Raw genomic sequence first — 127,910 nt, forward strand, 5'->3', positions numbered from 1 at the left:
CACGTTCAGTATACTTTTCACTTATTGAATCTCATATTCGGTATGGCTTGCCTTTTTGGGGTTTAACCAATAAGGGGCTACTTAACATTGTTTTTGTTATTCAAAAAAAAGCAGTTAGATGCCTGTGTTCTGCTAAGTTAAGAGATTCTTGCAAACCTCTCTTCATTTCTGAAAAAATCCTAACTCTTTTTTCACTCTTTATCTTAGAAACAGCTGCTCTTATCCACAAAATTCCCAAACTACCCTCTGACACTGGCCATTTGACTCATCGTGTAAATGATGTTCCCCTACCTATTCCTACGTCTTCCCTTACCAAAAACTCATTAATTTACATAAGTAAAAAAATTTACAATCATGTTCCTCTATGTGTTAGACATATATCGGATGTTAAGAAATTTAAAAGAGAATTAAAGACGCTTTTATTGGCTAAGGCATATTATAACCTGGATGACTTTTTTAATGATAGGTTTTAACCTTGGACATGTTGGAAAGTTTTTTTTTCCTTTTTTCTTCTCTAGTTTTGTCAACAAGTTTATCTTTATTTATTAATTGATTGTTTTATTTAGTTATCCTTAATTCAAGTATGTTCAAAAAGTTTTGTCTTCTTGTGTTTTATTTTGTTCATTGTTCTGTCAATTTTTGAAATTGTATTTTTGTTTTGTTTTCTAAGCTTGTAGAATGCTTGTACACAAGATTATTCTTACGTAATATAGCACATTTTCTTTTCTTCTTTCTTTCTTTATTTCGAGCATACATCCACGATCAAAAAACGGAAAAATTATTGTACTTTGGTTTGAAGTAGGTGAAATTTGGACATTTCTACTTAAAATTTAAATATTTTTGATAATTTCTATTTTAAACAGTTACCTTAAAGTTTTCGCAAAAATCAAAAATGAAATTTAAAAAATTACGCATTTTCAGGTTAGAAAAATTGACATTCAGGATTTTTCATCTAAAATTTCCACTTTATTATCAAAAAATTACTTTTAAGTTACTGGAAAAATCACGAAATTTCAAAATTAGCGCATTTTCAGGTCAGAAAAATTGACATTCAGAAATTTTCACTTAAAATTTAGTGACTTTTATTTTCAAAAATATTAAAAAAATTATCGCACTATTTAAAATTATGGATTCAAAAGGGTGCAATTTGAAATTTTTTACTTAAAACTGGAATATTTTTGATAATCTTTATTTAATTTTTTTTTTTGAAAAAATATGTTCAAAGTTACCCGAAAATTAAAAAAAATACCTGAATGCCGTATTTTGGGGTGAAGAAAGTGAAATTTGTAAAATTAGTGCAATTTCGTCAAAAAAGTGACATTTCGGAGTTTTCTTAGAAAATTTGATTTGATGTTTAATTTCAAAAATGTTCAACAAATTACTTTGAAGATACCTGAACAATAAAAAAATCAAAAATTTAACACAGTTTGGGCTCAAAATGATAAAATGTAAACAAATTTTTAAAAAAATTACCTTGAAGTTACCCGAAAAATTAAAAAAATCCCAGAATGTCGAATTTTAGGGTCAAAAAGTAGAATACGTAAATTTTGACTTACAATTTGATTTGATTTAAAAAATCATTTTCTAGCTATCCCAAAAAACAAAATACCTTGAAAATTATCGACAAACTGGAAAAACGTAAAATGTGTCGCATTTTAAGCTAAAAAATGGTAAATTTTTGACTTTTCACTTCACATTTAATTAGTCTTATATTAAAATTACTCGAAAAATACAAAAAAACCCAAAATTCTTGCTGTTGTAAGAACTTTTAAAAAAACACTCTTTGATCAAAAATTTCAGAACCAATAAATGAAAAAAATCTTAATGCTAAATTATACCTCACCAATTTAATTACACATTCGGTTACACCCTCACAAACCTCAAACACTGACACTCACACCTCACACGCATTTTACCTGGTTCGCGAGTATAAGACGAGTCAACAGCTGATCGCAATTCTACCATCAGCAGTACCATCGTCGAGAGTAAGAGTACTAACCGCTGGTAGCACGTCGGCGGCATAATAACACATTCTGCCCAAAACAAATACGGCACATGATGAAGACGATGATTATTATTACCGGCGAATAGAGAGAGAGAGAGAAAGAGAGTGAAACTGTAGTAGTAACAGTTTGTTTGGTGGTACTCATGTTAAAGGTACCATTCTAGTGGTTAGTTTTGAAATTGAAGAGAGAAAGAAGGTGATAATTGAGAAAAGAAGAGACAGAGCATGGCTATTTTTTCTGCAGAAGATATTCCTGTAAAAATACATTCATGCCACGTATGTGCTTATAAAATTTTAGTATTCTCCTTTATTTTATTTTGAGTCAAATTTACAATTTTTGATTACCTACGTGGGTTTGGTAATAAATTGGAAAAAAAAACGTTAAATAGAAGCTTCGTTAGGTAACGCGGTCAGTTTACACAAAAGGGCTTTTAATTAATTATTAGGGGTTGTAATTTGGGTCCCTTTTAACGCTAATTTTAAAATAATTGTTTGCGCTGAATGGATTTCGGTCTAAATAGTCTAGATAGGATGTGCTAGGATTTATGTTAAATAGGGAGCATTATGGGTGTCCAACAAAAGGTTTTATTGATATTTTGCATCTGAACTAACGTCAAATCAACTAAAAAAAATTCTAACAAAAATTACTTTAAAGGTACTCTCAAAGAGATCTGAAAACAATGTGGTCAAAAAAGTGTTATGTGGGAATTTACACTTGAAATGTGATCAGTTGCAAAATGTTTCACAAAAATCACTTTGATGCTATCCAAAAATTAAAGATATTTCTGTATTTACTTTAAAAAAATTGCAATAAACATCATTTAAAAGAAACTATAACAATAAGAGGTAAAAAAATGCACTTAACAATTTAATGCGCATAAAAAAGTTCCAAAATGCATGTATAAGGTTTATTTTTGGTATTCGCAGGCCCTATGGAGTGTCGCACAAGTTAAAAGATCTTGAGTGGCTTAATATGTCATTGAGGAGAGAGTTACATTATGCGGTATTTTGCTACAATATTCTGTGGTATTTAGAGCTGATATTCATCATCAGGCTAATGTTAGAAATAGAGGGTGTTTAGATATTCCACGACATCGAAAAGAAATTTTTAAACGATAATTTTCTTATAATATTGCATCTGTAGTAAATAAATATATTCTGATCCTTCGCTAACGACAAACGGCTTCCGAAAATGCATGAAATCTAAGCTCGTTAATGTTTTTATTTTTATATATTCTCTTTTTCATTTTATTTATGGAAAAATGTTTTAAATGTGTTTTCTCGATTTTTGTGTATTATTTATTTATTTTTCTTTGGGTACTTACTATTATATACTTTTTTTTAAACAAATGATTCTAGTTTATAGGCTACAACAGCCCTCAACTGCGTTGTGAAGCTAAAATTATGCCTTTTAATCCGCATTTTGTCTGTCATTTCTTGTTACAATGCTGTCTTTTTGACAGCTTTGTAAACATATGTATATGCGAATTAATAAACGTTATTATTATTATTATTATTATATTTCTCTGATGGTAGGTAAAGAGGACCTAGGAGGATTTGATGCTTTTCTGTTCCTATTTTTACAAACACCTGTTCAATGTAGCAAAATTTAATAAAAGTGATTGGGAAATTGCTCTTAAAATTTGATTTTATTCATCTTTTTTAAATCACTTTACAACTACTCAAAAATCCCAAAATTAATGCTCTTACTTTGAAAAAATTCTTCCATTCAAAAAAACCAAAGAAAGTGGAGTAAAAATTATGCAATATGGGAGTTTCCACTTAAAATTTGACTTTTCAATAAATTTGGGCTCAAACACTAGACTTTTTGATATTATTGAAAAACCTCTAAATTGGTGTATTTCAATCTAAAAAAAAGTGAACTTGGGGAAATTGCGCCCGACAACCAACTTCGCTCTACATAAACCGAACTAATTTCTCCCCAAGTTAGACACACACACACACCCCCACATGAAAGACAATTTCCTTAAAGTTGATCGTTCGCCATTTTCCTCTTTTCCCTTTAATTAGGGCGCGAGCGGGTTTCACAGCCTTTTTGGGATTGCGACAATAATTAGAGAGACGCCCGTTTATAAATACAGGAAGACGCTTTGTAATTACCGTATTTCGATGGTGAGGCGGGAGGTTGCTAATGTTGGTACAATATTTGCACTATAGGCGATTGAAAGGCGAGATCGTGCTAAAAATGTCTTAAAGTCCCGCAGGATAAGTGGTTTTCATACCTGTACCCGAGTTGTAGTGCTCTTATTTGCAAAGTTTGCCTTGGGAAGTACGATAAAATTATATTTGAGGACTATCCTGTTAAGTTAAAGGAAAGTTTGTTTTACTTACACCCTTTTGGTCCTTTTGATTTGTCATGAATAATGTTATTCGATGGGCAATTAAATTAGGTCCTTTGATCAATTTGGCCTTTCTTGTCTTTAGAAATTATGAGGTTTGTTTGTACATCTTATTATTTAGATTCTCTGGTTTGTTAAGACAATTGGAGTATTTTTTATAGCAAATTGGTTTAAAATGTCCATAGATCTGATTGAGCAAAAGAATAATGAATATTTAGTACAGAATTAACTTGTTTGAATGTCAATAGTACCCACTCATTCAGTTTATTATGGCTTTTGGATATGTTCTTTTAGAAGGTTAGAGACGTTGGCACGAAAACGAAATTTTATTTATATTTGATTTATTCGTGATTTGCTGAAAAAAATGTTTAGCAGTATATACCGTCAAACGGGGTTAAGTGAATCATAGTGGGTAAAATGAATTAATCGGGTATTTCCGCAAAAAAGTCGATCCCGTCGCAGACCTGCCCCATATAGTGACATTATTGCATCGAGATGACCTCGTTAGTATGTCTTTGTATGTGGTAGGGTGCGTTTCGCTGCTCAAAAAAATACACGTGAGTACCATAACGACATGTTCCGGTTAAACGATTTTTTTGTATTTTACAAAACTTTGGAAACGATTGGTTGCGGAAGTGATCAATATTAATATTTATTTACTTGAATGTAATTAATGTGTTTATTAGACATTAATAAACAAATTTGTGCTTAATTTTTGGTAAATTTTTTTTTGTTGAAATTTAGCATTTTTTTTTTTCTAAGATGGTAACTTTAATGGGTAAAATGAATCATTTAAGTGTCGCTGTAAATTTATGATTAAATTTTTTAGAACTTTTTTTTTTAATAATTTTTTATATAAGAAATATTTTTTTATTAGTTTTGGTCTTTTTAGCATGCCGAGAATTTACAAAAAAAAATTGGGGCCGCAGGGAAAATGTAACTACGATCAAGAATATGTTCGTCGAGCAGTGGCAGCGGTTAGACGAGGTGATATGTCCATGAGACAAGCATCTGAAAGATTTGGTGTACCTTTCAGTACCATTCAAAGAAGATATCATGGCAAACATTCTTTAAAATATGGTCGACAGCCTGTACTAAGTGGTAAGCAAGAGCTAAGACTAAAGGAGACAATCAAAATTTGCGCCGACTAGGGATTCCCATTAAAAAGTACAGATGTTAGAGCAATTGTGCAACAATATCTAAATAGACTAGGAGTAAGGGATTCCAGATTTAAAGAAAATATGCCAGGGATGGACTGGTTCAAAAGTTTTATGAGCAGAAATAAAGACCTTACCGTTAAGTTGGCTGAAAATACAAAACGCGTTAGAGGTGCATTAACCCGCGAGGTTATTCAAAAATATTTTGAAAACTTGCAGGTCACGTTGAAAGACGTCCCTGCTCAAAATATTATCAATTACGACGAGACCAATTTTGTGGATGATCCCGGGTCGGCTAAAGTAATTACAAAAAGAGGTGCAAAGCATGCCCATAGGTTAATAGACTCCTCAAAGACCAGCACAACTGTGATGTTTACAATAGCCGCTGATGGAACATTACTGCCTCCATATACGGTATACAAGGCAAAACATTCCTATGATGGTTGGACAGAGGGAGGAATTGAAGGAGCAAGATATAACAGAAGCATGAGTGGATGGTTTGACTCTGATATATTTGAGGACTGGTTTAAGACAATTGTCATGCCTTATTTTCGAAAGCTTGCTGAGCGTAAAGTTTTAATAGGCGATAACTTAAATTGCCACATTACCACTAATGTCGTACGTAGCAATGTGAGAATAATGAAATTGATTTTGTCTTACTCCCTCCCAATTCAACTCATTTGCTTCAACCGCTCGATGTCGCGTATTTTAGGCCTTTAAAAGCTGCATGGAGATCCACCTTGGAACAATGGAAACTAAAACACCGTGGAGTCATTCCTAAAACGGAGTTTCCAAGGCTGCTGAGACAGAGTGTGGAAAAGGTTGGCATAAAGTCGAAAGAAAATTCCATTGCTGGTTTTAAGGCATGTGGAATTTTTCCGCTCGATCCCAACAAAGTTTTAAATAAAATTCCACGAAATTTACACATCGATGAAAATGGTGAGAATAATGATCAGGCCTGGAGTAACACAATAATCAGTCACCTAAAAAATTTAAAAACTACCCCGAATCAATCAACAAAGAGAGGAAAAAAAAATATTATCGAGGCTGGCAAAAGTGTGTCAAGTCAAAGTTTATTATCAACGATAATAGATAAAACACCCACAAAAAAATCATCTAAAAAAAACATGAAAAAAAATGAAAGAAGAGCCCTGGAAATATCGGATGATGAGTTAGATCGAGAGTTAGATAAAGAATTTTCCCTAAGTGATTTCGAAAATATTGTTGAAAACTTTGACGAGTTTGATCCAAATCCTTCGACATCGAATGATGATACTTACATGATCGACACAGACTTATCCATGGAGCCAAGGATTGGGGAGTTTATTATTGCAAAGTTTCCAACCGAGAAACGAGATCGATTGTTTGTTGGCAAAATCGAGAATTGTTTAAAGGAAAAAAGAATTTACTATAAATGCCATGAGAAAAAAGGGAAACTCGGAAAAGGGGTATTTTGTTTATCCAGAAATACAGGACCTTTGCCTAATAAGCCAAGACCAAATTATTAGAAAACTGCGTCAAAAGTCTTTCAAGACTTAACTTAGACAACGACGAATTTAAAAAGTTGGAGTAATTTCTTTTTTGTTAATTTTCCTATGTTTTGTATGTAGACTTAAGTTTTTTTTACCAAGAGTGCCATTTTTGTTTAAAGAAAAGTTCCTAAGTTTGTTGTTTTTATAAAGCCTTAATATTCTGTGATAGAATGTATTATAGAATAAGACTTTGTTACTTAATCTTACTTTTGTTACCTTTAGAATAAAGAATTTGTTTTTTTTTTAAGTGTTTTTTTCCGTTTAAATCTTCTTTTTTTATTTTTTGTTGATTCCTTTTACCCACATTATGTTTAAAGTGAATTTTACAGCACTTCTAATACATGATTCACTTTACCCCAAACCGGAGGGTAAAGTGAATCAGACTTTATCAAAAAAAATGGAGGACTTCCCATGCTTAAATGCTTACAAGTTTTAACAAAATCTTTTAAGACGTTTACCAGAATCTACAATATTTTTTACATATTTTTTAATTTAATACTTTGGCAGAAAAACGAAAAAAACCACTTATTTTGATTCACTTAACCCCATTTGACGGTATTGTTTGTTAAGACGGGAGAAAGGAGGATTTTTATGGCAAATTAGTTTAAAATGTCCATAGATCTGATTGAGCAAAAGAAAAATGAATATTAAGTACAGAATTAACTTATAGATATAGATAGAACTTCTTCAGTGGATTCCCCCGATTCAGCATCAGTTCTTCCTGGACTTACTGACAAAAGAAGATGCTGTTGACAGTGGTCCATTATCCGATTCTGATGAAGATTAATTTGTTTAATAACTTGTTCTTACTCGCCTTACTGTAAATTTAGTATGTAAGATAAGTAGTAGTAATGTTTTGCTCTTCAAGCTCTATATTTTTTGAACACTTTCATCAGTAATAGATATCATAGTAAACATACTACAGCTATTATTTTTCTTTGGTTCATCAGTTTTGTGAAATTTGGTTAACTTTTACGAGGAAAAGTTATATAACTCTCCAAGTTATACCACTTTTCCGCTATATTTTTGAAAAAAACTTACTGGAAGAATGACATTGGGCGGCAAAAATGTAATTAATGGGTGAAATCAGTAAAAATGTTTACCATATGAAATTTTAGTACAGGGTTATTATAAATATGTACAAAAAAGTAAAGAATATGTTACTGTGATTTTTTAATTCATCCAGATGCAAAATATCAATTTTCTAAATTTCTACTTTAAGGGAGTTAGACTACTTTCCCGCTAAACGGCTCACTTAAAGTATTCATGAAAATACAAAAAAAAATTGACAGTTTGACAACCAGTGGATGTTCTTGTTATGTTTTTCTCTCATGTCAATAAAACTGCCAAAACAGCCGTAAAAATATTTTTTTTATCTGTGATCCTCAAAATGATTTTTTTTTTAAACTTCTTTATTTGATAACAATACAAAAGCAAACATTTCGATAATCGCTGATTGCTTTCTTATATTTTTTCAGTGGTCCTAAAACTTTTATATTTTTATTGACGTTTTTCTCCTCTGTTGGTAAAAATCCGAAAACTACTGTTACTGTCATTCATTTAGTTCCTGCGGTTCAAAAATGCTTTTTTTTAAATAGTACGAGAGCATTAGACAAAAAAGTCACCAGCCGCATGGGATAGCTCCTAAAGAAAATAAAAAACCTCATGTAGCCACAAATATGCATTTATTTATTTATTTATATTATAAGATAAAATATATAATATGTATGGAAGTAGTACATAGCAGATTATTTAACAATAATCATTATTCTAACTATAGGAGAGCTATTACATGTATTAGACAAGACATTACCTATAGAGGGTGTATCTTAAGTAATGAAGCAGCTGTAAACAAAAATTACTGAAAACTATATTGGGCGATAGTCTAATAATAATAAATAATACAGAATATATGGAAGGATATAATAATAATTTATAGAGGGATTGAAGCACAATTTATGGGAAAATATCTCATCTCCTTAGTGGTAGCCAGTCTTGTATGTCGGCATCCTCTTGGGTCCTGTACTGTAAAAGGAGAAAAATTATAAGACAATATATTTATAAAAAAATGAAAATAATAAAACGGTGGGAACAAAGCGAATCGCAAGCTCCGTCAACCGTGAACAATTTAAGTCTTTTTACATTAGATCAGTGCACTTTCACGACATTAGGTGCTTATTTGTTTAAATTAAGACATGAATATTATTATTTAGTGGTAAATATCTTTTGAATTATGAAGCACCCTGTTCGCCGTTCAGTTTTAACGTTCGACAAACGTAAGTTGACGTTTATCATTGAACGTTAAAAATTAGTGTATTCTGCGTCAAAGTTCTTTACGTCAGTTGTCATACATTTGATCTTGAAGTTCGGTAACAAATGAGAGAAGCGAATAAAGCGCTGGCAAGTTTATAAAACATCTAAAACATCAGTGTCAAGTTTTTTATAAAGGAACAACAGTCTTCAACCGTTTTATTTATATTCGGTCAAAGGACGTTATTTGTCAAGGACCCAGACAAAAAAACGTTGGCGTTTTAAGAGGGCTAAAAGTTCCTTACTCATAAATTTAATTGTTTTCAATTACAGAAGTAAAAATTAAAAAGAATACGGGCCTCCGAGGCGGAGAGTTTAAAAGGGTTGTTTTCCATTCCCTCTTTGACACCGATCCATTAAAGTCAATTAGTGGACGCCATTCTTTTAAGGGATGTGAATGGAATTTTAATTATTTACGTCGTTATTTTTTTTTTTTTAGTTTATTTTAAATGTTTTCGCACCCTTTCTTTTGGGTTTAATGTATTACGCCGTCAACGAGAAAAAATTCGTTTTACAGCAGGAAATAATCAAGTTTTCCATTTATTTTCTCAATATTTATGTAAAATTGTAAACAACTAGTATAAGGACTAGACGTTCGACTTCAACGTTCTACTAATGCTAAAAATTCTGACCTAACATTTGGAAAATATGATAAGAGATTGACAGATGGCATTGATATTAAACAAATAACTGGCACGTGTGTTGACAGATGAAGTTGTAGTAATGCTAATGCATAAAATATAAGTCTATTAGTAAATAACAACATTAATAAACACAAAAATTAATTAATTACATAAATTCAATCAGAAGTTAATTCTACCAGATATAATTAACTCCATTTATTTTCTCTACATCTATGTAAAAAATTTAAATTCTACATTGGACACCAAAGTACCAAAGGCATCAAGTTTATAAATCTATCTTTGAACTGCGACAGTTGACTTCAACGCTGAAAATTCCAACCTAACATTTGGAAAATATGACAACATAGCCACAGATGGCGTTGCAATTGACAAATGACGTTGACAGCTGAAGTTAAACAACAAGTTCAACATTTTAATACATAAAATATGATAAAGAAAATAGACACAACTAAGAACCCTTTAATCATTGATTTACCTCATAAAATAATGAACTTTTCCAATTATTTTTTTATTATTTACGTTAAAATTCAAGAAATCAAATTGGACTCTAACGTTGGAGACCAAGCCCTCCACGTCGTTTAGTTTATAAATCTTCCTTTAGGCTGCGTCAGCTGACTTCAACGTTAAAAATTCCAACCTAACATTTGGAAAATATGACAACATAGCCACAGATGGCGTTGCAATTGACAAATGACGCTGACAGCTGAAGTTAAACAACAAGTTCAACATTTTAATGCATAAAATATGATAAAGAAAATAGACACAACTAAGAACCCTTTAATCATTGATTTACCTCATAAAATAATGAACTTTTCCAATTATTTTTTTATTATTTACGTTAAAATTCAAGAAATCAAATTGGACTCTAACGTTGGAGACCAAGCTCTCTTGTTAAAAGTCTGCAAGCAACCTTTATTTAACGTTCTAGAAACCTCCGAGTACTTAGGTTGATCATCATGTTGCTTTTGTAATCTCTACTTAACGTTGATTTTTGGTACATGGTACAGCAACCTCTACGTTATCAATCGATCTTTCTTGAACGTCGAACATTGCTGCTTGGGTAAAATTTGATAATAAAGAGAATAGACACAACTAAGAACCCTTGAAAATGTAATTAATTCAAGTTAAGAATTAATGTTATCTTATGAAATAATAAACTTTTTTATTTAAAAATTCGAACCTGACATACAGATCCACAGATGGCGTTACAATTGACAAATGATTTGACTGATACGATTGTTGACAGATGACATTGACAGCTAGATTTGATCAACTAATTAGAAATGTTAATGCATACAATATGAGTCTATTGATAAAGCGAGTAAATACAACTTAAAAATCCTAAAAAAATTGATTTTCCTATTTATTTTCTAAATATCTATGTCAAAATTCAATAAAAAAAAGTAAATTTGACATTAAGGACTAGGCCACCGACGCCATTCAATTTATAAGTTTTTCTCTGGGCTGCGACAGCTGACCTTAGATTTCAACGTTCTGTTAATGCTAAAACTTCGAAGCTAACATTTGGAAAATATGTCAACGCAGACACAGATGGCGTTACAATTGACAAATGACGTTGACTGAAACGTGTGTTGACAGATGACGTTAATATAGCTTGTAAAAGTTGATCAACAAATGAGAAATGCGTACAGTGTGAGTCTATTGATAGAGAGAATAGAAACGACTTAAAATTTAACTTGTTTAATAGAAAATTTGTTCTACGATAGAAAAAATTAACTTTTCCATTTATTTACTATAAAATTCGAGGAAATAATAACGTTGTAAATAAAAGCACTTCGACAGCTGACGTTAGACTTTAATGTTCTGTGAACGTTGCATTTAGTCATTAATAACATCAGGCCAACATTGGCAGCTAAAATAATAATATTTTAAATCATGACTATGGTTAATTTTTTTTTTTTCTAAAAATTCCAAATTCACATTTGGAAAATATGACAACGGAGGTACAGATGGCGTTACAATTGAGACGTTGACTGAAACATGTGTTGACAAATGACGTTGACACCTGAAGCTAATCAGCCAATTAGAAACTTTAATCCAAAGAGAAGAATCGACTGAAAACTTCGGAAAATTAAATTGATTTAATCAAAAATTCGCAATAATTACATGAATATTTGAGAAAAACTATGGTTAAACTATTTTTTCCCTAAAAATTTCTACCTGGCATTTGAAAAGTATGACAACAGATGATGCAAATGACAAATGACGTTGACTGGAACGTGTGTTGACAGATAACGTTGACAGCTGTTGTATTGGCGTTGCAATTGACAAATGACGTTAAGTGACACATGATATTGACAGATGACAGTTGATCGACCAATAAATGGGTAGGTAAACCTTCAAAAGTAGCTTCCTAAGTAGTTTTTAAAAGTAAAAACACCCCAAGATCGACCGGGTTGTTTCGTGCAAGATTTTATCCAAAATGTCTTCCTAGTAACACACATTCAAGCCGACTTTAATCAAACGGCGGCCGTATTTGTTCAACCTTATAATGTTTTTCTTTCTTTCAAACAGTGGGCGCCAAAACGAAAATTCAATTGCGGTATTTTCGTTTGTTCTTCGGACTCCGGGGAATTTAATAAATCTGACGATGATGATGACGGCGTATTTGGACAATGATCGATTGCAACAAGTTTAACCGGTTATTTATTTAACACCTGACCCTTGTATTGATTAAGAATTATTACAGTCTTATATTGTTGATCATAGAATTTATTTTTTTTATCTAGTAGTAGCATCTACCTATTTCTAACAAAACAGTAAGAATCAAATAAAGATCATGATACATAAATAAACATATATACATAAGAAAGTAGACCATAAGGATTTAAAGCTGAATATTAGTCCGGTATGGATTTTTACAAGTGGGACATTTAATTTATCAAATTATTGCAAAAAGTCCTCCTTAAACCTCCGGACTATGTCGGCCAGATCAAAGAATATCGTTGAAGGAAACTGTAATTCAACCTAATTAGAGATATAAGTCTCAGTTATATCCAGTTATTCCAAATTCTCACATCATAGGTTATGAATATGAAATTTGATTTTGTTTGATAACCTTGAGGGTTGATAAAGCGCTCAGTTAGTGAGCGCTCCTCCCTTTTGGATCTAAGTCTGCACTTCTCCAACTGAACTTTACGACCTGATAACGCCTGAACAACAGACTAAACTGATATTTTTCAACACATTATCAGGTATATTTAACATACATTTTCACCACCAATTTACTGCCGCATCATATGCCACGTTACGATCTATAAAATCAAAATCAAACAATGTGCGATCGTCATTTATGCAAATTATTTATTGTTTCACCCTGCCAGTCATTACAATATGTAAAGCACGCCCCCATAGCGATACATTTTATTCAATATCAACGGATCAGAATGTTTAAATAAATTCCTTCGGTACTCGCAGATTATTGTCAAGGTTAATGCACTTTTGTGGTTTTACTTTCAATAATGCAATAAGTATTATGATATCTATGAGCATGGGTGAAAGCAGTAAAGGCGAAATTTAGATTTTTTGTTCTTTTTTGGTCGGTTTCTCGAAACTTTGTCTAGATTGATCCTTAAAAACTCATCGACCCATAAATTATGAAAACAGTTATTTGAGCAGTGATTTCAAAGGCTCATTGTATTCAACTGTAAAAATATTATTATTACTATGATTTTAAAGTAATCTGTCCTATCAGTAAAGAAAATAAATACTAAGGAAATACTACTATAATAACATATTCTCCTCATTATTTTAATTCTTCGGTGATTTTCAAGGTTCAATGTATCTAAAAAAAAACAATATTATTTACATCTTGCAGTTAATAAAACAGGAAATTAAATAATCAACAATAAGTTTACCTTTTTTTTTCATAGCTTAATTACCTAACACGTGTCCGGGAATTATTTTGTTCCGAATTTTTATTTCCACATTGTTTATTTTCCATGTTTACCGTCCACAATCTGTTTACTTTAAATGCATGTCAATATTTCGCTATTTGAAGTAGCGGTCCGATTTAACTATGGATTATTCGCTATCCTTCACTTTTTCGCATAAAAATCATTGTTATTACTGTAATCGAAGAGAAACCGAGCCAATCTGAGTTTAATCGATCGGAACAACACACTAATATTTTTTTAATCGTTTATACGTCTGTTTTATTAGTTTTTTTTACCTTTATGGACTTATATATTTATCTCAGCAGTGATTTTAAGGGTTAGTTGGAAATTGTTGAACATTGATTATGAAAATGCATTTCATAGGTTCATTCATATTTTTTTAATTATTATTCGCCCAAGCAACACACGATAAACTTGTACTTTTGGTTGAACTTCAACGATAAATTTCGGATAAAATGTATGCGTCATATACGTTGAGCTATTTAATATTATGTTTATATTATTCACGGTTAACAAGACGGTTTATTAACAGTTAAACCTTTAAGTATAGTATATTGCATACTATTTAAAAACGTTTACAACATACGTTTAATAGAACGAGCTTCTAAACAAACATAGTTACCATCAACAAGACATTGAATTTTAAATTTAGATTTTTTTATAATTGTTGATAAGCTTAAATTGTGGCATATTATAGAAGGCGTAAGGTTCCTTACGTTAAAATAATGTGATTGAGGTCAACTTGCCTTATCCTAAATTTAATAGTAACTGAAATACCGGGTGTCAAAGTATTATTTGATTTATCGTTTTTTTCTCAAAAGTCTTGAACCAATTGACACACTGACAGGAAGTTTAAAACATACGAGTCTTTAAAAAATAAAATAAAATTTCGTATACAGTTTTCGTGTTTTCAGTAGAAAGCTCCCGTTGCGTTAGTTTTTACTTTTTAGAACCCCTAACTTTTTTCAGCCCCATATATCAGTTTAAAAAACGAGTATAAAGTTTTATAAGGCGATTTTCCAATAAAAAATAAGAAAAAATCTTTATATTTTATACAAGAAAAATTTAATTTTTACCAGTGGCGTCCATAAGGGGTTTATCGTAAATATTTTTTAATAAAAATATAGTACGTCAAGGCGTTTTTCAGAAATAAATTTTATATTTTTAATCCCTGTTTAATTTTGAGCAAATATGTATTCTTGATTTTAAGTTGTTCAAAAATTTAACATTTTTACATTTAACTTTAAATAGGAAAGCAACTAAAATATAAAATAAAAAATGCAACAGTAATATAAATAAGGGTAGTATTTAATCGAACATCAGTTTTTATACTTTTTAGCACATTTAAAAACTGGGTGGAGCAACAAAAATACTTATTGAGCATCTAATAAAGTTAATATTGTCAACTGTTTTATACTAATCTGGACAGCTATTTAAATAATAAGGCTTCTAAAAACTGTTTGAACTTTATACTTTATAATATGACAAAAGCTAGTGAGCATAAAATAAAAGCAAAAATAGGCATCACAAATATACTTTATTGTCTTCTATTTATAAAACAAAAAGAACAAAAAATGCCATTTTTAAAACAGTATTTGAACCACAAAACAAAAAAGAGTGAACATTAAACAAATTATTAAGACTTCAATAAATTAAAAACATCACTGAATTACCAAAGCAGGTTTGGATTTTGATGGGCGGATGCCTTAAGTTCACCGATAAATTTATTTGATATACAGAAATATAAAAGTTGCCACGTTAGTTAAAATAGTTACCGCATTTTGTTGAACATCCATAATATTTGATGCTCATTTAAAAATTTCCCTATAAATAATACATATATATAAATAGTCAGCATTATGAAGTTCATATAACAATATTCTATAGAAAAACAAATATATTAGATATATTTGCCTTTTTGACACACATATCTGCTATAGACATCTTTTTGTTTAATTTTCATTTAAAAAAGTATGAGAAATTAAAATACTTTTTTTTTCTAAATTAATAATAGAAAATTTTAATACCACTACTTGAAAAAAACTGATGTAAGTACTTATGTTATAAAAGAAATTTTTAAAACAATGCAAAAAATCTATAAAAAAATAATGTAAAACAGTTTTTAGACCCAACATATTAGGCTAAAATATTTTACTTTAGTAATCACTGTCAGATAATAATTTTATACAGGGTGTCCCATTAATAATGGTTAATATTTTAATAGCAGATTCCTCTCATAAAAATAATGAGGTTAGGTTAAATTTTCCTAGTCCGAAAATGAAATGCAACCAAGATACAGGGTGATAAACATTAAGTTTTTTTTTTGAATTTTGTCTATAACTTTAGCAGTTGTTTTTTGTTTTTAACTAAATTTGGCAAATCTAATTTTATTAGGTTTTTTTTAATTATCTCATAGAGGGAGCCCCCAGCCACATTTTAGTGGTTTTTTGAACTCCATAGCTTTTTTACGACGTGTATAATTTTATTCTTTATTTTAAATATGCATTCTGCAAGCATTTTTGCTTACAAAAGGTATACCTTAAAAATGTCTCTAGGATTACTCTTTTTCTAGATATTTACATTTAAAGATTTTAAAGACATCCATGAAAACCATATTTTAAACTATTTAAATTGCTATATTACATTTTAAATGATTGATAAATAAAAATATAAAACCTAAATAATTACTTAAAAATAAAAATTATTAATATTTGCCAGTAAATGTTTCACATGGTCTCTTTTTGTGTCTATTTGTCTAGTGACATTTTAAAATTCTTTTATTAAAAGACCGCAGAACCTTAAAAAATAATTGCTCATTTCGAAATGACTCAGCAGCGGCTTGAATTTTTTCAAATAACCGTTCCCTTGTATTTATTTGATTTTCGTTAACAATGGATTTCATGTATCTCCATAGGCAAAAATCCAATGGGTTGAAATCAGGACTTCCTGCGGGCCAAGGTCTTTGACTTCCACGTCCTATCCAGTTGAAATTAGCATTAAGATATTCTCTCACGGATCTAGCAAAATGCGCATGAGCGCCAACTTGCATAAAAATCATATCTTGGCGCAGATTTAATGGAAAATTTTCTAAATAATCAATAACTTTTGTTTCTAAAAAGTTTAAATATAATTCACCGTTTAGATTTGGAGGTAACTCGTAAGGTCCTAAAAAAAAATTGTCTATAACACCACACCAAATATTAACTTTAAAGTCTTTCAGTAATGAGGTTTGGATTTGCAATATCCCATGAATGTTTGTTTCTAAAATTAAAAATTCTCCGTCGGGTAAAAGTCGCTTCATCCGTAAACATATTTTATTAATAAATAGGGGATCTTGATTTTGTTGTTCCTGGATATAGCGAAGTCTAATCTCGAAGTCTAATCTCGCTGGAATATCTGTCTCCAAAAGATTTTGTACTGGCATAAAATGGTATGGATAAAGACGCTCACTATGAAAAATTCTTAAAATTGAGGACTTACTAATTCCAGTTCTTGCCGACATACGCCTTACACTTATTTCTGGATCTTCAGTAACCTGGACTAACATTTCTTCTTCTTGATCCACATTACGTCTATTAGGACGCCCAACATCTCGCTTTGGCCTGAATGAACCCGTTTCCCCAAGTCTCTGGTAAACGTTTTTAAAGAGTTTAAAATCTGTTTCGATACAATTGCGCATAACGTCAACAAGCTTAGACCGCTGTAATTTGCTTGGGCATAAACACAAACCATATCTCGCATTTCCGAATTAGAAAAATATTGATGCTTAGGCATCTTAACCTAAAGGGATAAATAAAGACTACTGGAACTAACACTAACGCAACAAGTAACAATTAATAATAGAACTATTAATAACTAACAAAAATAACGCAATAAAGGGTACTACTAGTAATAAAGTAACTAATCGTGTGAGCTATAACGCGCCACAGCAACTAAAAAAACATAAATCGTGACAGTGACTGTGTTTGTTTTCATTCTTTTGTTAAACACAGCCTACTTATTTTTTTTTTCAACTTAAAGTAGAAAAATATTCAGTTTTTTTTTGAGCGCATTGCAAGTTTTAAGTCCAAATATCTCGAGAACGGTAAATCCTAGCGATATTTTTAAGGTATACATTGGGGTGGCCCGATATTTATACCAGGAAATTCAAATCGTTCGACGATCATATCCTAACCAGTCGATTGGAAGAAGAGGTCCTATTGTATGGCCACCTAGATCACCGGACCTACACCTTTCGAAATAATCAATTTTGATAATGTATAATCTCGACAAAATTTATACATTGTCAAGAAATGATATTTGCAGGATCCAGTATGATTCGTGTGGCTGTTTATACGTGGGAAAGTACTTGTAGGCCCTTCTGCATTTGGTGAATAAATAAGATTCAGTAACCCTAATATTATTTCAAAGTCTAATTCTAAAATCCTTCAACAAGTTACTTCTAAAAATTACACCAGACTGGATTGTGACATTCCATAGTACCATACAATATCCATTTAAGCATTCTTAAGCGGTTTTTTATTCATTTTTTCGTTCCTAATTCAAGTTTTCATCGGGGAAATAGGACATTACTGAAATAGATGTCCAATGATTTCAATTTATTTGTTGTGAGATACGTGCATTTTCTCCCTAGAAATAACAATTTTTTTTGCGAAGATTTTTTTTCCAATAATAATTTCTTCACTCTAAGCACAGATTGAGGATCTTCATAAGCTCAAAACATTTACATGAGACATTTTAGGCCTTATACCAATGACTTTAAAGCCTCGTTCGATTATTTTATGAACAAAATTAAGCGAGTAAACCTCAACTGTTGTACACACAAAAAAAACTAATGAAAATTAAGTGAAATTGTTCTATTGAACCCGAGTCTGCCGACAAGAATTTAATTATTGTAAGAGAGCGTGCGGCGTGACAGATAAGCCGAAACTCAACAGACAAATAATTCCCGAACTCTAATGTGGAGATTTAAGAGGAGAAGTTACGTTTATCGGTTCTTTAAGGAGTTTACACCAACTCGGATTAAAACGGTATTTTTTCTTTTAATTAACTTAGGACGGTACTAATCCGACTCTTGTCTAGTTAAAAACTCTTCTCGTATAAGTATATATGTATTATATACCTGAGCCTGTACTAAAAAACTATACCTACAGCACATTGTTTCGAACAAAAAAATTCAGTTTAGGTTATAGTTTTACCTATTGAGGTTTCGAAATCACTGTTCTGATTAATATTTTATTTGTTGATGAAACTTTAAAATCACTAGTGATATAAATAATCTTGAATGTCCAGGCAAGTAATCTCTTTATAACTAAACGTTGATAAATCATTAAAAACCACTGGCGAAATTAGTAAAAAACAATTTTTGTACTATCTCAAAAATCATTGCTGAGATATATGTTTAATAACCTCCAAGCAAATAATGGATAAAAATATGTATTTATTTATTTAGGGAGAATATTGTACTGTTAATCTTATCTTGATTAAGAACAAGGCTATTTTGTTGGAACCATTGCTCATTTGTTCATTACATGCTCTGTCCACAGTATCCTCAAATGTACAGAGGTGTCATCTGCAAATAAAGATTATGTGCCTATCTGGTTGATAACTGGGAGATCATTAACATCTATTAAGAATAGTAGTGGACTCTTGAGTTACTCCATAAAGAACTGATCTAGCAGAAGATACATCTCCTTTAATCGAAATTATTTGTGAATGGTCACTTATATATGACTGTAATATTTTTATAATGTTACTATTAAAGTGATAACTTTTGACTTTGTTTAATAATTAGCAGATCATAGGACATACAATCAAAAGACTTACTTAGTACATAGATGTTAGTTGTGACGTAATTTTTATAATTAAAAACTGTTTTATACATTTGTTTAATAACTAGTCCATTAGTGATTCTTTAAAATCAATATCTTATAAATTTGTCCTTGTATCAAAGACGACAAGGAAATATTTAACTAATTTAATGTGCTACAGGTGAAACATGAAAAAATAGAAACTTGTTACAGCTAGGTACACTAAATATCCCTATTGAGGTAATTAATTTATTGTCACGAGTAGACAAAATCTTAAAATCACTACTAAGTGGATTAATGTATAATACTGCCTAGAAAACCGAAAATCACAGATATAGATAAAATAAATATATCCTAAATTCCAAGCCAATAAAACATTTGAAAGAGAGATACGTACTTGTGCTAAATATATACTACTTAAAAATTCGAACGTATAAGTTCCTTTATTAAAATTATTGATTACCTATTTTAAAAATTTTCAAAATTCGTGAAATTTCCCATGAAAAATAAAACAAATAATTTTCTAGGAAGAAAATGGTTGTATTTCTGACCCTAAGACTGCAAGAGACCTGAAAATTGGAACGTATATTCCTCTAATAAAATACTATTGGATACCTATTTCAGATTTTTTTTTAAACATGTTTTAAATTATATATTATGAAATATTATACTTGGAGGAAATTATACTTGAAAATTGAAAAAAAAATGTTAAAAATGGAATTTTTAGAAAGAAAATTCGAGAGGAAAAAAAGGAAGGTGAAGGAACTGGCACTTCTGCAGTAGTGTTAAAATTTGAAACCCCTAAAAGTTATTTAATACACCCCTTAGCGATCTTTAAAATTGAAACTTTTCAAATGTCCTTTTTTTGAATAAATTAAGGACGGTAAGATCATTTTTAAAGTAGGCAATAATAGTGAATAGCCCTCTTGAAAACTCCCCGGCGGAATTGTAATAAACCCTCATAATCTCGCTTTATACGGTAACGATCGTTGCAGTATTAGATTTAGTCAGCTAAAAGCGAAATTCAAAACTTTATTTTAATTAAGAAAAACTCTTAAATTGTAAACGAAAAAACAAATATCAAATTCAGTTTGCCACACTACCAATAACACTTGACCCAAAAAAAAATCAATCATATCTTACTTGCATTTGGTTATTATCGTACTCCTCCGCGATGTTGCTGGCCCTAATCGGTATCTCGTTGCCTTCTCCACGTTTACCAAATCTACAAACAAGCCAAAGATCACCAATTAATGTAGTTGGCAGTAAAGTAAAACCCTGCGTCACGAACACACCAGGCGACGCAGGGGCTTTTTTCTATATATATTTTTTTTTAGACCCACTACCGACCTAGGTGACGCAGAGCTTTAAAGACTTTACAAAACAACATAAACACACAAACAAATACATAAAAATAAAATAATCGTCTCTGCTCACCTAGGTCTCGACCTGGGCGAATACAGGTTATCCAACTCCTGAAGTCTGAGCATATTTAGTGCCCTCTGCACCTTTTGTCCCACTTCTGATGACATTGGTAGGCTGCGCAGGCTACCTTGATACAGGGTTAAATTAGCAATGTGAACCAAAAACAACATTAAAAAAAATATTGATAAAAATTCGGGTATTAGGGTGCACGCCTATGGTGGCCCCGTCTCCAGCTCATGCCGATTGGCTTGCGGTCAACGAACAGTGTGGTGATAGGCGTATACAAAGTGTACAGTGACGTGCTCTTCATGCATTTAATTTATTTTTTATATTAATAATTAGATATTGACAAAATGTCAATTTATTTATTATTAATAAAAATATCAGGATGTATGTTTGTCTTATTTTCATTAGCTTGAGGATTATTATTTTATATAATATAAACGTATGTAAACATTTTAGGTTTTTTTTCATAAATAATTAATACAAACTTGAAAATATTTAATGATATATAAATTTCGTTTTACATTCTCGGTTCTTCTAAGTCTTCCGATTTCTAGTCTCCACTCATCTCGGTCCTGCCAAAGGTCATCCCCCAGCTCCCTCAACCTGATCTCCCTATTTATCCAGCTTTTTCTTGGTCTTCCTTGTTTTCGTCTTTTCTAGGGTATCCATCACTTTAATTGTTTACATCATCTACTATGTCATGTGAAACCCCTATATTTTGTTTAACTCGTTCATTTATAACTCTATCCTTTCTTGATTTGCCCAATGCCTCCAGTAGTCCATTTCCGTGGTTATTTCTTTCCTTGATTTTTTATGATACATATTGGTTCCAGCGTATTCCATTCATCATAGCAGTGGCTTTCCTTCCTTGAATGTTTCTTTCCTTGATTGGCTATCCAGCGATTTTCAGTCCAAGGTATGACTAACTTTGGCACTTTTTTATAAATTAACTATCCTCTAGTATCAGGTTTTAGTATGTTGACTTCTAGGATCCAATTCTCTATTCCTCTATTAGCTTCTTTGTCATCTAGCTTATTTGATCATCTGCAAAGCTGGCATTACCATGATAAAATTCGCTAATATTCAGTACGCCTCTGTTAGAAATTTCAAACCCACTAGATTCTAAGTAATTATCTGTGGCCTCGTAGGCGGGGCCAGGAAGGCAGTGTCGTATCAAGGAAAAATATAAAATGATTACTATTGTAATAAATATTATGTACAGTTTCATAATAACTTTCCCCTCAAATAAAAACGATATATAAATATTGCGTTTCATTTTATTTTTAAAAGCCAGATGTAGGTACCTATGATGAGTCTAAAAAATTAGAAACATTTATTTGCCATATATTTTAGGTTAATTTATCCAACTATTTTTTGGGAAATTTGGCAAAAATGTAAAGGCAATATAATATTACATGAATATTGGGAATACAGTAAATGACACCTAGTTAAAAGGGTAACTGTGTGTCACATAGTTGCAAAAATTAACTTAAGAAATCTGCATTCTGTTCAGGAAAAATAGGAAAAAATATCGAACTATCTTATACAATAATAATATAAATATCTAATTATTACATAATTTAACAATGGTAAAACTATGCTTCTCACAATACGTGTAATTGTTGCCCTAAGATAACAATATAAAACTTATGTATTAGTGCTCCATGTTTTTTTTTTAAAAACCGAAATATTTAGTATGCACCTTTACCTCATTTATACAATTATTAAACAGTGTAGGTCCCAGTATAGTACCTTGTGGTATACCAGTTTTTACAATCTAATTAGAGTCTTGAATTTTGGTGTATTGAACCCTATCGGATAAATAGTTCTTTAGGAGTAATAAAACATTTTCTCTCATACCATATTTTTCCAGCACTTTCAATAAGATTCAGTGGCTAACTGTATCAAATGCCTTTGACAAGTTAAGGAATACCACGAGGCATTTATTATTTTTATCAAGATGTTCTGTTATATTACCTACATGTTCATATATAGCATCCTTAGAGGTAAACTCAAAAGTGGTTTTTGGAAAAAAATAATAATCTTTCTTTAAGAGGATTTCTCAAAGATGTTGGCAAAATTAGAAATTACACAGTTTTCCTGTTTTATTAATGGGACTTCCTGTGAATACCTTAAATTGGTGAGGTACGTTGCCTGTCTGAAATATTAGGTTAAATACACCAACAGTTCTAGTAGATATAAATAAAGAGTTTTTATAATTTATTATGATACTCCATTTTTACCAGGTATTTTTACCAGTAGTTATGTTTCAAAGAGCCAATGTATTTAATTATATCATTTTTTGCGTTTGGCGGTAAACATATTGATGTTTGACCTGAAATTTTTAGTTTAAATGGAACAAAGGGCGTTTCTACCGTATCAACCATTTTTAGACCAGCATCAATGAAAAAACTATTAAAATTATCAGTCAAGTCGTTAGAATTTATGATCTGAGTACAATTTTAGTTCAATAACTTTGATATTATTCTTTTTCAGCATCATTAACAAAATTAGTAATATTTTACTCAATCTTATTTGTGGTAATCATTTTTTGTATAATTTTTATGCTCTGTAATTTATATCTGGAAACTGATTAAGCCATTTGTTATCCATGGTTTGATCTTTTTTAACTTATTATTTCCTGATCAAATGACCAAATTCACTACTGCTTCTGGATCAGTATATTGCTGAGGCTCCCATCATTTTGCCTTTTGACTTAAATCTGATAATTCATGAAAATTTATGCTACGTCTCGCTTTTTAGCATGATTTTTGCTCACCATAAAAACATTAGTATGGACAAGTGATCTGTAATATCATGATTGCCATGGATATTCTTTATTGAAATATATTCATTTACGATTATCGATAATAAACACTTAGAATGACGGTCACTTATAAATATAATCAACAAATTAGTAATCCTTATCCTAAATAGGTTTTGACTTACTGTATGTTTTTAAAAATTTAATAGATAACACTTAGTATCCTTGGACCCAAACTCCATCAAAGCATTAAAATCAACATTATCATAAGACAAAGCAAAACCAGGAATTTTAAATAATGCCGCTAGGTGTAAACTATGGCATTCTGTTAACAAAACAATCTGTTGATGGTATGATTGAAGAAAGACCAATAATTTATCAATGTTAGATTTTATACCCCTTATGTTAAGCAATAATCTGTTTATTTGAACACCATCTTTGTGTATGATATTACTAATTACCTCAGGCTTATTTGTTCAATAGAAATGTCATTGAGAACTGCTTCCATAAAGCCTTCAAGGTTCCAATAATATAATAACATTTTAGATGTACATGTAAATTAAATAGGAGAAAAAGGCTAGAACTACATGTTTTGTAGGTCCTCTTTAGAGAATAGTCTAACTTACTATAATACAGAGTGATACTTACGTACATGTTTAGATTATTAGATTATATTATTTGTCTACTGTGTGTAAGTATCATTTAATTTGGATTCAAGTTGTTCAACCCGTCCTTTTATAGAATCAACAATGTCTTCGCTGCCAAATTTTGTGTAATAAAAAAATCTCAAATATATTGTACGGATTTTTTTAATTGAATTACATAATAATAGAACTTTGAAGAATTTAAGAAAATATAATTTTATAAAATTAGTGAACAAAAATCGCAATTTTAATATTAACACGATGTTTTTCTAAAATTGCCCGGACTAGAATGGTATCTTTGGTGGCGCGTGACGTCATCATAGGACCTCTACCATTAGGCATATAGTGCGGGCAAAATCAACCAAAAAATAATTTTTGCAAATTTTATGTTTGAAACTAAAAAATTTCTTAATACAATGAGTTCATAACCTCAGGAATACATTCATTATCATCTAACTAATGAGAAATGATTGAACCATAAAAAATTAACATTTGCTCCTAACGCCATTTTATTATCTGTTCATTCCACATTATTTATTCCCATCTAGACTAAAGTGTTATGGAACAATCCGTCAAAAAAATGTAAAAACCGCTTTTCTCGTTAACCGAAAATAAATAACGAATGTTTTCGCACAAAAATTGGATATTTGCGGTCCACAAATTTCGCTTGATGCACTACTACCTCTAAAATAATATTGCGTTTCCGGCAATGTTGTATCTATGGAGGGATACATTCGCCGCATGAAATATCTCTCCACTCCAGAAATTTCCTAAATTATTGCACTGTATGTGGCCTTCATACTTACGGAAAGGTATGTAAAAAGAACAGTTTTCATATTTTATTCATAAAGTCACAGAGGGCGCTAATTATATAGAAAGATTATACTAAGCCCCACCCTCTGGGCGTATCTTAACGTACCTGGGTCTGGCAATGGAGGAATACAGCTGATCCAACTTCATCAGTTCTCTGTACATATCGTCACCACGTGGCGCAGGCGCAGCATTGCAGCAAGAGTCGTTCAACATGCTCATGGCCATTCCGAAGACGATCCATTTTAAGGCGGTCCACCACATGGTTTTTCTTGATTTAGTGGTTTGAGGAGGATTTGTCTGGAAAAAGAATCACTGGTCATGCGCAGTAAACTAAGTTAACATTTTGTCATTTTATATATAAAACAATAATTATTTCTCAAATCCTCATTCAGTTTGAAGCAAATTTGATTCTATTCCTTTTTTTTGTTCGATGCAAGGCTTTCGGGTAAAAAAATTAGAACTTCATATAGATTCTATCTCAGTTAACATAGAAATAAAAAAAATTGTTGAAGAAAAATATTAGTGCATCGTATACATGATCCTAAAGAGAGAAACTCATAATTCACTGTCAATTCTTGAATGTCTTGAATATTTTTGAATCTTCAACTCTATTCAAAGGCCTAAATTATTTATAAGAAAAAGACGATTAAAGGTTAAGTACTTTTAGAACCAAAATAAGAAATATTTTATTACGTAATATCACTAGAACTTCACCTAGAGATTAAAGGACTTAAGGAAAAGTTAATGAAATATATTTGTCATAACCTTGAGCAAGCTGTAAGGCGTAAATAGGGTTTGAGGCACTGGCATATATCAGAAGTTCACATAAGGAGCCTGATGAATTTCTAGAGTTTCAAGCAGATTTATCAGTGGGTATAGAACTTGGAAATGCTCATGAGTCGTCTTGGTTTTACGTTTTAGACTAGGTCTAAAGAGCTTGAGCCTAATTATGATACTTTTCTTAAAGAACACCAAACTTCTCGAATGACTTTCTAACTCAAGTTACTATTGTTATGCATGGATGAGATCCTAGCAAACTCAGAGTTCATTCTCGAAAAACGAATGATTAATTAATTAATTCCGTATATTGAAATTACTGACAAGGTACTTGTAGTTTGCTTGAAATCTTTCTCACCAAAAGTTATCAGAAGCCAAAATGATAATGTTCACAATAACATATGGAATAAGTTTGGAGATCTTAGCTTTATAAATATTAAAACACCAATAATTATAAACAAATCGGACATGCGGCAACTATACATTTGTTACTGATTAGCAACGCATCAACAGGACATTTTGAGTTTATTAAACCAGTTCACGATACAAACCATAATATTCCTATCATTAAATTAAACCAAATCATAAATGGTTCGTACACCAACTAGATTTTTAGCAACCATAAAAGCTGGTACTACACGACAACGGATGATCAAATGAATGGAACTGTCATGCTACAAAAAGTAACAAATTTGGAAAACACCCAAACAGGATATAGACTTCAATTATATACACTTTACCTTAAAGCGTACCCAGAACTATCAAAAACTATAACGCAACAACGTTTGGTCGATCAGAAGAGAGTGATCTTGAAAAAGAATATATTTAGTGCCATAGAACTGGAATTAATAAAAGAGGAAGTAGCTTATGACCTCAAACATAACAGTGAAGACAGATGTATTAAGAGACAGAGAATAATCAGCAGGTAACAAACATACACATACGTTGTCACAACCTAAACCCGAACACACAACAGATAGCAATAACAAAGAACAGGCAATAGGTCAACTACCTAAATTACCTACTACTATTACCTTGGAACTATTAATGAGTCATTTTGGTGCTATAATGTAGACTAGTTGAAAAAGTGGTGGCTTAACTCATGCTTCTCTTAATGAAATAAAGAATTTCCTTGCAGAATATTCAAACTTTCTAGCTGAAGCTCACAATCGTGGGTACTAATATAAAATGAGGAACATTCCCTTTATACTAAGGCGAATATAATAAGGTTTTCTTAAAACGAAACCTAGAACTAACCCCAATTTTCTACAAAAAAACCAGAAATTGCCTCGAATTCGTGGAATAAATAAGAAATTACTTCCACGCAGTTGAAAAATGAATTTTCCATCCCCTGGAAGAAAAAAGTGACAAATTCCTTTAATTCCCTGTAAAACTTACATTCATTTTCAAATAATAAAAGAAATTATTTGTTGTTAATTCGATAATGTACGCTCGCACTAAAGGAAGCAACAAACAAAGACAACGTAACATTATAGTGTGTTAGAGCAAGAAGGAAGTGCTGATACAGCGTAGTCACACCTCTTAAGCATAGTGCGAGGGTCTATGATAAAAAAAGCAATAAAAATAACTATTTTTTTTCATGTCTCTCCATGATGTTTGAGGATAGCATGCATGTATATAGTCGTGAATTCTTCGATTTTATCTGATAAAATTGCAAAGTGATCCTAAATGCCTGGAAGAAACTAGCAATAAATTTGAGTGCCGGGAAGCAATAAAAGTTTCCTTAAACTACACTTTTCTAGAAAAAAACAGAAATAGCCTTGAATTCGTGGAATAAATAAGAAATTACTTCCACGCAGTTGAAAAATGAATTTGCCATCCCACGGAAGAAAAAAGTGACAAATTTCTTTAATTTCCTGTAAAAATTTACATTCATTTTCAAACAATAAAATAAATTATTTGTAGTTAATTTGATAATATACGCTCGGACTAAAGGAAGCAACAAACGAAGACAACGTGAAATTATAGTGCGTTAGAGCAAGAAGGAAATGCTGATACAGCGTAGTCACACCTCTTAAGCATAGTGCGAGGGTCTATGATAAAAAAAGCAATAAAAATAACTATTTTTTTTCATGTCTCTCCATGATGTTTGAGGATAGCATGCATGTATATAGTCGTGAATTTTTCGATTTTATCTGATAAAATTGCAAAGTGATCCTAAATGCCTGGAAGAAACTAGCAATAAATTTGAATGCCTGGAAGCAATAAAGGTTTCCTTAAACTACAATTTTCTAGAAAAAACCAGAAACTGCCTCGAGTTCGTGGAATAAATAAGAAATTACTTCCACGCAGCTGAAAAATGAATTTGCCATCCCATGGAAAAAAAAGTGACAAGTTCCTTTAATTCCCTGTAAAACTTACATTCATTTTCAAATAATAAAAGAAATTATTTGTTGTTAATTCGATAAAGTACGCTCGGACTAAAGGAAGCAACAAACAAAGACAACGTAAAATTATAGTGCGTTAGAGCAAGAAGGAAGTGCTGATACAGCGTAGTCACACCTCTTAAGCATAGTTCGAGGGCCTATGTTAAAAAAAGCAATAAAAGGATAGCATGCATGAATATAGCTGTGAATTCTTCGATTATATTTGATAAAATTGCAAAGTGATTCTAAATGCCTGGAAGAAACTAGCAATAAATTTGAGTGCCTGGAATTGGGATTTGGGAATTTTGAGCATTTTTAGACAAAAACATTAAGGTACCTAAATTTTTAAATGCTTTACCACATCCCAAACACCGTACTCGGGTTTTTTTTACTTTAATGCTCGTTAATTCTCAATCATGCTCATTCGTGCTCGGGGAACGTTCTTTTAAAATACGTGGTCGAGAATTTTATATCACTATTCGTGGTTATGGATGACACTCTTAGAGGTAATCTAGGAAAGTCAGAGTTCACTCTCGAAAAACGACTGATTAATGAATGAATTCTGCTGTCTATTGGAGGTACTGACATGAACCAGAAGCTTTCGGATTTTGATGGATTTCTGGATCCTCACCAGAAGTTATTAGAGGCCAAAGACCTTAAAAATATAAATGAGCCATCTTGGTTTCACTTCTTGAACTAGATATAAGTGTGTTAATACGTGGTTTTCATTATATTTCACTCAAAATTGAAGGAAAAGTCTAGAAATAATTTTTGTTTGTCAAAAAAGCAGTACACTGTTAAAATTACTGATACTGCTAAAGTGCTGGAGTGTTAAGGACACCGCCATTCAGGATACCCTTATATAGACTTTATCTATAGAGTGGTTCATATGCAAATTATGATTAACTTCCTATGGGGTTACAGGGTGCAGTAAAATGCTACTGTGTAACTATGCAAATGTAATTTAATAAATAGTGAAAATAAGGTAAATTTCTGGGGTTGATGATACCGGTATTATCTTCATCGTGCTAGCAAGTGGCTCTATTTAAAAATGGGTCGAACGACTCATTCATAAGAATCCCCTCTATCTTCCAAATAAGCTCATTTACGTACATAAATAATCCAACAATATCAAACCGGATTTTTTCCATGCCAGTGAACGCGAGTTTCGCTTTTATTTATTGAATGGAATGATACGCTCTGGCATCTATACAAAACGGGCTGTTTCCACATTGAATACATGATGTCAGTCGCATTTATTTTACCGATAATTCATTCTTTGCAATAAAAATTACTATTTTGTGGATTTCATTCATGTATAAATACCAAATATTTCATTTTGCCATTGAAAACGTATTGAACTTTAATTAAGGGCGAGTTTTCTCTTTTTCTATATCAGCTTCTTATTTCTGTATAAAAAATATAATCCTATTGTTTGTCACGTTTCTTCAGCCTAGATATTCTGTAGAAATTATGCGTTTTTAATGTAGTTTATCTATTTTTAACATTATTATATTACCATTATTCATGATATTTCAAACTGAGGATGGTTCAAAGTCAGGTATTACATATATTATATTGTAACCCTGTTGTAAACCAGCTGATTCTCAGTCATTCCAAAATAACACAAGTTGCACACCGTACAACGTCTAGAAAGTTAGCAGGAATCTCCGGAACAGCATTCTGCCGAGTATATAAGGAGCCGTATCGCCAATAGTTGTCAGTTGTTAATTCACTGAAGTAAAGTTTGGAATATTGGGGCGAGATTTTAATAGTTGTAATTAAAGAGAGTAAAAATAAAGATTTCTAGTAATTGTATAAGTGTGCAAATAAATTAATTGACTATTTTTGGTTGTTTTAGTTCACACCTAACGAAAGAGTAGAAATGTTACAATATTATATATTGCTGCTATGTTTATTGAATGCTAAATTATTTATTTATTACTTTGATGAACCATTTTTTGCTCTTTAAGTAGAGGAAAATCGTAGGGATTTCCTTTTTTGGGAGTTGAATATGTAATATGAATTTCTGTGCCTCTTTTATCTTGCCTTACATAGACTATCGATATGTGGTATTTTATAAGGGCTTACTTTCCATTTAAAGTGGCTTCATTTGCTGCCTTATCAGCTAATTAAGTTTCGCTAATTCCTACTTTCTGATTTTCGCTGATTCCTAACCCTCCAAAGTTGCGCAACCATGTTATAGGACATATTGAACAAAAAATTAAGGTATTTCACGTATAAATTAAGTATTCATTTCATTTGAAAAAATGACAAATGACAAAATATCACTGTCAGCATTTAACTGGTATCATAGACTAACTATGTAAAACTGTACAAATTTCGTAAGCCTAGGTTGAATCCGTAGTCAGTTATGATTTTTTAAATGAATCCTCTAAAAGATAACAAAATTAACATAAATTCGCAACTCTACAACTGTGTTAGAGAACTTTTTGCTGTATTCTTCGCACCCCGTATTTTATTTTAAAACATTCCCTAGTTACTTAAAATTAATTAAAATATACTGCAGTATTTTTTAGATAATTTGAAAACTTTAGAACACTGTAAACTGGCAAAGGGTAACATTCTATTAAGTCATGCATACTTCAAATAAATTTAATACGCCAATAGTTTTTCCTTGTAAAAAATTAATACTAAATTGCATATCGAGCTAAACTTTATCTTTTTATCTCTAATAATTCAAATACTTTTTCAGGCAGTTAAACGAACATCCTAAAGCTTTAAAGTGAAAAACTTTTTATGAATTCTTTAAGGCAAAGGAATACTTCTTTTAATCCATTTAAGAATATTAAAAGAAAAATGACTGAAAATTATTTAAGAAAAAAGATAGTGGTGTAACAATATTGGCTGATTCTCTGTCATGACATAGGTGGTACATGGCACGACGTCTCGAAAGTGAGCGGGAATTTTCTGGAACAGCGTTCTGCCGAGTATATAAGGAGCCGCATCGCACACAGTGAAGTAAAGTTTGCAATATTGGCGCGACATTTAAACACCTGTAAATAATTACAGTAAAAAATAAATAGTTAATACTAATCTTAAGTGATTGTATAAGTGTATAAATAAATTGCTTGACTTTTTTCAGTTGTTTTAATTCACACCTAACCAACGGGATATTTATCGGACGTTTATTTGAGACCCCTGACTTTCTTGATCGGTCTATATGCATACGTCAAAAAAAAATAAATCCCCAGAATAAATATTGTGCAATCCAAAAATCGCTTAAATCATCTATCGAAAATATTCTAAGGGCACGTTTCGCCCTTTTTCATTCACTTTAAATATCTGGTTTCACTTTTGCCGTATCAATCCATCAAACGGCCTCGCATTACAAGAAAAAAACCCTCTAATGTCAAGGCAGGAATCTCAATATAAAGAAAATCGAGACTCTCTCAAGTATTTTTCGTACTCGCCAGGAATTCGTGCGATTTCAAAAAGCAAAAAAAAGGCAACAATCTTAGGAAAGTTCCGCTCGCTTCAACTAACCCGTTATTTACGCATCTGATTATCGTTAATTTCTTTCATTTTCTTGAGTTTAAGTGTCTCTTTTAATCGTGGCATTGACGTAATCTTAATTGCTTTTGTTAATTGGCTTAAGGTGTTTTTTTCCTGGCCTTGTGCAACTAATATTGACGTGTTCTGCATCTAATTGACAGTTTCAGAATGGTTTATCAGTTTTCAGTCGGTTACAGGGACTTTTTTTTTAACCGACTAAAAATATACGGATAATTATTATTTGCATAAATACTATTTTTTCCACACTTCACAACTCGTGACCGTAAGGCGTGTGGTAGAAAATGTGAAAATAGTTCATTTCGTTTTATTTTCGTTTCAGTTTTATCCTAGAGCCAGTTTTCCCAGCCAATATACGCCCACGTCAAAAACACACCCTTTGACAGCGGATTCTGTATTAATAAATTGCCTTTTGTTTTGTATATTGTATATGTAACTAGCTCGTGATATTCAGTGCCTAATCTAAATATATAAAATAAAAAGGATTTACTAATTATTGTGACAGTTTCGTTACGTTCATTATTCACGGTTAAAAGGCATAATTAGGAGCAATCGAACCTAAATACGAAAATGTATGAAAAAAGCAAAATCTGAAAAATGCAGATGTATGAAAAAAAATGGGATAATGAAGAAAATGCAAATTTATTTGTCATGCTTTGAATATATAGGGTTGATAATTTTTAATGTAGTAATGCTCATAATTTTTAAACCGTAAAAGATATAGAAAAATGCTTAGAACCATTTTAAATATAGTAACAAGTGACCAAAGTGATTAATTTACTAATCACCCTTTTCTAAAAATTTCAAATTGAAAGTGTAGTGTTGTTAGAGATTGGTGGTCTATTAATTCCTTATATTTTTTGTTTAAGGCTATTACTCTGTTTTTTTTTTTATTTCTAATAATATTAACATATTTTTTTTATTACTTTATTTTTCTACTTTATTTTATTAAATGCTCAAAGTAGCTTCCATGATTTTGCAAACAAAAGTACGGTCTGAAGCACCAGGATTTTTATATAATACGACCGGACTATAGTTTTCTGAAATCCTATTGCGATGTCACCCTAACGCCTCTTAAAGTGTTAATGTGTAGTCCGGTCAAATTTATGCATAAATATAGTTATGATGATACAGACTTTTACAATTTTAATAGAAAATATGATCAAAACATTCAATTAAGGATTTTTGTGACTGGGTTTTAACCCAATCTCAAAATCCCAAAATCTTTAGATTTTTTGTGACGTGATCATAGCAAAAATGACGTTGGACTTATAGTTGATAAGAAAATACTAATAATATTTAAGCCTTAAATATTCATGTTTAAATGAATTCAAATTCAAAAACTACCTTTTTTATTACAAACAGATCTATTGACAAAGCCTTACTATGAGCTAAAATATTCCTAATAAGATACAAATATCACAAAGTACAGAACCAGCAACATAAATTCAGCAACATTAAAATACATAAAAAATAAAAGTAATATATAATAAGGCACACTAATCATATTAAAAAAAGTAGACTAGTAAGTCCAGGAACCTTCATTAAAATATTCGTCCAGGGTGTAAAAAGCTTTTGAGACCAACATTTCCTTTAAAGCTTTCTTAAATATAACAGGGCAGTCTAGTGATCTAATTTCAAAAAGAAGGCGGTTCAAGTTTTTTTACGCATGTAAACAAATAACGTTTCATTTGTTCACTGTGTGGTATGGGCAACCTGCAACTGTGAGTGAGTATAGTACCAAAACACTTATGATTTTTGATTATACAACTTACAGCTTGAAGTGGGTCAAACCTATATTGAGCACATGAGCTCCAAAAATATATGTCATAGCTCAGGTGAGACTCCACAAGAGCCACGATGAGCACTTTTAGCTATGTCAAAATGTGGTCTTGAAATTTAAGCAATCATCAGCATCAATCAGCATCATCAATTGTTAGACCCAAAAACTTGCTGGAATGGTGTCTTAGAATAGACTCATTGTTCAACACAACATTATCTATAGAACACTTAAAACTAAACACATTTGTTTTTGAGGAATTAACACAAAGATTATTTGCCTCACACTACCCCTTAATTATTTCGAGATCCTAATATGCCATAAAATAGTGGTGCCATCAGCAAACATTGTCCCCTTGCCTTTGATTTGTAAGAGTGGAAAGTCTTTTTTGTGAGTTCTTTGGGTACAACAATATTGCAAAAACCATCGACACAGCATTTCCCAAAGTTTAATTATTATTAATATTTCATAGTCATAGGTAATTGTTTAAGTAAAGCAAATTTGGAAATGTGCAACATATACGTTTAATTAAGTAATTATGATTAGTTAGCAATTTTAAGTAAGTAGAATACTTGATCAACTTCGGGTTAGGATTGAAGAGCAGATTCACTTTTGTAACAACCTTTGAATAAACTGAATTCACAACCCTTATACTCGTGGTTCGATAACTTACGTATAATGAGTTCGAACCCATCTTACCCAACAAAATGGAGGTTTATCCCTTACAGTACCGAGATAAAAAAAATTGAGTTTGGGGTTTATATTTATTTTACGCCGATAAAGTTGGGTCAAAAGGTACAGAAAATTATTTTAAAAAATCTTCGAAAGGGTTAAGGGGGGGATTTAGGGAGTACAGAATTGTGTGGCTAGGGAGCCAACATTAGAAAAGCACAATTGTGAAACAAAATGTATTACTTTGTCTGGAATGAAATAAAACAGTTTTTATCTTTGGTTAAACAAAGAAAAACATTACATTTTAGGCAACGCATTCTGGACTGACTTTTGCATCCTTCTAACCTGCATTTAACTGGGTTTTTCATTTCTTTATTCTTTGGCCCGTGTTCAAAACCATCAAAGCGTTTGTCTGCACAGGGCAAACTGGAAGGCATTCTTCTCTTTTTTATTTTATTTCCTTCAACGCTAGCCTCTATATTTTCTTGGCATTCTGTTACCTTCAATACACGCTTCTTGGTACCGGAAATCAGATATTCCCTAAGATTAAGTCTAAATTCCATAATATCTTTGCTTCGAAGGTTTTGACTATAACAATCCCTTCGATACTCCATCTAGCTGTTTACTATTGCTAAGTCGAACAAACGTAGGCTGGCTTTAAGAGTCCATTTCCGGGTTCGAAAGAAAGATCGATAGTATTCCATCATTTGGTCGCAAACATCTACACCACCCATGTTTTCGTTGTATGATTTAACAACAGCTGGGCATGCTATGTCTGAACATTTTTTTTCTGTTTTATTCCATCTTTGCACCTCAGTTTCCGGCTGTCTTCCAAAAGCTGTGGATATCATTAAAACAAATTTATTATCTTTACACTTTGTAATGCAAAGTTTATTATCGGTTCTAACAACTTCTTCTGACTCTCCCCTATTCATTAAATTGTCTTTTTTAATATCAAACCCTTTCACTCTGTTGGACATAAATCCCTATCTTTTAGTGGGGTAGTATTGCCCTGGTAGATTTTAAAATCCAATACCAGTCCGTCGGATGTCGTAAGAACGAAATTCTTTAGTCCCACTGGTCTTGGTTTATTTTTAACCAATTGTCGAGCTGGACATCTTCCCAAAAAAGGAATCATTTGTTCGTCAATAGAAAAAATCTTTTCTTTTCTTTCAATGGCTTTACATCTATTGCGAACCAAATCAATAACCGGCTATATTCTCCACAATCTATTCTTTTTTTGTTCCTCTTCTGATACGCTAAGATTGTCAACGACATGTAAATTCACAAGTATCATGTAAAATCTTTGTCGGGTCATAACCCCATCAATTAATGGGAACTTATATTTTCCATTCCAATACATATCTATCCTTGGAAGATGAATACATCTCATCAAAGCATTTATTCCGAAAAATTTCTTTATTTCTTGAGAGGTAAAGTTCTTTTTTTTGCATTTTGTTGCAAGAAATACTGGGAAGTGAAATTTGCGGCTGACTCAAAAAAATCATCATCCAAATATTTAGCAAAATATTCGTTTGGAGTTTTTACGTTGGATGGAGTATAGTCCTCTTTTACAGAAAAATCCTTGCTTCTAAAGTTTCCATGCTTCCACTGGAAAGTCTGGAAATATATGAGGGGTAAATCATCTTCTCAATCTGAAGAGCTATCAGCTTCATTTGGTGCTACAATTGGGATCTTTTCGTGAATTTCAAACTCATCTTCTTCATCCTCGGACTCTAAATCCGACCCAACTTCGTCTAGAAGCCTCCTCGGCATCCCTTAGATGGTCCAAATCAATAATTTCCTTACTTCTTCCTGTAACAAAGAATTAATTGTATCCAACTTAATTAAAACCAAACCACGTTAACTCCCGTGGCTCACAATTGTGATATACATAACAAAACCATTCTTGGAATCAACAATTTTAAAGATATTTTCAATCTCTAAAAACAATACACTTAATTGAAGTTTATTTTACCTATTTAATATTAAGCACTTCTTTTTTCCCCTAAATTCTATAAATAAATAATAACTTACCTGCACGAGGCATTATTGAAAATAATCTGAAACTTTTCAGGTTATGAAAAGAATGCACTCCCGTCAAAATAAACGATTTCCGCGTGCGCACCTATAAAATGCACTATTCACAATCATGTCGCACGGTTCTCTACCCAGATTAAACATTTTTTGATCCTTATATCACTAGTAAATAAGGAAGTCACAATTATGACATCGAGTACCGTAAGGGTTATCACAATACAACAGGAAGAGTAGAGGTCCCAAGACAGAACCCTGGGGAACTCCAGTGGAAACTTGCACTTCCTGTGAAAAGCCATTATCAAAGATGACCTTCTGATCACAAATAGGATCTGAACCTTCTCTAGTTTCGCCAGCAGTATTTTGTGATCCACACAATCAAAGGTTTAAGATACATCACAGAACACCACTGCAGCCACATCGCCTGCATTAAGACTAATGTAGATTAGCTCGAAAAGACTAAACATAGCATTTTCTTTCCTGGAATCCAAACTAGTTAGGATTTATAACTGTTTTAAGAACTTGAAATGAAACCATTATTTTGTTCACCAATTATTGATAACTTTGGAAGGTAGTAGAGGTATGGGCCTAAAATTAGATATTGTTGTGGTCACATTGGTGCAATTTTAAGATCCCCAAAAACAGCTGATCAGTTTTTATTTTTAACTTTTTTTACTGACTTTTTACCTTCAAATAATTTGTTGGACAAAAGAAAATTGTGGACTTTTATGTAAGACGACCGGACTATAACTTAAGATCTATATATGGGTGTTAACATAGCAACTTTTACAGCAAATTTATAGTCCAGGCTAACGTATTACATAATAGTTTGTAATAATTAATACTATATGGTTGTATTTAGTATTTTATAAGATACGACCGGACTATAGTTCAGGTAACCTTTATAGAGACCTCATAAAAAACTTTTTTAGTCAAGGCAAATATAAAAAAAAATGAAGTTTTTGTAAATTTCAGTAGAAATGGTTAAAACATTCTGTAAATAGTTTTGTGCTAACCGAATGTCTTATATTAAGCACGGAAATACTATTGATCTTTAAAATTTAATTATTCATACTTGTATATGTATTTTTATATAAGACCACCGAACGTCCTTAATCTCAATTGTGGCACATGTTGCATAGTCCAGGCAAATAAATTAATTAAGGTAAAATGAAATTCCTACAGTCTCCTTCCACTTGTTTATTAAACATAATTCTGTTTATATATAATTCCAGACATGTTTCGGACATAGTGGTGTCCATCATCATTAGATAAAAAGTTTAAAATTGGTATTTTTTTTATTTATTTATATTCTATTGTTAACAAAGATGAAAAAAGACGCCAATCATTGGAATTATTGGAATCATTTATATTTAAATAAATTTAAAAAAAATAAATAAATAAAAGGTTTTTTGACATAAACTCAAACCCTGTTGTGTGTAACTTATATCAATTTTAAACTTCTTAACCCCTGATGATGGACACCGCTGTATCCGAAACATATCGCGGAATATAAAACAGATTTATATTCAATAAACAAGTAGAGGGAGACTCTGTAAGATTTTCATTTTCCTTTAATCTACGATTCCACTGCAAGTATGGACTATTTCTTCACACATAAATTAATGTATTGTAAAATTTAAAAATGTATGCGTAAAACCACCGGACTATAAGCTTCTAACAAATATTAACTGTTAAGTTTGTAGTCCAGGCAAATTTATAATTTTGTTTAAATTTAAGAGGAAACGTAGTCAAACCAGGGATTTGTGTAGTATTGTAAAGATTTCTCGTAACGTTAACCAAAAATGCCAACAGTTTATTATTCTTCATGCATGTATAAGACGACCGGACTACAACTTTCTTAATCTCTATTGCAGCATTTATGGAGGACTATGGAATAGTCCAAGCAAATTTATTCAAAATTTGATAAATTTAATAATATAAGTTACTTTGATTACCTAACAGAAATGAGAAAGAAACATTAAAGGTTAATATATAGTCCGGGCAAATTTATGCAAAAAAATAGGTGAGTTGATTAAATAAAAAAAAATTTGTTCAAATTCAACAGAAAACGTCACCATATCAAATGAACCCATAGTCCATACGATTAATAATATATTGATATTTTTCATGTGGATTTTTACATAAAACCACCTTAATTACAACAATCTTGGGCCCTAATGTGAGGTCACTTAAGCAACTCTTACCCTATAGTCCAGAAAATGAATACAAAAAAGACAGTAACAAACCGACGATCGAACAAAAATGAAACTTACTCATTTTTCTTTTTAATGTCCCCCTGTATCATCCACTATTGTTCCCAAGCCAGCCACTATGAAATCTACGGAGGCTAATCGATAAATATGTTTATACCGCACTTTCGCAATTTATATGCAAATATTCATAGTCGTAAAATTAAAAAAAAAAGTATAATATATTAAGTTCATAAAATAAACGGGGGCAGGTGTTGCTAATCCAGGTTATATGAATTTTTATGCCCCGGGATCATTTATCTAAATAATTTTTATCGGCAAAAGTGAGGGGGAGGCTTTACCAGGGTAAATGTTATCCGGGCGATAGTGTTTTTGCCCTATAAGTATGAATATTTAAAAGACACCTTTGTACATATGTTATGTGAATACGTGCGAATTTGCGTGTGAAGTTCAAAAGTCGTTTTATGTCAGACCGCGAACGTTATCGTTGTGACATTTTCGAGATTTTACCAAGGGAAACTGAGGGAGGTTCTTTTTTGTTGATTTTTCCACGGTATACCGACAATAAGGAATAAAAACGTATCTTGGATATTTTAAGGGAAAATTGAGATCTTTTTACATAGAAATCGGATCTATTTAAGCCATATTCAAGTTAAATCTGTAGCTCTTTTAAATTTTTGAGAAAACCAGTCTATAAATACATAGAGTATTTTTACTGACGTTAGAAAGAAGATATTATTTTAACGATTAGGATACAATACGTATTAAGCATTTCACTAATGAACACTAAGGCTGTGGCAGGTGTTTGATTGTAACTGGTAGTTGAAAGACATACTTAACTCTAAAATTGTCTTCGAATTAATTATTGTAAAAATGGAAAGCGTTGTTAGAAAAATACAAAGTTTTGTCCTTGTGACAATATAAGAGACATTCATATATATAGTTACAAGGTAAAGCAATTAAATGTATTTGAATGAAGCTCTCTCTAAACCCATCCCTGCATCCCAAGCATGTGATAATAGGAAGAGCCTTTCGTTCTAAAACAAAGATACCTTTAACCTGAGTTGAATGAGCCTCAGTCTATTCAAATTAAACTATACTTCAAAGTTATCAATACTTTCAGTCATGAATTGATTGAGAAAATCGCAGATTTTACTCTGACCAGCAATTAATCAGCAAACAGTAGAAATGTTACATCAGAAGCTGGCCCAACAATGTCAATTATGTAAATAAGAAACCATAATGGTCCCAAAATAAACCCCTGAGATATTCCAGGTTGTTCAGTTGTTTAGAGTTGTTTGCTAGGTTGAAAACGAAACGATTACAAATCCTGTCAACCGAGAATTAAGAAAACCTCAATCTTGGCATTTCAATGCCTCATAAAGTCTGCTAAGGTCTCGTCTAGTGAAGGTCCTCTTTGTTTAGTATAGTACAGTCACCAAGACTCATAGTTATTCTGGAGAAGTAAGATGTGACTGTATAGTGTATAATTTTAATTATATAGTATAGCCACCTCCTCTATTTTGAAGATGGTGCTCAGTTAGACATATTAAATGGTAGGGAGAAACAAGTACTTCTAAGTCAGGTTATTCATTTCTAAAGGAACAAATATTAATCAAAGCCTATTTAGTTAAAACTGGTGACTTGGATGCCCTATTTCTTTTTCTATTTTAGTACAGGGTTTTCTAGTTCTAAAAATAGTTCCACATAGTGTCATCCGTAAGAAGATTCTTGTTATCAACAGTGAGACTCCTAACTTGAAAGAGCGTTTCATACCGAGTTATCTTATTTTAGTTTATCTTAAAGCATTCACAACCACTATCCAGTTTATTGTTTTTAAGAAATTGCAAGATGTCAATTTTTTTGGTAGTCGTATCCAGGTTAGACAGGAAGATCCAGGATAATTTTTGTGGAATATTTGCTTACATTCATAACTTTATCATTAATGGATTTTTGTCATGAAACAAGTTGTCGTTTGTCACAAAGCCTACTACGTCATCGTTGGAAAATTTAACGATAAACATGTAGTCCAAAATTTTAGATATTATTTTTAATTTTAAGTGAAAATCTAGAAATTTTTATTCTCTTTGACTGGACTGTTACGTCACTATAGCAAAAATAGTAAAAATTTTAAAAATTTCTTAACACATGTCCATTTATGTGTAATACGACCGGACTATGGGGTTCAAAAGTATCAATGTGATGTCGTCATGGCAACCTTACGGTGGATTATTAGTCCGGGCAAAAATACTATTTAATTATTTATTTCAGCAATGTACGTACCAGTAAGTTAGGCATGGTAAGAAAAATATTACGTTGTGGAAATTTTAATATATAATTACTTTGTATTAATTATTACTGTTTATTATTATTGTGTCATTATATTACGCAATTTAAGACTTTACTAGTCCAGATAAAATGGGTAAAAATACAACTTTTTGAGAGTGATTAAACTGACGCATATTCTATCAAAATTTTACGAGTAAATCGTACATTTTCCTAAACCTACGATTTAAAAACAATAAATGAATCAGAAGTGGTATGTCGATCAGTTGCTAAAGAAAACTCTTTGTTTCTAGCCAACGTTTCGAATTATATTTAATTCATCTTTAAGTGCGAGCAAATAAAAATTGCATTCAGTAACATCAACATTATAGGATGCAGATTACTTAGCAAAAAGAAAAGTAAAACAGGTATAATATACAAAATTCTATGTAACAGCTGTGGCAAGAGTAATGTAGAACAAACTGATAGATATCTCGAAAAACAGATTGAGGAATACAAAATAGATGTCCTAAAGAAAAATATTATTTACCCTATAGCACTAGTTGAACATGTTAGGGAACTGGATCATTCTTTCGACTTTAATAACATATACATTCTTGACCAACAAAAATTCTTAATTCAACGCAACCTAAGTGAAATGATACATATTAAAAAACATAATACTGTCAAGTTGACGTGACACTGAAAACCTAGGTTCTGCTTACTTAAATTTAATTTGCAAATTAGCTGCTTAAACATAGGTAATCAAGCAACAACACTCTATTTATTAAAATCTTTTATAGTCTTGACAGCTAGTAGTTAATTCTCTAGTCTACCAGTTGTTGACATTATTATATATTTTAATTTTAATTACTTCTCTACGCAATCGTCCTTTAACTGTAATATCTACGTTTTTATTCCTGTGAGATAGATGTAGGTACTATTTTAATTTAACGAGAGAGAATTACGATTTCGGTAGGTATTTTTGAAAGTTCTTGTCCCTTCACCCACTTTTCTTGATATGCATGCTGTCATTTACATACATCAATGTAAGCTTATATTTTTTTTTACAAATATTTACATAATATAAAAAAAGGAAAAATAATGTAAAACACAATTTGTTTCTATCTATTTGTAGTGTCCAGAAACATGAATTAAATATAATTCGAAACGTTGGCTAGAAACCAAGAATTTTCTTTAGCAATTGAACAAGATACCCACGAAATACCACTTCTAATTTACCTAGGTCGGCAATTTACAAGTATATTAAATGAACGTCAATAATAAGAAAATTTAATTCAAATTTCCCGCCTGTACGCCGCCGTATGATGGGCGCCATCTATTACAAATCTATTGCACTTACTCGAAAAAAAAAACAAGATGGCAGCTATCTTGGATAATTCTATGCCACTATTGTTCGATTGTTCGATGTTAGTCACTCAGACAAATGTCAGTGATACCAATTGCAAAAAACGAAATAACCCTCTCCTAAAATATGAAATGAGATAAAGTTTTAATTAACTTGGGATAGATGCATGCACTTTAAAATATATGTTTTATTGTAATCATAAACTTGAACGAATTTTAATACAATGAAAATGATGGCCATCATTTCAATTTTTGCTTGTGTATATTTAACAAACTTAGCTAAAAACAAAGGTTATTGAAAGCCAATAACTGAATTTTTGAATTATCATTTTTATATAATATGATTTCAATATTTAGAGTCACGACTACTTAAGGTATAAACTTAAGTTCGTGACAGATCACATGTCAAACGTCAGCGTCGCCAACTTCATTACCTTTACTTAATATATCTTGAGTTGGCAACACTGAAAATGTTGAGAAGTGACCAATGGCACAATATGATTCTGTTATCCATAATTTAATTGCATAAAAAAACTGGCACCCATATGAACCACTCTGTTCGATTTTTGCCGTATTTTTGAGTAAAACTTCACCAATTTTATAGGCCCAAAGGGTAAAAAGGGCCTTAATATTCACATCGCGGTTTCTGATTAAAGTTGGGAACTCAGGACGCTGCTTCTATTTAGGTTTTAATTAGTTAATTTCACTTCAAACGGAGGCCGCTCTGATAACTGACATACATGCATGTGGATGTGTACGTAAAGAATAATTAACTCGTTTATATGGGAATATTTCTTCTATAAAAAATTAGTAGTTTGAATAACATAGGATTAAACTAAAAGGGAATAGTGCGTAGTCTTGTGGTCAAAAAGGGCCATTCTGCATACGTGTAATCCTTAATATCGTTATAGTGATTAATTAAAAAATTATTCGTAAGTCATATTTTTTTATAGGCCTGGAATTGATTAATTCATAATAGTGATCCAGCAAACGAAGTCTTTAATATAAAATCAACCAAATAATTATAATTTGATTTCAATAAAATAATAAAATTATTTTTTTAATCCTAATATTCATTGATTTCTTAGGCCATTAATTAATTAAAAACGCATAGAGTGATCGTAAATGGCTTCAAAAAAATTAAATTATTTAAATTTTCAATTAAAAAGACCGTAATGAGGCATTTTCATGAAATCAAAAAAAATATTTGTTTTGATTCACAAACCCAAAATCAACCACAAAGTGTGGGATTAAGATCAATATTTCAACCTGGAATTGATAAAATAATCATCCTCGTTAATATAATAATAATGATTTAATAGAAAGTAGTGCCAAGGGTGATATTTAAAAAAATATATATTTTTGTAAGCCTGGAATTAGTTATAGTAATCAAGAAAAATGTTACTAATAAACTCATCATTATACTAACAGTAATTAAATAAAAAATAGTAATAAGGCTTTGATAAATTTGTTTAAATTGATTTGTAGGCTCGGAATTGATTAATTAATCATAGATGGAGAGGTTTCGATTTAATTTTGATGAACCCTCATCGGCGGAGAAATTATTAAAATTATCATCTTTTGAGGTTATGATGATAATATTTCATTGATTTTATTATTCATTAATTTTTACGGCCAGTAATACATTACACAATATAAATAAAGTACCTATAATAATTAAAGTACCTATAAAGAGACATTAATTTACAAACCAAAATCAACGACGAAGGGTAGGATTAAAATTGAGGCGTTTAGAGCAAAAGTGGCCCAAGCCACATTTTTAAAAAAGGTTTGTTCGAAAAGTAAAGGTTTTTTTTCAAATAAAATGCAAAGAAATATGTCTGGTTGTCACGAAGATCGCTCTGGTAAGTAACCTATAATTAAATTTTATTTGTACATTTGCAGTTAAAGTTGTAATAATATGTATTTTGAGGTTATGAAAATACTGTGTTTCGGTGATCCGGGTTTGGGCCACTTTTGCATTTACATTTTTTTTGTTCCAGATATAGAAGAACCTTTTCAGGATTCAGGTTCTGAATTCGTACGTTCTGGAAGTGAAGCTAGTGAGCTCTCTGGTTAGTTTGTTTCCTTATCAATCGATAAAAACATTATATTTTATTATGTTTTTATTGACTTCTATAATAAAATATTATGTTTTTTGTTTATATTACAGACATGGAACGCACTTCCTGCGAGCAAATTATTCAGGGAGCAAAAAGAAGGAAAAATGAAGGACAGTGGAAGAGAAATATTAGGGAAAGAAAACGTGCTGCTGGTGAAGAATACGTGAAGACCAAGGGGAGGGTGGTTTCTTCCAAGATATTTGAAGCCAAAGAATGCTCTTGTTCAAAGAAGTGCCACGAAAATTTTTCACAAAAATGGCGTGAGGCTCTATTCAAAAACTTTTATAGTTTGGGATCTCACACTTTGCAGACTTCTTATATTTTTTGACATGTCAGAGTTCTAGAACAAAAAACAACAAAAGACGGAGTTATACCACGGAAAATATAAAACCAAAGGAACACAGCAGGTGCTACATTTTGCCAAATGACAAAGGAGAAGACAAAAAAGTTTGCAAAACTTTTTTTAAGCAGTCAAGTATTGAAGTCAAAAAGCACTGAGGGAACACCACAGCCTGATAAACGTGGAAAATCAATACCAGTTAATAAAACTTCTCTGGAAAAAGTCACTGCTGTGAAAAGTTTTATTAATAAATTACCAGCTTATGAGTCCCATTATTCATTAAAAAAAAAGTCCAAATGTCAAGTATCTTTCTCCAGAACTAGACCTAACCAAAATGTACAATTTGTATAAAAATGAAACAGAACAACCCGTTTCATTGTTTGTTTTTCGTCAAATATTTAAAAATTATTTTAATTTAAAGTTTCACGCGCCATTATCCGATAGTTGTCGCAAATGTGATGCTTTCAATATTAAAATTAAAGCAGCTATGGCAGATGGCCAGGAAAGTGAGGCAATTAAAGCAGAACAAGAGCTGCTCCGGCGGAAATCTGAAGCTGCTAGACAAGGCATGAGAAACGATGCTGAAGCTGCAAAATCGGACAATAACCTTACCGTAATTTCATTTGACTTAATGAAAACATTGGCAACGCCGATCATTCCAACAGGAGTTGCGTACTACAAAAGGCAACTTTGGACGTTTTCTTTTGGGATTCATGATCTTCAAACTCGCGTATAGTACACATGTACATGTGGGACGAGAGTGTTGCATCCCGGGGGGAAATTGGTTCCTGTATTGCACACTACATTAAGAACTTTGTTACCACAAGAAAGGTAATAATGTACAGCGATCAGTGCGGTGGTCAAAATAGGAATTTTAAAATGGCTGCCCTTTGTACATACATTGTATTATCCAGCGATTACACAGTTAACAACATTGACCATATATTTTTAGTTTTTGGTCACTCCTACCTTCCAAATGATCAGGACTTTGGATTAGTCGAAAAAAACAAAAAACACTATAAAAATATTTTTGTTCTCAATGATTGGATGCAAGTGGTTTTAGAAGCCAGGAAAAGAAATCCGTTGAAAGTAGTAGTTATGACATCCAGCGACTCTTTTTCAACAAAAGAACTAGAAAAGGCATTAACAAATCGTAAAAAAACGGAAGCTGATGAAAAAGTACAATGGTTGCGAATACAGTGGCTTCGGTATGATAAAGAAAAACCTGAAATTATCCAATTTAAATATTCCAATAACGAAAATGTTTTATTTAACGAAGTTAATGTAAAAAAACGGGGCAACCAAACTTTCCATGACATGACCAGACTTCTTCCTCTGTTCGAGAAACCTAAGCCCATACAAGAAAAGAAATACCAAGACTTGTTATCTTTGCTTGATTATATTCCAACAGTAAACCATGAATTTTATCGTCAACTGGTTCACAATGCACGTGTTGAAGAGGACTCGAACGTTTTTGAAAATCATGAGGAAGAAGAAAATGATTAATAAGAGTTTACGCTGAGTTTTGTTTAAAATTGTCTTATCGTTTACCTAAAAATAAATTATTTTGCTTTAGTAATTCATTTTTACTCTCAAGTCAGTAAAAAAAAGATTATGCAAAAGTGGCCCAAGCCAAATACAAAATCTTATTTTTCTAAAAAAAAAGTCCAAAAACTATGTTTAATATTCCACCACTTACCTAAATAAAAATAAATTAAGAAATTTTTACAATCGTTTCTAATAATTTCGTAATTAATCTTCAAAAAATTTCATTATTTTCATTTGCGTTTCATATTTCAATTTCTTTATAAAAAATATATTTGTCTTGGGCCACTTTTGCTCTAAACGCCTCAATTACCATGTCTATTGTATTTTTTGGATAAAAGATTGGAATATATATTTTACGTTAGAAAAGGCAATAAAGTACGTAAGAAATCTCTGTGTTGATAAAAAGTCATTTCCTTATAAATAAAGTCCTGATCAGAGTTTTGGGCATTTTGTTTAAACTGTGAAAAGTTTTAAAAGTTATTTTAACTAGGATACTCCTTTGTTATTTATGTAATCAATTTTATTTTAAAAAAAAACAAGTTTTATAAAAAAATATACAAGCAAAATCAACAATTACTTAGGTACAACTCTTATAAAGAATATTTTATCAAAAATTCAAGAATAATTAAGTAACATTAACTTAAATTAAGACTACTATGTAGAAAAATTTTTAAAAATGCATATACACTAATGAAAGTTCAAAAAAATTATTATTAGTATGTATGCATAAAGTAAAACACCCTAAAACTAATCTTAAAGAGGATGATTCTTGTTTCCCCTTTCTGTACAAACAAATTTATATAGTAGCAGAGGCCCTTCTTAAATTAATAGCGTTATATAAAACAAATTCAAAGTCATTAACTCTAATCTAACCTAAAGGGCGCATTTGAAATTTATGACTATGTTTAAATCCTGTAAATAAAAGGGCGAAGAAGTGGAATTTTGTTTGGATTTCAGTTAATTGAATCCCTTTGCAAATTCTTGGAAACGCATTGCCCACGCTCTAATAACCTAAAAAAAAAACAGGCTAATAATAAATTTAATTATGTAGTATTGACCTGTCAGTGTTTTCGATATTGCATATATATAGAAACAGCTTCCGCAAGAAATTTTAATTAGACAATTACCTTTATTAATAAGAGCTTCAATCTAAGGAGTGTTTGAAAATGAAACACCTTTTTACAAAGTACGTACACAAAACGATACTTGCGTCCCCATTCGTATGTAAATAAATTAATTAAAAACCGTTCAGTTAATCTCAAAGTTCACACAAGCCCTTTACGCGAGCGTAATATTAAAAAAGGGGATAACTTCCACTCGTGCAATAACCTGTCAAGTGCCACGTTAAAAAAAAACCCACCCCAAAAGAAGTTTCATGATGGCAACTTTTCGTCTCGCTGACCTAAATTCACTTCTCGAATTGAAGTTGACCACCGTTGCCCGTTGAAGTTGGGAAGTTCTTTTAATTTTAAATAATTATGAAATTTTGACGTGAGTATATTTTATCATCACATTTTAATTTTTATCAACGTAATGTACAAAATAATATCCTTGATATTTTACTTGTTGATAGTGGTGTTTCATTTGTCCTAAAGGACGCTTATCATCTTTGTATTATATCAGATTAGAGTAGAAACCAATCTCTCAAAGTGTCAACTATAATTATGGAAAGTCAAACTTTCCCATGTAGGGAAATTTAAATCACAAAAAAATCATGTGATATAGAGTGTCGAACGCCTTGAAATAATCTAACAATACAAGAACAGAAGCTCTATTCTTGTTAAAAGATCGAACTGATAATATGAAAATAATAATTTAAATTTCCATTTAATTTTTTATCACTTTAGATAAAAATTGTAAAATTGAACGGTTTAATTTTTTGAATTGATGAATTTTTTAGGTTGCCATATTTAGGTAATGGAATTACATGTCGAAATGCTGATGTGCTAAAGCTTATTTAAAGTTCAGATTCCGCAGTAAATTAATACTAATCAAATATTAAATTTATCTTAAATTTGTATGTTTCAGGGCAGTATTTTTTTACAAAATGACTATATAAAAACCCGGTAAATTAAACGGCATGAATAAAAAAAAAACACAAAACCCAGATTTGCAGATTAGAAAAGAGCTCAATTATCAAAATTCCCCGCTCGACAAGTTTTTTAATTAAACAGAAAAAAAGGAGCAAAAAAAACATTCAAATTTTTCGCTGGTTGCGTTTCAATATCGCGCTGGCTCTAATTACAATTCTCTGATCTGCAAAATGGTGGATGATGTAACAACGTTTACTATTACTAAGTTTAACCCTAAAAATGATGCCTAAAGCTGATTAGGCTGTCAAATAAATTATAGACCAGGCATATAACCCGAGAATATTATAATAACAAACGATTGTCTATATTGCATATATATATATACAGGTTGGAGAATCGATTTAGGCTTTACATACATTACTGTACAGCCGATGTAGAATCGTACATGCGTAATGAAATTTGAAGCATTGTTCTAATAAAAATAACATATAAACTCTAATAAAAGTAGACAAATTTAAAAACTATGCATAAGTAAAATTATACTTCTTAAAAATAAACTTCTGTGCATATTCCTAGAAATTCATGGAAAACTTGAAGTCTGACTAAAAAAAATAGGGCAAATTATATCAGCAAAGCAATGGATCGAAAACACTTACAGATGTGATAGTAAGGTGATACAATTATGGTCAACATTGACCAAATCAAGAACGCAGTACAAAATTTGAAATAAGATCAGGCTGCAGATCCAGGAGGAATTTCCGCTGAAATAATCAAAGGTGGACCAGAAAAACACTATTTCAAAAACTCACTTGATGAATCTACCAATACCTAAATGGAGATCCTGTTCCTGCAGAATGGAAAGAGACATATATATGGTCCATTGATAAGAAAGTGAATACTAAGATGTTCAAACTACATTAGAGGTATATCTTTGACCAGTACTATGAGTTGTTTGTATGGGAAAATTATTCTAAATCTTCTTGAACAAAAAAGAAGAACAGCCTAGATTTGAAGCTGGAAGAACATGTACAGATAATATTTCTGCTTAAAATAAGTTATATAAAAAAGATATCAACCAGGAAATTTATCTAATGTTTAGATATATCTAGAAGGCTTATGATACACTATCAGGAAATTGCGGAAAAATTCAGAAGAAACCAATCTTAGACACTTTATTATAAAAGCTCTTAAAAATCTGTATGAGTAAACATCAGCAAGAGAAAAAATCGAGTATAACTTGTCAATGAGCAAACTTAGTGAATGATCATCAACAGTTCCTACTGATGCCACTGAGAATTAGAACCTTCAATCTTTATTTGAACTATTAATCATTTACCTTTAGCAATTTATGTGCCAGTAGAAGATCTTTACCTGAATTGTCGTTCTTATTTCGAAGTAAATATGATAGTGATTGCTTAGGGAGATTTAGAACCATATTTTAAAGTTGAAAACCTACTGGACCATCAGATAATTGATCAATGTTGCTAAAAAGCTTCCGTGAAAACATTTGGAACTGGTAGTCATATCCCAATTGCTCTAAATGCATTGGGGAAAGTAGCCTTAGTAGCATCTTTCTGAACTGTCATTTAATTCCAGCGACTTTCATGACAAATGGCAAAAGTTCCTTTGAATCTGGATCCATTGAAACATGTACAACTTCAAAACAGAAAACAGTCTTCACCCCTTCCTGTTGGGGTTAATATGCATGCTTATTCTTTCCTGTTTTGCGTATAATTTTTGTACAAGATATACAAGAACAACAGCAATGATTATTATTTCGGTGTGAGCTAGTATTTATGTAATGGGTCTACCAATAGAAGTGAAGTTTAGTGGGCCATGTACGCAAAATGGTATATGTCAAAACGCAGATCAAGCGTCAGTTGTGTTAAGTATACTTTGACATTTCCTCAAGAATCGTTTAAGTCAAGAGCAACGTATAGCTATCGTGAAAAGGTATTACGAAAATGCGCAATCGGTTAGAGCCTGTTATCGTGCTCTTAGAGAAGATTTTGGCCATCGTAGACGGCCTTCTGAGCTTGCAATAAGGCGCACAATTAACAAGTTTGAACGGGAGTACACTCTTCTGGATAAGAAGCCACCAACGCGACAAAAAAGTGCAATGACCGCTGAAAATATCGCCGCTGCAAGAGAAAGTGTTGACGCGAATAACAATGTGTCTGTTTTGCGCCATTCTCAGCAATTAGACATTTCACCAATGTCTCTGTGGCGCATTTTGAAGAAAGACTTAGGCCTACATCCATATAAGATGGTTCTAACTCAAGAATTGAAGCCTGCTGACCATCGTTTGCGAAGAACGTTTACCGACTGGGCCCTGTTGCAGTTGGAACGAAATGCCGATTTTGGGAAACAAATCATCTTTTCAGATGAAGCCCATTTTTGTCTTAGTGGCGTTGTCAATACGCAAAATTGCCGCTTCTGGTGTCAGAACAATCCCCAGAAGTTAGTACAGGTGCCATTACACCCGTTAAAAGTTACTGTGTGGTGTGGTTTGCATGTCGGTGGAATTATCGGTCCATACTTTTTTGAGGATGCAGGGGGGCGTACTGTGACAGTCAACGGAGAGCGCTACCGCGACATGATAACAAACTTTCTTTGGCCTGCAAATGATGGTGAAGACTTCGAACAGAATTGGTTTCAACAGGACGGAGCAACATCACACACCGCCCGAGCCACAATTAATTTATTAAGAGAGCGTTTTGAAGATCGAATAATTTCGCGACATGGCAATATCAACTGGCCACCAAGGTCCTGTGATCTTACTCCCCTGAACTTTTTTCTTTGGGGATATGTGAAGTCGAAGGTGTATTCTAACAATCCTCAAACCATCAATGAGTTGAAGGTTAACATAACTAGGGTTATTCGCGAAATTCAGCCCAACTTGTTAGAAAAAGTGATTGAAAATTGGGTTCATCGTCTAAACGTCTGCCGCCGTAGCCGAGGTAGACATCTTAATGATATTTTGTTTAAAACATAATGTTACATAATAAACTAGAACATGAAACATCATTCACAGAAATTAACCAATTCGTTTTTATTTTTTACCAATTTAAACTTATATCGTTCTTATTGGTAGACCCTATATAAGTTCCATTAATAATCTGAATTATTTCAAAACAGCTTAACTGCGATTAGATTGAAGCCACTTGCCCTGGATGGCCCGTTTCCGTAGACTCAAATCAGGATTTCTAACCAAAAAATTCGCCAACCAATATACCTTCCAGATATAACATAAAATTTGTAAGAAATTGTATTTGCTTTAGCAATGTCACAAGCAAAGGACCATAAGTCTTTGGTCGTTCCATATCTTTTACGTAGTTAGCCAACTCCTCCTCTTGTTCCTTACTAGATATAGTTTAAAATCTACCTATTTTCTTCATAGTCTCACTTTCAAGGTTCTGCGATCTTCTACATATACAAAGCTTTAAGGTAGTTTTTGAAACCTTAAAAGTGTCTGATGCTTTTTTAAGCTTCATGAACTTCCTGTGTGCATCACCTACATTGTTTAAGATCTATCTGTACCAATGGAAGAGACAGTGTAACAGAATGGGCATTGTCGTCGGAGATACCTGATTTAACACTCTAAAGTTTCCTGACGATCCAGTTATCATAGAAAACGACTTACAATAGATGGCGCGAAAATTGCAGAAAGAGTAGAATAACTGGAAATTGGAAATCAGTACACAGAAAACAAAATATATCTTCATAGGAGCAGAATCATCTAGCATCCAGTTAGAAATAGATTAAGTAACTAGTTGCAACGTTTACACGTATCTTGGTGTGGAGTTTAACTCGTCTGGAAAAAGCGATCGAGAAATAAACACAAGCCATAAGAATTAGTGGATGTCTAAATTGTGTAATATGGAGTAACGAAATTAGGAAACAACGTAAATACAAGATATATGAACACACATTAAAAGCAGTTTAATTTATGGAGCAGAGACATGGAAAATGATAAAACGAAATTGAAAAAAATGTGAAGCGTCTGAAATGGTTAGCAGCCCAAACATTTAAATTTTTAAGAGTATAGAGAAAAAACTTCGGTACTCATTTATCCAGAACCATTATCGATCAACGGCAAAATTTTGTGTTTTCCATGTAATAAAAAAAATATTCATCTGAAAATAGGATATTTTATTAAACGTTTTTATTTTCTTTTTCTATCATGGTTTCACAAAATTTCATTCTTCGCCACTGGTCTTAGGGAAATATCTCCTGATTCCTGGAATATTTCAAACATTTGTACCTATGCTTTCTAAATGCTGGTAACAAGTCGCTGGGGATGTCAATAATGCCCTAGAGCTCTTATCAAAGAATTTATTCCTGTCTTAATGAGCTTGTTCCAAAAACTGTAAAACGAACACGAACCTATCCGCCATGGTTTACCGCAGAGATAATGAAATCCCTAAAAGAAAAACATAACAAGTGGAAAAAATTTAAACGTTTTGGTCATCTTCAAGATTTGGCCAGATTTAAAGAATTACGTTCTAAGATTAAAAGAGATATTGATCTGTCTTATAAGCAATATTGTAGAGGGCTTGAAGATGAGTTAAAATTAAAACCTCACAATTTTTGGAAGTTAATTCAGAACTCAAAAGAAAATAGCTCGTTACCACAATCTATGTTTGATCAGAGAAGAGAGCTGTTAAGTAGCCCTCAGGGTATTGCCAATGCATTTGCCGATTACTTCCAGAGTTCTTACACTACTGGTGAATCGCCGCAAAATAATGTTGATATAACTCAAAAGCCTTATGTACAGTCCATAATTCTGTCTGATTTCACTGAAAATGATGTTTTACTGGCCTTAAAGACTATCAAGCCAAAATCAATAGTTGGCCCTGATAAAATACCAGCTTTTCTCTTATATGATTGTGCTTGTATTTTTGCTAAACCGTTAACAGTTCTCTTTAATCTGGCTCTAAAACAAGAATGTTTCCCGAACCTCTGGAAGTCATCAAAGATAATTCCAGTACACAAAAAAAATGATAAAAATCTCATCGAGAACTATCGGCCAATTACAATAATCAACAACTTTTCTAAATGTTTTGAACGTGTTCTTCATTCGGCCTTATTTCCTTCAATGACGGGTCTTATAGATCATCGTCAACATGGATTTATGAAAGGTAGATCTACCACCACAAACTTAGTTTGTCTTACAGAACATATATCTGAGTCAATAAATGCCAGGTCACAGGTTGACGTTATTTATACAGACTTCTCGAAGGCTTTTGACCGTCTGGATCATGGTATTCTTCTAAATAATCTTGACCAAAACTACGGTTTTTCTTCTCACCTAATACACTTTTTTAGCTCTTATCTTACGGGTCGTCTTCAGCACGTGGAATGTTATGGCCGTAGTTCGGCTCGGATAGTTGCAACGTCTGGAGTTCCACAGGGCTCCATATTGGGGCCGCTCTTCTTCAACACATTTATTAATAGTATATCGGAACAGCTCACTGTAAATAGTTTGTTATATGCGGATGATACAAAATTGTATTATGGCATCAATAGTATCTTAGATTGTATGGAATTGCAAAATAATATTAATCTCCTCAATGCATGGTGCAAAAACAACAATCTTCCTCTTAATGCTGCCAAGTGTAAAGTTGTTTCTTACTCTTTGAAGAAAAACCTGATTATGTATGACTATACTATGGACAGTGAGACTGTCCCGAGATCAACGGAGTTCAAGGATTTGGGGGTGACGTTCGACAGCACTCTTTCCTTTCAGCCACACATTCAGGACATTGTTAATCGGAGCTACAGAATGCTGGGTTTTGTCATTAGGAACGCACATACCTTTAATAATATCTTTAGTCTTAAAATTTTGTATTTTTCATATGTGAGATCAATACTGGAACATGCTTCTTCTGTGTGGTCACCATTTTATATGAATCATATACATGAACTAGAAAATGTTCAGCGTAAATTCTTAAAGTTCCTTTCATATAAATGTGACGGAGTGTACCCAGAAATTGGTTTTTCACATCAACGCCTACTAGAAAGGTACTCCTTTAGTAGTCTTGAGGAGAGGCGAAAATCTGCTGATCTGAAATTTTTATTTAAACTTTTTAATAATAAAATTGATTCGCCAGACTTATTACGACATGTAAATCTTGCATGCATATCATCTAGAAAATCTAACACATTTTACCTATCTAGACCTAGAACGAATATTTGTAAATATTCTCCAATGCGTAGAGCATGTGGCACTTTTAATTCTGTTCAGGATCAATGTGACATGTTCAACTGCAGTTTGTCCGAAATTAAAAGAGTACGCTTTTCCTAGATAGTTGACATAAACAAAATTATTTTTTATTCAAGTATTGTATAATATTGTAGGAAACTATTGCTATTAATAATGTATTCTTTTTTTTCTCTAGTTTTGGATTGTAATTTGTATAATATTGTATTTTTTCCCCCACTCAATAATTGGAATTTTTTCTGTGGAGTGGTGTAATTAAAATAAAATAAAATAAAACAGTTTTATGGTCCATACCCACCATCAGCACTTGATCGTGCTGAATCCACTGCTAGGGCACAACAAACCATTTTTTGCAGTCCTTTTTGCTCCTGGGTCCTCTCGATAGAAGGTTCTTGCACTTTAATGTAGAATTTCAAGGACAAAAAGATGTCTCTTGGAAAATGCGTAATCTTCAATTCTTCAACCTGTATATACCATACTTTCAAAATGGCGGCTATGGCGAAAGCAACAATAACTTTACAAAGAATCTTTTTTAAGATCCCTTAAAAAAGCCAACATTAAACCCTAAGTATCCCGATTATCTAAGACGATAATTTCCAAAATGACATTAAAAGCTAACCGAATTGGATTACACCCTCAAAGCCTGAGTTATTCGAGACACTTTCACACCTTTTCTACTGGCAATTTCCTGAAATCGCGTAAAAAGAGATGAAAAACGACATCTTGAAGGGGTCGGAAAACTGGATTTTACAGCCCCCTCGGGCTTGGAGGTGGGGTAAATTGTTTTGTTAAGGCGTTGCGGCGTTTTAATTCGACGGATTAGGGATTATGTAATCGTAGGCACCGGCGGTGGCTTTGATATAGTACAACGTACGGTGTGTTCTAAATTAGAGTTAAATCGACACGAATTTGCGAAATTCAATCAATCAATTACATGCTATATTGTCATAAAAGTAAATTTATTGACAAGAATAGAAAATACATATACACAAACACATTTGTATAATTCTATTCAATATAACACCGAAACGAAACGAATGATACAAGCCAATTAGGTAAAAATGTTGACTAAAATCTACCTGGCAGCTATTTCATAATAGCCTTTTGATACTAAGAGCACATGAAAACTTTCTTCTTTTTTCTAAATAGCTTCCAGCTTTCAAATCTGCTGAAGGATGTATGAAAAGTTTTTTTATCATCAAGTATATTATTGATCAATGAACTTGTAGGCATAGGTAAGAACACATCATTAATTATAAGTTGGTTAACACCAAAAGCAGGAAATATGGACCTTGTTGGAAAATCCTGGAAAAGTTTTAATATACTGACATGACAACACATCATTACAGGTGCTTCACTTTGTTATTTTATACGGACGCCCTGTATTAAATTGCATTTTTACATTCTACGTGAAATCTGAATATTGACTATCATACATGATATACTTTGGACAAGTAATTTTCGAGATATGTTCAGTTGAAACTGGTCCGCTTTTTTGCCTTTTAAAGGTTATAGAGTTGGAATTATTTAACATAGTGGGAAACGGGTTTTCACTTTAACTTATCAATATCTATTTTTTTTACCAATATAAATGGAGCTATTATTAAGCGTTTGTTTGTTAAAATGTTCAGTTGTTAAAATTTCGAAAAATCTTGATTTTCTCGAATGAATGGCCAGTAATTAGCTTTTGAAAAAATAAAATAATGGATTTATGCTTCCAGGCAGGTGATCCCAAAAATTCAAGCAAATTTGCTATTTTCTTAGTGTTAATTGAATAATTGGTTGCTACATGACAAGAGCCTCATTTTGGTGCAAGTAGATGAATGCGTTTACACAGCCCACTTATAACCCGAACATATTTATTGACAAGTAGGAAAGAAAGTGAGTTTCAGTTGAGGGAAAATTCAACTGAATTTATTTTTGCTTATGTAGACGAAGCTTATTTTCGGCTGTGACATTGCCTTTTTTGTAGCTTGTATAACTTGGCTATTATTATTATAATTAACTAAGAAATTAGGTGTGTTTACATCGGCTATTGTATTGGTACAAATGGATTTTTTAATTACTTGAAAATAACCTGAAATAAAACTGCTTGGAATAAACGAACGTTGCTCTATTGTCTGAAATCAGTTCAACCTCTATTGCGTGTGATAAATAAAAATGATAAATGTCTTCTTCCAAGCAGTAGAGGTCTGAATTAAAAAAAAAATCGTTAGTCTACAGCCTAAAAAACAGTCGAGGCTGAGTTTTTTTAAAATATTCTTGTTCTACGATTTGAAATCAAGAGAAAAAACCGTCTGAAATAGACAAAAATAATGAGTTTCATTTTGTGAGTTATTGAGCCCTAGAATTCAGAAAAACCTTCTAAAAACTATTTTAATATAACAAATCTGGAAGAAACTGTCTGGAATAAATAAAAATAATGGATTTGTTCTTCCAGGCAGTTGAGGCCTAGAATTCAATAAAATTTTCTGTTTTACTACCTAAAATAATGGAAAAAGGTTAATTCTAAGATGTATCTTGGTTGTCCCTGACTTTCGGACTAACAAAATTTGACTTAACCTCTTTTTTTCTATAGGAATTTATTGTTGTTATTGCTAAATCAGTTCTTTGCTGGGTTTAGTTTTAGATATGAATTAGAGTCAATTACCATGTTTACACATTAGCAAAATGAGAATTAAGATACAACGCATGTGTAGACACTCGTAAACCGTTTTATTAGCGTTCCTAATTCGCATTATTTTAAAACGTTTTAAATATGTGGATGATCTCGCTGTTAATTATAAAATGGGTGCATTAATAATTAACAGCCCATACGTATTAAGGTTCCCTGTATACGAGCGAAAATCCAAATTCGCATTAATTTTCAGTGCTGCCAACTAACAAAAATTTGAAAACCCAGACAAGGAGAAAAATATTTCACTTTGAATTTGTTGTAGTATGCCTCATGGCGTTTTCGCAAAATTTAAAGACTTATATTTTTTTATTAGATATATTTTTACTTAAACTCCTCAACCCAAATAATTTATGATTACATTATTTAAACAAATGTTGTGTTAACAGATGGCAAAGTGTTTTTGCTCTAATTCACATTAATGTCACGTATCAGTCCTGGATTTACACTAGGAGCAGTCAGGGCAAGTGCGCAGGGCGGCAGAATTTTGAGGGGCGGCAAATCTCAAGAAAGAAAAGAAAATATTTTCAACGGTTATACTTATAAACTACCATGAGAAATGTTTACATGTCAAATATTAAGAGTAAAATTTGCTTTAATGTAAAGTAAATCGAAGGCCTGATAAATACTTTAAAACGTAAACTAACAACTGGCAACATCTTTTTGACGTTTTTTGACCCAAATATCTATTTTTGCTTCTGAATGAAAATCCATATTGATAGTAAATAATGAACTTTTTTGAATATAATGTAAATTACCTGTTGAAAAGTTCATGCATACATAAAAAGTCCCGTCTTACCTAGTGGATTTCATGAATGAAACACGCTCATATGATATATTTGAATGAGCCAAAATCGCCTTAATAGTTTAGCTATTCTGTGCATTGAGTCCGATATACTCCAACGCTTAAATTGCGAAGATATCATCGAACAGTTCGCAACACAAAAAGTCAGACGCGTCTTTCGATGAAAACGACACGCTCATATTATACATCTTTAGATTTCTATAGCTGTCAGATCGTTTTTCGAAACAGTTAATAATATTTTTAATGTCTACATGATCAAACAAGTCTGTAATTAAAAATCCGTCTCCATTTTGCAATTGTATTAAATGACAGAACATTTTACATCTTTCAATTCTTAATAAAATGTATTTTTCTGCTGTTATTTTATTTATTTTTTGTCTTAACCTCCCTTCGTGATAAAAAAAAAGACGAAAGCAAATTATATTTGATTGGATACAAATTAATTTCTAAAATAAGGATTTTACTAGTATTTCAATATGATTGTTTTAGATAACATGCAATCTAATATTCAAATTGATCTAGTAACCGCACTCGCCTGGACAATAAAACATAATATACAATAAACACCTTAAAAAAAAAGAATGATAAGCTAGGATGTTGTATTACCATAGAGGTCAGATACAGAGTTTTCCTTCAACTACAGTAGTACGGCACGTTATTATAAGTTAGCACGTTATATAAAGTAGTGTTACAGATTTGTGAGTTCTTCTTTTAAGTTCTTCAAAAGTTATGTAGTTAGTTATGTAAAAGGAATGTTTGACTCTTAAAAGTGTAAAAAAAAAGAAATAAAAAAATTATTCATTCAGCTTATTACAGATCGTATGAAGCAAGAGATAGATCGAACGATAAAATATGAGTTTATTTACATACAAGTATTTTTATCTGTAGAAACTTGAATAGAATTTGCTACTTCTAAATCGTTATTGATAAGGCACAGTTCACAGGCCACAAATATATGTCTTGTCACTTTTTACTGTTAATTTTGATATTTCTGATTTGCAGAAAACACAATAATATATACATCTGTGATATAAACGTAAATGTATAAAATTAATCAGTTGACCAGCAACAAATAACAAACCTCAGCATAAGTTTTACCTACCCTAACTTCGCAAGCTAAAATCACCTCAAAAAAAAGGGCGGCATTTTTTGTAAATCCGGGCCTGCGTATAAACTTAGTAAATGCAACAATAGTGTAAGTACTTACATTTACAAATATTTCATATTTATGCTTTAGTTTAAATGAGGAAACGAATCGAGGAAGAGAGATCTTGGAAGCACTTTCCAAAAAACTGCACTTTTTTTACCTAAAATTGAGTTTTAGTTGCAAGAAAATTTTTTTAAAAAAATCAGTTTTCCAGATAGATGTCGTTTTCCCAGGCATTTAAAATAAATTTTTTATTCCTTCCAGGCAGTTGAAGTCATTTTTTGCCCCTTGGGAGCAGTTTTATCCAAGCAACTATAGTTTTTTACTTAAAATTGAATTTCAAATGCCAGGAAAAAATGACCCCAATTCAAGTTTTCGAGATAGATGTCATTAATACCAAAATTTTTCCAGGCAATTAAAATAAATTTTTTATTTCTTCCAAGGATTTTTCGCCTTTTTCAAGCATTTCAAGCTTTTGGAAGCAGTTTTATTCAATAAACTATACTTTCTTTCTTTACTTAAAATTACTCAACAAAAATGACAAAAATTAGATTTTTCCAGGCAATGATCATCAATATTAATGAGTTCAATACAATGAGCAATCAATTTTTCTTCTTTTAAAGTAATTTTTTACCTACAAATCTATATTAAATTAAAGTAATCTATCGCGGAGGTCTAGGGCAAAAAAAGAAAGTAATTCAAAATAATGAATTTTTAATATGTTTATTTCATCTACTTTCTGTACGTACAGACACTATGTAGTTTTATATTTAATCTTCAACTTTTTAAACACATTCTTGAAGAATTGCTCGCTTAAGTTGGAATAAACACTTTATTTTAGGGCACTAGGTTAACTAATTTTTTGCCATTAATTTTTCAAAAAGTTTCCTATACTTTTTTACTCAATTTGTTATATTGATTTTTCCAACAAAATACACATTTTTAATTTATGGTGATCTAGTTGCAAATATAATGTCTATTTAAAAAATTGTGTTTATTTTGAATTCGAAAGAAATGTTATTTAATTTGAATGTTAATTTTAAACAGAGTGGCGCGACACATATTTGTCAAATATTCGAATTTCAATATTTTATTATGTTACTATGATCTTAATAGTATATTGGATAATTATAAACAAGTCTCTAGAGTTACTTATACCTGTGATAGTTTGTTACAAATAAATTATTTTGATAATCATCTATATGATGTAAACATAATGCATGTAAACATAAGAAGCGCTTACAAAAATGTTGATCAGTTTCTTGTCTTTTTGGAATCGATAGATAAATCTTTTGATATTATTGTTATGTCTGAAGCTCACAACATATACTTTAAGAGTGATTTTAACATACCTGGGTATGCAGTGTTTTTCAATGAGAGCATTTTAAACCGATGTGATGGATGTCTTGTTTATGTTAAAAATGAATATTTTACTGAATCTCGGGTAATAGTTGATGATAGTCTAAAGATTCTTAAGGTCTTACTGAAAAAGAACTGCAAAAATGTAAATGTTTAAGCTACATATAGAACATTTTCTCTATCACCGGAAAATTATCTTTTAGTTAGATCAAAACACCATAAATGTATGAGTTGGGGACATGAAGATCGACTTATTAGCTACTGAGTCTGATAACTTACAGCACTTCAGGGAAATGGTTTTGGAAGTATAATAAATAACATAACAAGAAAATCTGAGCAGACAGGCATATGTCTAGACCATTGTCTTATTAAATGTCAAAGCGAATTATTTGAAAATATTAATTCTGTTATTTTGGAGAACGAACAGATCACTATCCTATTCTTATTAATATACCACTGAACAATGAAAAGAAAGACTTTCCACACAAAAATTATATTATCAACACTATAAATTATGATAATCTTTATAGATAAACTAAAAGTTATGATTTCTAAGTCCACCCTTACTAAAAGAATTAAAAGTAAAAATAGGAGATTGAAACTTTGGATTACTAGTGGTCTCTTAATATCAATTAGAAATAGAAATTAATTGAAAAAAGAATGCACACACAATCAAAATAATATTATGCTAGTCAATCGATACAAAACCTACAGAAATATGTTAAGTAAATTAATAAAAAATGCTAAATATCTTTTTTATAAAACATTAGCACAGGAAAATGCTCATGACTCCGGAAAGTTGTGGAAGGTGATCAAGGAAGCCACAAATGATCAGGGTAATAGATCGGTAATTAATTCTATAAAAAATGACCTAAATGTAGAAAGAACCAATAAACAGGAAATTGCAAACGAATTTAATTCTTACTTTTGTAGTATTGCAGAAAGACTGGCTAAACAAATGCAACATAATGATCATGAGATGAACTGGAGGGAGGAGAGAGTGACGTATTCATTTTTTCTGAGCCCTGCATCAAATGAGGATATAATAGATGCAATATTAAGTTTAAATAAAGGGGTGAAGGGTGGTGAGGACAATATTTCCTCTGATATAATTAAATTAAACTATAACTCACTAATTAAACCACTGAAACATCTAGTTAACCTCATCTTTAATACAGGTGTTTTCCCTGTGATTTTAAAAACAACTATTATAATTCCATTACATAAGCAGGGGGATAAAAAATCGGTATCAAATTATAGACCAATAGCATTGACTAGCAGTTTAAGCAAAATAGTTGAAAAATGTCTCAAGGCAAAAATGTTGAAATTTCTAGAAAAATACAACCTTCTTCATGAAAACCAATTTGCCTTTAGAGAGTGCCTAAGTACAGAGATCGCATTAGTAAGAGCTACAGAAAGAATTATGAGATGTTTAGATGGAGGAAAAAAGGTAGTGGGTATCTTTCTAGATTTAAAGAAGGCCTTCGATACTGTGTCACACCAAATTCTTCTGAAGCGTCTAGAACAAATTGGAATTCGAGGTACGACTAACAAATTAATAGAATCCTATTTAAAAAAGAGAAAACAAAATACAACTATTCTAGATCAAGAAAGTGACAGCCTTCGAATGGAGTTTGGTGTGCCACAAGGAACAGTTCTCTCATCCCTTTTGTTTATTATATATATTTATATGGAATTATGAAGCTGTTAGACAATAATGCTATATTCTGCTTTGCTGATGACACAGCAATTATTTTAAGTGGCAATAGTTGGAATAAGGTAAAGATGAGAGCCGAATCAGCTCTACAGAAAATTAAAATGTGGCTAGACAATAGTCTTCTTTCATTGAACATTTTTCAGAAAAAAACTAAATTTATGACCTTCTCCCTCTCTATTCGTTCCTTGCCTGACTTTCAAGAGCTGAAAATGCATGATTCTTTGTGTAGTAATGGATTAAACTGTGTAATTGTGAACAATCAATTTCTAGAAAACCTTCGTTGAAGTATCTTGGTGTAATCCTTGATGAAAACATAAATTATGTTACAAATAAAATCAGAAAATTGATCTACAAATTCTATGAACTCAGATATATCTTAACATTCAAAACCTTAAAAACTGTTTACTATGCTCTTGCTGAATCTATTTTGAACTATGGCTTAGTATTATGGGGGAATGCTGGCTCATCAATACTCTCTAAGCTGCAAGTTACACAAAAATGGATTCTAAAGATAATGCTCCACAAAAAGAGAACATATCCAACAGATCTAGTATTTAAAGAGAGTAATGTGCTAAATATAAATCAACTATATGTTAAATCAGTAATTAGATTTATGCTACAAACCAAATATTTCAGAGATGATATAACGCATGGTCTAAACACTAGAAATTTATCACAAGGAAATGTACAACTAGAAAATCCAAAATACACTAGATGTAGAAATCGCATTTATTGTGTTGGTCCAAAAATATTTAATGATCTTCCAAGAAATATAAGGATGCAAAAGTATTCTAAAGCTAAGTCAGAAATAACTAAATGGATTATTATTAGTAATTATAGAATTTCCTATCTGATCTGAATTAGTCTGCCGTTCTTGTTGGAATATTTTGTTTTTCTTTAGTTTTAATTTATATTGGTAGGGTGTATTAATGGGATAAAGTATAAATTTATATTCGTGTAATATGACCTCTTTATTTATATTGTTGTTATGTAGATGTGAGTGCACACACAATATTTTTATATATCATTGTGCACTGGATTTAGCAGTAGAAAACTTGTTTTATTTTTGTTTGAGGTTTATTAGTTTACGAATTTTCTAATTTAAGTTTCCGAAATGTATGTATTTTTGTATCTGCTAAAAAAACAAAAATATGTCATGAGAACATTTTGAAATATCCTGGAATATACGTGATTATTATCTGGGCAATTATTAAAATCTATGGAAGGTTGTCTGATATAAAATCTTATAAAATAAAAAGAACTATTAAAAAAATTACTCTTACAAAAAAATCAACTTTTCAACTCAAAATCGCTAAAACAACGACATTTTCGAAAAACTCTTCTTCACAAGATCCACTTCAAAACCACCCTTTTAAATTATTCTACTGCCACCTTAACATAAAATCAAATTTCCACCACCCTTACTGCCAACAAAATTTACTTACCAAAAGTGGCTTCACCACCCCGAAGAAGATAACCAGTTGCACCACCGCGCGTCTTAACAGAAAAAAAGCTAAAACTTTTATAAATCAGCTACAAGTAGATGGACAACTCAGCTTCGCTTTACTGGCATGGACCTGTTGCTTCAATCAGCAAACGCATCAGTTAAACTGGCTCCTCTTAGCATTCGCGCTCTTTTATAGAAGCTGATGAAGCTGCGGCAGTGCGCGTATCTGATGCGTTTTTTTTTCTTATTTACAGGGTGTTTGGTTTGCTTTTTTTATATTTATAAATTTAAAGCTAACTATCTTTGATGGTATTTTTAGTAGGTTTGCTCAGTATATACCGGTAGGGCGCAAAAGCAACCATTTTTCTTTTTGATGCGTTTTTTTTTCTTATTTACAGGGTGTTTGGTTTGTATTTTTTTTTTAGATTTATAAATTTAAAGTTAACTATCTTTAATGGTATTTTTAGTAGGGTTGCTCAGTATATACCGTGAGGGCGTAAAAGCAACCCTTTTTTTTAATATGGGTAAAATGACCGATTGAAGTCATCTAGGAAGAATACTTGATTGGATGCTTGCACTATTATAAAACTATTTTGACAGATAACTTAAACTTAACTTGTGGCATAACGTCACATGTCACAGTTAACTTCAAAATGTAGAAGGTAATTTTATCGGGTGGATGGGGTATTAGTTAAAGTTAACTTTATAAAAAAATTCTGACATATAATCTGTCAATAATTTTGAGTATAACACTGAAAAAGCTTCTATTCCCCGACATATAGACGGCGGTAAAAAAATGAAATTATCTCCTCGAGACTACCGGACTGTCAAGCATCTGATATGTCAGAAAATGTCGCCATTTTTCATAGTACTTTAGCTTGTAGAGGCTTTCTTTCTAGAAGTATATCTACGGCCAAGCCAAGCCAAAATAAAAACACGAAAAAATCTTCTGACAGTAACACATGGCCCTGATAACGTCTCGAAGACGAAAAAGAAGAAATTGACGTTTATAAAAGTTACCCTCAGCAATAAAATGTCAGTTTTATAAACGTACCATTTCTTCTTCTTCTTCGTTTTTCGTTAATCGAAATCGGTTTTTAAGTTCTGTTTTATTCGACAAAATGAAATGATCTAAAGTAGGGTACAGACCAAGCTGTTCTCGAATAGCGTTATGGACGTTTACTGTTCGTCATTTAAGTATATTATTTAGTTTTAAAGAAGTACGCTCCGTTTTTATACATCAGTTTCATATCATAATATTATAGTAGTTTTTTAAATAAAAATGGACTGGTCAGTGAATGAAATTGTGTGGTTGATAGAAGAATATCGCCGGCATGAGAATTTGTGGAATCCCAGGCACAAATATTATAAAAAAAGAAATTTAAAAAAAGACGCATACGAAGACATAGGCGTAATTTTGTCAAAATCAAAAGATGAAGTAGAAAGGAAAATTAGTGTTATTTTAGCACAATACCGAAGAGCTGGTCAGAAGGTCGAAAAAATGAAAAAATCAGGAATGGGCACAGAAGAGATTAATAAAGAAGTGTGGTTTGGATACAAACATATGGATTTTTTTAGGTGGCAGATATATGCCAAATGAAACACGCGAAACGGTGAGTATTGTTTATTTTATGTAGAATTGGTAGATTTTTATACAGTGTGAATTAGCCAACTGAAATTAGTTCGAAAAAAAATGAGCAATTAAAAATACAAATCGATCGTTCTTTCGAATACGTCCCCATTCATTTATTATCGAATTTATTCCATTTGGCTAATCCACACTGTATACAGCTTTTTTCATTCAAAATCACTTTGCCATGGAACTCTTCCAACCATAGAAAAATATCCTGCGAAGTTATCTCGAATTTGACGTGACTTTACAGTAGATTTTCTTGGAATATTTCTAAAGCTCTGAAAGGAGTTCATTTCTGCTTGGTCTCTTCTCCACGAGCCAGGAATTATTTCCATCGTCTCGTAATCTTCACGATCAAAGGCATCTTCAGGAGCATACCTTTGTAAATTGTTTGCTTTGAATTAAAAAATTCTGTAGATAGAGGCATGCAAGTACTACAGTGGTAGCCTTTTTCGGTTCCAATAAAAGTGGCTTACGTAAGACGCGAAACACGGATGATACTGTCCCAAATGAATTTTCAACTATTCGTCGAGCTCTACATAATCTATAATTAAATGCTCGTTGAAGGCTTCCTTTCAAATGCATTCCTAGGTACGGCTTCACTATGTTTTCCTGGAGAGGAAATGCATCGTCAGCAACAAAAACGAAAGGTGTATGTTGATATACCTTTCGTTTATATAATGATAATATACCCACTGAAAGTTTACATATTCCAAATTACAATCTTATTAGAAGGGATAGAGATGGACCTTCTCTGGGGTGGTGGGGTAGCATTATATATACATAATACTCTGAAATTTAAAGTTTTAAAACCTCCAGAACAAAGCAGTCTTCTTGAACAGATTTGGGTAAGTGTTAAAATACAAGGTAAAACAATATATTTTGGTTCTCTATATAGACCCCCTAGTTTAAATGTTAATGAGTGCCTTGAGGATTTGGAAAATACCCTGGTGAGTTTCATGCCATGTTGCAATCATATCTTTTTTGGTTCTGATTTTAATATAGATATTTCACAAACCGATAGTGCTGCTTGTAAACATTTATTTCGCTTGTTAAACAAATATAATTTGTCCCAACTTATACAATCTCCTACTCGCGTTAGTGAAAATAGTACCTCGACTCTAGATTTATTAGTTACGAATTCGCCGGAAATGTCATCTAAAGTGGAGGTTATTAAAATGGATGATATATCAGATCATCATTTGGTTTATTCAGTTTTGCGATTAGAAAAAACTCGTATACCAATTTCATTTCGAACCTATAGGGATTATTCTAATTTTAATTTAGACATTTTCCTGGCAGATCTTTATGCTATAAATTGGGATCTTATTTTCTCTTTCAATGATGTTAATCATATGGTTTCTTTTTTGAATGAAAACTTAATCAAAATTTTTGATGCTCATGCTCCAATGAAAAGCTCTAGATTTACTAAGGCACCAGCACCTTGGATAACTCCTAATATAAAGTTTATGATGAGGTTAAGACGTAAAGCCCTTTCAAAATATAAAAAGTTAAAAACCGAAGCAGCATTTAATGAATATAAGCAAATCCGTAATTATGTAACGTCAGCTGTTCAAAATGAAAAAAAAAGCGTTTCTACAACATAAATTCAAAACTGACCCTAAGTCATTTTGGAAAACGTTAAAATCTTTAAACATCAGTGACTGCTCGAAGTCATCAGAAAATATTCTAGAATATTCACCTTCAGATTTTAATAACTTTTTTGTTAATAGTGTACCAAAAGTAACTTTAAACTCTGGCAATGATATATTTCAACAATATTCATCAAATGATCCCGCTTTGAATTTGGAAAATCAATTTAAATTTAATCAGGTAAACGAAGAGAGCGTAAATAAAGCCATATCCCAAATTAAAAGTACTGCTATGGGTTCTGACTGCATTACCATAAAAATGATTAATCTCGTAACACCTCATATTTCCCCGCATCTAACATTTATAATAAACTATTGTATTTCCATGGGTGTTTTCCCGGATGCTTGAAAAAAGCTGATATAATCCCTGTCCCTAAGATTGGAAATCCAACGGAATTATCGCACTATCGTCCTATAAGCATACTCCCTGCCATGTCCAAAATTTTTGAAAGAATTTTTAATGATCAGCTTAATGAATTCTGCTTGACTAAAAATTTGCTTCCAGTAACACAGTCGGGTTTTCGTGCAAAGCATAGTACCAGTACAGCTCTTCTTCATATTTATGATGATATATTTAAAGCTCTTGATCAGAAAAAAACAACAGTTTTAGTATTGCTGGACTTTAGTCGTGCATTTGACACACTGGATCATTTAATTTTATTGGCAAAGCTCCAATATTTTGGGCTACATACTTCTGCTCTTAAACTGCTAAAAAATTATCTTTTAAATAGACGTCAAAGGGTAAGAATTAATTCTATTCTATCTGAATATTTGCAGTTGGATCAGGGTGTCCCGCAGGGAAGTATTCTTGGCCCCTTACTCTTTTTGTTATATCTATGTGACTTTCATAAATTCCTTCGAGTTTGTGAATCGCACCAGTACGCCCGATGACACACAGATCTATCGTTCATTTAACTTTATGGAGGCCATAGAAGCTGTGAATGCTATTAATTTGGATCTTTTAGCCATATCTGACTTGTGTAAGAGTCACAGACTCGTATTGAATGCTGCAAAGTCCAAACTCCTTGTCTTTGGCAAGCCCCTTCCAGATACCGTGAAGATCAGCATAGATGGATCTCCTTTACCTCCTTCTAATAACCAGAAGAATTTGGGGATTGTCCTTGACACGGATCTCAGGTTTGAGGGGCATGTGTCGAATTTGTTGAGGGCATGTTTTTATAAATTAAAAATACTCTATATGAACAAACAGTTTTTGACAGCTGATATTAAACTACATCTTTGTGATACATTAATTTTGTCAATTGTTAGTTATGCTCAAGTTCTGTTTTGGCCTGCCTTGTATCAACGTGAAAAGAATAGCCTTCAGAAAATTCAAAACGCGTGCCTCAAGTTTAGTTTTGGTATGAGTAAATGCGACCATGTCACTCCCCTGTTGGTCAGATCAGGGTGGCTTTCTTTGGATGAACGCTTTGTACTGCAAATGGCTACACTAGTCCATAAAGTTGTGCTTCTCGGACAACCAGCTTATTTATCTAATAAATTAATTTCAAACTCCAAAATTCACGGCAGAACCACACGAAACGCGCATAATTTTGTTATTCCAGGGCATAAAACTACAAAATTCCAGGGCTCATTTAGTTACAATGCTCCAAAAATCTATAATGCACTACCACCTGAAGTTAAGTCTCTTCTCTCTGTAACAACATTTAAACAAAAAACTAAAAATAATATTTTTCAAAACCGACATAGGTATTCATCTCTGGTCCTTCATTGAAGTACCTACTATGATTTATTGCGCATAGCAGATTGTATTATATTTATTATTTTACATTTTTATTCTGCTATTATGTTCTATAAAATTTTGCATTTGTGCTCATTAATATGGTTAGATAGAGTAGCTTTAAGCTAGATCTCGCCATTACTTATTTAGTAGTTAAGAAAACATGTATTTTTATGCTGAAAAAAGAAGACATTTATTATTATTATTATTATTATTATTATTATTATTATTATTATTATTATTATTATTATTATTATTATTATTATGTTGTTCCTGCCCTAACAATGCTGTTGCTGCTGGGAGAGATAAGGTTCTATTTTGTAGCTTTGTAGCCAGATCAGTGTTTTTAAAAACCCCTCCATCAGAAATTCTTCCCTGACATCCTTCATTGGCAAATAAAAATGAGTAATCTGCCTTAACTGCTGCCATAAGAACAATGCTGAAATACCCCTTATAATTAAAATATTCGCTTCCGCTATTAAATGACGCTTGGAGTGTGATATGTTTACCGTCGATAGCACCTAAACAGTGTGGAAAGTTCCACCTATTATTATATTCTTCGGCAACCGCGAGCCATTCTTCAGACGAATCCGGAATCTGAAAATAAAACACAAATAAATTTCATTTGCTTAAACCATTGTTAAAATTAAAATCAAATAAAAAATTCTAGAATAACCAAGCTGCAGAAGCTTTCGGTATGCTCAAAACTATATATGAAAAGAAGAATGTGCCATCTGATGCTTGCTCCTTATTTGCAAATCATATTGCTATGAAGCTTAGAGGCTTTGATTCATTAACCAGAGCACATGTGGAGTTTAACATTAATAAAATAATTTATGAAACCGAAATTAGCATTTTACAATCGCAAACTTCATCATCAAGTGTATCAAACCTTAGTAGAGCCAGTTGTGCGGCTTAGCAACCACAGTCGGCAATCTCTTCACCCTCCATAACTTATGACACGGAAATTAACACTCTCGATTCGCAGCACTCTCAGCAGCATTTCGGGTCATCATTGCATGATGCAAGTAGCAGTTCATCTATGGTACAAAAAGATTACCCCATCGCGGTCACCAATGTCGTCTCCCCAAGAGGAAGCAGAACATTTTACCCTTTATTAGGTTACTCCAATTAAAGCTTCACATACGTCTGGTACAATTGCAGAAATACTTTGCTTGGAAATTTTGAATAAGTACATGAGACTTGTATAGGAATCTCCTGTTGCCAAAAGTCGTAAAGTTAAAGCCAATCTTTCTCTGGATGAGATACACTTTCGATAATTTGTATCTTGTTTTGATATCATTGGTTCTACTAGAACCAAGAGTTTTTCAAAATCTGGTACGGACATACGGCTAAAATTTCGAAATAAAATTTGGTCCTCCATTTGTAAATCTCTAAGCAAAGGAACTCCACCATATTTTAAGCGATTTTTAAATAAACTTCTTTGCCACCAGCGTCTGGTCTTGATTTTCTTTTTTTTTTTAATCTACTAAAAAAAAGGCTGCACAAGCAATTATTAGATCACTTTCTTCATCGCTTTCCAGAGATGACATTTTTCTTTAATTTATGTAAATTTCTAATAACAAAAAGGGAGATTCTAGATTTAAATATTTTTGTTATTATTTCGAACACTCAACGAACTCGGCCGAACTGAACACAGGACTGAAACTCTATGATCTCATCTTTAGTGTGGACGATGCGCTCGCGAGCTGCTCGAGTTCAATTCGAGAGCTGCTCTGGAACAGCTCGCGAACTCTTTATTTCGGTCTGTACCCACCTTAACCGATTTCTAAATATTTTTGGCCGCCGAGGCCTTTCAACAATATTTAGAGAGTCGGATAATAGGTCGATAATACAGATGTAAATCGCTCCGTGCGGAGCTATTAACCCCTATAAACTGTTTATCTATGGGAGCTATTTACTTCTGTGGTTTGGGTCTGCTTATTTGACATGGAAAAAAATTAGGGCAAGCAATTTCTCTGTGAGAGAAGAAAATGTTCTGATTAATTTAGTAAAGAAATACAAGGAAATCATAGAATGTAAGAAAACGGATCACAACAATAATGAAATTAAAGCAGAGGCCTTGGAGAAAATTTGTCAGGAATTTAACAGTGTTCTCGGAGAGCCCGTTAGAACTGACATTTCTAAAAAATAAGTATGAGAATATAAAAAAAAGGAATAAGCAAAAATTTATAACAATAACTGCAAGCGAGAGTGATATCCATGAAATATTAGGGAGCCAACCTACTGGACTAACATCAAAATATGACATTGATACTACTGCAGGTTTTTTTAACTTGTTTTAAATTATTTTCAATCTTAAATATTGTAAAATGTTTAGAATCAATTGCTATTCAGATTGAAAGCAAAAATGCTGACGATATTCTGTCTAAAATCTAAAAGTATTTTTAAAGTCTATAAATAGTGTAATTGAACTAATACAAATCATCATACTTGTCCGTAACCGATGAAATTTGTTCAGAAATTCTATCTACTATGAATCTTACAGCTTGCTTTTCCAACCTAAATCTAGCCTTAAATTCTTTATCATCCCAAATGTTCAAATGATCCAGTCTATCCCTGTACACCTGTGATGATCTAGGGTGTACAATTTTATTTTATTTACTAATTCCAGAAAATTTTCGTCATCCGTAATATCTTCCCAAATGGGATCCATTTTTATATTTATGGTTTGTAAACTAAATCTAGGGTACCTAGTAACTAATAAATTAGCACCTTACCAAAGAGAATAATAATTATTCTATATTATCTTATTTTTTATTGCTGTATTTACATAAATAAAAAATATCAAAATGATATACTAAATATTAATTTAATCTCAAAAATTTGCTTAAACTCCCTTTGAACGCTCCAAATTGGACGTTCAAGATGAACCGCAAGTTATCGTTTGAACCAACATTGTACAACGGATTAATTCCGCTAAACCGGAGATCTTTATGAACTGTTGTTGAACGCCCATTGTACAACCGGGCCTAACAGTGTTAAATTGACAGTTTTAGTACAAGGCTGTCCTTGTTCAATTCATTGTTTTATGCAAAGTATTTAAAATAGTGAAGGCTATTATGAGGAAAATATTTCAAATACCTGGAAGACATCTGAAAAAAATATTCTTGACTCCTAGAAGGCATGAAAACATTACTACTTTAAATGCCTGGAATAAAGTAAAAAATCACGTCAAATGTACGTATGCAGTTACGATAGAAAATGTCAGTTTTCGTCTAGGCAATTAGAATTTTTCTTCCAGACATTTTTTCCTGTTAGTTAAAGCATTAGAACTAATGCCTGGAATACACTGAAAATTACTTAAAATATTTGAAAGTCATAGTACTAAAGTACATAAAAATTATGAAAAAAGTGACATTTTGATATATCAAATGCCTTTATGTAAGGCTTATTTTAAATGTAAGGAAAACATTTAAAATAATTTTAAATGCCCCGAATAAAATTAAAAAGAAGTCTGGAATTTATAGATAACTATTGTCAAATTTCTGGAAAATATGCAAAATTACTCAGAAAGTCTGGAAGATATGAGAAAAACGTTCAAATGCATAGATATTATAAAATATGGTATCGACTCAGATAACACCTTTTAAGCCATTGGATATCCAATGGATGTCCCCTTTTGGACAAACCAGCCATCCGAATATTGTTCATATGATATCCAATGAATATTTAATGGAGAGTCAAACGACACACATTTCGATGTCAGAAAAACATTTAAACTAGTAAAAAACTACTGAAAAAATTATTGAAATCCGTACTTTTTTCTCACTGGAGTGCCTGGAAGAAATAACATAATTTGTCTCTTATTGGCAACTGAATATCTTGATCTCTAGTAGCTAAAATGTTGTGATTATTGATTTCTAGAATAAACCAAGGGCTCCTTAAATAACTGCTGGAAAAATTATTAAAATCCATACACTAAGTATCAAAGATATTGACATTTTTCTCACTGGAATGCCTGGAAGAAATAAAATAATTTGTCTCTTATTAGCAAGTGAATATTTTAACTCCTAGTAGCTGAAATGTTGTAATCATTGATTTCTGGCATACTCTATCGGCTCTTTTATTACTAGATTTATTAGAAGATTAAAAAATTAAGATATTGATAAGTTTCTCACTGGAGTGCTTGGAAGAAATAACATAATTTGTCTCTTATTGGCAACTGAATATCTTGATTTCTAGTGGTTAAAATGTAGTGATTATTGATTTCTAGAATAAACCAAGGGCTCCTTAAATAACTGCTGGAAAAATTATTAAAATCCATACATTGAGTATCAAGATATTGACATTTTTCTCACTGGAGTGCCTGGAAGATATAAAATAATTTGTCTCTTATTAGCAAATAAATATTTTAATTTCTAGTGGCTAAAATATTGTAATTATTGATTTCGTGTTACTTTTAGCAAAATTTACTAAAATTCATGCAAAGATATTGATATGTTTCTTACTGGAGTGCTTGGAAGAAAAAACATAATTTGTCTCTTATTGGCAACTGAATATCTTGATTTCTAGTGGTTAAAATGTAGTGATTATTGATTTCTAGAATAAACCAAGGGCTCCTTAATAACTGCTGGAAAAATTACTAAAATCCATACATTAAGTATCAAGATATTGACATTTTTCTCACTGGAGTGCCTGGAAGATATAAAATAATTTGTCTCTTATTAGCAAGTGAATATTTAAATTTCTAGTGGCTAAAATGTTGTAATCATTGATTTCGGGCATACTCTATCGACCCTTTTAGCACTTTTGGAAAAATTTACTAAAATTCATACGTTAAAAATTAGGATATTGATATGTTTCTCACTGGAGTGCTTAGAAGAAATAACATAATTTGTCTCTTATTGGCAACCAAATATCTTGATTTCTAGTAGTTAAAATGTAGTGATTATTGATTTCTAGAATAAACCAAGGGCTCCTTAAATAACTGCTGGAAAAATTATTAAAATCCATACATTGAGTATCAAGATATTGATATTTTTCTCACTGGAGTGCCTGGAAGATATAAAATAATTTGTCTCTTATTAGCAAATAAATATTTTAATTTCTAGTGGCTAAAATATTGTAATTATTGATTTCGGGCCTACTTTTGGCCAAATTTACTAAAATTCATACATTAAAAATGAAGATATTGATATGTTTCTCACTGGAGTGCTTGGCAGAAATAACATAATTTGTCTCTTATTGGCAACTGAATATCTTAATTTCTAGTGGTTAAAATGTAGTGATTATTGATTTCTAGAATAAACCAAGGGCTCCTGAAATAACTGCTGAAAAAATTATTAAAATCCATACACTAAGTATCAAGATATTGACATTTTTCTCACTGGAGTGCCTGGAAGAAATAAAATAATTTGTCTCTTATTAGCAAGTGAATATTTTAACTCCTAGTAGCTGAAATGTTGTAATCATTGATTTCGGGCATACTCTATCGGCCCTTTTAGCACTATTGGCAAAATTTACTAAAATTCATACATTAAAAATTAAGATATTGATAAGTTTCTCACTGGAGTGCTTGGAAGAAGTAACATAATTTGTCTCTTATTGACGACTGAATATCGTGATTTCTAGTGGCTAAAATGTTGTATTTATTAATTTCTAGGATACTTCAAGGACTCTTTAAGCAACTACTAAAAAAATTGTTATAATCCATACACTAATAATCAAGATATTGATAGTTTTCTGACTGGAGTGCCTGGAAGAAATAAAATATTTTGTCTCTTATATTCACGGCTATATATTATTCGAATATATACTTTGAGGGTATTCAGTATAATTATAAGACTCAGACAACTACTATTTTAGGAAGATTAAAATAAATCACCCCTGTTTCTATGGAAAAATTCTATAATTCTGCTATATATAAATAAATTAAAAAAAGAACGAGGGTCAAATTCAAAATGCCATTTGGCGCCATTTTGAAAGTTACAACTGTCATTTTTACCTCAACAGGTTGCTTACACTGGCCATACAAAAATCTTAAGCAGCCCTTAATAAACTTTCTGTACTTTTATACGAAATTCAAACTGGTTTAATTGCCAAATTCAAATTGCCCCCTTAAGACAGATTACATAACCTCACAATAACGTAACAATGACAAGTTTGACAGCATTCCCAATTTTAAATGGCGGGAAAATTCAATTAATATTTAATAAATTTAAATACCGCAAACTATTAAGGTTTTTTTTTGTCCCTCTGTGATTAATTTCCCTTTCAATAACCCCTGCCGCCATATGGTACCACCATCATAATTAACGTGTTTATTTCACGCTCACGTGAATTTCGCTATCGTCCAATTTGCTTCAAAGCAGCGCGAAAAGAGTGAATGGGCTCGAAACATGTTAATTTACATATTAATTAATATAACAAACCGCTCGATAACGGAAAAACACAATTTTATCGACATAAGTGTACTTTTAGGCGATACGCGTCCATTTCAATCAGCATTTTGTTGCGGCAGCTGTCCAATGTGATTCACTACAGAACCCTGCTGTTTATAAAAGGATGAAGTTCACCTGGACGTGCACAGATGCCTCTGCCATAGAATTTTTAATAAATATAACTCAAAAAGCAACGATAGCCAATTTTTTTCCAATAAAATTAATTGAATAATTAATTAAATTAAGGAATTTTATGGCATAACTCTTAAAATTGTTACAAGATGGCGCGAGCCGTCTATTTTCGCTAATGTCACTTTTGACAGTTGCCGGCAACCGGTCATTGACAGCGTAAACGTCAAAAGAAGTTTTTATTCGAAAAAGCATGCCGAGAAAAATGTTCGCGAGTTCCAATTTTAAGATTTTCCGATAATTTCCCGTAATAAAACGAGAAGCGTTGAGTAAAACCATGGCCCGGGTACTCGAATCTAAAGATTCGGCCGGTTTGTTGCCGTTGGACTTCCGCAGGGGCGACGATACGGGTCCCCAAAACCCCACATTGCAGAAATTTTTGAAATCCCTCTCAAATTTGAACCTGGAATTTGATTGTAAAGAAGTTATTAATGAAATTGTAGGTGATATTTAGGATGGTAATGATTATTACTATGTTGCTTTAAACGTTTTAGGTACGTTTTTATAAAGTGTCAGGAGATAATAAGGAATTAATGGAGGAAACAAGGAGTGTCATCATTGAACTTTTCACCAGATTCAATGGCAAAAAGCAGCTAAAAAAGCACATCCAGGACTTAGTAATCAATGAGAATCTAGGAAATGAGATAGTGAAGGCAACGGCACATTCCCTGCTAGAAAAGATCAAGAATGAAAAAACATGTGATCTAAAAAAATGCAATGAATTTTTGCATTTTATTTCAGTGCTGCAAACCACATCCAGTTATAATTTCGAAGAGAACTTTAGGCCTTTATTTCCCTTATATATGTCTTTATTTGATAATTTTGCCATCTATGCTAGGTAAGCACCAAAGTCTGCTAATTATTTATATTAATTCCTGAGAAGATTTTTGTTAGGTTAGTTTTCTTGATAAGGAGGTGAAAGACTTTAATTACTTTTGCAAAAACACTGTTAAAATGGCTTGCTGGCCTAAATAAATAAAGTCAATTTTGAGATATATTTGAAATATGAATATTTCTTTGGATCATTGAAATATAAATTGCCAAATAAAGCAATATAGGGCTCCTATTGGATCCTTGTTCATCCTTAACCCTCATGTAAGAAATATTACTATTAATATTGATTCAATAAAATAAAATTGTTCGGTCAACAAAGAAAGAAAGTAAATGTGTTATATTACGGAAGACAAAATCTTGGATACAAGCATCATAAAAGCTAAAAAAGTACAAATTCCCATCAAAAAAACAATAAAACAGGCTTAAAATAAGTGCCAAAAACAGAAGTTAGAGGAAGTCAATAAAACAATAATAAAGAAAATAAAGGGTATTACACAATATAAAAATGATGTTTGAGCACAGGTCAAAAGGTGGTATTGAACAATTCATCAATGCTCATCATAATATGCCTTAGTTAATAAAAGTGATTTTAACTATTTTTAAGTTTTTAATATTTATGTTTGTCTAATACATAGAGGAACACAATTGTACATTTTTTTACTAAGGTATAGTAGCAAATTTTTGGTAAGAGAGGATGTAGGGAAAAGCATCTACCTAAAGAGTCATATGGCCAGTGTTAGAGGAAGGTTTAGGACATTTACAAACAAGAGTAGCTGCTAATCTAATAACATAGGCAACTATTGTTTTTTGAATCACAAAAATAATATTTATTAACCCCTTGTTGCCACCCTGATAAAATATTAAGATGCTCGAAAACCTGAGCTCTAAAGTAATAAGAATCTTTTGACTCTACAATATGGTGGTATGGGGAGCAAACTGCACAACTTTGCCCTGTAGTCTCAATGAGCCTAATTTAGTTACTACGGCAAAAATAATAGTGTTCCTAATACTGAACCTTGAGGTACTCCAGATTTATAAGAGATCTACAATCAGAGAAATACCCAGATACTGTAACTTACCGAGTAGGATTTATTAAATAGGATTCCATTGATAGCAAACCCCTTAAACTATATTTATTGAACAGTATTCCATGATCTACACAATCAAATCCCTTGGATAGATTATAAAACACTGCCACTGTTGACTCTCCATAATTCAAGGAGACAGACACTCTCTAAAAAGCTAAAAACAGCCTCAAAATAAGACAAAATTTTATATATCAGTGTAATTTTTTTTATATTTTTATTTAAAAAAAAAATTATGTTGTAAAAAGACAAACTTTCTGCTTTTTGCAAGTTTTTCAACTATTTTAGAGAGGGTAGATAAAATAGAAATGACATGGTTCTGAGTCAGAGTATTAACTTTGACGATAGTCCATCAGCTCCAGATGATTTATGGTTTTTTTAACCTTTTATACAACCTCAACTTCAGTCAAAATTAGTAGATTATTAATATTTTTAATTTAATATTTATATAATTATTATAAGTGATCATCTCTTTCAGTCAAATCAAACAAGATATCATCCCAGAAATAGAAGAACTAAATATTGTAATGAATGCAGTGCTCAAACAAATCCTGCCGGTTTTTGTGAAAAATCTGTCATTCCTAGAAGAAATCAAAGGACAATATTTGCAATCTCTGCTTATGTACTCATACATTTTACTATTTAATACTAAAATTGGCTTCGATTTGAGAATGAAGGTCTGCCTAATATTTGTGTATGCTTTTAACATCTTGGAGGGGGATTCTATGAGTGTGGCTCAACTGGTAAGTCATTTTTTATGCAAAAAACCAATTTTAAAAGTGTTTCTTTTTAGATTAGTAAAAGTGGTTCCCCATTTAATCTTGCAATAAACCCTTTAGACGGTGAGGAAACCCCCACTGATTATCTAATAATAATTTACGCTTCGATTTTGTGTGTTTTACCTGAGAACCGACTTATCACTGAACAGGTCGACGGTAAATTGTTAATATGTGTTTTGTTTGAAGGCATTCTAGACACAGCTAAAAGGTAAACATTTAAAATGAGTATAACGTAATCACACAACTTGTTTTGTAAAGTAATCCAGGTCATTCGGTCGTTTGTATGGAGACCAGCCGAGCCCTATGCCACATCGCGAAATATTTGAAGAATATTCCACAGGATTTGATTAAAGAGATGTTTCTAGACGGGTTGTTTTATGTTTCATCTAATGCCGAGCATTTTATTGATACAGTTAGGCATTACGCACGGATTTTCTTTGATGAACTGGTTGGCCTGGCAGCATATCATCAGGGCAAAGGTGAGCTTAAGAAAACTAGTTAGAAACTAATTAGAATTTGATATTTGTGTTTTAAAGAAATATTTGATTTTTAATTGTTAGTAGTTCAATGGGTCTAAGATTGGTTGGGCTATGGGATTTTTTCCCATAGAGGTACTAATAAAATTAAGGATTTTTTCCGGGTATTTGAAGTGCATTAAAAAACATTTTTATAAATGCAACTTAACTTTCTAAGAGAAAGGTCTTTATTTATTATGCAGTTTACTACTCCACAGAAAAAGACAAAGTGAAGATTATTTTTCTAGAAAGTTAAGTTTGCGACTTTTTCTTTCATTTATTCAACTGCTTAGAAGTAAAACCAATTTAGATGGCAATTTTTCAGTCAACCAAAGTATTTTGTTAATTTTTTTAATTGTTTAAAAAGCTTTAAAAAATTTAAATATTTGTACAAATAAATAACATTAATATTATTTGAAAAACTGAGAATCCAATGCAATTGGTATTGATGAGATATCACCATTTATGCTAATACTTACCACCCATATATTTGTCTGGAAATTTTTTATGCGCACGGTCTCTTGATCAATTATGATGCTTGCACTGATCATGTGGATTTTCGGGAATACTCGGATCATTTGTCTGTTTCGGATGCTTTCTTTTTTTGCTCCGGTTTCATCATTAGAAATTCAGGAATTATTTGGACAAATTAACGATAAAAATTCTTCTGAGGAAATGATGATATCTCATTGAGAATACTGTTAGCTCTCCCAGACACAGCTTTGGAGGTTTTGGCGGAAGCTATTAATTCTTCATTTTTAACAGGTACCCTTCTTGTTTAAAAAATGCTTGTGGTATACAAAGGTGGAGATGCAAAAAATCCTTTAACCTTTCGACCAATATCTCTTCTACTAACTTTGTCAAAAATTGTGAAAAAACTTATTAAAAATAGGGCACTTTCATTTTTAAATATGCACAACCTTATAAGTGTACAGCAGTTTGGCTTTTGGGCATCCCTAAGCACGAATCATGCTCTTTCCAATTTTGGAAAGTTATTATGTCTTGGACTAAACAATAGTGATTGTGCTGCCGCAGTTTTCTGTAACTTGTCTAAAGCCTTTGACTGTGTCAGCAACAGTATACTGTTAAGTAAATTAGAGGGTTTTGGATTCGTCATTTTAATGTTTTATGGAACTAAAATTTTTAAGTATGTATATTGTATGACCCTTCACTCTGGTGATGGTTTTACCTGTGTTTTTTTCTATGACTGGCTATTTTTAGCTTGATTTTTTGTTGTATACATTACCTGGAACAATTTTTGTAACCTTATTTTATTTTATTTTATTTTAGTTATAACTGGCTTTGTTAACGACAATGCATATTTTGTTTTGACATTAAAGCATATTTTGATTTTGATAACCAACTAGATTTAGAAGTGACCATTCGCAATCGAGGAAAACTCGCTACAATATTAGGTTTCGGAAATACGCAGTCTGGTGCCAAGCGTTCATAAAAGTCATTTATTATTATTTAACATCTTTCCTCTTTTATACTTGACTTTTAAAACTCACCGCACGTATTTTCGCTTTTCCTAGATTTCTTCGAGCTGACCGACATACTAATCGAAAAAATCCAAGAAATACCAGAGGAAAGCTGCATACGATTCTACGCATACGAAAGTATCGCGAGATATTACGGGTGCGATTTCCTATTGAAGAAATTCGAGCATTTGCCGCTGGTGCTGCTGGACCAGATCGATAATCAAACGGTGACGGATCAGGTGTGCAAGACGTACCAAATGTTGGTGGAGAAGAGTTTCGTGTTCTTTCCGGTGGACAGCGAGAATAATTGGGCGAAAACGTGGGTGTTGCCTGCGATTAACGTGTTAAAATCGGGGAAGGACAGCGAGAACTTTTGCCAGAAAATCATCAGTACCGCTTTCAGGTTACAACCGGCCATTTTGAGAATGATGTATGTTTTTTCTTTATAGAGTTTAAATGTATTCTTTAAATGTTTTTTTTCTCTCAGTTTTCCTAGCGACTATGTGGGAACTGTAGAGGAGTCCAAATTACTTCTACATTGTCTACATAATGCCAGAAAAAGTGGCATTGAACTAACTTTAGAAAAGGACAGTAATTTGTATTGGAGGGGGCTGATTGATAAGCAAAAGATGGACATGTATATGATACACCAAAATGAAGAGGTTAGATTTTTTTAAAATATATCAGTGAATATACAGAATATTATTTATTTTCATCCACATTTAGATTCGGCTCCTGGTCCTCGCCTCTATAGCAGAAAGTCTAAAATCCACCGAACTCTATTTAGACTGGGAATTTATATTTTTAATCAATTTTATCCGTTACAACATAACCGCCCAAAGTCCGAACGTCCGCAAACAAATCGTCTCCTACTATAAAAAAGTGTTAACGCGATACGACGCCGGAATCAAAGTGATCCAAAGGAACATCGTGAATTTAACGAAAAAAACGGAATTAAACTGCGCAAGTAGAGAGGAAAAAAAATACTTGCTGCTCTATCAGGAGCTGAAAAAGAGCTACAGAAAGTTCATTTGTAATTTGACACGGATTTTAATCGGGAATTTGTCGTACGACTCGAATTTCCCCAGGAGGGCGACCAGTTTGGAGCTGTTGTTGGTTATCAAAGACCTTTTGGGACCGGATGAGTGGAAAAGTTGCTGGCAGGACGACGACGTGAAAAACAGTCATAACATTTTGTTCGACAGTTACGAGAACAATAAGAAGATGATTGTGAAACTGTTGAAGACTTTACCGCCGCAGTATTTAGGATTTTTGGTAAGTTGAACAAAAATATTTGAAATTGAGTTTAAAAAAGCACGATACAGTTTGTAAATAAATAGATGCGAAAAAATTCAGGGGCTGATTCTTGGGTAAATTTTAAGAAAAAAAACTTTATATGAACGTATGTCCTAAAAGTCCTAACTTTTGAGATACCGGGTGGTAAAGATTGAAGAAAAATATATGTTTTTTTTTAATAATACCTGTAAAACCCCTGTAGATATTTTAGTAATTTTTGGTATGCATTTTCTATGCATCACAAGGCATTTTCTGAGGCTCACTAATTTTCTTTATTTGTATCAGTGTCCGGTACTGGATATTGATGACTTGAGAAATCGAATCATTAATTCATGTGTCGTAATTAAAAATTCTTCCGGAATTTTTTATCAGATTCGTTGGTAAATGCGGCGACGTATAGACTTGCATAATGGCAGAGGGTGGTCATTTTCAACATTTTTTATAATTATTTAATTTATTTTTCTTTCATTTCGTTTAAAATAAAAATTAGAATCAGATCTAAACATTAATAATAAACACAAAATACATTTAGGTAGATGGATTTGATTTTTTTAATCGAATACGCAACCTCGGACAAAAGAAAGTCAAGAGATTAAATTTGCTCAAAAATAAATGAGAATTACAGAAACGAAAAAAATTTAAAAAAAAAAGTGGCGCACCATATTTTTCATCAAAAATATTTAGTGTACACGAACCTCAGAATATGCCTTTTGATGCATAGAAAATGCATACCAAATTTTATTAAAATATATACAGGGGTTTTACAGGTATTATAAAAAAAAACATATTTTTCTTCAATCTTTACCACCCGGTATCTCAAAAGTTACGCCTTTTAGGCCATACGTTCATATACAGTTTTTTCTTCAAATTTACCTAAGAATCACCCCCTGAATTTTTTCGCATCTATTTATTTACACCCTGTATATAACAAAATGCACCGGATCACAGTGAATTTAGTTTTGTTGGTTGTTCGTAGTTTAGTTGTACTTAAAGCTGTTTTCTTTCAAAAATTTCAAGTATAGGATGGGATATTTTTTTTAATTATATTTAAAAAACTTATTGATAGTAATGTAAGAGATTTTATACAGGATGAAATAGACTGCAGGGTTTTGAAAGAACTAACAAATTTTTTCCAAGGAAGGTGCTCTTGACCAAAATGACAAATGACAAAAGTCTCATTATTTTACTGATTTTCAAGTATTTCTGCATAGTTTTAATAGAGAATTTTTAATCATTCATCATGAAATCACAAATTTACTCCAGATACAAACGACTTATTACATAGCAGGAGAAATATTACAGTTTTTTATATAAGAAGTGATTTAAAATACGAATTTGAAATACTAGGCCTTGATGTTTTTAAAATTATAAATCGTAAAATAACATTAGCCAAATTGAAAATTATCATATCAATCACCCTCTACCGATAGTAAAAATTTTGATTGAACTACAAGTAAATAGTATGATATCTGTGTTTGGACTAAAGATACAGGGTGCGGCATAACTGTCTCCCTATTTTTAACCTTCCCTCGTAATGCCGTGCGGCGTCGCAGAATAGTGGGGGTACCGCCACTAAGAGCCGTATGGGAAACAGTTTTGTTTAAACATGTTTTAGTCTGAAGCATCATGTGGCGCGCATTCGCGGTAGATGTGTACCTCCGCGAAAATCGGTCAGTTATTGCTGCGCAACGAGCGTTCCGGATAAGATGCCAAATTCCGCGAAATGAAGGAGTCCCGAACCGAAAATCAATTGTGTTGTGGGTCAAGAACTTCAGAGAAACTGGATCTGTTATCAAAAAAGGAGGTGGACGGCCACGGATAGCTCGGACACCCGAAAACATCGAGACTATGAGACGCTCATTTTTACGGTCACCTACAAGACGTTCTGCATGGAGACACGCAGCTGCCCTTCGTTTATCTGACCGCACTGTGCGAAGAATTCTTCACAAGGATCTTCGTTTTCTTCCATACAAGATGGTTCTGGCACAGGAATTATCAGAGCGTGATTGGAACAATCGACGTGCTGCATGTGAAATTATGCTTCAAAATTTACCTCAGGGCGCAGTTTTTTTTTAGTGACGAGGCACATTTTTACTTGGCTGGGTAAACAAGCAAAAATTTCGGTATTGGGCCGCTGATAATCCGAGAGAGATACACGAGAAGCCTCTACATAGTGAGAAAGTGACAGTTTGGTGCGCCGTGTCTGAAATGGGGATAATCGGCCCTTACTTCTTTGAAAAAGAAAATCACGCTGTTACTGTCAATTCGCAACGCTATATAGCGATGATTCACAATTTTTTCGCCCCAGCCTTTGCAGGACTCAATGTGCAAGATGCCTGGTTTCAGCAAGATGGGGCAACAGCTCACACATCTCGAGCTTCAATGCAAGTATTGAGAGAAATGTTCCCCGGACGTTTGCTCTCCCTGGGAGGCGATATTTCTTGGCCTGCACGTTCGCCCGACCTAACGCCCTGCGACTTCTTTCTGTGGGGTTACCTAAAAGCTGAAGTCTTCAAACATCGTCCAACGACTATTAGACAACTAAAGGATGCAATCCGCCTAAAAATTCGCAGAATACCCCAAGAAATGCTTGCAAGAGTTATGCGAAACTTCAGAAGTCGCTTGCACCAGTGCTTCGATAATGGTGGACGGCACTTGCCAGATATTCTCTTCAAAACCACATAGGACAAAAATGTTTTATTTGTACTTTTAAAATAAAAAAATAAAATCTCTGTATTTCAAATAACATTTCTTTTATTAAGCCTTAAAAACAGGGAGACGATTATGCCGCACCCTGTATTAACATTAGTTTTTTAAATACTAGTGATTCAACAGAAGATATAAGTATATTATAACAGCAGTACTTATAACAGTATAAGAATATTCTTATTGAACATGGATTCATATTAGCTATTAACGGAATTACACGTTCAGATAGTCAATCATGCATAGATCATATTTTTGAATAAATGTGAGAACAAAATATATCTATAAAACTAAAATAACAAATCTGCATATACAGAGTATATGTTTTTTTATTAAATGATGCAAAAAGCATCATGTCCTCCTCTGACAAAATTTTTATTGAAAAAACAACCTACAAATCAGTAGGTATTTTCAAATAAAGTTTATAGAAAAAATTAAAAAGTGTACCCTAAATTATACACGAACAATTTAAAATCAATAATGAGGTTAGAGATTTGGTCATGCGCAAATCGATTTTCACATCAAATAGTCCAAAAGGATAAAAGTTGTTCAACATTACTGATTCTAGTCTTTCAATGTTCTAAGTTTCTCGACGTTTCGATTTCTATGAGGTCATCCTCGGGACTCTGAAAGATACAGAAACAAATAAAATCATTAAATTAAATATCATTGAACCAATTTTATACAATTAAAATATTGTATAAAATTGGTTCACTTCCAAATATGTCTTTCACCGTTGAAGAAGAACAAGATGGTACTCTGCCTATTTTAGACCCTCGAATTAAGTTGTTGTTGATTTAATCCGATTATTAAATATGCTTTATTTCCAAGTAAAAGAAGAAAAGTGTTTTTTTTTATTTTGTACAATAAAAGTGATTAAATAGAAAATTGGTTTCCCCAAGATTGAGAAAACAGGTATCATTCGTTAGCTTAATGGTTTTGGAGTAAACCAATAAAGGATATTTTTTAAATTCAAGATTGCTAACCATGGTAACCTAGCGTTATGCTTGAATCTTTAGAGGAATCCCTTAATGTATGCGATTAAATGTTCATCGATTGTATCACAGACCCATCGGCCTTATAATTTTGATGTACATAAACACAAAAAAACTTTAAATAATTTAAAATCGGTAAATTTAATAATTAAATAAATTTAATTACCTATTAAGGTAATCTTCTAAAGCGGGTTTTATTTCTTTAAAATCTCTCTGAACCTATTGCAAAAACCTCTATAATAAGTTTTTTTAAAATGTTACATCTAAGGTTTCATTGTAATTAATTTTATTAAAATGTGTTTCACCTCTTTGAAACGTCATTGAGTCTATTGTAAACGCCCTGAAGAAATTAAAGTTTCCATATTAAGTCTTTAAGAACCAAAAATGTTGAAATCAAGGTAACATAAAGCTTACATTTTAATTAAACTAAGTAAAATCAAGTCTGTCTTTTTTAAGTTTCATCGAGCCTCCATTTAATAAGTTGCTTACCTTTCAGTATAATCTTCCAAGTTAAAACAGTCTTAAATACGACTTGTTAATATCGAATTTACCAAAAGCGGCATTGAACTTTCCGACATTATTAATATAATATAGCTGTTTAAATCCCTCAAATCGGAAAACTCATTCGTTTATTTTTTCTTTAGTGTTTAATTATCTACATAATAATAAACTATAATTAGCATGAGCTAACTTTATTTTTTTTATTTGCTTCATCGGCATTTAATCCTAAATATCTAAAGGAGAATGGTGTATAGGTGTACCTGGAAGAACAAGATTCGGACTGGGTGCAAACAGAAGCGACAGCAAGATAGTCCACTTTTTTATAACTTGGCCGCCTTTTTGTATTTTATGCCATTTATTATAACAAAAAAAAATACAGTCAAATTTTTTCATTATAAATATATTTTTAAAATATACAGACACTTTTCGGACATGTACAAGCATCACGTATGTTCTTCTCATTTGTAGAACGCCAACTTCACCGTAAAATACCTACAGCGTAGCTTCGAAATGGCCTTGGACGTAAAACCAAGCAAAACCCTCTCGGCCGCGTATTTGTTCGAAGTTTGCTCTTATTCGCCTCACTTCAAAGAGATCGTCCGTTGCGAGAGCGGCGAGAACGCGAACAAGTTCCACGACCCTACTTTGGACATGATCGTTGTCCTCACCCGGAAACTGTTAGACAAAAGTGAGGAAATTAAGATGGACAACGTCAGCGTGACCCAGATGGCCGTTTACGGTTTGATTTTGAGTGTGAGGCACATGTTGGAGAACCGGGATATGGGGTAAGTTAGATAATTTTGGGTATTGAACTTACGTGATCGACCAATAATAGTTCGACAATATTGGTGTCCTGCGTGTGCTTTACCGAGAAAAATTAATCGTTACCGTTTAAAGTTATTGTTATTAATTGGGGTGTTTTTTTTTTACAGGAGCCATAATGATTCTTATAAAACGGTGTTCAGTCATTTGGTGTCCAATTGTTTTAAAATAAGCGAGAAAATTATGCCGGTGGTGTGCAACCCTTCGCCCGAGGGTTATTTGCCTGATAATGTGGAGGAAATTGGGATTTGTGATAACGACGAATCGCCGAAGTCGCAACGGTTTTTAGGTAAGAAAACTGCTTGTTTTTTTACATATTTTGCCACAAAAAAAAACATTAAAACCTTAATGTCATCTTTAAAAAAATCTAGATCTAGATTTCAGATTTAAGGCTCGAATTTAAACCTCTTGATTTTTGAAAATATCTATGGAATCTTGATGTATCAAAGGTGAGACGATTCATACAGATTTAATATGATATTTAACTTATATTTAAAGTGATGCAAAAATAATATTATGTATATCATAACATCCCTGTTTTGAGTTAGAGAGTGGTTCACTGAATCACAATTAATAAATTTAAGAAAGCTGGGAAATTAAGAAATTCAACAGAAATTAATTATATTATTGCAAATTTAGAATTTTATAATTATAATACTTACCTGATTACTGATAATGTTCACATGCCCAATATATTAGAATTCAACAACGTGTTTTAATAAACCTTTTCTACCTAATTACTTACACAATTAATAGTTTTATGCATACAAGTTAATAATAGTACCTACTATACGTAAATCAATTTAATCATATTGCAAACAGTTAAATCTACCAATTTTGATGTACCAAATTTTGTTTCATATTTTTTTTTATTTATATTTCTTTGTTGATTTATCTCCGTATCACATTTTCCCTTGTTTTCAAATTCAATTGGCGGTTCTGGATCTATCTTAACGAAATGATTTATGTATTTTTTTGGTCAAAATAAAATTTACTTTTCTTTTGTCTTTGTTTCAACTTATTTAGATGAAACGTATTACTAATATGTTTTAGTTTTAGATGTTTTTCCGTAACTTGTAAAATACTTTTCTACTAATTACAATTACAGTAATTGTTCTGGAAAGTATAACTTGCTATCTATAGGAGTATGATGTAACTTTAATAGAGCTAAAAAAGGATCTGTTTTATCATAAAAACATTTATTAATTATAGTTTTAATTGTACCTATTTGCCTTTCTACTTGGCCATTAGACTGTGGGAAATTAGGGGCTGGTGTAAGTACAATCTAATCTCTTACAATCAATTCCTATTAAAATTTACGAAACATATCTGAGCACAACTAAGTACCATTAATTCAAAAAAGTAGTTCATTTTTCTCAGAGACCTCTTAATAATAAAAATTCAAAAATTGGAGGGACACAAACTCAATGGTCTCAGATTATGTTTATTTTTTAAAAAACTATCACACGTGTCTCGCCCTAAGGTATCATCAGATCTAAAAGTAGAAAGCAACCTAGTATAAAAAACAACAATGCTTAGACATGAGTGCCATTATCTGAAACGGTTGCATCAGGAATTCCGAACAGTGAGAAGATGTATTTTAAATACGAAATTATTGAATTGAAAGTGATATTATTTTCCAGGTATTTCAGATCGGAAATTTTTTTAAAATAATCAACAATACAAATATAAAATTTTTCATTCAATTTAAAAACATCCATTGCTATCTTTTTTCAAGGTCTATCTGCTAATTTATGATTAGTTAGTGGTTCTTTCGGAGTCGGTTTAGAAAATATAGTGCAAGATCTATTTGATGTAAAATTATCAATACCTTGTGACATATTCGGCCAATAAAATAGGGTAGGAGCGCGATGTTTAGTTTTTTCTCTACTCTACCTAAGTGACTTTTAGGCAATTTTGTTAAGACTTTTTCGCATGTTTTAGGTTTAATGATATTTTCATTAAAAATAGCTAAGTCGTTCGAACGAGACTAGTTTTTTTAATAACAAAAAATGTTTCAATCATTTTTTATAAAGTTTATAATTTGTAGCAAAACTGAGGCCGTTTTTGTTTGACTTGACTGAACTAATAAAACTTGAGCATGAATTTTATTTTCAGGAAGATATTAATTTGTTATACCTATTGCTTATTGAATAGTTATGGACTTTCGATAGTGCATCACCTATAGTTATTTTTGTGTCAGATTTATAAATTAAATGAATAGAATAAGGCTGAATTTCAATAAGCATACGTTGTAAATCCATCGGATATGAATGTAAAGGTTTTTTAAATAAAAAAACGAGGGGTTTGTGGTCTGCTTCCTCAATTATTGTTTTGCCATATTTTTTTTTTATTTGCCCACACTTTTTTTATATCTGTTAAAGATTTTTAAACGGATAATTGTTTTGAAGTAAGACACCTCCGATTGCGCTTTTTGTTGCATCAAAAGATCAAAAAACTGCGAAATTGGGCTTTTCGTGAAGATATTTTTCAAGTGAATAAATGGTTCTTGTTGAGGATGACCCAAATAGTTCCTTTTTAAGTAGAATTCAAAAATTTTTAGTTTCAAAAGACATGAGGGGAGTAAATTTTGATACATAGGTGATAATTCCTAAAAATTTCTTTTACATTCGCGTTTTTTAAAGCAAAAATTGTTTCTTCCTCATGCTTCTTTTTGTGAAAAAATGGGGCCCATGTATTTTATTTTGTTTAGACCTAACTCACGTTTAGATAAATTTCATTTTAGGTTAATTTGACGTGATTTGACAAGCACATTTTTTATTTAAAATCATGTTCATGCTCAAATTAAAAATTCATTAATATATGACACAACTTTCTGTGTCTTAGAAATTCTTGCGCAAATGTGAACAAAAAATCATTTTATATTTTTTATTTGGTGTGCATAATTTCATCAACAGATTGAAGGGGATAGTTTTCAGGGAATATTGCTTAAAAATATCTTTGTATTTCACGGAAACTTAAAATAATTACGAGTTTGTGTATTCTGTATTTTATTTTAGTCGTAAATTATTTCCATTTTCAATTGGCCCACTAAATTTTAAAATGTTTAATTCTGCACAATCAGATTTGCCTAAAGTTGCGGGCGAAGATTATTTTGCACAACAAAAATTTCTAAATATTCTTTGATATTTTTTTTGTATTCACAGAAAAGTAATTTTTTTTTAAAATGTCATTTTTTGATTTAGTATAAGTGGATCTGTTTATATCGCAATGGCAAGAGATTATTTTCGTGGAAAAATTTATAGTTGCTTTATTTTCGACATTTAAGTTAATGTTCCAGTTAGAGTCATTTTGCACTAAGTCAATTTTTGGTTATAAAACCAATAAAGTAATTTGAAGAAAGACTTTCATATATCCGTATTCTAGCATTTCATTTTTTTGATAGACCTACGAAATTTAGCAAAATAGTTTAATTTATACCATTTAACAATTTCTGCATTAAATAAATTGTTTTTATAAAATATATTTTTGTAATCCCTAGAAACATAATCTAAATAATTTATCTTGATCATATGAATCACGGTATGTTTTTTTAATAATATATAGTTTCCAGCACGTGCATCTGTGCCTTAATCCGTCCTGCAGTTTACATATGGAAATAGCTTTATCCAGAGTCAAAGCGTTAGTTTCCAGTAATTCCTTTTTAATATTTTTATGTCCTGATGCCATGTTAGTTTTTGCAATTTAATGGAAAACTAGTAGTTTTTAGACTTTATTTCACACTTATTTTGTTGAAAATTTTATCGCTCACTAAGTTTGAATTTAGTTTTGACAATTTGGGTTCCAAAAAACAGAAAATCAAACACCTTGAAATTCGTATTTTATTTTCCTAAGAAAACATCTATGGAATCTAGATGTACCACAGGTGAGACGATTCATGCATATTTAATATGGTATTTAACTTATATACGAGGTGAAGCACAAGTAATGTTATGCATATTAGAACACTTTTTCTAAGGTAATATAATTTTTCATTTAAATTCAAGGTTATGGAACTTAATATTAAGCTTAACTTTCTTGATGTTTTTGCGAATGTAGTGTACTATGAAGAAACTTTACGTATTTACAAATCTTGACCATATAAAAACGATTTACTTCAATTCTCCTCCTTTAACAGGCATTTTTTTAAAATTGAATAGTGTATGCTTGGCGTACAATGAAAGAAATGACCCTCCTGCTTGCCGAACTGGTAAAACAATCCATAAAGCTAGAGAACCAATTGCAAATGCTCCCCCAAGAAACCCTCAAGGAAATCGGCGAGTTTTTCGTCAACGTGTTCGTCCAGAGCAGACATCGTGGCGTATTCGAACAAGCTTACGTCGGTTTCAGTACAGTTTGCGAGCACTTTTGGCGATCTTCTTATCCAGCCATTGCGATCTTACCGAAAAAATGGCTTAGGGAGGCCTTGGAGCTGTGCACTGGTAAAAAACACTCGGAGGATCTTTGCGCTACAAGAAGAAGCGCTGGTTAGTACATATTTATTCCAAACATAGCATATTGTACACTTAAGTTGCATGCTAAAAATCCAGTGTTTTCCCCGCAGGTCTGCCGTTTCTGATCCTCTCGATCCTGACCACAGGACCGGACCCGAACAACTTCCATAAAACGATGACGATTTTATTTTTATGCGCCGAGGATCATCGAAGCGTCACCGAAGAGACCCGAATGCACTGCTTGAATGTGCTCCGGGCCATATTCAGGCACAGCAAGTTGGGGGAGTTGGTCGCCTCCTATGTTGCCCGAGGTGTCATTTTGGCCATCGGCGGGTTTAAGAGCGAATCCTGGGGGGTGAGTATTTCGTACTAATCGAGAGGTTTCCTAAACGTTATGCTTGGAGAAATGCTTAGCGCCGTCAGTGGTTGGTCCGGTAACTACCACTTTCGGCGGGCAATTTGAATTGCTCATTGTTTTTTAGCTATAGTACAGTTTTTAAACATGCCTATTTGTTTTATCAATGTATATTCCGACATCGAACTCCTTGTTTATGTGTCAAGAAAGACATCGATGGAATAAATCGGTGAGTTTAGAAGTACGACCTCATGAAGAATGCAAACTTTTTCCCAATAAAGTCTAAACAGGCAGAGATTCTTCTATTGATAAAATATACATGAATCTCCGTTTATATCATAGTTTTTTTTTTGGAATGGAGTTCTCGCATAGTAGGTATAACTTGTAGAAAAACAGTTATGCTAAGAATTGGTAGTGGCATTATTCTTATTTAAGAAAAAAGTACAAACAAAATCTTCTTCTTCTTCTTTCAGCAACCCGTCACAGTCCACTCCTGGACATAGATCTCCCCTATATTCTTCTATGTTTCTTTGTTCTGTGCCAGTTGGTGCCATCTGTTGCCCACTTTGTTTTTGACATCATCGAGCCAGCGTAACTGTGGTCTGCCAACGCTGCTTTTATGTATGCGAGGTCTCCATTGAACGATGTGTCTTGACCATCTCAAGTCGTCCTGTCGGGCGACGTGTCCTACCCAGCTCCATTTCAGGTGGGCTATGCGTGTTATGACGTCTTCAACTTTAGTTATTTGTCTAATACTCTCATTTGTGATATGGTCTTTCAGGCTTATTCCTAGCATCATCCGCTCTATGGCTCTTTGGGTGGTCCTAAGCTTGTTAGCTGATTTAACAGTGAGTGTCATGGTTTCCATTCCGTAAGTCATCACGGGCAGTAAGCAGGCATTGAAGACCTTTCTTTTCAAATTAATTGGATTAGTTTCATTTCTCAAGACGTGTGACAGTTTACCCGTGGCTGCCCATGTCAAACGAACACGTCTGTTTATTTCGGCAGTTTGATTTTCTTTGCCCAATTTGATGCAATGTCCCAAATATACATATACTTCGACGTTGTCAATAATTCGGTCTTCTATATGTACTTGAATATTGTCTGAAAATAATGTTGATAATTTGAAGTCAAATAATATTGTTAATTGTTCTTTTGTGTTTTTTTTTCAGAATTAGAATATATTTTCTGTCATACAATAACTGCTTAAGCTTAAACATATAGACTATTAGTTCAATTTGCAAAGTTTATAAAATCATTATAAGTTAATATAAAGTGAGTAATAGTAATATCAACTGAATGACAAAAAAAATATTTTATTAATTAATTTCTTTTATGAAATCACTTAAAATTAAAATTGTATATAACATGTATGAAAGTCGTGTTGTTTCTTATTTTGTGAGGTATTTTGAACTTTACTTCTCTGCCAAACTCTAAAAATGTCTATGTCTAATATAAGCCTTCTCTGGAATTTGCTTATGTATCGGCTCATTTAAATTCCCTTTAAGATGTTTAATCTAGTTACTTAAAAATCATAAAAAAAAAAATATATAAGAAGTAATTTAAGTTTTTTATAGCATGCCAATATTCTGTTGTTCAACTATTTGTATCTCAGATTTTAGACATAGAAATACACGAGTTACATTCAGTTCCTTGTTTCCTTTTTGAAGATATGCAGGAAAGTAAAAAAATAAGTCTCTAATCAGTCCTCAAGAACAATTTTGTGAAACAAAAATTACAAATTTCTTTCTTCGTCTGGACATACAAGTACATTTTATGTATTGCTTTCATATTTAAATATATTGGGTGTACGAACCATAAAAGCATAAGAATTCCTTAAAAAAATAATACTGAAAATCCAAATAAAAAATAGTAAGAAACATTATTTTCAAATGCAAATAAACTGACATTCAGCGACCAAATCAAGTAAAAACTTTGGGACTGCATAAATAAAATTTCTAATAAAACTAAATCGAAAACAGAAATATGTCAAGTAAAGACTGCTAATGGTAATGAATATACTGAGAAACAGAGAATTTGAAATGAATTATACAGGGTGTTTGGAAGGTGAGTAGCCAAACGGAAATGGTAAATAGGTGAGATGATTGGCTATTTAAAACGCATAGTATTTTTTTGTATTTCCTCAAATTTAAGGAGTAATATATTTTTTCCTTTTTTTATTAATTTTCCCCGTTTTTTTACTTTAACCTTCAATTTTTTTTCTTTTTGGTCAAAATGGCGCACAATTAATTTTATTTTAAAGACTAATGTTGTCTCATTGAGATTTAGGTAATAACTGAGAAAAATATTTAAAGAGAAACTAATAGTGAAGTAACAAACTTCCTCAAATCAATAGAAAAAAAATGTTACGTCAACTTTACAATGGAACAAATAATAATAAAAAAAGTTGTGGGGTTTTAAAATGTGTTAAAAAACTTCTATAGTTAATAGTCTTTCTGACGATATGCCACATGTAACAAAAATAATTAGGTAACTTACGAAAAACAAATAAGTTTTTCTTTGAAGACAAACGCGTGAACCAATTTCTTGAAAGCAACTTAATTGAGCAGGTATAAACTTATACCTTTTTCTAACACAGCTAAACCTGTTACGCTATAATCTCCTTTATCATTCGGCGACACTCCCTTTGTGCCCCGCTACCTTAAACTGTTACCTGTCACTAGCCATAATACGAGTATTATTTCTTCGAGACTTGCCTTTCTCCGCTACTTCACGTATTTTTAACTCGGCTCTACGCATATTGTTATTGTTGTTCATTTTCGTTAAGTTTTGTTTATTTTGTACTATGGCTGGTGCCTTTACAAACGAGGAGTACGCCGATATCCCAATGGCATATGGTAGAGCTGATGGAAATGGGCGAGAAGCAAAAAGAGTTTACCAACAGCGTTCTCCCAATAGACGCCAACCTAATCGTCATACTTTTGAAACGACCTTTAGACGCTTAAGAGAAACTGGTAGTCTAAATCGCCGTGAACCTGGAGTTCGCAGACAACGTAATGTTGCTGATGAAGAACGAATTCTGGAAGCTTTTGACGAAGATCCCACAACGAGGATCCGGCCTGTAGCTGCCAATCAAAACCTAAGTGTATGGAAGGACTGGTCTGTTCTTCATTACACTCCCGTGCAAGATCTTGAAGAAAACGACTACCAGACGCATTCAGTTTTGCCGCCTCCTGCTACATATGGACGTGGATAACCACGATTTCTTGAAAAACATACTGTGGACAGATAAATCCAAGTTTTCAAGGGAGGGAATTACCAACTTTCGTAATTTGCATTATCGGGCCCCAAAAGAAGAAAACTCAAAAATGAAGAAAGTCGTGTCCTTTCAAAGGAAATTGACGTTCCAACACGATGGGTGCCCAGCGCACTGGAGATTGGCGATCCGGGAGCACTTAGACAATCATTTCCCAATACTTGGATTGGCAGAAATGGCCCTATCCCATGGCCTGCAAGATCACCGGACTTGATGCCGCTTGATTTTTACGTCTGGGGCCGTGCAAAAGAACTTGTTTTCGAAGAATTTCGAACCTATAAATACAACGGAACAATTGATAGGAAAAATTAATGACGCTTTTGTAATAATGAGACGGGAACTAACATTACAGTATACCACAAGAGAAATAGGAAAGCGATGTTACGCGTGTATTAGAAATAATGGCCATCAATTTGAGCAAGACTTATTAATAAACGATTTGAAGTAAAAAATTATGTTTTTTTTTTAAATCACCCTGTAAAGGAAAGGGCACAATAGGTTAAGCTGTTTTAGAACGATGAAAGAGATAGCGCAACAGATTTAGCAGTGTTAGAAAGAGACATAAGTTTATACCTGCTCAGTTAGGTTGCTATCAAGAAATTGGTTCACGCGTCCTTGAAGACAAACTTATTTGTTTTTCGTAAGTTACCTTATTATTTTTGTTACATGTGGCATATCGTTAGAAAGACTATTAACTATAGAAGTTTTTAACACATTTTAAAACCCCACAACTTTTTTTTATTATTATTTGTTTCATTGTAAAGTTGACGTAACATTTTTTTGTATTGATTTGAGGAAGTTTGTTACTCCACTATTAGTTTCTCTTTAAATATTTTTCTCAGTTATTATCTAAATCTGAATGAGACAACATTAGTCTTTAAAATAAAATTAATAGTGCACCATTTTGGCCAAAAATTAAAAAAAAATTGAAGGTTAAAGTAAAAAAACGGGGCAAATCTTATAATAAAAGGAAAAAATATATTACTCCTTATTTGAGGAAAAACAAGAAAATACTATGCGTTTTAATAGCTAGTAACCTTACATATTCACCATTTCCGTTTGGCCACACACCTTCCAAACACCCTGTATAACTTCTATAAGCGACCTAGGTGACAATATTGCAAAAAAAAAATTAAAAATATGTATCAATCTTTCCAATTAATAGAAGTATAATAAAGTTTCCGATTTGCTGAAAAGCTATTTAACAACTAGAACACAGCGTGTTAACAGCAATAGAACTTTGAGCAGTCGAAGATATGTTAGGTTTTGCATACCACAGCGAACTGTATTACAAGTCTAGGCAAATTATAACAGCTTAAATTCAAAAGGACTTTATGGAACTGAACTGGTTTAAACACAATAAATTAATCCTAAATATACAGAAAACCAATTACATGGCTTTTTCAAATGCCCTTTCAAAGCTTGGCAATATTAAGATTGCTAATAATAAAATACCACAAAACAATCTATTTTAAATATCAAAATTGATAATGTATTTAGATCGAACCTGCATTTCGATGAAGTAGTTCATTTGTGTACCTTTGAGAATATTTAACTACTCAACAAGTAAAAATGGTAGTCTAGGATGGTGAAGTGTTTCTGAAACGCACACACAAAAATTGAAAATAATTCAGAATTGGTATTTAAAAATAATTTTTGGTAGAGACAGAGAAGATACAGGTAATTATGAACCGAAAATTCTCTACTAGACCAAACAACTTAGCATATTCAATAATAAGTCGTTTAAATGTTATGCTCCAAACGTAAAACTGAAAACTCGATATTCTTGAAAGGTAAAGAAGTTTTTAATGATGTAATTGATCTTAAATACACCCAATAAATGCTTTTTGATCCAAACTGCTTCTTAAAATATCAATTTGTACATATTACTTAGAATTATTATTATATTAGAAACGTCGTTTTTTTGTTTAAGGTTCGTAATTCGTCCACGTTGCTGTACGCCGCCCTGATGACCCGAATGTTTGGCGTGCAAAGAACCTCCGATCCGGATCAGTTGTGTATCAAAAATAAACTGACGGTTAAAGTGTTTTTTACGCGTTATCAGCAATTGCACCGATTTATTTTGGCCAGTTTGGCCGAGGAGTGTCAAAACAAGTCCAGTTTGATTTTGCAGCCGATTTTGATGATTTTGGCGCGGCTCTATCCGTCGAATTTCGATGAGGGATCTTCACAGGTAAGACACAGTAAAAGTAATAGTTAGTGCTCAATTAAAAGTAAGATTTCTTCCGTCTAACTTAAGTATTTTGCATCAAATTAATTCTTTTAGAGAATTGATTATTAAGATCTATATCACTATAATTTAAAAAAAAATAGTATATAACAATTTCTACACTTTTTTCAATTTAAAAACCAAAAGGCTACATCAGATATTATGAGAAATACTCTTATCAAAATAAAGACTGCATATACAAATCGTAGATAGTATTTGTTTATAACAATAATTGAAAAACTATAATAAGTACAAAGATTTATAGAAACTTCGTGGTTTAGAGTTTTTTTACCACAAAATTACCCTGATTTAATCAAATCTATTATGATTTAATTGTGTTGCCCTCATATGAATCTTTACATTACATATAATATTAATGTATGAATTGAAACTGCTTACTTTCTACATTGCTGGAAACGTGCTTAAGTAATTCCTTCGCTTAAGGTCCCTAATCCTACCAATCTGAGCCATGAAAGATTCAAAAAAATTATTGACAAATAAATTAGGTTATTTACTTGTAATGTGGTTTTGGCTGGGTTTTGGGATTGATGATTGATATATTAAATTCCCATGTTCTTATAGTAATTCTTCATTTTACTGGATTTAGTATGTCAGCTATCGAGCTAATAAAATCAAATGTAACAGGTCACAGGTGGTCACATATAAAGTAGTCATATACAGGGTGTTTCAGAACTATGGGATCAAACTTCTGGGGGTTGTTCAGTGCAACAGAAGAATCCATTTGAGTATAGCAACTCATCAACTGAACTTGAACCATCAAATAGCACACGTGACGTCGCTAAGAATATGAATACGAGTAACGCTTCTGTCTGGCGGGTACTACACGAGCAACAACTCCATCCATACCACTTCCAGAAAGTTCAAGGTATGACTGCAGCCGATTATCATCCCAAAGTTCAATTTTGTCGATGGCTTCTGGATCACATCATTGCACAACCAAATTTTTTACGATATGTTTTGTGGACCGATGAATCCTCTTTCACAAGAGACGGTATTTTTAATAGTAGGAATAGCCATGTTTGGGACGAAGAAAATCCTTATGCAATTTTTCCAAGAAAACATCAGAATCGTTGGTCTGTCAACGTATGTGCAGGCATTGTTGATGATTATTTAATTGGGCCATACCTTCTACCGGAACGGTTAACAGGACCTATTTATCTGCGTTTCTTGGAGGAAGTTCTCTTAGAACTCCTTACAATTTCTTACAAATCTTCTGTAATAGGTAGAAAGGCCCAGAAAGCTTCTTAACTGGTGTTTGTCAGTGGGTCGTGGCTAATTTTCGATTGCTTCTACTTTATCCGGATCAGTCTTGACACCTTTTTCTGATATTACATGGCCAAGGTATCGAACTTCTTTTTGAAATAAGCAACATTTTTTAGGAGCTTCAGGTTGGCCTCTCGAAGTTTGTTGTTGAATATTCTTTAAATGATCTTCAAATGTTTTTCCCAGTATGATGACGTCATCCAGATAAACTAAACATGATTCCCAAGTCATTCCACGTAAAACTGTTTCCATAAGTCTCTCAAAGGTAGCTAGAGCATTGCAGAGTCCAAAGGGCATGACTGTAAACTGCCAAAGTCCTGTTCCAGTCGAGAATGCGGTCTTTTCCTTATCTTCTGGGTGCATCTTTACCTGCCAGTATCCACTCTTTAGATCGAGTGTTGAGAACCATTGTGAACCTGCTAGCGTGTCCAGGGTGTCGTCAATTCTTGGTAGGGGATAACTATCTTTCTTGGTAATGTCATTCAGTCGCCAATAGTCTACACAAAATCTAGTGGATCCATCCTTTTTCTTCATTAGCACAACTGGAGATGTTCAAGGACTCTGAGAAGGTTCTATCATTCCTTGTGTCCTCATTTCTTTAAGCATTGAGAAAATTTCTCCTTGTTTAGCTATCGGAATTCTTCGAGGTGCTTGTTTAATCGGAGCATTGTCTCCTGTGTTAATTCGATGCTGCACCAAATCAGTTCTTCCCAGGTCATTATCGTGCAAGGAAAACACATCTTGATTTTCTTCAAGAAGACGTCGCAATTTACTACACTGGTCCATGGTTAAATTGGCAGAAGATTCTTCAAATAGGTTTTGTAAACATACAGGAAAAGGTCTGTTTGAATAACGACTTCTATCAGCATTTTTCATGACTGCCACTACTTCAGAGCATACGCCAATGTTCTCTCCTTGTTTTAGGTGTTGATCATATCCTTTTAAATTTACCATTCGAACCAAAACAGTAGATTTCTTCTGCGTAGATAACGTCTTAGCTGGAAAAATTCCTTGACCATATAGTTTGCAGTTTTTCCATGGGCTCAATCAAAACAGTTTCTCCCTCTTTTCCTCGTGTTATAGAATTAACCACCACCTCTGAATTTGCTGGTCTGGTAATATCCTTGAATAACTTAACGACTCTGCTATTTACTTTATCTTCATATAGGTGGTGCATAAAAATCTCTTCATTTCTCGTCGTCAATATCCGGTTATATACATCCATTTTAAACTGCTGAACATTCATAACATCTAATCCTAATATGACATCATCCATGATTTCTGCCACTAGTACTAGTTGTTGGAATGTTGTTAAGCCAATGGTGACGGTAGCTTCATGCAATCCAAGAATCGGGATCCTTTTTCTATTTGCAGACTCCAGAATTAAATTGAGAGAACCCCCAGTTTAATTCTGGAGAAGAACTTCCCAGAACTCCTTGAAAATGTTCCACTAAACGTTAGACAGCAAATGTAGTTTCAGCATGATGGAGCGCCGGCTCACTTCGCTGTACAAGTACGCGAGTATTTGGCTCAGCGGTTTGGGCACCGTTGGATTGCCAGAGGTGGAGCAGTTTCTTGGCCTCCTAGGTCACCCGATTTAACGTCGCTCGATTTTTTGTTGTGGGGACATGTAAAGTCTTTAGTCTACGAAACTCCAGTAGAATCAGAGCTAGACTTAATTGGACGAATAACAGCAGCATTTGAAATCATTCAAAACGAGCATCAAATTTTTAGTGTAGTCCGCCGAAATCATGTGCGGAGTTTAAATCGGTGTATTGAGGTTGGAGGAAGACATTTTGAACAATTGATGTGATGGTATCATATACAAAAGGTAAAAATAAATGCATCAGGTCCTATTTAGGTAATTAATATTTTTTTTAAATTTAAACGCGTCTTAGGGCCGTAGTGCCGTAGTGAAACATTGCCGGACATGGGTTCCTATACTCAAATGGATTCTACTGTTGCACTGAACAACCCCTAGAAATTTAATCCCATAGTTCTGAAACACCCTGTATATTATTAATTTTTGCCAAATAAACTAAATGTTGCTAATGAGCGCATAGAACTTGACTTAAAGAGCATTGCATTAACTTTCGTCAAACACCACCTAAAAATTAACACCTTTAAGTCGAAATTCATTTATTGGAGTAGCTGCAATAGAAATAAAAATTGGAATGGTACCGAGGATATTAAAGAACTGAGACAGGGATATGTCCGAAAAACCAGCCATAAAGTCGAGATTTTGCCTCCTTTAAGACGTATATCCTGGACGCAGCTTAAAAATAAGTGAAGAATTATTATAAAATTAGTGTTTTTATACGTAATTGATTAAACTGCAATAGAAAAACACAATTTTAGAATGATACTAAGGATATTACAGAACCGAGACAGGGATATGTCCAAAAAACTGGACATAAAGTCGAGATTTTGCCTCCTTCAATACCTATATCCTGGATGCAGTTTAAAAATAAACGAAGAATTACTATAAAATTAATGTTTTCGTACGTAATTGCAATAGAAAAATACAATTTTAGAATGATACCGAGAGTATTAAAGAATTGAGACTAGGATACGTCCGAAAAACTGGTCATAAAGTCGAGATTTTGCCTCCTTTAAGGCCTATATCCTGGAAGCAGTTTAAAAATAAGTGATGAATTATTATAAAATTAGTGTTTTTATACGTAATTGATTAAACTGCAATAGAAAAACACAATTTTAGAATGAAACTGAGGATATTACAGAACTGAGACATAAAGTCATTAAGTCGAGATTTTGCCTCTTTCAATACCTATATCATGGATGCAATTAAAATGCAAAAATAAGCGAAGAATTATTATAAAATTAATGTTTTCATACGTAATTAGACAAACTGCACTAGAAAAACACAATTTTAGAATAATACTGAGGAGATTAAAGAATTGAGACAGGGTGTCCAATGTCCGAAAAACTGGCCATAAAGTCGAGATTTTGCTCTTGTTTTCATACATAATTGGATAAACTGCAATAAAAAACATAATTTTAGAATGATATCAAGGATATTTAAGAACTGGGACCTATATTCTAAACTTCCACAGCAGCACAAGCTTTTAACTATCTTTGAGAAGTGTTTAGTCTTCAGCAACGTATTAAAGATCCTGCTAGAATAAACAACCGGTGAAATATCCTTATCTTGACATAATTGTAACTAGTAGCAACATTGATTGTATAAGCTCTTAATCAACATGTACCGTGCCGAAAAAAAACTGGGACATTAAGATTTTGGTAGGGAATTGTCTTCTAGTCTATTATAGTAAATCGCATTCCTTGGGTATGGTATGCATATTTACGCATTATGAATTTTTGGAGTCTTAATAACTACATAGTTAAATAATAATATTGATACAAAACATTTTTATTTTTCGATATTTATTTTTATATGGAACACATTTTATAAATAAACCAAAACTAAATAATATCTTTTTTGATAATATGGAATAAAAAATTATACTTAGTAAGCGCACCGTCGCGTCGTTATGAATTACAGCTTGCAAACGTCGTGGCATACTTAAAATTAAGTTTCTGGTATATTCGTCGGTTATTTGGTCGCATGCGTCATCTATCTTTAGGCGTAATTCATTCTGATTATATCCTAAGGCATTAAGCCTTCCCTGCACTATTTGATAAACGCCTGGTCCTCTAAAACTAATCCAGGCCCAAACCTTTATACTAAAACGTCCACTTTGATTGGTCTTAGGTGTATATTTTTCATCACATCTGGTATTAGAAGGCCTGTAAACGCGGATTTTGCTTTTATTGCACGATTGAAAGGTTTTTTCATTTGAAAATATTACCGTTTCCCATATGTTGTTTTGGTGTGCATATTGATGGGCAAATTCTAATCTTCTCTGTTTGTTTGCTTCAGTCACAAATATTTTATTTGTTGCACAGCAACTTTTAATTTCCGAATTTCTTACCCTGCTACGAGCTGTATTAGCTGAACCAAGAAAATGCGTGCCTTTATTGCTATTTCAAACGGATTTTTAGAAGGTATTTTGAAAGAAGGATTTTGTTGACGTGACTGTCACAAAATTAAATTAACTTTGACAACATCAAAATATATTATTCTAATAGACCAAGAGATTTAGGAGATTTTGCTGTCCCAGTTTTTTTTCGGCACGATAGTACATCGGAATCCATATCTGATCATAATTTAGTTCAAGCTACTTTAGATCCACCAAAATTTAAATAACGTAAAAAGTCTCATTTTTTAACAATATTTATAAATATTCTTATATAAGTAAATAAAAATTGTAATTTTATATGTATGCAATGTTAATGTGGTAATGAAAGTTTTCTGAACTTGAAGATAATAAAATTAAATAATATTGTGTTGCAGAGTTTATTTATTTCCCAAATAAGAACAATTTACAAAAAATCGAAGCTTCCTGGACTTAAAATTAAATATTTTACCAGTCATAGCTCCCTATATTCAAATAAAAAAAAACGTAAATGTCAATTCATTGTAATTTCCCCTATATAAGATTATCAAAAGTGTACGCTGTTTCCTAATAAATTCCTTTATACCCAGGTATCCGAATATCTACCGTACATCGACATTTGCTTATCGAATCCCGAATATCGAACGAGAGAAGCGGCAGCTAAAGCATCAGTGGCCCTGATAAACGTCAAAGATGTCAAAAGTCACTTTGACAAGTGCTTTCAGCGACTGTCCAATCATAAAATACCGGATAACGAGTGTCACGGGACACTATTACAGGTAGGACAGTGTTTACAGTTAAGTAAATGAGAGTTCTGTACTGGGTGTAACTAAGCTTAAATTTTCAGGTCCCCTGCGTATTATTTAAAAAATACTTGAATAAGTGTTTTTCAACCTCTTGTATATTATTCAGAAAAATGCTAAAATATGTTTTTATCGTTTATTCTGATCCTTTATATAAATTTTCAAGGGTCTAACTGTCTTAGTTTTGGATTTACAATGATTTTTTTTAAAGAAAACATTTACTTATTACCGAAAACTCAGTTTTCATCCCCTTTCACCTAAATGCTGAAATAGGTGTTTATCTTTTAATCTGATTACCATTTTCAATGGTTTCACATTTTATAAGAATGACTTTCGGCTGTATCTAGGGACGTATTAATCCTATATCCTGCGAAAAACATTTAGTGTCATCAAGAAAATGACAACAAAAAAAATTCAGTTCCTAGAACGGCCGCTAGAGGGTGCAACATGGATTTTTTTGCAAAATTTAGTTTTAATTCCCGTGATACAACCCGAGAGACGTTCTTAGTCGGACGCCCGGTACAGACATAATTAAATTAAATTTCATTCGTTACAAGTAATAATTATGATTTTTTAGATGCATCATATATTGAAAAGTGTCCAAATAAAAGAGCTACCCATATCGGAATATTTAAAACAGAGCGCGCATATATGGGAACACGGCGAGAAACGGTTCAGTCATATGACGGTCAGTTTATACACGGAGTTGGTCACGTCGTTTTTGTATATGTGAGTCAATTTTTAATTATTCCCTAGCTTAAGAATTTGTATAGTAGGCCGGACGTTTTGGGCCTGAATTTATGTATAAATAAAGTGTTCATTTTAAGTGAATTTGGTCTAAAAGTTGTTTATGAATTATTTACGAAATACGACACGGAATATTTTGGCTAAACTAAATTGGGAATATCAGAGGCATTCCAGAGGTATCTTTTAAAATTATTTTTATGACGTACAGGGTGTTTGTTGAAGTGTAGAAACATATCGAATTTATGTTTTTTTTAAACGGAATATCCTGAATATTAATTGATTTTTGGCCTTTTACATCATAAATAAAGATAGATTTTATTAAGGTTTATCCAGCCTACTAAGTTGCTTAATGTAAACGGAACACCCTGTATTTTATATCACCAATAAATGTTACAATGAATTATTTTTGGAATTTAATCAGGTCCTCCTATACCTAAACCTTTACATTTTTATGAAAATTACATTTTTTTAAAGTACATGTTGATTTTTTGCTATTAATTCAATACTCTCAGAGTAGGCGATGACAGGTTGGCAGGTCATGTTGTTTATAATTTATCTGTCAGATTAGGAAATTTTTCAATAATAGGAAGGGGTAGTCCTATCGAGTGGCCTCCAAGATCCCCGGATTTGACAACGCCGGATTTTTTCTTATAGGGATATAATATCGTCGTATCCCTGCGAAAAGTCACTAACACGCATTTATTAAGTTTTAAGATAAATCAATATAAAGTTTTATTCCTATTTATTAAATAAGTCTTAATTTATTTTAAGGCAAGCTGTGTTTCAACGTTTTCCTATTTAAATGTACATTTGAATTTAACTCTCAAAATGCAACTTTTTTTCCAGAAAGTATAATAAAAACCCAATTAGTGACTTTTAGCAATAAAAAAAACTAAAGTGAACCAGTAATTAGTTACTTTATTGGACCAGGTACAAGTCAGTAAAAAAGATACAAAATCACATGCAATCAATGCAAGTGTAATGCCTAATTGTAAATCAGGCTTATCGAGGCTTAGTCGACAATTTAGCCACTTTTTCCTACTTCTGACCTTCTTCTTCACTTTCATCCTCATTTTGCTCAGGTTCCACGGTGTGGTCTTTTACGTTGGTGGCAGTTGGTAGTGACTGATACCATGGGTGAAGTTCTTCTGGTATAATATTTTTCTGACACAATTTTAATAGATCTTGCTTTTTAGGAATACTAATGGGAAGAATTTCTTTATACGCTTTTTTAATATCTGCAATTTTATTTTGACGACCTCGCTTAAAAACATTTAAAGTACTGTAGGATCCATTATTGCTATGAGGAAACTTTATTATCCCTGGGCTTTGTTTTTCGTAGCGTAGACATTTGATTTAAAGCCATTTGACTATGTTGCCATCATCATCTTTAAGGCGATTTTTAATCATGCGCTTACTAAGGTCTTTAAGGTCAAGAATATCAGAAAATTTTAATTGACTTACATGATAGGGATTGGTTGTTTTTCTATTCCTATTCGATCTGGCCTTTTGAATTATGTTCAGCCACTCCAATACAGAATTCACACTAACATGCCTCTTTTCCCTTTCGATCGCACTATGCATACTGTCCACTTCCATAAAAGAGTGTCCGGACTCCAAAAATGTTTGTTCAATGACATCTATGTGAGTGGTCTGTGTAAGGAAGAGTAATAATGCAGAGATGTGCTGATTCCTATTTTGGCCTCCGCACGTATCCGAAAATAATGAGATTTCTTTATATTCTTAGGAAGTTTTAAAATCCACTGCATCAGGGCAGTCCCGATTTCATAACTTCCTCTCTTTCCATTTACTTCAGACCAGACAATGCAGTACGCCTCATTAGGTAGTCTGGATTCGTAAATACACAAGTTGTAGATACAGAGTTTCCTTGAGTAGTATAACAGCGATTTCTCACCCGACGGTATTTAAAGAACACTCTGTAAGTCGAATGTAGCAGAAAGGAATGTAGCATCTTCATTTGACAGCACCTTGTCTTGTTCTTTAGCTAAATTAGCTTCATTTTTTCGAACAATATGATTATTGTAATCAGACTCAAGTTGCTCAGTAAGTGTTGTTGTCTTTTTGGCCTCTGAAAATTTATTACACACAAGGAACACTGGTCTTTTTTCGGCACAAAAAATGACAGATTAAATGACGTGCAAAAGATTTTTCTGTACACTGAGTGAGTCACGGGTGTTCGGTTATTTTCCACGCAAAATTGTTTGTATAAAAAAATTATTTTGCTGATGGATAACTTTGAGTCCAAATAAAGTCTTTTTGTAGTTTTTCTGCAATAGTGTGACTCCATTGGAAACATATTAATGTGCTGTTTTACAAAGGCAACATCTTCGTCTTTAGTTTCATTATAAGGTTTCTTGCCCCGCCTATCATCCGGTGCGAAAACCCCATCTTTACAACCTTCAAAGGCTTTATTTATTGGGCCATTACTTATGCTTAATGTTTTTTGGAAAAATGTTTGACATACCCTGTGCTCTGTTTCATTTTTCATAAAATAGCATGCTCTACTACATTTGCTTTTTTTGGCGTTTTTTGGTCTCTCTGGTTTTTTTCGTTTTATAAATTTTAAAATAAAATCCTTTTGCCTCGTATAACTGGAGAAACTCCAAAAGTATTTGCAAACGTTAAGCCTGCCTTCTTCACTAAAAATAGTGCTGCACTTATATTTACAACTGTCGCAGTTAACTGGCTTGGGTAACTTGGCTGGTCTAGATTTTTTTCTTTGTTTTGTAAGGCTGACAATTAAACATCTTTTTTTTTCAATATTTTTTCGCCAATTAGATGGATTGGCTTGTGTCCACCGACACTTTTTTTTCGGTAGATCTCTTTACGCCATCCAAACAATTTTCTTCTTCCTCTTCCCTTCTTTGTTTCCTTCCTTGTAAACTTTCTTGTTCCTCCTCACTGTTAGTCTCATCAGGCTCATCAGCAGCTGGTACCCAATTCTTGTCTGCTACAGAGTCATCGTCTGATTCATCCTGCAATAGAAGGATGTTTTAATCATAAAATGTTGCAGTTTTATTTAAACAGACTTACAAAATCGTCAAGTACAGCAATTGATAGTGGGCTTCTACGTTCTCTATTTGAATCTCCTAAAGGCCTAATTGTGCTGCTGCAGGAAGCTATTTCCTCAACAATTAATGGATTCTGCAATTATTAAAAAATATTCTTAATCTTAATCTCAATATTATTATTATTATCATTATTTTGCTTACAGAACACTTTACTTCAACGTTACTGGGGGCGGGGGCTGAACATACACTTTCACTGTTCTCACTATCTGCCGTGACATGTATAGGGATTTGATCGTTTTTTTCCTAAAATTTAAACGAAACTATATGTATAATGTAGTCCTAAATTAATTTATTTAAGTGCACACTACCAAAATTTCTATCATTTTACTTTTATTACAAGCAAATAAATAATACCTAATTTTACAAAAATCAAATTTAACATTATGCGAAAAATCATTAACTGCCAATTTTATTTAAAAGAAGCCATTTAAAATATAAATGAAAAAGCTAAAAACATTAAACCGTAAGTACGTTTTTTTTAGTCTTAAACATCTCAAATGTTATAATATTTTTAGGTTTTAAAAAAACGTGAAGCTAAATGTTTTCATTTTTAAGGTTATGTTTTTTTACTTACCTTATTCAAAGCTAGTTTTAGAAGCTTTAAGCTTCGAGAACTCATCGTTGTCAATATATTATTAAGCCATAAATTAGTTACTTTTGCATACAAAAAATGAATAAAACAATTAAAAAAAATACAAGTAAATAATAGGCATCCAGAACGCCTCTTATAATCCCAATTTTTTTTACGTTGTAGTTTAACCAAAATACTTCGTGTCGTATGTCGTGATAAACCCTAGTTTCGTGTTTTTAACCCTCCTCACCCTAAAACAATTATTTCTTCTCTAGCTTTCGAGATTTCGACGACCTCTCGTGGCTCAAACGGATTCTACTGTACATCTCGAAAAACGTAAAAAACTACGTTGAACCGTTGACGTGGAAAGGGAATTTCGCCCTCACCAGAACCCTATTGGCCTGTTTTATCATAATCAATAAACTGGAGGAGACAAACGTGACCTATTCCACCATCACGAACGAAATTATTGGGATTTTGTACGGGAGACCTACGCCCATGAAAAAATACTATTTGGAATTGCTGATTTGTTTAAATCAAATGCACCTGTACTATACTAAGGTAGACACTGCTGTGGTAAGCATTAAGGAATCTAGTTTTAAGGTTAAGCCAGAAATTAGAGGAAGATTATGGTGGATGATCCGGGGGCAAATCACTACTTTTTGCCTATTTGTATTTTACAAGTGTGGCTCACGTTCAAAGTTATTATTTCAAAAACTATTCGTTTTAGAAACGTAGTTTATACACAGTTTTATGACTTTAACTTTATTGTATGGATTTGGTAGGTGCTATTTTTTTTAATACGGCCCTGGATTTTCTATAATTTGTATAACATTAACATCTAAAGCATCTTGTAACAAATTCAGGAACACACCTTTATTAATAACGTCAAAAACTCTAACAATTAGGTACAAGGTAAAAACTGACTAAACAATTAAAATGAATAAAATGCCACCAAACGCGATCCCTTTTAAAGACCCATGAAATAATTTCGAAATGTTTTGATTTTTTTTAATTGTTTTTGCCGGTAGAGACCAATAATTTTAAAAGAATACTGACAGTCAAAGCAAGCAAGTATACAAATTCTAGAAAGTATAAAATACAGTTGGGGCTCTCAAACAAGAGGAACTGCTTAAAAACTAGACACTATGGGTGTCTAATTTTTAAATTTTTGATCAGTTAAGTTAAAATAAACTTAAATGATCAACTTAAACTACAAAACAGGAGCAAAACAATATAAAAATTATAAGAATAATTTCTTTACATATCCAGTAATATACCAACGTTTAACGGCGTTTTTTTTCTTAGTTTGGTTCAACTATGGCACGCCTAAGCCTCTCTCAGGGCCGTACCGATACGGTAAATATCCCTTTTTTAATAAATTAAACTCTTCAATAAAACGAATTTTCTTGCAGCCCCATATCGATCAGAACATGGAAAGCCACGCCCTATTTAGCACCGGCGATGTGGAAATAACCAGCGATATTAACGATCTGGTCAAGTCGTTTAATAAAACCTCCGTGGAGCAAATATTGAAACACATCCATATGTATTTGAAAGGGTTTTTGATGGAGGAGCTGAAGATCCAGAATTACATTAAGAAGGAGGATCGCGTGTTGTTATTTTTACTGTTAAACTATTATCCCTGCGCCATTAAGTTTTTAAGGTATGCATTATTTAACCTCTTCAGGCTGTTACAGTAATAAATTTATAATAGAGGAAACCCTAATAATTCAACAACTATTTTAGGCATTTTTATAAGGTTTTCACTCATAGTTCAGTGCAGTTCTCACTGAACAATTTCATATATAATTTGCCTTACTATGAAATGTACAGCAAATGATATCTTTAAAGAATAAAGCTTTAAATAAATTTAAACAAACAAAACTTAAGGGTGATTAGGAATATTATAAGCAACATACAAAATCACTTGAGTACAGTTATTAAATCAGAAAAGCAATAACAAATAGCTGTGGAAAAAGCTAAATAATCTATTATGTAATTAAAATAACTGACAATTGCCATATTTAGTGAGTTTTTATTCAATTTACTTTCTATTCGTGATAATTCGAACAGCATTTTAGAATTTTTTTTGAGGTTTTCACTCATAGTTAGTGCAATTCTTAGTGAACAATTTCATATATGAAGATTTCTTGTATCTGAAGAACTTTCTGAGTCATACTCAGATTTATGAGACATGGACCTAAAATCAAAATTGTAAGAATAAAATATTGCATGATTAAAGAAATATATTTTTATAAAAACTTATCTTCTATCCATAATAATTATAAATTATAAAGTCCATTTTTGGCCTCAAAAACGGACGTCGAAAACGACTTTTTCAGGATTTTCAAAGTGCTCTCATTCCCTTAGTTCTGCTCGGATCCTATTATAACCCGGTGTTTTCCTAATCTAGGTGATCTAAATAAGACGCTGGTATATTTAGTTTGATTTCGAAAAAAATCAATTTTTGGTGAAAAAATTCGATACCCGAAAAATGAAAAAACCCAAACTTTGAAGGTTGATATCCCGGCTTCTATGGGAGCTATCGGGAAAATTCCAACGGTTTTTGTCTTAGTTTTGTCATTCTGAATCAAACGAGACCATCCGCAAGGTCGTAGCTTTTACGATAGCCGAGATATGGCATTTTTGATGCCCATTTTTGGCCTCAAAAACCGACGTCGAAAACGACTTTTTCAGGATTTTCAAAGTGCTCTCATTCCCTAAGTTCTGCTCGGATCCTGTTATAACCCTGGTATACTTAGTTTGATTTCGAAAAAAATCAATTTTTGGTGAAAAAATTTGATACGGGGGGGTATACCCGAAAAATGAAAAAACCCAAACTTTGAAGGTCGATATCTCCGCTTCTATGGGAGCTATCGGGAAAATTCCAACGGTTTTGTCTTAGTTTCGTCATTCTGAATCCAACGAGACCATTGGCAAGGTCGTAGCTTTTACGATAGCCGAGATATGGCATTTTTGATGCCCATTTTTGGCCTCAAAAACGGACGTCGAAAACGACTTTTTCAGGATTTTCAAAGTGCTCTCATTCCCTTAGTTCTGCTCGGATCCTGTTATAACCCGGTGTTTTCGTAATGTAGGTGATCCAAATAAGACGCTGGTATACTTAGTTTGATTTCGAAAAAAATCAATTTTTGGTGAAAAAATTTGATACGGGGGGGTATACCCGAAAAATGAAAAAACCCAAACTTTGAAGGTCGATATCTCCGCTTCTATGGGAGCTATCGGGAAAATTCCAACGGTTTTGTCTTAGTTTTGTCATTCTGAATCAAACGAGACCATCCGCAAGGTCGTAGCTTTTACGATAGCCGAGATATGGCATTTTTGATGCCCATTTTTGGCCTCAAAAACCGACGTCGAAAACGACTTTTTCAGGATTTTCAAAGTGCTCTCATTCCCTAAGTTCTGCTCGGATCCTGTTATAACCCTGGTATACTTAGTTTGATTTCGAAAAAAATCAATTTTTGGTGAAAAAATTTGATACGGGGGGGTATACCCGAAAAATGAAAAAACCCAAACTTTGAAGGTCGATATCTCGGCTTCTATGGGAGCTATCGGGAAAATTCCAACGGTTTTGTCTTAGTTTCGTCATTCTGAATCCAACGAGACCATTGGCAAGGTCGTAGCTTTTACGATAGCCGAGATATGGCATTTTTGATGCCCATTTTTGGCCTCAAAAACGGACGTCGAAAACGACTTTTTCAGGATTTTCAAAGTGCTCTCATTCCCTTAGTTCTGCTCGGATCCTGTTATAACCCGGTGTTTTCGTAATGTAGGTGATCCAAATAAGACGCTGGTATACTTAGTTTGATTTCGAAAAAAATCAATTTTTGGTGAAAAAATTTGATACGGGGGGGTATACCCGAAAAATGAAAAAACCCAAACTTTGAAGGTCGATATCCCGGCTTCTATGGGAGCTTTCGGGAAAATTCCAACGATTTTGTCTTAGTTTCGTCATTCTGAATCCAACGAGACCATTGGCAAGGTCGTAGCTCTTACGATAGCCGAGATATGGCATTTTTGATGCCCATTTTTGGCCTCAAAAACGGACGTCGAAAACGACTTTTTCAGGATTTTCAAAGTGCTCTCATTCCCTTAGTTCTGCTCGGATCCTGTTATAACCCGGTGTTTTCGTAATGTAGGTGATCCAAATAAGACGCTGGTATACTTAGTTTGATTTCGAAAAAAGTCAATTTTTGGTGAAAAAATTTGATACGGGGGGGTATACCCGAAAAATGAAAAAACCCAAACTTTGAAGGTCGATATCTCGGCTTCTATGGGAGCTATCGGGAAAATTCCAACGGTTTTGTCTTAGTTTCGTCATTCTTAACCCAACGAGACCATTGGCAAGGTCGTAGCTCTTACGATAGCCGAGATATGGCATTTTTGATGCCCATTTTTGGCCTCAAAAACGGACGTCGAAAACGACTTTTTCTCAGTTATTCTTAGAATTATGAGACCTGGACCTAAAATCGGAATTGGAAGAATAAAATATTTCATGATTAAAAGAAATATTTTTATAAAAAATCATCTTCCACTGCTAATAATGTGAAAACTATTTTAGACTTTTTTATGAGGTTTTCATTCGTAGTTAGTGCAATTCTCACTTAACAATTTCATATATGAAGATTTCTTGTATCTCAAAAACTTTCTGAGTTATATTCAAATTTAGAAAACACGAACTTAAGGGAGAAACATAAAAAACCTCTTAACAAACTTTTTTTGTGTCTTTTAAAAACGTTTATTTATTTATCAATTTAAATCGTATAATAAAGCTTTTGTAATTTTAAATTAATTAATATAGCCTTCTGGAGGATGACCTAATACAGCCAAATTTTCTTTTTAATTTTTTCTAGGTTAAGTAAACAAGAAACCCTAAATACGCTCCTGAGCTACTGCGACTGTGATAACGAGGAGCTGATCAGTGCTGTGATAAGTTGTATTAGTACGTTCCTCACCGAAGTCGATTATAGCCTACTAAAGTACGTTTACATTAAACAAATTGCTTTTTTCTTTTAACCACTTTATTTCTAGATATGACAAACTGCTGACGGTTTTATCGAATTCCGCATCTCCGGCGGCCGCGCTACATCGTCGCCTGACCGTTTGCGATTTCCTTTGTAAAAATTATTCCCTGTATTGTAATGAGGAACCGGTGTTAAAAGGTACTTAGAAAAAGCTTGTTTAAGGTTTGAAAAGTTGATTTTTCATGTTCTTAGGTGACGATTTGTGTAAAGTCCTTAATATAGTAATGGTGCTGCTCGAGGATGAAGATTTGCTAGTCCGGAACGCGATGAGTAACTTCGAAAACGCCTTGAAAGTGCGGATAAGGATTAATAATTCTTTAAATCAAACCATGTAAGTCATTTACGTGAATTAAAAAATAGATATTTAACTAGTGTTATATGTTAATGTTTGTATTGCATACAGATTGAATTTTTTTTAAGTCATACTATAGCTTTCGGTTTTAAAATTACCATTTTTTGACCACAACATCTGCATCTGTAATTTATTTTACAGTTATTGTACATACATCGGATACCATCACTAAGCCAGAAATTCTGGCAAGCCAATCTCTGATAATATCAGATTTACTTTAAGTACGGTAGTTGTAGGCGGATTTTAATAATTTTACTCTTATAGACCGGGGGATCGATGGCCAGTTGTACCGGAAAAGGCGAAAGAAGACCTGATCCATCTGATAACCGTTTTATTGCCCCAAGAGAAGGCCGTTTGTATGATATTTAGTTGGGCGTGTCGGTACTTTCCTGATCCTTGCAGCAATGAATCTCAGGAGGTAAAGAAAGTCAAAATATGCTTTATTTGTTTAAACAAAAGTATTATTTGGTATTAAAAACTAAAAAAATAAAATCAAATAGCTAATCAATAGTACTAGATGACAATTGAGAAATTCTAGTCGGAGGTTTACATGCATTGTCAAGTTAAGAGACAAAGAGAAGATTGTTAAGTTACGAACTTCTTCCACTAAAACTTAAATCACTATAATTTTTTGGAAAATTCAAAATGCTGTTCATAAATTGATGAAAAAAGTGATATTTTCGTAAATAAAATAATAGAGGAATGGAAGAATAGAGAAAAACCGCATATGCTCTTACAAGTTGCAAGGAATACCTTGATTAGGCAAAAGCAAGTTACCTTAAAACTGCTTTTGAATCCTAAAACGAATATAAAAGTAATTGTAGTGATTGAAAAATATTAAAGCTAACCTTCGTTAATATGCTCCAGGCATTTATGATCACATAATTAACACTATAAAACGCATTTTTTCTTTTTAAGATATTCGAGCGTGGTGGAGCGAACCAGTACGCCGAAAACACCCCGTTGATCGACATCTGTTCCCGGGTCCTGATCAAAATGTTATGGGCATTGCCGGAGGGTCTGTCTTATGACGACCGGTCGATTTTCCCCGAGGAACAGACCCAGATCGTCACGACGATTTTACTAAATTCACTGACGAAATACGACTCGCCGATGATGGGGTCGAAAACGAAAATGTCTGTGATATGCGGCCTCAAGTCGATTTATAAGTTTTTGGAAAATAGCGAGGTGAGATGAATGTAGTGAAATGAAGTTGATGATACTGGATATTAGGAGACTGACCTCCACACTTCCCAAATGAGGTGACGTACGCAAAATTTAACCTTTGTTTTGAATATTGGTTAAAAATCAATTTCATGGAAATAAATGTTTAAGCATATTTTGAATTATTTATACATTGGTTATTTATTTTGGTTATTTATCTTGGAATTATTTTTACATTAATAACTATTTTTTTCCTGTTAATTTAGTTTCTTTTTACTGCCAAATATTGCACTTTGTTAAAATAATTTCTCGTAACTGTGACAGTTCAGTAGCTTGCGCGCAAAACTTAACACAAAGTCCACAATTTTCTGAAATTGAGTTAGGACTAGAATCTGCTATATAGGCACACAAAAATCCATTAATATATGAGTATTTCAGCAAAACTTGACAAGTCCCTTGTAATTTGGGCTGTAAATTTATTATTTTGTTTCAAAATTAAACAAATCCCATAATATTCAAACAATCGCAAATATCGATTGATTTAAAGCAACACCCAACAAGTCCAACACAAACTTAAATTAGGCTATATTTTATAAAAATACAAAATGAACAAGTCACAAATTACGATCATATTTCAATTGCTCACGATTTTAAGGTTGTTTAACGTAAGTAATCCTAAAAATTCAATATCATTTTGTTTTGATATACAACAGGTGCAGTGCTTACCAAAAACTCCAGTAAACAACATTTTTGACAAAAACATACGGATAGTAAATTGTCCACATTTTTAAAACAAATACTTGAAGTTCGAAACAAAATTTAATGAAGAGAGGATAAATCTGTACAAATTCAGTTGCCTGAAATGCTTTTATATAAAAAAATAAATCCAAAAAAAATTAGCCAAGGTTAGAACTCTTTAGTTTATTTCGTACACACTTTAGAGAAAATTGGGGAGAAGATTTGGACTTGATTCAAGAATTTACTGGAAAAGACCCAGTTACATAAAAAATCTTGATTTTGATGGATGACAGAAAAAAATCTTATTTTTTAATGAAATCATTGTAGGCATAATAGAAATATTATTAACTGTAATGTATGAAAAAAATTTAGTGCTTCTTATTATGAACTACTGCAACATTAGCTATATTCCGTGCTTGAATAAAAACACTATGTATCATTTGCAGAAGCTTCAAAATCAGTGCTGTAGAACTTAAGAAAATATGAGAGTCAAAAATGCATTGATTGCTTGGTACCTCCTCCCCAGCTTATTTTCGTGAAAAATTAAGTTTTCGAAGATTTATCTTGAAGATTAATCTGAGATTTTTAAATAAATTATCGTCAATTATATTTCAGACTTGTTTTCTTTTTAACGCCGTTTCAATGTACATATAATAAATTCGGAATTCGCTTAAGTGCAGTCGGAATAAAGTCTATTGCTGGTTTTAAGATAAAATCAAAATAGCACTTCCTCACGTCACGGAAAGGGGAAATATGTGTATAATCTGTTTTGTTCGTCATTGCTGGTTTTCCTAGATAGATAATATGAAAACTCACGGTTTTCATATTTATTTGTTTTTATGTTTATCATATCTATTTGTTTTCATAAATGCTATCTATGTAGATTGGTATATTTTTTTTGTTATTGTAATCGTAGTTTAAGTTGATGTACAGGGTCGTTCCTTATATTTGGACAAAGCCTAGTTCGGTTATTTTACAGGATGGAGAAAAACTCTAAAACATGTAGGGTTTACCTGAGATTGCCAGGAAATACAGGGTTATCGCAGAGTTAATAAAAAATATACACCTTGTATATTTGTATATTAAATGAGTAATTTTTGTCTTCTTATTTAAAAAATATATATGCTATTATTTGGTTTACCTTTTTTGAAATATTTATATTTTTTAGAAAAAAAAATAATTGTAAAACGCTTTTTTCTAAAAATTCAAAAATGTTGAATGAGACCGCCAGTATTTACAATATATTTCTATAATCTTTGTATAATTTCAACAGATCAATGAAAATAATCTCAGGGTGTTCTTCATTTAAGTAGTTTATACTTGCATTCCCTTAAATCCTTCAAATTTTCACTTCTTTCTTTATAAACTTAACTTTTAGATATCCCAATAGAAAACTGTCTAATGGAGTCAGATCAGGGCTATTTGGTGGCCAGTTAATGGACCCATGAGTTCTAATCCACTCATTAATACGATTATTAAAAAAAAATTCTTCTCGGGACGTTTTTCTGGTGTGGTAAACACGGTTTCGTCATTCCACGGCATCTTATTAAATATATCGTTATCTCAGTTTTTCATAACTAACATATCACTGCAATAAGCTAGTCTTCTTATTTCATTTCGTCGTTAATTTTTTTAAATGCATCAATCTACGGTTGATACTTTTTCTTCTTCCATATAACCCATATTCAAATGATCGGTTCTTTTGAAATCAGAAGAAAAAAGGTCCCTCATTTAATACGCAAATATACAAGGTGTTCCATTAAAAAAATATATTTAACACATTGCGTGCCATGTCACTCACATAATTATGGGAGACAGTGATATTTCTTAGGGGGCCCGTCATACATATATGGGAGACGCGAAATGTTTCAGATCAGGCCGTGTCTCCCTCATATGTGTGACGCTAAATGTATTTTAAACGGCGTTTTCAAACCGTGGCCCCCTAGGAAACATTATGGTATACTTGGTTTTAGGTAGCTTTGTATAAGTAATATATAATTATTAATAATATTTATTTATTATTAATATTATTTATTTTATAATTTTATAATTATAATATTATTTATTTATTATTAATATTTAAAAAAAAAAGTAATGAAAAACTGTTCTACAGAGAGATAAAAAATATTTTTACTTATGTTTGTAATTAAAACAGTCTAAACATAACTGGGGTGATCCTGGACATATGGCACAGTAGGTATATACTCCTTTGGCCTTCTTTTTTGCCTCCTACCTTCCGGCCTCTTTGCATAGTTTGGCATAAAACAAGCTACATTTTCTTCTTATTTTTTTTCCATTTGCATCAGTTCTTTTCTGTAGCTGACGGCTTTTACTAAATGATTTTTGTTTTTTGGACGTTTCTTTATCTGTTCCTTCAATATTGTTTAGACCGGCGACCAGAAGCTCTCGGAATTTTCTTATATCTATCGTACTTTTTGCAACATGTTTATATACCACCCAAGCATTTACCACAGAAATACCCAGCAATATCTCTAGTCCTAACTTTCTGTACCATTTAATTCCTTTGCGAAGAGTACAAACGTAGGATGCCATTTGGTCAGATAAATCTATGCCACCTTTTCCTTTATTATATGTCATCACTCCTATAGGTTTTTCGGTAGCTGCTCGTGATTTCTTTTTCCTTTTGCGACTTTGAGTAATGGGTACTTCAATTGCGGTGGTATCTTTGCTAGTGGAAGGTTCATGCTTTCTTTTTTTGCCGGCAATTGTTGATGAATGCACAGCTAACTGATGGGGTGTGTCAGAAGCAGGATCGGTATCAGAGCCCGTAGCAGTATCAGTAGGTACTAAAAATGTGGTGTCGTCTTGGCTGGTTGATGGTTCGTTTCGGTCCATGTGGATCTTTTGTTTGGATTTCTTCTTTCGATTTACGGGTAACATTATTGGTGCATGTTTTGTACTTAGCAATCTCACATCGCGCGTATCTTTCCATAGCAAGACAACAATACCATCTGGATCTTCAAGTGATTTAACCTCGCCCCTTTTTAGATTGGCTTTGGCAACTTCTTTGGGTATATCTTTTCGGGGTTTTCTAAAAGTGCCAACAACATGGGTTTTTTCATTTAGTAAGGTCTTCGCCAAAGTATCACTTGTATAAAAGTTGTCGATGTATAATGTCCGTCCTTGGTGAAGGAGATCTTTAGCCAACAAAAGACATACATTCTGTGCTAATCCTGTTTCTCGAACACCAGATGCTGACTTTCCTGAATACATTTTTAGAGGCCAGGTAAATCCATCTGTAGAACACAACTTGAAGAGTTTTATGCCATAACGATGTGCCTTGTTAGGTATGTACTGCCTAAAAATTAAACGGCCTCTCCACGGAACAAGAGTTTCATCGACCACTATATCTTCCCCCGGACAATACAGTTCTTGATATTTTCTTTGCATAATATCGACTAATGCCTGAATTTTACCAAGACGATCTCCTACAACAATTTCGTTATTATCTTTGAAATGCAACATGGATAGCAGAAGTTGATATCTATTTCGTGACATGACTGAAGATGCAATTTCATTTTTATATATCCCCTTTTTTGCCCAGTAATCTTGTAAACTGCTAATTCTAACAAGACCCATCCATAAAGTTAAGCCCAGAAATTTTTTGATATCTTTTTCGTCTGTATCTGTCCATTTATTTATACGGGAGTATTTTGTCTTTTTCTTTGTCGCAATACATTGCCCTGCAAATTTATTGGTCTCTTTAACTATCAAATTCAAAACAGCATGGTCTATAATGTGTAAATATACGTCCAGGGGACTGACATCTCCGATCTCCTTTTGTAGACCATGGGGTCCAGTAAATTCAAAATTCTTACATCTTCCTTCATATTCTGTCCATATAACGTCACTTGGTCTTTGGTTGGTTTCTTCTCCTTCCTCTTCTTTCTCTTCTTCCTCTTCTTCTCGGACTAAATTGTCGACAAGTAGGCCAACGTCCTCTCTATCTGAAGAATCTTCTTCATCAGATGATGATCCAGCATCTGGATCGCAGTCAATCCAAGAAGGATCCTCAAGTGAATCATCTGAATCTTCACAGAACGATTCGCTATCACTCGAATTTTCCAAATAATGCCGAAGTTGTTCTTCGCTCAAGGCTTTATTTTTTCGACTCATCTTGATTCACACTAAACTGCAACCATAAAGAACCTTGAGTTTCCATTTCAAACATTGTCAAAGAGGATCCAAATCCAGGATTTGAATCCAACTTTATCCAAGAATGTCTCCTCTAAATGGGAGACGTGGCCCCGTATGTAAAAGTTACACTAAATTTTCGTAGGGGGCCACGTCTTCCATATATGGGTGACGATCAAAAATTCCTTTCTATGAGAAAACAATGAAAAAAACATCAAAAAACTATTAATTACCAATGTTTTATCTAATAAAATAATGGAAATTTATCCAAATAAAATATTGGCCCTTTGGTGAACAATATGAAATTTACCATGGCACGCAATGTGTTAAGGTAATTTTTATATTTTTTCCATAATAATTGAGCTAGGCTCTGTCTAAATAGAAAGAGCAACTCTGTACATTTTGATAAAATAAACACATTATTTATTTACTTATTGGATAACTCAAAAGATCTATTATAGTACGTTGTCGATCAGAGTAAACTTTTTTGAGAAATTAACGGTTTTAAAATGCAAATTTGAAATTTTATGCCCTGAATATTTTACAAGTTACATATAGTTTGCGATAGATTTTTACTGTTCTATGCCTGCGACACTTACTGTTTGTTGCTTTTTTACAGATTAGTCCTAATTTTTGTACAAACTTCCGCACCTACCTGAACGACACGATCCTAAACTACTTGACGAACCACCTGGAACACGGCGACCTGTTCTGCGTGAAAAAAATCATCAGAAAACTCTACGATCCGGTTTTCCGGTTGCGCAGATGAAAATTCACCACCGTCTAAGGAACCACCGAGTTGTACCGGTTTACTGTACAATTTTGTGATCTCGAGGCGGTTTAGTCAAAAAATAAATTAACAAAAATAATCTCGAAACGAATTCAATCAATATTGTTTTATTTTTAAGGTTCAAATTTTGTTTTTTATTTTTTAGATGTTTTATATTTAAATTTTTTCTATACTATGACGCCCCAATTTTATAGCGAATTGTTACTTTATTCATATGTATAATTTTTCTAAGTTGGAATTTTTTATGTACAACCAACTGCAAGTTATTGTGGACAAATTATTATTGTTTATTCAATAAATTACGATTTTTATGATTATGATCGGATCTTTTAATTTTCTACTTTAAAAAAATAATGAGTTTGCCATTTTTGCCCAGGAGTATAAGTTGATATACACGTTTGGCGAGTTGAATCTTAAGCTCCCTACACACACACAGTTTGACTCGAAGGCCGGTCCGCGAGTCTCTGTGCAGGTAAATTTTTGTGTCTGTGGGCGAAAACTGATGGAGCGTTCAGTCCCTGGCGCGGCTCGACAGATATCCGAGTGTTTTGATATTTCGTGCAAAACTGAAGGTCAGCCTCGGTGTGTGTGGTTATTTCACTTCAACGCTCCATGCATTTGGGCAATATTTTGAGGTTAGATATTCAATATTCATTCAAGTTTTGTTTATTGTCAATTAATATTTGTAGAATAAAAGCGTAAGATGGAAGACCAAGAAGAAAAAACAACTAGAAAAACGGAGAGGGAAATTTTGACAGAGTTTATTGACTTGTACAGAAATTAGCCTTGTTTATGGAGGGTCAAATCGAAAGAATATTCAGATAAATTTAAGAAGGAGGAAGCTTATAAAGTTTTAGTGGAATATATGAAACAGTTAAATCCGGAAATTAAGAAAGACGATGTGGTGAAAAAAATTAATTCTTTAAGAAGCTGTTTTCGGAAGGAATTCAAAAAAGTTTCAGCTTCGACCAAAAGTGGATCAGGAATTGACGACATTTATAAGCCAAGTCTCTGGTATTATTCGCTGCTTCTATTTTTGAAGGATTCAGAGATAGCGAGACCTAGTTTAGGAACTGATGACACCGAAAACTATTTACATGAGGTAAGGCCACAAAAATTAAAAATTCTTTGTTAAAATATGAACAAAACTTTTCACGAATTGATTTTGCTTCTTCACATGCATTTCGATTAGGCCCACGTTGCAAATTGCCGAATGCATCTACTCTTTCTTTTTCGTTTTGTATTGCATCATCAAGGCTATTAACATCTCGGCACACGTATCGATCTTTTAGCTTTATTCGTAAAAAATTATGCAAAGAGACGGTTGCAAGAACAGCTGCCTCTATGTTATGTAGTTGTAGGTTTATTTCTGTGTGGAAAATACGAAAACGGCTTGCTAATATTCCGAAAGCGTTTTCAACGACATTTCGTGCCCTAGACAAACGGTAGTTGAATACTTTTTTCTCATTATCTAGAACTTTAATGTTAAAAGGCTTCATAAAATTAGGTAGAAGAGCAAAAGCTTCGTCGCCAATAAATACAAAAGGTAGCTCTTATTAAAAGATTTAATGGGTGAAGGTATTTTTAAGGCATTAGTTTTTAATTTTTCATAAAACCTAGTATTTTCAATAACTCCTCCATCTGACACGCGCCCATTTGTCCCAATATCAACAAGTATGAATTCATAATTAGCATTAACAATTGCCATTAACACTATACTGAAATATCCTTTATAATTATAAAAGAATGAACCACTTTTTGGTGGGAAATTTATCTTAACGTGCTTACCATCGACAGCTCCTAGGCAGCAAGGAAAATTCCATTTAGTAAAAAACTCATCAGCAATTGCCAACCATTCCTTTTCTGAATTTGGAAACAGAAAGTCTTTCATGAGGGCTGATGGATTTTCTCATACGAGAATCTTGTTTTTTAATTAAAGGCGTCACCATAGTTAGTAGTTCTACATAGGTATCTTCATCCATACGCAAATAATTTCGGAAGTCATCAGGGCTAAGTCTTAATTCTTCAATTAAATTGATGTGAGAATAATTTGACCGTTTCATTAGCCAAGACTTAACCCATTTAGAACGAATAGTCTTCTTCTTTAGAACTTGATCTTTTTTTTATTCTTTTTCACGCAAATAATACTTATAACAGCCATTAGGCACAAGTCGTCACTAGTTACCGACATGGTGTCAAAAAGTGTTAATATACATAGACAAACAACCGAACCAGAAGCACAGATTCACAGAACTAAACTGAATGAAATTCTTTTATTCTGTGACAATGTGTGGCCAATTCGAACCTGCTCGTGTGCAAACCTGCGCAGGCCGGCCTTCGAGTCAAACTGTGTGTGTGTAGGGCCCTTTACGGATTGAGTTTTAATGTATTAGACCTAATAGATAGAGAGTAGACAGAGAGCGACTGCATCGGTAACCTCCCACCGATGGCGACGCCGATTCCCCGTACCGCTCGCAATGTGAATTTAATTTCGGCTTGCTCGCAGTAATGTTTAGCAAGCGCTTGGAGATGGGTAGGTTAGTCTCGAATCAAGTATTGGAATTTTGCGCTCACACGAAAGATAAAAATGTATGTTGTTTTTTAACGTGCTCAAAAAAACAACTTTAATATGCTCAAATCTCAAAAACATTTGGTGAAAACTAAATACAATATTCTAAAATAAAATGAAAAATATCTCTTAAACAAAATAATAATTTTAATTAAATGGATTATTTAATAAGGTGTTCAAATACACCTACTTGTTGGGCTTCACCGTATCCCAACCTGTCGTAAAATTCTCTACGCACATTGGCTAACATTTCAGGTGTAATGGGCCTAGAAATATTAATAATTCTAAGTCGCAATTCGTCCAAATTAACGGCTCTTTCGTGTCGGTTTTGGTAAAGAATTTCCGTCAAATAGCCCCATAAGAAGTAGTCGCAAGGCGTCAGATCTGGAGATCGCGGAGGCCATGGTATGGTACCTCTTGTGGAAATAAGCCGTTCAGGAAAAGTGTTTGTTAAATAGTCCTGCACTTGTCTAGCGTTGTGAGCGGGACATCCGTCTTGTTAAAACCAAATTTCCTCAAAATTAACTTCCAAGTTTCGTACAGCGGGTATAATATTTTGTTGCAATAAAAGTAAATATCTCTCAAGAGTTCAAGGTACCATCAATAAAAAAAGGCCCCACAATGTGATTGGCTAAAATACCAGCCCAAAAATTTACCTTTTGCGGGTATTGAGTTCGTAATGGTACACTCAAATGTAGATTTTCCCGAAACCAATATCTCACGACTGAAAAATTATGTCGACCTAGAAAAAAGATGACTCGTCTGTAAATAAAATATTACTTGTGAAGTCGTCATTTTGATCAATTTTTTCTCTTAAGGTTTCACAAAACTCCAAGCGTTTTATTTGATCTTCTGGAAAAATTTCTTGAGTGTTTTTAATTTTATAGGCTTTATACTTATTTCTTTTCAAAATATCATGCACTGTACGACTTGGAATATCAAGTTCTTCAGAAATTTGGGAGCTAGAACAAGGTTCACTTATTTCCACAAAAGCACACACCTTGACCTCATTTTCAATCCTAGTGTCAGGTGTTCGAGGAGGTTCCTGATCGTCACTAGAACATTTTGCACACCGATTTACACATCCCGACTGCTCAAACTTATGCCAGATATTATAAATTGTTTTAGCAGTAAGGACTTGCTGATCAGGATATGCAAATATAAAACGGCCGACAACTTCTTCTGCAATATCCGCATGACAATACCATTTAATGATATTAATCTTTTGATCAACAGTGAAAACCATTTTTATTTTATTACTGTATCCGTCTTCGTACCAAAGGTTGAAATAAATTGTAAACATGATCGGCTAACACGTACATAGATATGCGAGGAATTGCAACCGAATAAATCAAATATCCCACTTCCGTATACCAAAAATCAGCTTGCACACTTCATCAAAGAAAAACTGGGAACGACGGACTTTATCCGATGTTTCCCAATGCTAAAAACCAAGGACATTGCACATTCCGACTTCAAAGTTGGTGTGCAGAACTTAAATCACTTAAAGCGGCTGAAGGATATTAGTATGTGGCCACCGGGCACTCTCATAAATTCATGTTTGGAAACCTCTAAAGCGCCAGTCCAAATAAATAGTACCACCTCGCCCAAATCTAAGCCTTCCCAGTCTAAGTTTAAGCCTCACTCTCCAGACAGCCATAACCTGCCACATCGCTCAGTTTCATCAACATCTGCTACAATATCCAGAGAGGTTCAATCTTTGAAAATTAGCTCTGATAGGGAGGCCATTGCTGCCTCTAAGTCCCTTGCAACAGAATTATTAGAGGTTGATTTTGTCATCGATAATAATTCAGTGGCGAATAAAGCAGCAAATAATATGGACCCGTTGACTCCACCAATAGTGCGGCTATCAAGAGACTCAGATGCGACTGATGGTCGCTATTTATTGGACAGACTGAGAGACCCTTCCATCTTAAAACCTCTTAGGCTATTCCTTGCCTATCTGCATGATCAACCCTCCAGTGTGTGTTTTGAAGGACATACCAACACCAGCATCCGATTGGCACTTGCATCAGAGGGACTTCCTGGTGACGTGGACTCCTTGCGGAGGCTCTACTTTCGCTACCATGATGCCTATGGTATTGGTCCAACTGAAGTTGAAGCAGATCTGTCAGCCTTTAGGTCCTTCTTCTCATCAGAAAAGCAGCTACGCCTTAAGAAAATTAGATAGAGTCATAGCAATTATTATTCTCGTGGATCTCCCGCCAGGAATAAAATTTTTTAAATGACTTGACGCGAACAGAGGATCAAGCACCCTCTGAAATACTGGACAATGGCAAGCTTAGTATTTTCTCTCTAAATATTCAGTCCTTAAAACATAAAACTAATGATTTATTTCTTTTACTAGAAGAACTTCATTTTCCAGAAATCGTTGCCATAACTGAACATTGGTTGCATGTTGGTGAGCCTGTGATGGTGAATAATTACACTACAGTTGCCAGATTTGATAGAATAAATCTAACTCATGGAGGTACTGTGATATTATCTACTAGCAACGACTTTTCAATGGTAACCAGGTTCGATAATTTAGTTTCTGAAAAAATATTTGAATTTTCCATTGTCTACAATAATAATTTTGATCTTTACATTGTTTGTATTTACAGAACACCTGATGCTGACGTAAATGTTTTTTTCCAAAAATTACTAAGCTTGCTTGAGTCTCTGCCGTTAAAAAGCAAACTCATTTTATGTGGCGACCTAAACATTGATTTTTCTAGTGTATGTGCTGCTCAAGAATCTCTCCAGTCCATTTTCGACTCTTTTGGCTTAATCATGCACATTAAATCACCTACCAGAATAACTAAAACCAGCTCTAGTACAATAGATTATGTCGTATCTTCCTTTGAGCCAGATTTCGTCGATTGTACTGTCTTAAGCCCAGGTTTCTCAGACCATGAAGCAATGTTAACAAAGTTTTCCATAACTAAATCTAAAAGTAAAAATGTTCCACGCAAATTAGGCCGTATTTTCTCGGATAAAATTTTTTTACATTTTAGGCACCTTTGTCAATCAACTGACTGGAATATTCTCTCTGACGACGTTGATTCAGAATTCTCTAGATTTGTAAAAACGCTATCTAGTCTTTCTCACAAGTCCTTTCCTTTGAGACCTCTTAAAAAGAAGCAACATGACCCCTGGTCTACCCAAGGCTTGCGTACATCTGCTAAGAACATGCGCTTATTATCTCATCTTAAGAAATTTTCAGACAGCGCTTTTTTTCATGAGTACGTAAGACTTTACAAAAAGATTTATCAGAGAACTTTAAAAGCCGCCAAGGATATTTACTATAATAGGAGACTGGCTAAATCTAAAAATGTGGCTAAGGAAACATGGTCGATTGTTAATGCTTTGAGAAATAAGCCTTCTTTGTCGAATACTATCTCCACTTCATCTGAGAACCTTAATGATTATTTTGTAAATGTGGCAAATAATTTAATGAGTACCATAACTCCTTCCCATGATCCACTTTCATATCTTCCCATTGCAAATGAGAATTTCCACAGCTTCTTCTTTACGCCCGTAGTGTTACCAGAGCTTTGCAGTTCAATTAGGGAAATCAAAAACAAAGGCTCTTCTGGAATTGATGGAGTTACTCTCAAAATGTTTTCAAACCTGCCCGAATGTACATTATGTCATCTTATTACTCTAATTAATCAGTCTTTTCAAAAAGGTGTTTTTCCTAACTGCCTTAAGTTGGCGATAATAATTCCACTACATAAAGGAGGAGACAAAGATCAGTCTTCCAACTATCGCCCTATCGCTCTTCTTCCCATACTTTCAAAAATTATTGAAAGATTGGTTAAAAAAGACTTCAATCATTTTTGCTAAAATATAAAATACTTACTTCCCATCAATTTGGATTTTTAAATATCAAATGCACAAATGATGCTATGTTTTCTCTTTTTAATAATGTATACTTTAGCTTAAACAACCAACACCCTACAGCAACAATTTTCTGTGATTTTTCTAAAGCCTTTGATTGTGTTAATCATGACATCTTATTAAAAAAGTTGCAATATTACGGTTTCAGAGGAGCGCCTTTTGAATGGTTTAAGTCGTATCTCAGTAACAGAAGTCAAGCTGTGAGAATTGATTCGACTATGTCTTCTTGCAAGCCAATACAAAGTGGAGTGCCTCAAGGTTCCGTACTTGGCCCTATTTTGTTTCTTATCTTCATCAATGACATTGCTAATCTAAATATTAACGGTAAAGTCAGTCTATTTGCTGATGATACTAGTTTTACCTGGAGTAATCGGGATATTTCTACACCTTATAGAACCGTATCAAGTGATTTAACTACTATCAAATCATGGTGCGACTCTAATCTCCTTTGTCTCAACATTTCCAAAACTAAAATGTTGTGCTATAAAAATACCTTGCAATCTTTTGTACTTGGTAATGCAACAATTGACGAAGTTGATTCTGTAAAGTTTTTAGGGCTAACTGTTGACAACTCGTTAAAATGGGACACACATATTGACTTTTTATCAAGAAAATTAAGTTCCGCTTGTTTTGCGTTAAGATCAATTTCTAAGGAGCTTAGCCTGTCTACTTCTAGAACAGTTTATTTTGCCCTTTTTGAATCGCACCTTCGATACGCCCTTCCATTCTGGGGTACATGTAGTGCAACTCAATTTGACCGTATTTTTAGACTACAAAAGAGAGCTTTACGTTATACACTGAGACTTAAATACAGAAGTCATTGCCAGCATTTTTTCAAAAAATTTCAAATATTAACTTTTCCATCTTTATTCATATTTGAGTCCCTTTGTCTAATACACAAACACGGTTCAGCATCTGATAGGCCTTCCCATAGTTATCTACTTAGAAATACCTGCCTACCCCACATTCAGAGTTGGTCAAAAGTTCCATATTATATAATGCAAAAAAATGCACAATCATCTGCCATTGGAAATTAAATCCATCATATCTTTTTTTACATTTCGTAAAGCATTAAAAGCAATCTTACTGGAGAGAGCTTTTTACACAGTTAACGATTTTTTTTTTTTGTAATCATTGATTTAAAATTTCGCACTAGCTGATTATGTATTTTTACTATCTGTACATGTTTAAGTATACTGCTTTGTGTAGCTATTTTAGGATTTTTTATAATTTTTTACTTTTTTAAACATTTTTTACATTTTTTTTTAACGTAGAGAGATTTTTTAATGATTTTTTTTTTGACATTGTATACATTAAATTGTATATTTTATAACAATATTTTTGACTACTTACAATTTCTAAATTGTATTAATCTGTATATATTGTAGATAATCTATTCTATTTATTTATTTATTTTTTTTTAAATTTTGTTTTGTTTTTCTTTTTTTTTAATTGTGTTTTGTTTGTATTTTTGTGTCTTATTTGTTTTACAGCAACAATTTCTTGACAATAAAGCATTGATTGATTGATTGATTGAACTTTAACGGGACTGATAAGCGCAACGACGACGCGATAGCCGCCCAGGGTGGAGCCAAGTTTGTTCTCGCTCTACTCCGTCTCCTTCTTACACATTACGCAAAAATCATATTCGAAATTTTTCAACCGCCGAACGTGTCTAGTTAAAGTTGCCATGGTGACTTCACCAGAAGGTTTAAGACTGACCTTCATTGTAGGTGATCTTATCAATACAGATCTTTATAATAGTCCTGAATAAACTTTAAAATTTTGCAACTTTATTAGTAATTAAAATATAAAATGTAGTGCAAATTCCATTGCCAAGTTTAAGAATGTTTTTACACAATATAGTTGAGAAAAATTCAAAAAAATGCAGCTTGAGCTTTCTCTTGAAACCCACTACTGACACCTCGGAAC

The 127,910-nt window shown here is 32.6% G+C and overlaps 3 protein-coding genes across 5 annotated transcripts in view; 1 reads left to right on the forward strand and 2 right to left on the reverse strand.

Moving 5' to 3' along the window:
• LOC126736241 (chymotrypsin-like elastase family member 2A) overlaps positions 1-2,113 on the reverse strand; it is a 17,499-nt gene extending 15,386 nt beyond the window's left edge. Inside the window, exon 1 of the mRNA XM_050440505.1 lies at positions 1,917-2,113. Coding sequence (XP_050296462.1) covers positions 1,917-2,022 — 106 coding nt within the window. The 5' untranslated portion in view covers positions 2,023-2,113. The remainder of the gene's footprint in view (positions 1-1,916) is intronic.
• Positions 2,114-8,722: 6,609 nt separating this feature from the next.
• LOC126736674 (uncharacterized) lies at positions 8,723-63,984 on the reverse strand. 2 transcript variants are annotated; one of them, XM_050441158.1, is made up of 5 exons: positions 63,835-63,984; positions 25,494-25,684; positions 21,173-21,283; positions 20,883-20,960; positions 8,723-9,079 (listed from the first exon to the last, which is right to left on the reverse strand). In XM_050441158.1, exons 2-5 carry the CDS (start codon positions 25,646-25,648, stop codon positions 9,034-9,036), a joined length of 390 nt encoding a protein of 129 aa, XP_050297115.1. In that variant the 5' UTR covers positions 25,649-25,684; positions 63,835-63,984; the 3' UTR covers positions 8,723-9,033. The 2 variants fall into 2 exon arrangements, with proteins under 2 accessions (XP_050297115.1, XP_050297114.1); XM_050441157.1 differs by having other exon boundaries at positions 20,879-20,960.
• An 11,623-nt stretch (positions 63,985-75,607) lies between these two features.
• On the forward strand, positions 75,608-119,826 carry LOC126736248 (uncharacterized). 2 transcript variants are annotated; one of them, XM_050440513.1, is made up of 24 exons: positions 75,608-75,894; positions 75,950-76,293; positions 77,853-78,117; positions 78,168-78,361; positions 78,412-78,632; positions 80,204-80,579; positions 80,637-80,811; positions 80,876-81,424; positions 86,116-86,432; positions 86,580-86,758; positions 90,630-90,956; positions 91,034-91,278; positions 96,489-96,749; positions 102,637-102,825; positions 103,427-103,578; positions 107,535-107,835; positions 108,568-108,618; positions 108,675-108,925; positions 112,137-112,262; positions 112,315-112,445; positions 112,500-112,638; positions 112,924-113,077; positions 113,578-113,847; positions 119,336-119,826. In XM_050440513.1, exons 1-24 carry the CDS (start codon positions 75,733-75,735, stop codon positions 119,483-119,485), a joined length of 5,529 nt encoding a protein of 1,842 aa, XP_050296470.1. In that variant the 5' UTR covers positions 75,608-75,732; the 3' UTR covers positions 119,486-119,826. The 2 variants fall into 2 exon arrangements, with proteins under 2 accessions (XP_050296470.1, XP_050296471.1); XM_050440514.1 differs by having other exon boundaries at positions 107,535-107,820.
• The last annotated feature ends 8,084 nt before the right edge of the window (positions 119,827-127,910 follow it).

The sequence above is a fragment of the Anthonomus grandis genome, chromosome 5, assembly GCF_022605725.1.
Source record: "Anthonomus grandis grandis chromosome 5, icAntGran1.3, whole genome shotgun sequence".
Taxonomy (NCBI): Eukaryota; Metazoa; Arthropoda; class Insecta; order Coleoptera; family Curculionidae; genus Anthonomus; species Anthonomus grandis.

What these genes read in the sequence shown, in the direction of transcription:
- LOC126736674 (XM_050441157.1), bottom strand. Translation starts at nt 25,648, where the DNA reads ATGTGGTGGACCGCCTTAAAATGGATCGTCTTCGGAATGGCCATGAGC. An exon ending in TCCTCCATTGCCAGACCCAG is followed by an intron (nt 21,284 to 25,493) that starts GTACGTTAAGAT and finishes GTATCAAGGTAG; the next exon opens with CCTGCGCAGCCTACCAATGT. An exon ending in ACGATAATAACCAAATGCAA is followed by an intron (nt 9,080 to 20,878) that starts GTAAGATATGAT and finishes CTCCTTTTACAG; the next exon opens with TACAGGACCCAAGAGGATGC.
- LOC126736248 (XM_050440513.1), top strand. Translation starts at nt 75,733, where the DNA reads ATGGCCCGGGTACTCGAATCTAAAGATTCGGCCGGTTTGTTGCCGTTG. An exon ending in AAGAAGTTATTAATGAAATT is followed by an intron (nt 75,895 to 75,949) that starts GTAGGTGATATT and finishes TAAACGTTTTAG; the next exon opens with GTACGTTTTTATAAAGTGTC. An exon ending in AGTTTTTGGAAAATAGCGAG is followed by an intron (nt 113,848 to 119,335) that starts GTGAGATGAATG and finishes GCTTTTTTACAG; the next exon opens with ATTAGTCCTAATTTTTGTAC.